At 37.1% G+C, this 144,179-nt stretch overlaps 1 protein-coding gene, 2 long non-coding RNA genes and 1 pseudogene across 4 annotated transcripts; 3 read left to right on the top strand and 1 right to left on the bottom strand.

Annotated features, from left to right (window-relative positions):
• Positions 1–17,474: 17,474 nt before the first annotated feature.
• Positions 17,475–78,482, top strand: ADAM7 (ADAM metallopeptidase domain 7). Its single transcript, XM_021942145.2, has 20 exons — positions 17,475–17,891; positions 19,197–19,300; positions 25,033–25,109; positions 35,230–35,308; positions 36,956–37,032; positions 38,053–38,242; positions 40,037–40,090; positions 48,532–48,603; positions 54,395–54,564; positions 57,529–57,613; positions 59,764–59,894; positions 61,834–62,008; positions 63,463–63,552; positions 64,593–64,788; positions 65,183–65,285; positions 65,726–65,912; positions 71,938–72,018; positions 72,851–72,929; positions 73,445–73,550; positions 77,951–78,482. The coding sequence occupies exons 1-20, from the start codon at positions 17,840–17,842 to the stop codon at positions 78,084–78,086; spliced, it is 2,244 nt and encodes a 747-aa protein (XP_021797837.1). The 5' UTR covers positions 17,475–17,839; the 3' UTR covers positions 78,087–78,482.
• Positions 63,995–92,284, bottom strand: LOC101012153. Its single transcript, XR_002523734.2, has 4 exons — positions 91,256–92,284; positions 87,639–88,359; positions 64,550–64,850; positions 63,995–64,290 (listed from the first exon to the last, which is right to left on the bottom strand). It is a non-coding gene; the product is annotated as an uncharacterized LOC101012153 (long non-coding RNA).
• LOC101011803 lies at positions 73,944–77,708 on the top strand (annotated as a pseudogene). The gene has a single exon (XR_161420.4). The product of XR_161420.4 is annotated as an exportin-T pseudogene (transcript).
• Positions 82,115–86,035, top strand: LOC110743921. The gene is made up of 2 exons (XR_002523735.2): positions 82,115–84,003; positions 85,020–86,035. It is a non-coding gene; the product is annotated as an uncharacterized LOC110743921 (long non-coding RNA).
• Positions 92,285–144,179: the final 51,895 nt, after the last annotated feature.

Raw genomic sequence — 144,179 nt, forward strand, 5'->3', positions numbered from 1 at the left:
CCCCCAGGTAGCCTTTTCCTATTGGTACAGTTGCCGGCATTCACCTGTACAAGCTTCCAGCTTGCTTATTTTTGTCTGCAGCTCAATTTTACAGGCTGCTCTTTGTTAGAAAAGAAATTATTTGGAGGAGAAGATGCGGTTTGGTTTTTGGCCTCAGAAATAACACCACACATCTACAACCATCTGATCTTTGACAAACCTGATAAAAACAAGAAATGGGGAAAGGATTCCCTATTTTATAAATGGTGTTGGGAAAACTGGCTAGCCATATGCAGAAAGCTGAAACAGGATCCCTTTCTTACACGTTACTCAAAAATTAACTCAAGATGGATTAAAGACTTAAACGTAAGACTTAAAACCATAAAAACCCTAGAAGAAAACCTAGGCAATACTATTCAGGGCACAGGCATGGGCAAAGACTTCTTGACTGAAACACCAAAAGCAATGCCAGCAGAAGCCAATATTGACAAATACGATCTAATTAAACAAAAGAGCTTCTGCACAGCAAAAGAAACTACCATCAGAGTGAACAGGAAACCTACAGAATGAGAGAACATTTTTGCAATCTATCCATCTGTCAAAGGGCTAATATCCAAAATCTACAAAGAACTTAAACACATTTACAAGAAAAAAACACCATCATCAAAAAGTGGGCCAAGGACGTGAACAGACACTTCTCAAAAGAAGACATTTATGCAGCCAACAAACATATGAAAAAAAGCTCATCATCACTGGTCATTAAAGAAATGCAAATCAAAACCACAATGAGATACCATCTCACGTCAGTTAGAATGGCTGTCATTAAAAGTCAGGAAACAACAGATGCTGGAGAGGATGTAGAGAAATAGGAATGCTTTTACACTGTTGGTGGGAGTGTAAATTAGTTCAACCGTTGTGGAAGACACTGTGGCGATTCCTCAAGGATCTAGAACTAGAAATACCATTTGACCCAGCAGTCCCATTACTAGGTATATACCCAAAGGATTATAAATCATTCTACTATAAAGACACATGCACACATATGTTTACTGTGACACTATTCACAATAGCAAAGACTTGGAACCAACCCAAATGCCCATGAGTGATAGACTGGATAAACAATATGTGGCACATATACACCATGGAATACTATGCAGCCATAAAAAGAATGAGTTTATATTCTTTACAGAGACATGCATGAAGCTAGAAGCTATCATTCACAGCATCATACACCAGGGCCTGTGGCAGGGTGTGGGCCTGGGGGAGTGATAACATTAGGAGAAATACCTAATATAGATGACAGGTTGATGGATGCAGCAAACCAACATGGCACGTGTATACCTATGAAACAAACCTGCATGTTCTGCATATGTACCCCAGAACTTAAAGTATAATTTAAAAAGATATTATTTGAGGGCTGCTTTTTATTAAAAGGAAAACCTTACCAAGAATTCTGACCTTTCCTATCTGCCTAAATAATTTGTTTCTAGCTCCTGTATCAGTTTCTCTTTCATAGTGATGAAATATAGGGGTTAATTTTTGAATGTTATTCCAAACTTGTATTTCTAGGATAAACTCCACCTGATCATATTATATTATTCATTTATATATTGCTATATTTCATTTATTTATATTTTTAACTATTTTCTTTGAACTATTTTCTTTCTAAGCCAACCATTTTTAAAAAAATGTTTTTGTATGGTTTTGGCAATAGGTTAATTCTGATCCCAAAATGTAATTGTGAACATTTCCTTCATGCTCAAAATTTTAGAAGAGTTCATGTAGAATTCTTAAGATGCTGGAATGAATTTCACCAAGGAAGTTATCTGGGTCTTGAGTTTGCATTGTGGGAAGATTTAAAACTACAAATTTCATTTTTCTACTGGCTATATCTATTCAGATTTTCTATATCTTGTTTAATTTGTATTAACAACTTGAATATCTTAAGGAATTTTCCCACTTCATGTAGATTTTAAATATTTATTAGCATAAAGTCATGCTGATCATAATCTCAAACACTTGCCCAACGGTGTTGCTATTCAATCACCAGTATTGTTTGCACCAAATCTGTGGTCTGCACATGAGGGTTTGCGAAAATTCGTTTCACAAAACAACACAGAAGCATGAAAGTTCAATAGGAAATGCTACATCGATGCACATCAATTCATAGAAAAATTTCAGAAAGAACACAACCACATAGAAAAGGAATGTGAATGTATTTTCCAAAAACTCTGCCCTAACAGAAAAAACAAAGCAGGTATTCATCATTATATAAAACTTCAAAGAATAGTTATTGATCATAAAAGTCAGTCAGTTCTTAGGGACTACTTCTTTTCCTACCATAATCTGTCTCTGTAGTATACTTTCTCACATGTCCAATTTTTCTAGTTTTTACCCCTCTGTTTTAAATGGTCAGTGTTACTTTTTACAATTTGCTACGCTATGTATTTCATTATTACATCATTTCCAATACTGAAGGTGTAAATTGTGTAAAGACTTTTAGAAAGTTTTTATATCTAAAATCTATCTAATCCATAGAAACATAAAAAAACATTTTCTCCATATTCCAGAGAAATAGAAAAGTAAGGTCATAAAACCTATACTAACAAGAAAAATAGGTTAAAGTTGCACCAGCTAAAGTTCTTAAAATTCTCTTTTCTTGTAAATCCCATAGATCAACTAGTTTTCTAGTGAATTAATTCTCCCTGCATGGTAAAACCCATTCACATGTAGGCCTGCCCATGTACACACGTAGAAAACAAATGAAAAAAAAAATCCATTATTTTTCCTTAAAAAAGTGACTATATTGTTTTATGTTTCTGTTTTACTTTCACCTGGGAAATTAAAAAAAGCTTCACAGAGTTAGAGAATCAAAATAGTTTGTTGTAAATTAGGAGGAAACATTCATTTGATTGACCTAAAATGTTCTCTCGGTAATTTTACTCTTCAGATAAAGTGCTTTTTCTCAGGGCATACGGTTGAAGTCAGATTTCATTATTAGAAAAAGAGCATTTTAGAGCTAGAAAAGAACCTCAATATTGAACAACCTTAATGGATTTAGAGCTAATTTTAGAAAAAGGTATATTTAGGACACATATTGATTCCTAGTACTGATTAAGTTCGTGTTTCTTCAGAAGTATATATTGCCAGTTACCACTCTATTTTCCTATTCCCTAAATGAGACTTCTAACTGCTTTGAATCATAAGTCTTGGCAAGAAATAGATACTTGGTATTTTTTTAAAAGTTATTTACTTTTAATAGAGTTACTGTGATATCCTGAAAAACAATTGGATTTTTAGGACATAGACTCAGGAGTCCTTATTCTGCCACTTACTATCTGTGTGAATTTAAAAAGGAAAATTAGTTTTCTTATCTATAAAATTACCACCCCATCCTCCCATTTTAAAGATGAGGACATAGGGTATGCAAGCCCTGGATAAAGCATGGTTATGTTTTACCATCTTTGAAAGGTTTAATAGAGATTGCTTAGCAGTGTGTGTGAGACACAGTAAGCATTCAGCAAATGGAAGATAATATTAGTAACTCTCAATAATAGAAATGATTTTTGTCTTTGTTCAATCTCAGATGTAATGTCACAGCTCTGCTGATTTTCTACTGCACCATTTTCTCCCTGACCTAAACCGGTAGCCCAGGGCACATGAGCAACTTCTTTAAGTCCACTTTTTGGGGCCTACATTCTTCTGTGTCCCATGTACTGACACAATCCTTTACACACTTTTAACAAAGAGGGGTGCCCCAGTGTCTAAGTAAAGAATTCTCAGAAGTTTATTATGAGGTTGGATATTCTAAGAGACAAACTTGGCTTTTTCTAACAAAAAAAAATATAGCATTAAGTTACACAGTAGGTCAAACAAATTATTTTATCTTTGTTTCTTGCTTTGTGTGTTTAAAATGCTCTTCTGTTTACATGTGTGTATGTGTTTGCACATGCACGTATCTGCATGTACATGTGCAGTGCTCTGTTACTTTTACTATTTGAGAGGCCTTCTATACACCTTCTTTCTTCAAATTTCCATTTCAGTTATTAAGAGCTCTTGATAGTAAAATGTAATGCAGTAAACCTCTGGGGACGACAGATACTTTGAGCCAGAGAACTATGTCCTTAAGAAAATGATTCCTCCTTCTGTACACCTGCCTTCTTGTAATATAATAGTGAGTTTTAACTGCAGTTGTATAATTGGTAGAAAATCTATTTTAGAAGGAATATGATTTGTTTATGCTCCATGTTTATTTCCTTGGAGTTTAATCTACTTAGCATTACTCTTTTTTTGGTGGGCCAAAACCTGACCCAGAATCTGGCCGCCCTAAGTAAATACTATTGAAAATTTTTCTCTTGAGTTGTTCAAATATCTCCCCAAATTTAAAATGCTTACAAAAATGGAAAATAACACTAACATAAAAAAAATCGCTGAAGCCAGAGGTTGATATATATTTTCTGTAAAGGCCAGATAGTATGTACATATTTTATATCTCACAGGCCGTATGGTTTCTCTTGCAACAACGTTGCCATTGTATCATGAAAGCAGCCACAGACAAGTAGACATGGCTATGTTTCAATAAAACTTTATTTATAAAACCTGTGTCCCATATATTGCAGTATCCTTTCCCCTGGCTTAAGAAATGCAATGGCTGTCATTTTATTTCTTAATTTTGGAGAAAATCATGCAACAGTCTTCCAAATCACTGAGAAAATCTTCCAAAATGCCTTGAAAATCATTACATTTAATATCCTATATTAAATACAGTTTGGGTACCCTTTCTCCAGCAAAAGAAAACTCCAGGAATAAAATCTCTGAGCCTGAAGGATAAAAATAAAATATATCAGTGGCAGAAAAAACTAAATTAAGATGACATCAGGCATAATAACAACCATTTTCTTCTTTCCCCATTCCAATCCATTATTCCAGATATCCTTATCATTCCAAAAAAAAAAAAAGTTGAACAATTTTATGTCTGTATTTAAAATCTTTAGCAGCTATTGCCACCAGGATAAACTATCTTTTTACTCTAGCAAACTGACTTCTTTTTTTTTTTTTTTTTTTTTTTTGAGACGGAGTCTCGCTCTGTCGCCCAGGCTGGAGTGCAGTGGCGCGATCTCGGCTCACTGCAAGCTCCGCCTCCTGGATTCACATCATTCTCCTGCCTCAGCCTCCTGAGTAACTGGGACTACCGGCACGCACCACCATGCCCGGCTAATTTTTGTATTTTTAGTAGAGACCGGGTTTCACCATGCTGGCCAGGTTGGTCTCACTCTCTTGACCTTGTGATTCACCCGTCTGGGCCTCCCAGAGTGCAGGTATTACAGGCGTGAGCCACGGCGACTGGCTTTTTTTTTTTTTTTTTTTTTAAATCTTCTTAGAAGACTATTCAATTGCTACAAGCATGTATTATTCAGGCAAAGCAACAGAGAAAGTCCAGCAAGGATCTTGGGTGGAAGCCAATGCTGGAGGGCCTTAAACCATAACAACAAACAAAATAAAGCAAAAGAAACAAAAAAGAACAAAGAAAACAAAAACCTACCTCTGACTTCATAGGGAGTGAGAATAGTTTTTTTGTGAATTCTCCTTAATAATTAGGGATACATAAGCATGATTTTTTAAGGAAGAATTTTGATGAAAGAAAATTTAAAAATTCTTAGATTTCTGAGGACAACCATGAGCATGAGCAGACAGCAGCACCACCAACAAGGTACAGAGGAAGGCAGAGGCTCCAAATACGCCCTTGACCTTTGCATCATTTGCGGTTAGAATTTGAAAGTGGAAGAGACTGGTTTCCTTAATTTTAAATCTTGTGCAGGTAGTGGTTGCCTTGAGAAGCAAAAACGTTTTTCTAAAGACTATCATTGATAAAGGGTTTCTCTGTGATGCACAGAAGTGAGAGTTAGAATAGTGGAAACCCAGTAAATTAATTGTCTAAGAGACTTGGGCTAGGACAAAGCTCCCCCATTTGCTGGTTTTCCTAGAGTGGGTGAATTTTTCTCTTGAGTCTCAGTTTTCTCATTAGTAAAATGGCTAAACAATAACTAATATATATTGTGAAAATGACTGAGACTGACAGAGGGTCAGGATATCAGCTATATTTCATGGTTAGCTAGAGGGGTTAATTTCAAACCTGCCTCAAGTGCACGCTTTCCAACCAAAGGAGGGCATTCTGGGTGCCAAATACACTCCTTCACTTTCTCTTCCCAGGGGACAATCTTAGCAGCAGGGAGCTTCTGGCACAAATTTGAGGGCCACACTCAGCCTCTGACCCATGATTAATGGAGACCTGCTGGTACAGGCACACAGAGATCAAGCTGTGCCCAAAGGAACAACTGTGGGTGAAAGCGATCTTACAGAGTTTGAATGAACAGACTGTAGAGATGCTATCACATTCATTTCTCTTTTCAAGACAACAAAACAAAACAGAACAAAACGATTATGGATATTCAGGTAGTTACAACTATCACTATGGCCTTGGCTCTGGTGTTCAATGGCTTATGAATAGCTCTGGATCCCAGATAACTCTGGAGCTTTTCAGCAGCCTTGGGCTAACTGTAGAGACCCAGAGCAGTATATATTCTTAGGAAAATAAAGGTTACAGTGGTAATTGCTTTTCAGTCATATCAAATCCATAATATTTATCATCTATTTTATAAATTGGGTATGGCAGTAAAGTTATGATAAATCAATAAACTTCTTAAACTACTAGTTACTGAGTCCCAACAATGTGCACGGTCTGGTGTTTTCAGATCCTGCAGAAGACACGTGAATGTTAGCCATGGTTTCTGTCTTCAAAGAGCCTACACATATTATAGAAAAAAATATGAGAATGTGACCTATGATTCTTGGCATTGCAAATGTTCAGAAGCAGGAATAGGCAGAGGACTTGCAAATTAAGATTTATTGCTTTATTAAGATCTAAACAAACAAACTAACTGAATATCTCATACCTCACTACAACTAGTCTACAATAATGAGGAAAGAGAAGATTGAAGACTCACTCAAAGACCCTCACACACCAACAGGGAGACTGTAGAGCAGAGGGAGGCAGAGTATTAGGAGACAGGGAGGGGTAACAGAGGTTTCCTGGAGAATGTGATATTACGTGTGTGGGTTTGGGGAAAGTGATGGGCATGGGACAGGGAGCCCCTCATGCCGGAGGATGATTTATCATATTGTCAGATTGGAGGAGAAAGGGGACATGGAATCAAAAATATGATTAGGCTGCAAAAGGCTTTACAGGTGCCCTCGGAGTTCTGTTCAGTCAACCTTGAAAACTATCTTTCAGTACAATCTGTAGGAAGATGAAAGCAAAGACAGTTGCATGGGAGAATTCACACAGACATGCCATAAAAGGAGCAGGAACATCAAGAACTGAGCAGACCAACCAACCAAGTGATCGTTGGCCAAAAGTAACATCTCTACTCTTTCTTAGTTGATGATTTTAAAACATTTTCCAAACAGTGACTGGGCATGATAACCTATGTCTCCTTATACTTGAGCATTTATGAGAGTAGGAAATTTTCTTCAGAAAGCCAGAAGAATCTGGAGTCTTGGTTATTTATTAATAATACTCAGTTCTTTGAAAGAGCATGTAAGCTATTGTAAGAAATGCAAGAAAATGTAATATAAGGACAATATCCTTAAAATGGTCAATTTACACTAAAAGTATTTATTGAGAGGCTACTATATGTGAGGAACTATACTAGACATTAAGGGTGCAGCACAGAACAACAGATGAAATTCTATGTTGTATTGTAGTACAGAGGGATAGATGAAGAAATACACAAATAAAGTCTTCATCGAGCAGGCGCTAAGAAGTGCTATGATGAGACACCAAGTGGGGAGAGGGATGCATGTTTAGATGCATGTGTGTTGGGGGAGTGAAATCTAAAGTAGAGTGGAAAGTGCTGATATTTTCTGAAAAGTGGGAAGGTCTTACTGCAAAGGTGACATTTAAAGAAAGGACTAAAAGAGGTAGGGGATAGAGCCAGGAGGAAGGAGCCCTGGGATGACAACATGCTAGCATTTGACAGCAAGAACACAGCATGTTACATACAGCAAGAAGGGCAGAGAAGGTGAGCAGGGGATGGGTAAGGGATAAGGTCCATGAACAACAAGGCCCCAAAGCAAGTGGGGACTTGGAGATCATTGCAAGGAATTTAGCTTCTACTCACCTACTCACAGTGGGGTGGGAAGCTATTGGAGGATTTTCAACAAAGAATGGCATAGTATTGTGTCCATTTTAAAAGGAATTATGGGAGAGAAGCAAGGACAAAAGTGATGACACTGCCAATAAAGAGGCTATTGCAGAAATCCTAGTGAGAGATGATTATGGATTAGCTGAGTGGGGGCAGTGCAGATGAGAAGTGGTTAGATTCGGAGTATATTCTGAAGGATGAGACCACAGGATTTCCTTACAGATTATGAGGTGTGAGAGGAAGCAAGGTGTCGATGGTGACTTCAGCATCTTTGGCTTGAGTAGGTTTATTGACAGCATTGCCATTTACCTGAGGTGAGAAAGACAAATGGAGAAAGAACTTGGAGGATGAAGATCACGACATTGGTTTTTGTATATATTAAATTTGAAATGCCTACTAGAGACCAAAATGAAGAGATGATAAATAGATAATTGAAGTCAAGGAAATATTTCTGGGTTCTATGAATTTGACAATCAACCACCCAGCTATCGTTTTAAAGACATGCAGTTTATTGAGATTCTCCAAAAGAATAAGTGTAGACAGAAAGGAGAATAAGCAAAACGAGTGAGCTTTGGGGCTCTCCCCATGTTTAAGTGTCTGGAGCATGGGGAGAAAGTGGGCAGCTAATGAGAAAGAAAACCTGAGCTGAAAGTCACATAGAGAAAGTGTATCCAAACAGCAGATGATCAATAACAAATCAAACTTGAGAGGTCAAATGAAGTCAGGACTGCTGAGAACAGACCACTGAATGTAAAATCTGGGGATTCTTGGTGACCTTGATAAGTAGTTTCAGCAGAGTAATGAGGGCAAAAACCTGTGGGGTGGCCTAAAGAGCAAATGGTGAGAAGAACTAGTGACAATGATTATAGATAACTCTTGGAGGGGATTTTGTTATAAAGAGATCAGAAAACTGTAGGTAGCTGGATGGAGATGTGAGATCAAGAGAGTTACTGTAAGTTTTTAAAGATGAAGGAAATTGCGACTTGTTTATATGCTCATGGAAATGCTCCAGGACAGAGTGGGTAAAGGATGCAAGAGGGGGTGAGTTGCGGCTGTCAATTGAGAAAAATGACTAGACAAGTCTCGATCATTTTCAGGAGGTTTATTTGCCAAAGTTAAGGGCACGCACCCACGACACAGCCTCAGGAGGTCCTGCAGACATGTGCCCAAGGTGGTTGGGTCAGAGCTTGGTTTTATACATTTTAGGGAGACGTGCGACATCAATCAATATATGTAAGAAGTACATTGGTTCCATCCAGAAAGGCAGGGACAACTTGAAGCAGGGAGGGAGTGTCCAGGTCACAGGTAGGTAAGAGACAAATGTATGAATTCTTTGAGTTTCTGATAAGCCTTTCCAAAGGAGGCAATCAGAATATGCATCTATCTCAATGAGCAGAGGGATGACTTTGAATAGAATGGAAGGCAGGTTTGTCCAGAGCAGTTCCCAGTTTGACTTTTCCCTTAGCTTGGTATTTTGGGGTCCCACGATTTCCCCTTCATATTGCCATAATGTCCTTCCATAGGGAAGAAGAGTGGGAGTCTAATGCAGAAGTGGATGTATCAGCCTTTGATAGAAGCATGACTCATTCATTCTCAGTAACTGTAAGACAGAGGATCTGGGCACAGACAGGTGGGTAGATGTGGTAGTGGGGGTTTGTAGAAATGCTTTTCTGATTCTCTTTGTTTCAGTAAATTGGAAGCAAGGTAATTAGCTATTAGAGATGAAGGAAGAGCCACTGGAGGATTGAGGAGTGAGGCGAAGCTGTGACTGAGTTTCGGAAGAAGATGAAACTTATGAATAGAAGCATGAATGCCATCACCTTGGGCCCAGTTATTCAACAGGGGAAAAAAATCTAATTATACTGCCTTCTATACCCTGTCACCACTTGGCTTTAAGCCTGTGTTATTAAAACCATTTTGACCTTACTGAACTTAGTGAAATTCTTAAAGCTGTTATGAAAGAGTCAGATGGAAAGTGAGAAAAACATCAACCCTTTCACAAAATTGAGAGTTATACATGTGTTATGCGCTATTCATTAATTAGCTTGTTTAATGTACACAGTGATCCTGTATAGAATGCTAGGATCACTGTGTACATTAAACAAGATCATTAATGAAAATATCAAGTAGTTTGTTCAATGTCGCTAGCTAAATAATATGATTACCATAATTAAGAGGTAAAATTGTTATACACTCTATTTACTCTGGGCCTGCCACTCCCTAGAAATAACCTTGTCCCTTTGGGCAGCAGAGTGAGTCAAATTTTTTGATTCTTGTTGCATTTATTATTTGACGTTTACTATATATAAATTAATAACTTTGTGGTTGGAAATGGAAAATACGATAGTGATAAAATGACCCCAGCTTTTTATTATTATGATAAGTTACAATCTATAGTTACAATGAAGAAGGTCTAAGAGAAGAAAAAAAATCAGTAAAGAGATGCAAACATTTGAACAATAGAGCGATGGAAACAGCATTTTGTTGTTAAAACAATCTAGGGGATCAAACATAACTATCCCAATTTATAAATAAGGTGCAGGGGCCCCCAGAAATAAGTGACTTGCTGAAGTTTGCTGAATTAGTTAGAGAAGAATACAGGGCTTCTGATTTAGCATCTGGTATTCTTTTCAGAATACTTAAACATAATTACTGAGCTGAAAAGAGCTTCTGAATCTATGAAGAAAATTACAAATTCTCCTGGAATAACATGTCTTTGGAGTACTTTATGATATTTATTGTAAAGTCAGATAGAAAATGCTGATTTTTATTCCAGTAATTCTATATGAACCTTTTTTTGCCATTACAATTATAATTTAAATAAGATACTTTTATTCATTCTCTTCAGTCTCTCCATTCACTTGAATGCATTGCAGCTTTTCTTCATGTTTCTTTTTACAAAGGTAGCACAAGGGTAAGCATTTTGGGTCCACAAAGTGGGCACCTTTCCATTTCTGACACAGAATATATTCTTTATCAACTGCCATTCTTCCCAGGCCTGCATTATTGTGAATTCACTCTTTTAAGTCCTGAAGAAGGTTGATGAGATTGCTCTCCAAGTTGCTAGCTGGGAGTGGGAGTGGGAATGAGGTTGCTAGAGAGAGAAGGAGACTTAGGAGGGTAAGCCTGAAGGAGTATCTGGGTTGTGAGAGCAATCGAAAGGAGGAAAAGGCAAGCTGTGTGCAGAGCTGTGAGGCCTCCAAGACAAGTACTCCTGGCTGACTATTTTGTAAAGAGATGATGCCAGTGGCGATAAGGAATGAATGGAAGAATCTACGGCTTCAAAACTCCTCAAGGAAACCTAGATGGGACTCAATCAGAGCACCTGCTGTGAGAGGTTGCTTCACTAATTTACAGCAGAGAATTAAGAAGAGAACAGCGCGTTCTCATACTTGTTTCATCTTCTCTAAAATCTGCTTTCGTTTGGCATTTGGACTCCACAGAGTTCCTTTGATATTGAAATGCTTCAGGGTTCTTTTTGTTTTGTTTTTTTTAAAGCTTTGTGTACTTTAACAATATCATTAATTTAAATATAGAAAGCTGTGACCTGAGATGAGAATCTACTATGGGCTAGTTATAAAATCTTCATTTTTTTTTTTCCTATCCCCTACCAATGACCTGGTAGAATTTAGAATTGAGGGATCATATTCCTCAAGTTGGAAAAATTGATCATAGTGTGATTATGAGAAGGAATAAAGCTTCTCCTCTCCCAGATCAAAAAAGGAAGTCCTCACTGTATAATAAAAATAACACAGCGCTAGGCAGAAATTTTCTTTTCATCTCTGCTTTCCACTTATTATGTTGTTTGAATAAGTTACAAAAACTTCTCTGTGAATTTCCTTAAAGTTCTTGGTTGTTTCACCTGGGGTAATCATAGATAATGTCATATGTAATATTTCAGATACACTAGAAAGTTGGCTTGACCATAAGTTGCCGAAAGACATCAGACAAATGCCTTAAAATCTTATCTTTTAATATGACACTGTAAATAACTAAGATTCCATGACTAGTATTTTAAAAATTGACTTATTTCATTTTCCACAATCTTAACTCTAATAGAGGCAAGTTCAACATATTTCCCATCACCCAACATAAAATGTTCTTTTCAATGGTCACTGAATAAAGCTGACAATTTCCACTTGATGCATGAATGAATGTTTGTTTGGTGAAGGGTCAGATACACTCAGTAGGCCCATTGGCCCTCAACTGTCTCTTCTATTGACCTGAAAGAATCTTAGAAATTCTACCAGTAAAGATGATAATTTGGGTTAAAGCTGTTTCAAGGACAGGTTCAAAATTTCTGGAAAGAAAATATGTAAGGATCTAATCAGAAAATAATTATTTTGCAAATTAATTTAGTAATTCGTTTAACAAATTTATATTGAATGCAATGTCTATATGCAAGATCTTGTTAGGTTTGTGGTACTAGAGTAAGCAAAGCAACTGCACTTTTTACTTTATGGAGCTTTGGTTTTCTGGAGGAGACAAATATTCAAATATTTAGACTAACAAGTGTGGGACACACCAACATAAATTTTCAGATGTAAAGGAATCTTGTTTCACAGAGAAATGTGGCCTAGACTTAGGCATTAGGGGAGACTTTCTTGAGATAGTGAACATTGAACTGAGAACTGAAAATGGAGAAATTAATTTGGCCACAAGGAGGAGAGGACAAGACTACAGATAAAAAGGTAATTGTGTCTAGAGGCCCTTTAATGGGAGAAAGCATTGCATATCGAATAAAGAGGGGAAGCCCGAAAACCTGGAGCTCAGAGAGCAGAAGAGAGAAAAAAAATAGTAGCAGATACAATTGGACCAATAAAAGTAATAATATCAAAAATCGACATTTATATAGCTCTTAGAAAATCAACACCTATCTATCTATTGACATATGGGAGGCATTGTTTTCAGTGATTTACATAAATCACTTCATTGAATCCTCACAACAATTGCTACAAGTTAGATAACATTGCTATTCTCATTTCAGGAGATAAAAGAAAACTGAAGCAGAGAGAGATCAGATATGCCCAAGGTTTACAGGTAGGAAGGTTAAGTGCTGGAAATTGAACCCAGGTGGTGTGGTTCTTAGTGTGTACTTTTATTTACTCTACTCTACAACCTCCTCATCATTAGAATCTAAAATAATCATAGCTTACTGTCTTTATTTTTGAAGTAGAGTTTTTAATAGGCAAGAGAAAGAGAAAGGAATACAGCTCTCTCTCGCCAGTGAGAGGGGACTTCCTAGAGGAGAAGGCCCATAGTTTACTTTTATTGGGTGTTTGCTATGTACCAGGTACCTTTCCAACTTTGCAAATGTATATTATACGTTCATTCAATAAAAATCTATTGCCAATCTACTGTTCTGGGCAATAAAGATACGGTGGTAAACAAAACAGACCCAATTTTTATTCTCACAGAGCTACATTTTAAGGAGAGGAGTCGGGCTATGAAAAATAAGTAAACAAACAAGTGAATGTATAACATTTTAGATGGTGACTAATACAAGGCACAAAAGGGCTTAGAGGTGCCAGGGCGGGAGTGGGCAGGTCTATTTTGCATAGGGTGCTTAGAGAAGATTCACAGAGTGATGCATTTTAATAGAGACCTGAAAGGAGAGGAAAGGATAGACGTGTGACTGAGAAGGTTACATTCCAGGAAGAAGGAACACTGAGCAAAGACCCTTGAAGCAGAATGTGTTTGGCATGTTCAGTAGATGCCAAAAATACTTGGCAATAGGCTCATAGTGAGGGAGGGGGAGAGTAGTAAGATATGAAGCCAGAGAACATCAGGCTAGATCATGTAGATCCTGGAGTCTATCAGAACTTTGCCTAATACTCTGAAAATGGAAGTTATTGAAAAAGTTTGGACAGAAGGAATCATATAAAGTGATGCATGTTAATAAGACCATTCTCGGTGATTGGTGGATAATACATTGTGAGGGACCAAGAGAAAAACAGTAAGACTAATTAAGAGTTTAGCTTCAATAAACTAAGCTAGAGATGATAATGTCTAGATTATCCAAGAATCAGTTTAAGTAGCAGTAAATGTGGTAAGATATGGTCAGAGCCTTGATGCCTTTTCAGGATAGTGGCAACTGGATTTGCTAGAGAATGGGATGCAAAGGGTGAAGAAAAGAGACGAATCAAAGATGACACCTGAGTAACTGAAAGAATGGAGTTGCAATATCCTAAGATAGGAAAGACTATGGAAACACCAGGTTTGGAGGGGGAGAGCAAGAATCTGGCTTTGTACTTATGCTTGAGAAATCCATTAGTCTTTCAAGTGAAGATGTTGAAGAGAGTTCCTTCTATGAGTCTGAAATTCAGAAAAGATCATGTTAAACAAATAAATTTGGCAGCCATCATATTATAGATAACATTGAAGACCAAAAGATTGAATGAGGAACCACCTCATGAGTATATAGAAAAGAGGAAATTCTCAAGAATGAAGCCATGGGAATCTTTAGCGTTTACACATCGGGCAGAGAAAGCGGACCAACAAAGGAGACTAAGAAGATGCAGTGAATAAGTATGGAGGAAATCCATGGTGCACCAGGGACTCAATTCCTTTTAAAAAATTAGAATAATCGACTGTGTCCAATGCTGCTAAAGGATCAAGTGAGTGAGGATTCAAAATTGATCACTGAATTAAGCAAGGTACAGATCATTTGTAACGTTGCCTTGTTGAGCAAAGGGTAAAAAGTCTAACAGGACTAATCTGAAGAACAAATAAGGAGAAAGGAACTGGAAATAAACTGTAGACATTTATTTATTTTATTTATTTATTTATTTTAGAAATTTTACTGTTAGAATCCAAGAATGGGTGGTAACTGAAAGGAGAGTGATGTAAAAGAATAAATATTTTTCAGAGGATAGAAAAAAATGATATTATATATATATATATTAAATGAGATGATAGAGTAGAGATGGGGAACAATTGCTGGAGTGATGACATTGAGGGGACAGGAAGGAATAGAATCCTGCATATTAATGGGAAATAGACCTTAGAAGCGTGGACAGTGCATGCATTAAAACAGGAAGGAATGAGTCTCTATGGGCACACATTGTAAGGTAGATGTCATAATGAGAGAAAGTGAGAGTTCCTATGATGGTTTATTTTTTTCCAGTGAAATAGAAAAGCAAGACGGTCAGATGAGAGTGATGAAGAGAAGATTTAGAGATATAGGGAAAGAAGAAAGGGTATACAATAGTTAAGAGAAGTGGGGAGTGAATTAACTAGGGAATAAAAGATGGCTTGTCAGTATGGATTCATTTAATATTCATGTCATTCCTATCAGATTTATATTATTGTGCCCATTTTATAGATGAGAAAACAGAAGTATAGAAATGTTTCATACCTTAACCAAAGCCACAGAGTTAATAAGTGTCAGGCAATTTAAGTCAAGTGAGTCTTTTTTCTAACACCAGTGAAAAACTATTGAAACATTTTTTTAACAGGCATGTGACATGGTCAGGTTTACCTATTAAAAATATCACACTTGTGGCCATGCGCAGTGACTCATACCTGTAATTCCAGCATTTTGGGAAGCTGAGGCAGGTGGATCACTTGAGGTCAGGAGTTTGAGACCAGCCTGGCCAACATGGTGAAACCTCATCTTTACTAAAAATACAAAAATTAGCTCGGTGTGGTGGCACACACTTGTAGTCTCAGCTACTCAGAAAGCTGAGGCAGGAGAACTGCTTGAACCCAGGAGGCAGAGGTTGCAGTAAGCCGAGATTGCACCACTGCACTCTAACCTGGGTGAGAGAGTGAGACTGCATCTCAAAAATAATAAAATAAATAAATAATTACGCTTGTTGCAATGTAACCAAAGAATGTCTTGGACTAGAATGGAGGCAAAAAAAAAAAACTTAGTGGTGGACTGATTATAAGGGATGTCAATGATGATCCTGACTTTCAGAATTGCAATGCTGAAGGGATGATGGCACTGCTGGCCAAGACAGAGGACAAATTGGGGGGAAATGTATTTTAAGTCTTGCACATATTGATTTTACAGGGACTTTGATCCTTCCCTTGAAGACGTTAAGTAGAAACTTCGTTGTAAAGATCTGTTGCCCAAATGGCTAAAAATATAAAATGTGAAGCATAGCATAGCAATAATTAAACCATAACTGAAGATGAGATGGCTTTGGAACAAGCATAATTGGGGGAAAAGAGGGTATTGAATAAATACCTCAAGGAACTCAAAAATTTAAATGCTACATAGAAGAGGATATGCCTACAAGTTGCCACTGAACCAGGAAGAAGTTAAGAAGGCTATTGTGACAAGGGAGCTAAATAGAATAGTTCAAGGGGAAGGATGTGGTCAACAGTGCCAAAAATTGTCAAGAGGGCAAATGAGATGAGAAACAAAATATCTCTTGGAAATCGTAAAATCACTGGAGATATTGACCATTTCAGTAGAATAATAAAGGCAGATGCTAGAACTGGGATGTGGTAGGACAAGTTGGAGGTAAGAAAATTGTAAAAAGTCCAGATAATACTGTGTAAGAAATTTAGCTGTAAAGGAAATGGGAAGAAAGGTGATAGTAGGGGTATATGAGATATAGAATAGAGAGAATTTTTCAAAAAGGAGAGACTTTTGTCTTGACTTAAAATGGTAGCCCCATTTTAAGCCAATGGACTCTGATTTCTTTGCCTCCTTTCCAAGGTTGCTTATATTTTCCCAATTTGTAAATATCAGTGTCAATTTCCCCATCTGCAAAGTGGGGATTATATTTTATAATGTTGCTATACTTGGCTGCTAACTGGGAGCAAGTGAAAGGTATGAGAACAATTCTGTTTTTCAATCACAATGGATGAATGTTAATGTCAGATGGATTTTTCCCCTTATGTTTCCTTGTAGAAAAGGTTATCCTTGGAGTAGAGGGTCTAAATATCAAAAGGAAGTGTCCAATTGACATAGATTGGTTCAGTTTTTGGAAATATTAGAGAGATATAGATGCAGGCAAGACATAGAATCTCAAATGAAGATAAAAAGATTATATTGGCCTTGAGATAACTCTACTAACATAACAAGAGAACACAGACATACAGCTAGAATTATCCAGGCCTTTTGCACGTTTGTCCATTAGTATTCTCCTTTTTGCATTTATTTGAAAGAGTTCTATATTATAAGGACACTTACTCCCACCTTTTAATTATTTATTGCATACATTCCTGGAGTTTGGATATTTTAATTTTAATATGTGATTTATGCCACATAAATTTTCAATATTTTTCATTTATTTTAACAAGTGTTCCTTATGGTTTTTATATGGCAAACAACCAGAGCATATATAAATATTTTTCAACATTTTTTTCCTAAGACATTCTTGATTTTTTCCCACTTTTGAAATGTTCAGATATCTGGTATCAAATTTATATTAGACATGAAGTAGGAATCTATGTCTAGCCAACCTTCACCACCACCACCTTGGTCGTCGTCTTTAATTAGAACATGATGTTCAACCTCCAGGTTTTAGCCTCAAGCACCTAGCATGTTGTGTAACTCCCTCAAGGAACACTTCCTTGTGCTGGATCAAAACTGCCCACCTATCTGTGAGGTGCTTCATCCCTGCAGTGGAAGCGAGGAGGAAGAAAGGTGAACACCTTTTCTCAAGCACTTGTGCTCTCCTCTGCCAGAATCACTCAGAATGCTTCCCGGGTGTATATTCTTGATGATTTTACTCATTCTTCAGGTTAAAGGTATGTCTTGCTCCTTTTATCAGGACTTTCTTATTACGCTATGAGGTCATGTTACTCACAAACTTTAAATTATAAGTGATAAAGACACTAACTATGCATTGGTGATTTTGCCGAGAGCTTCGACTGGATTATGGCTAATCATGAGAGTCCATGCATCTGTGTAATGCCATATCACTCTTGAACACTCTGACCCACAGTAAGGAGGAGAAGGGAATGGACAAGTACGGCATACCTGCAGCATGGCAGGCACTGTGCTGGCCATTAGCTGTTTTGTATGTTAAAGTGTTTAAAATTCGCAATTAATATCCCCACTTTACAAGATAAAGAAAATGAGATGAGTATTTACAGATCAGAGAGATTAGATATGCTACTCGTGACCACACAACTAATAAATTGGTAAAGCCTTGATTCAAATCAGAGCATATTCCAAAAAGCCCCCGCCCTCTCCTCTTTATTGCTCTTTAAGTACCACACCTTAATTAAGCAGGGCTCACCTCAAAGATGACTATTAAGGTCATGAATGGAAGATTATGGTTAGCACTGATTCAGGACCAAAATTCTTTAACAGGTAGAGGCCTTATACTTAACTATGGAAGGTAAGACTTTAAATGCAAACATCCCTGGAAGACCAAATTCAGTAATTTACATTGAAACAGGCCAACAGTGCAGGCTTTGACAGGAGACAAAATCCAGAGGTTAGCATGAGGATAATAAAATGACAGCCGCAGGTGGGGCATGGTGGCTCATGCCTGTAATCCCAGCACTTTGGGAGGCTGAGGCGGACGGATCACCTGAGGTCAGGAGTTTGAGACTAGACTGGCCAACATGATGAAACCCCGTCTCCACTAAAAATACAAAAATTAGCCAGGCATGGTGGCGTGTGCTTGTAATCCCAGCTACTCGGGGCGCTGAGGTGGAAGAATCGCTCGAACCGGAGAGGCAGAGGTTGCAGTGAGCTGAGATCGTGCCACTGCACTCCAGCCTGGGTGACAGAGTGAGACTATCTCAAAAAAAATAAATAAATAAAATAAAAAATAAAATTACAGCTGCAGAACATGGCAAAAATATGGAGGAAATGGAGGGACATTGATTTATTTGGCTCCTTTCCAAGTTTCCTCATATTCTCCTGATTTGTAAATATCAGTGTCAATTTCCTTGCCAGCAAAGTGGTAATAATATTTCATAGTGTTGCTGTCCATGGCTGCTAATTGGGGGCAAATGAACTGTATTATAACAATTCTGTTTTTCAGCAGCTGTGGATGAATGTTAATGTCAGACCGATTTTTCCCCTATGTTTCCTTGTAGAAAAGGTCATCCTTGGAGTAGAGGGTCAACAACTGGTTCACCCTAAAAAGCTTCCTCTGATGCAGAAGCGAGATATTGGACACACCCATGATGATGACATAGAGGTACAGGTTTTGATTTAGTAAATAAGACTCATTGCTTTCACAGGCATGTAGACAGTTGTCTCTGGCTCCAACCAAAAGCAAATAGGGAGAGAGGAGTTTCAATTTTTCTAAGGACTCCCATTCAGCATACAGTATGTGCTTAGGAATAAGCAACCTCTCAGTGGGTTAGAAAACAAAAAGGAGTAAAGCTCAGGTTTAGGGGATACCATTCTAAATTTTCCAGTTTATGGAGTTCCACCAACGGCTTTTCAGGCTGACTTATAACAACCTCATTTGTTCTGAGCCAGTGCCTGGCGAATGTCATCTTGAGCATTTTGCTTTCCAGAGGTCTGGTATGCAGGTTTTGGTTTGTAGAGTCTGCAGCAAAGATGTACAACTTTCAGAGGAACTCAAAGACCTGCTTGGTCTGTTGCCTAGAAGGGTATTCATTCAGATTTTAAAAATTAAATAAAAATATGTGAAATATTACTTTCAAAAGTAACAAATGCTTGTTATAGAAAATAGAGAATATAGATAAGTGGGAACAAGCTTGAAAATTAGGATGCTTTCAATTTCCACTGTTATAAAAGACATTAGATTAATGTCCTTAGATATTTTTCATTAGGCACTTGATTTTTAAGCCCTAGGTTTTAATTTAGCTCATGGACAATATTGACAGGCACTTTGTCCAAATGTACTATGGAAGTCCCAACCCTTCCCAGTGAGTTTCTTCTGTCCACCATTAGAACAGCCAGTTTTTCAGGTTCTCACTTGTTGGGTTTCTCATTCATACATTAGATACATTTTAATTTTCTAAACAGTCCCATTGAGATCTCTTTCCTATGACTTGAGATGATTAAAATAAAAAAGCAACTCTCCATCTCCTCCCCTTTGGAAGTAATACATAACTATTTTTCTTCAACAATTCTCTTTGAAAGATTTCTCTCTTAATATCCAACTCTTTTCTCACTGTCTCAGACTTTGTCTTGGCTGAAGATTGGTACTCAGCTAAGGGGGCTTTCACCAGTTGTCTAACACCCATTGTGCATACACTGGTGGGCTCTTCTCACAACTACTGTCTTAAGACTTAATCAAGACTGATGTTAAAAATCTCATTATAGCTGGGTGCAGTGGCTCACGCCTGTAACCCCAGCACTTTGGGAGGCCAAGGTGGGCAGATCACTCAAGGCCAGGAGTTCAAGACCAGCCTGGCCAACATGGTGAAACCCCATCTCTACTAAAATTACAAAAATTAGCCAGGCATGGTGGCGTGCACCTCTAATCCCAGCTACTCCAGAGGCTGAGGTGGCAGAATTGCTTGAACCCAGGAGGCAGAGGTTGCAGTGAGCTGAGATTATGCCACTGGGCTTCCAGCCTGGGCAACAGAGCAAGACTCTCTCAAAAAAATAAAATAAAATAAAATAAAGTAAAATAAAAATATCACTATGAATATGCCAGATAAGCTTGGATAAGGGCAAGAAATATAAACAATGAACCTAAAGCTTCTTGTAGTACCAGAACGTGCTCAAACAGACAAAACAAAATTCAAACCACATTGAAGGGGTCTTGTCAAAAGAATTCAGAAGCCAACAGAAAGAGCTCCCAATGCCCAAAGCTGAGATAATTTGAAGAACAAAATAAATAACAGTTTTGTGTTATAACATGAAGTATAAATAAATATCATGAGCCCATATTGATCTAAATAAATCATTGAATAAATTATAATAAATAAATGGAAAAAATGGACAATTCTCCTGGGAGAAGAATCAAATAATTTATGTAGATGCTATCCTCTCCAGGAGGTGGAACCTAAATCTCCACCCGTTAAGTGTGGGCTGTAGGTGGTGACTTCCTTCCAGGGAGTACAGTATTGAAGGGGGGAAAGAGTAATTTTACAGAGAGAAAGATGGTAACACCACCTCAGCCACGTGATCAAGTTTAACACTTGTTAAGTCCTGTGGCTCGTAGGGTGTAATAAAATGGCATTTTCTATTGTGGTTCTCACCTCAAAATCCATAACATCAGTCTAAGCATGAGAAAAACATCAGAACAAAAACAAATTGTAAGACATCCTACAAAATGCTTGACAGATACTCCCCATAAAGGTCCAGATCATAAAAAATAAAAAAATTAAAACCTGAGAAACTGAGAGACTTGAGGAGGCTAAGGAGACATGACAACTAAATGTAGTGTGGGATCTGGGATCAGATCCTGAAAGAGTTAAAGTACATTAGGGAAGAACTATGAAAACCTGAATAACTATGCACTTTAATTAATAATAATATATGAATCTGGGCTCTCATTCGTTGTGACAAATAGACTATAGTAATGTCAGATGTTAATAAACAGGGAAACCTGAGTGCAGAGTATGTGGAACTCTGCACTATCTTTCCAACTTTTCTATAAACCTAAAATGATTCCAAAATAAAAATTAAAAACCAAATTCTTATTAAAAACAATATTAATGACACAATTTAAAATATATTAACAATATTGACAATATTAATAATCTTTTAATATTTGTTAATATAAAATCCACATTTGAATTTCCAAAAATTTCCATTACACCCATACATGCATGTATACATACACGCAGACACACACACATACACACCTCTACACACACAACTCATCATGTTGCAAAATGTGACCAAACGCTTTCTACCTGATTAAGTACCTAGCCTAGTTTCTTGGCTCTCCGCCTGGGAATTCTATGTCTTTATGATAAAACTGTGATTTTATTGTTCAACTTGCAGTCAAAACAGCCTTAACTTATGCACACTTAACATTGAGCAAATACAAAACTCTCCTTCTCGACTTCATAGCTGCCCCTCTTCAGATCCTCCTTGCTATAGTAGCATAGCTCTACAAGTTAAACAAATCAGAAATCTGGGCTTAGTCTTGACTACTCTCTCTTACATCATCTAACTATCACTGAGCCTTGTAGATTCTCAGGACATAGGCATGGGCAGGGACTTCATGTCTAAAGCACCAAAAGCAATGGCAACAAAAGCCAACATTGACAAATGGGATCTAATTAAACTAAAGAGCTTCTGCACAGCAAAAGAAACTATTATCAGAGTGAACAGGCAACCTACAGAATGGGAGAAAATTTTTGCAATCCACTCATCTGACAAAGGGCTAATAATATCCAGAACCTACAAAGAACTCAAACAAATTTACAAGAAAAAAACAAATAACCCCACCAAAAAGTGGGCAAAGGATATGAACAGACACTTCCCAAAAGAAGACACTCATACAGCCAACAGACATATGAAAAAATGCTCATCGTCACTCACCATCAGAGAAATGCAAATCAAAACCGCAATGAGATACCATCTCATACCAGTTAGAATGGCAATCATTAAAAAGTCAGGAAACAACAGGTGCTGGAGAGGATGTGGAGAAATAGGAACACTTTTACACTGTTGGTGGAACTGTAAACTAGTTCAAACATTGTGGAAAACAGTGTGGCGATTCCTCAAGGATCTAGAACTAGAAATACCATTTGACCCAGCCATCCCATTACTGGGTGTATACCCAAAGGATTATAAATCATGCTGCTATAAACACACATGCACATGTATGTTTATTGCAGCACTATTCACAATAGCAAAGACTTGGAATCAACCCAAATGTCCATCAGTGACAGACTGGATTAAGAAAATGTGGCACATATACACCATGGAATACTATGCAGCCATAAAAAAGGATGAGTTCGTGTCCTTTGTAGGGACATGGATGCAGTTGGAAACCATCATTCTCAGCAAACTATCACAAGAACAGAAAACCAAACACCACATGTTCTCACTCATAGGTGGGAAATTGAACAATGAGATCACTTGGACACAGGAAGGGGAACATCACACACCGGGGCCTATTGTGGGGAGGGGGGAGGGAGGAGGGATAGCATTAGGAGATATACCTGATGTAAACGATGAGTTAATGGGTGCAGCACACCAACATGGCACATGTATACATATGTAACAAACCTGCACATTGTGCACATGTACCCTAGGACTTAAAGTATAACAACAACAAAAAAATAGCATGTAAATGTCTTTTAAAGTTATCTACTCGTTACTCCTCTGCTCGAATCACCTGCATTCATCAGTAGCCTTAAATGGTTTTCCTGGCTACAGTACTGAGTTTTGCTTATCCATTATCTATAATAAGCAAAGTACTAAAACACCATGCTTGCTACCATACGTTTCTGCCTAGATATTTAGCTTCTCTTTGTCCTTAGGATAAGGCCCAAATCCTTGACTTACTAGGTTGTGCATGATTTACTCCTTCCCACCTTGTCATTTCATTTCTATTCAACTTACATTTGATTTTCCAGCAATATTGATCCTCTCTTTGTTCTTCAAATGTGTCATGTTCTTTCCTGGCTCAGGGCCTTGGCATGTACTGTTCCCTGCCCCCACCCCCAACTTCTTGCAATATTCCTGGCACAATACTCGCACCTCTCCTGTTATAATGCTCATTACACTCCACTATGTGTGCTTGGTTATCCAGTGTTTTTCTCTGCCAAGCAGGGTCTTCCATGAGGGCAGAGACCTCCACCTTCTACACCATTGTATTTTCCATATTACTGTGCCTGAAATAGCAGGCATTGAATAAATGAATGGACAGTCATCTCAAAGAAATGTGCAACACGTATGACCAACAACTGTGAATCTTAAATTATAGAGAATTTTTATGAAGCATGAAGAAATAAGATACCACAAAAGAAAATGGCGAAAGAACATGAATCAGAATCCATTTGAAAACTACAAATAACTCAATAAATAAAGGAAAAATATTGATGTGAATGATCATCCAGGAAAACAATTTATCACAATAAGTTATCAATTCATTGTCTGAAATATTTGTATTAATCATAATAGCTATTACTGGTAAGAAGGCGAGGAAACAGAAACTGCTATAAATTGATGGTGAAGTTCTAAATATGTCCACTTCCTTTCTTCATGATAGTTTGGCAATATTTATCAAAAGCTTTACATTTTTTTTTTCATGTCATTGAAAATGCAGCTCTGTCCAACTACAAGGAATACCCCAAACGAAATTTCTCATAGTAAATATAGATTAAATAAATGAAGTTTCACTCACATTTTGCTTAGCTGCCTAAAGACACAGACTATGAAAAATTTATTAAAATAGGAAATAGTCATGATTTATCATTGAGTGCAAAGTAGACGAAAAAACAGTATGTATAAAAATTGTTTTAAAAATGCGTGAACAGGATATCTGTGTATAGGGCTGCTGCATAGACATATGGTAAATGGTGTATCGTTGGATGAGGAGAGAATCTGCATTTTCCATTGTATTGTATTTTATAACTAGACACTATATATAATATGCTATATATTATTTATAATTATATTAAACTATAATATGCCGTATTATAATATAAATAGCTATAATATAAATATAACTAATAATATAAACTATAAAATATAACCAATAATATAAAATATAAAAGAATAAATATAACTGAATATATTTATATTTTATTCTAATATAAATACAACTAGAAGAAATCAGTTCTAAAATATAACTAGAAGGAGGTTTGTAAAATCTTCCTTCTAGTATTAGTTCTCTTTCAATTCATCTTTATCAGTATTTCGCCTTTTGGCTGAAAGGACTGCTGGGTGGATTGGAGATAGGGAACGTCCACCCAAAGCACTGCTTGCTCCAGTACACACTAAATGAGCCCATGTTGAAGTCATGTGATGCCTCTTGTTTTTCAGGAAACGTATGAAGAAGAATTGATGTATGAAATAAAACTAAATAGAAAAACCTTAGTCCTTCATCTTCTAAGATCCAGGTAAGTTCTATTGTGATTCCAGTACCTTATAGATTTTAGTAACTATGGTATCCCAATTTTCGTAAAAACTGCCAGTGAAGTGGATTCCTCAAGTCATTGTTATTTGTATGTAATCTGAATTTTTCCTCTTCAAATAAAAGCTCTTCATGTGTAAGCCAATCACATCTCAAAAGCTTAAAGGCAATCATAGATGCCGCTCTTCTTCTCCCACTCCTAAATAACTCCCTACTTTGGATACTTGGAGTTTTTTGAACTCCATATAGTCACTCTAAGAACAGGGTTAATACATCACTGTGTTGGGAATCAGTGGAACAAAAGAAATTTGAAAAACATGGTTTTTAAAGTGACTTCTAAGTTGTGTAAACTAGATATCAAACCAAGTTCCATTGCAGAGTAAACTACGAACTGTAGAGCATTTGCTTTGTCAAGACATCTTGTGTAGCCAAATACTGTAATTGCAATGCCTATAACTTTCTTCAAGGCGTTCTTCAAAATAATCCCTCTTGTTGCTGCTGTTTAATTTTCATTGTTTCTCCATTGGCCCATTTCTACACATAATAGCTCTGTCTCAGAGTCCCAAATATTAAAAGGATGAGGAGCTGTCAAATGCTAAGTAGAAAGAAAGAGTGATACTGCTGGGGAATTGAGACTCTGGTCTATTAGCTAAAAGTAAATAACAACACACACACACACAGACACACACACGTGCAGAATAATAAACTTAATTCCATAACTATACTGATAATATATTTAGACTCTGCATATTTTTCCCTTCTCAGCATGAAAGAAGCTAACATTTATTGAGAGATTTCTCTTTCCCTAAGTTGCTTTTTAATTCCTGAAAAATGTAAATGAGACAGATACTGTTTAATTTGCACTTTACTGAGGAAGAATCATAGGTGCACTGAAAAGATAACTTATCCAGGGTCACAATACTCATAAGCACACGATGATGCAGGTGGTCTGACTGAGGAGTTTCAAGTTGCTTTCACAATTCCCCCAGGCTGCCTAGGCCTCTGAGTCAATTTCATTGTACTAGCCATTGCTTGATCCTGCTAATCAGCCTGGCGTGGCCTGTTATTGGGTTGCACACACACAGAGCAGTTTAATCTAATTTCAATGTGTGTAACAGGCAACACTGCCTCATTCCCTCAGTTCTACCAAGTAAATGAATTTAATGCATACCACAGAGCCTCCAAACCTGTGAATATTACGTAATTAGATGTTTTCATAACACAGTAATAAACAGAAACTGATCTTATTTAGATTTCTATTTGTCTTTTTCTCCATGACCACACTTTTCAACGTTTCCCCTCTAAGTTTCATTCAGCTTGGTTTTGATAAAAATACATACTTATTTTATAAACTCATGTTGAGAAATAGTGATGAATTTTTCTATGACAACAATGTCAAATCAGATTGTATATTCATTCCGTGGAAACATTGACTGGGTCAACTTTCTGTTCGCTGTAATAAATCTATTAATAGATGAAGAGTTTTATTTGTATATGTATATGACTCCCCAGAAATAATAATTTAGAATCTGCTATACAACCAAGCAATTTATTACACAATTTATATTTGCTCTTTCAAAACAACCACAAAATAATTATATTCTATTTACCTGTTGCATCTAGTTAATGTTCCCAAAAAGTTTACTATGATAAAATTTTAACACACAGGGCAGAATTGAAAAAATCCATATACCCACTAACATATACATATACCCACAGATGCATTAAGGTACACATACATACACACATTCATTCATATTTTACTATTTCTGTTTTATATCGTCTTCCTCCTCTATCTATTCATCCATCGATCAATCCATTCATCTTCCATGTTATTTTTATGCATTTCAAATTATATTACAGACATCAGTTTACTTTCCTCTCAATACATGAACAAGCTTAGCATTGGAGTTTAGTATTTGTTTTTGGTTTGTCTGATTGTTTTGAGATACAGCCTCACTCTGTCACCCAGGCTGGAGTGCAGTGGCACAATAACAGCTCACTGTAGCCTTGCTCTCAACCTCCTGGGCTCAGGTGATCCTCCCACCTCATTCTTTCAAGTAGCTGCAACTACAGGCCCATGCCACCACACCCAGCTAATTGTATTTTTGCAGAGATGGCATTTCACCATGTTATCCAGGGTGGTCTGAAACTCTTTGGCTCAAGCAATCCTCCTGCCTTGGCCTCCCAAAGTGCTAGGATTACAGGCGTGTGCCACTCCACCCAGCCTAATATATAGGTTTACAATTAATTTTTTATTTGTGTAACATTTTCATAAAATGAAATGCATAAATCTTAAATGTGCATCTACATATTTGTTGAATTTTATGTATGTATGTATGCATGCATGTATTCATTTATTGTAATTTGACAGACTATGATTGTATATATTTATGTGGCCAAAGTGATGTTATGATTAATGAATACAATGTGAAATAATTAAATCAAGCTAATTAACATATCTATCACCTCAAATACTTATATTTTTGTGGTGAAAACATTTGAAATTTACTCAATAAGATTTTGTATCGTAAAACACACTATTATTAAGTAAACTCAGCGTGCTATGCAATGGATCTCAATAAAACACAAACTAACTTATTCATCCCATGTAACTTGGGCTTTGTACCCTTTGACCATCATCTCCCCCTTTTTCCTACAGCTCCAGTCACTGGTAGCCGCCATTTTACTCTCTGCTTCTATGAGTTCAATTTTTCTAGATTCCACATATCAACGAGATTATGCAGTACTTGTCTTCCTTTGCCTGGCTTTTTTCATTTGGCATAATGTTCTCCAATTCCATACATGTTGTCATAAATGACAGAATTTTCTTCTATTTTAAGGCTGAACATCATTCCAATGTGTATCTTTACCATATTCTCTTTATCTATTCATCTGCTGATGGATGCCTAGGTTGATTCCATAATTTGGCTATTGTGAATAGTGTTGCAATGAACATGGGGAGGAGACATCTTTTCCACATAGTGATTCCAAATCTTTTACATAAACACCCAGAAGTGGAATTGCTGGGTCCATCCATTGAGTTCTGGCAAATGCCCATACCTATAAAACTCCTATAAAAATACAGAACTATCACTCAGAAAAGTTCTTCACGCTTCTTCTTAGCCACCTCCTCTCAAAATCTGTCCTTGGAGGGTTTTTTTTGCCACGGATTACTTTTGTCCATTCTGGAAAGTTTTAAAACGAGAATCATACTACATGTACTCTTTTTTGTAAGACTTTAAAAATTTAGCATACTGATACTGAGATTCATTCATGTTGCTGCATTTATCAGAAGTTTGCTTTTTTTTCTGGTAGTATTCTGTTGAATAAACATAATGCAGTTCATTCATCCATTCTCCTATTGATAGACATGTGGGCTGTTTTCAGTGTTTGGCTATCATGAGTAAAACTTCTATGAGCATTCATGCACAGCCTTTTTACAAACATATGTTTTCATTTCTCTTTGGTGAACACCAAGGAGTGATACTCCTGAGTCACAGGATATGTATATGTTTAGTTTCATAGAAATCTGACAGATTCTTTTCCAAGGTGTTTGTAAAATTTTAGTAACTACCAGCAACATATGAGAATACTAGCTGCTGTATGTATTCTTCATCATTTTATATTGTCACTTTAAAAACTTTTAGCTATAGTAGTTGGTTAGTTGTAATATTTAATTTTTATTAAATGTTCTGTTTCCTGTTGAAACTCATGTATGTGCTTATTTTATCATTTTTATATATTTTTTACCTTTAAATATTTATCCTTTTTTATTGAGTTATTTGTACTGCTATTATTGAGTTCGAGGAGATTTTTTTTTTTCTTGCTCTGTCATCCAGGCTAGAGTAGAGTGGCGTGATCTTGGCTCACTGCAACCTCTGCCTCCTGTACTGAAGTGATTCTCGTACCTCAGCCTCCCCAGTAGCTGGGACAACAGGCATCCGCCACAATGTCTGGCAAATTTTTTGTATTTTAGTAGAGATGATCTTAAAGGGAAGGTATTCAGTATTAAATGATTAATACGACAGTACCTGTAGATTTGCCGTTTATTTATCAGATTAAGAAAGTTCCTTGAAAAGTTTGCTGCAAGTATTCTGTCTGAATCCATTGAAATATCCATATGGCAGTGTACATTCATTTTTGATCATTATACATTATATATTATTTTACAGTAAATTACTGCATTAAATTTGTCAATATCTTAAGGGTTTTTGAAATTATGTTACTGATGGCTATTCCCAAAAAAACTAAAATTTTAGTTTTTATGATAGATTTATCAAATTTTGATAATAGATTATGTTGGGATCCTGAGTTGGGAAATATTTTCTCCTATATTTTCTAAAAGATGTTATTTATATTCAAAGTGTTTGATAGAATTTACAAGTGAAACTACATGTGCCTTGAGCATATTTGTGTGTATGTGTAGGAAAGAGGTTTTATAACAAATTCAAATGTATTGATAAGGGGTTAGTCAAAGTTTCTATTCTATTATGTATCAGTTTTAAATTACAGTTTTCAAGAAAAAATGTCTATTTCAGTTAAGTTGCCCCATATTTGGCATACAGTATTTTATAATATTATAATTATTTTTAAAAGTAATAATTTATTGAGTGATAACTCTTTTTAAAATTTCTAACATTGGTAATTTGGGTTTTTCTTCTTATATTACCAATCTAGAAGGGACTATCAATTGTTGACCTTTTATTTAGTTAGTTATTTTTATTTTTATTTTTTGTTTTTGAGACGGAGTCCTACTGTGTTTCCCAGGCTGGCGTGCAGTGGTGCAATCACAGCTATTGCAGCCTCAACCTCCCAGTCTCTAGGCATCCTCCCACCTCATCCTCCTGAGTAGCTGAGACTATAGGCATGTGCCACCATGCCTGGTTTGTTTCTTAAAACCCTTTACGTAAAGATGGGTTTTCACCACATTGCCCAAGCTGGTCTCGAACTCCAGGGCTCAAGCAATTCTGCCTTGGCCTCCCAAAGTGCCAGGATTATGAGAGTGAGCCATCATGCCTGGCCTGATCTTTTCTTTAGCTTTGTGAATAATTGTAATTGGTTGTCTATTTATTTCACTGATCTCCTTTATCATTTGTATAATTTTCTTTTTTCTTCTTATTGGGTGTTTATTTTTCTCTGGTTATAGAAATGTTTAATATTTTCTAAGTATTTAAAATATTGAAGTCATAGCATTTTTCTCAAGTCTTCATTTAGATACATCTCAAAAGTCTTGATTTTTTTTATTATCATTCGTTTCAAAATATCTTCTTATTTCTTCTGGGATTTCTTCTTTGAGTCATGAATCATTTTAGAGTATGTTATGTAATTGCCAATGTTTGGATTTGTTTGATTTTTTTAAAACGTATCTTTGGGCCAATCATTTGTGTATTTTGCAGTTTGTTATCTGATATTAACACAGCTATTCCAGCCTTCTTATGTTTATTATATAAATAAGATACTATTCTTTTATTCATTTCCTTTCAACATATCTGTGTCTTTACATTTAAAATGTGTCTTTTGTAAGATGGAAATTAGTTTGGTCCTGATTTTTAATGCATTCTAATAATCTCTGATTTTCAATAGGAATGTTAACATTAACATTGAATGTTAATGTTATTCTGTTTGTTTGTTTGCTTGTTTTTGTTTGTTTGTTCGTTTGTTTGTTTTGAGACAGAGTCTTGCTCTGTCACCCTGGCTGGAGTGCAGTGGCGCAATCTCAGCTCACTGCACTCGGTTCCCAGAGGGAACCTCCGCCTCCCAGGTTCAAGAGATTCTCCTGCCTCAGCCTCCCGAGTAGCTGGGACTACAGGCACGTGCCACCATGCCCGGCTAATTTTTTTTTTTTTTTTGTATTTTCAGTAGAGATGGGGTTTCACCGTGTTAGCCAGGATGGTCTCGATCTCCTGACCTCATGATCCGCCCACCTCAGCCTCCCAAAGTGCTGGGATTACAGGTGTGAGCCATCGCGCCTGGCCTATTCTTTTTTAGTAGGTTAACATTTAATGTTAATGTTACCATTCCTATTAACATTACATTAAATGTTATGATTCGTATGGTTGGAATTATTTCATTTCTGTTTATCTCCTCTGTTACTATCCTTTTTCCTTTGATCTTTGGCTTACTTTATTTTTCACTTTCCCTATTGGCTTCTTATTTATCTGTTAAATTTGTAACAATGACTCTCTACATTAGATTTAATTTTCATTTTAGAAATTGCAGCATATATTTACAATTAATTAAGTTATTATTTATAGTTAATACCATGTCATTGTACGTAAAATGTAAAAACATTGCAGTAAGTTCACTTACAGATACTACTTATTTGTGCAAATTTGCCATATACATATATTTATATAGATTATTAATCCCATGATGCATAACTATAATTTTGACTTTAAACATTTATATGTATCTTATGTGAAAATATAATGTTTTAGTTTATTCATTTATTTATCATTTCTTATCTCTCCCTTTTGTTAGAGGTTCAGTTTTTCCTGTGTTACAATTTCATTCAAACTAAAGAACTTTTACCAACTTTTCTAGTATAGATCTGTGGCAAAAATTTACTTCAGTTTTCTTTTATCTGCAAGTCTATTTAGTCTTCCTTCTTGAAGGCTATTTTTTGCTGCATTTTGCTGCATATAAATTCTGGGTTCACCAATTTTCTTTTTTCTTTTTTTTTTTTTTTTTTTTTTTTTTGCGACAGAGTCTTGCTCTGTCACCCAGGCTGGAGTGCAGTGGTGCGATCTTGGCTCATTGCAAGCTCCATATTTTTAGTGGAGACGGGGTTTCACCATGTTAGCCAGGATGGTCTTGATCTCCTGACTCATGATCCACCCGCCTCGGCCTCCCAAAGTGCTGGGATTACAGGGGTGAGCCACTGCACCTGGTCCATTTTCTGTATTTTTTAAGAAAAGATGGTGACTGATGATGTTCTCCTCTCTTCTGGCTCACATGGTCTCTAATGCAATGTTAATAGTTGTATAAATTTCTGTTCCTCAGTCGTATAAATTTCCCCAGAAAGACGTGTTGTCTTTCTCTTGCTGGTTTCAAGATTTTGTCTTTATTTCTGATATGCTGCAATCTGACAGTGATGTGCAAAGGAGTGACTTTCTTCATATAAATGCTGTTTGATGTTTGCTGAACTTCTTGAAATTACAATTCATGTCTTTCTCCAAATTGGGTTCATTTTTTGCTACTACTTTTCCATTTTTTTCTATTACACCCTTTCTCCACTTTCTAGCAATCCACTTATCAGTATATTAGTCCTTTGATATAATCTACTTGACTCTGAAGCTCTACTTCTGTTCAGTCTCTTTTTCAGATTACATAATTTCTATTGAACTCTCATTGAGTCTGTCAGCTCTTTCTTTTATCAGTTTTGTTCTCATTTTAAGGATATCAAGTAAAACTTTTATCTAAGTAGGTTTTAGTTATAACATTTTCAATTTGTTTTTTTAAAAATATAACTTCCATTTATCTGCCACAGTTCTACATTTTTGCATGCTTTGCAAATAACTTTGTTTTACTTTGCTGAGCATAGTTATAGTAGCTGCTTTAAAAGTCTTATCTATAATTTCAAGTTCTAGGTTAACTTGAGATAAGTCTCTGCTGATCATCTTTTCTCTTGACAATAGTTCAATGTTTTATGTTTCTTCATTGTATAAATTTGAATTATGAACTGAACAATTTGAATATTATGTGAAACGGACTCTGAATTCTGTTATGTTCTGCTAAAGAGTTCTCATATTTTCATTGTATTTGGAGATTAACTTTATTGGGCTTAAACTGCAAATTCTGTCTTCTGGGTGGCAGCTCAAATTTTAGCTCAGTTATTTTATTCTTAGCGTGGCTACTTTTAGTCTATCCCTCACAGGTCATAGTTCAGGGAAAATTCTGAATTTCAAACTGAGTTTGTTTACAGAACTGAGGATTCTCCCCACTCTCTTATTTTTTTTCCAGTGATTACCGTGTACATTCCTGTTACTGTCATTACTCTAAACTCCATTATATGGCTTTCAAATCAGAACAACTGTGGTTTTCTAGCAGAGTTTTATCCATCCTCTATGAGGCAGACTTCAGCCTGACCTCAGGCTAAATGCTGTAAAACTGGAAACTTCATCTTATGCTGTGCCTTCTTCCCTGTGCCTCCTTCCCTTTCCTGGAGGATGCTGTTTTTGCTCCATACCTAGATCCTTTAGGTACTTTCTTTTTATATGTTATCCAGAACTAAATAACTATATACAGAATGTCTGTCTGATAGTAGCTTATTCAGCCATAGCAGTAGTGAAATGCTATATTCAGTTCATTTTAAACATTAGTTCAGCATTTTTTGACCACTCCTGGTATTCCAAATACTACCTTAGAAACCAGGAGACACAAATAAATAAAAATGAAAAAGTCCCTTTCCTAAGGTAGTTCACAGGTAACCTTGAAGACTGACCTGAAATACACCAGGGGTGAACAAATGATAATTGGTACAACAAATTGGACATGTTTTGTATGTATGCATATCCCTTAATCTAAGAGTAATGCTTAAATTTGGAATATCTGGAGTATAAACAACAGCAACAATAACAAAAAATAAAATCAGACAAAGAACATGTAATAGCAGCCATGTATGTGGCCCATGTAGCCTTGAATGTGTATTTTTAAAAATCTTTATTATTTTTATTTTATTTTTATTTATTTATTTATTTTTGAGACGGAGTCTCACTCGGTTGCCAGGCTGGAATGCAGTGGTGCGATCTTGGCTCACTGCAACCTCTGACTCCCTGGTTCAAGTGATTGATTCTCCTGCCTCAGCCTCCCCAGTAGTTGGTATTAAAGGCATGCACCACGCCCAGATAATTTTTGTATTTGTAGTAGAGACCAGGTGTCACCATGTCGGCCAGGATGGTCTCAATCTCCTGACCTCATGATCCACCCACCTCAGCCTCCCAAAGTGCTGGGATTACAGGCGTGAGCCACCACGCCCGGCCGCTTCAAATGCTTATTATCTTCACCCCTACAGAAAAGGTTTGGTGACCTCTAAAATACATAATAAAAATGTGGCAGACATGAAAACGAACACCTTTGGAAGTGTGAAATACACCTTAGGAAGGGATCTCAAAATCTGCTTGATGGCGTCAGGAAGTATGTTTTGCACTGAGTTTAGAAAGAACTACAGAACATGTTGAAGTGGGATCAGAGTGGCCTTGGTGTGCAGCAGTGTGGCTCAGCACCCTGTAATCCCAGCACTTTGGAGGCTGAGGCGGGTGGATCACGAGGTCAGGAGATCGAGACCATCCCTGGCTAACATGGTAGAGCAGTCTCTACTAAAAATAAAAAAAACTGCAGCCGGGCATGGTGGCAGGTGCCTGTAGTCAGCTACTGGAGGAGCGGGAGAATGCGTAAACAGGGCTGGGAGCTTGCAGTGAGCGAGATCTGGCCACTGCACTCCAGCCTGGGGCGACACAGCGGACTCCGTCTCAAGAAGTGGCCGTGGATAGTCCAAAAAGATGTTAAAGAAAAAATTATTCAGTGACAGTTGTTAAAGCACCATAAGGCAGGCTTTATTCAGGCCCATCACTATAGATATAGAGACAACTGCAATGGTAAGGTCTTGCCACGGGGGAGAGAGATTGGGCTCAGTTCCAAATACAGCATGGCTAGTGTGAATTTGTTATAATTAGTACATATTGCGTTTACCTAAATATGTAGCTGTTAGGTTACTATGTATTAAGACATATTCACCACATATATCTTATGATGTGATGAATATAAGACATTTTCATCACATATATTAATGCATGTATTTTGCATTAATGTTGGTCTCAGGTTTTTACTTAGATAACATTTTCGCCAAGCTTTTAAAAAAATATTGCTTTGCTAAAACTGCCAGAATCTATTTTCTAGTTTTTTCTACAGTCTTTATGAACCATTGTATTTAGTTAGAAAGGCTTTTCATATGAGTGGGCTTGATTTTGCTTTACTATTTTTAGCAGAAGAGGATCTTGCTGAGATGTGGAAGCAAACTGGACACTTCTCCATCACATTATTGGTTGTATCTGTCAGAGTTTTAGAATGAACAAGTCTCACCACCTGTCTGCCCTCTTTTTCAGGGAGTTCCTAGGCTCCAATTACAGTGAAACATTCTACTCCATGAAAGGAGAAGCGTTCACCAGGCATCTTCAGATCATGGTATCTTATGGAACTTTCCTGTGTCTCTTCTCTAAAAGTAGTATTTCCTGATGTGATTTTGAAACCCTGTTCTATCTGTACAAGCTGCTCCAGAAAGTACTACATCAGAAATAAGTTCTGAATTGATTACTCTCACCGAAAAATTATAGTATAAAAATACGATGGTGTGGACCCTAACCTCTTACTGCGTAACAAGCAAATCATTGACTGCTAATATATCTTTTCTTTTCCTAAACTGATTTCTATACACTCAATATGGTGTTAAGTCTGGGAGAGGGTAAAGCAGGACACCAAACATATAAGGCACCTTATGAGGCTGTGATCAAGCTACATGAATAAAATCTGAAGCTGTGAAACAAGTTTAAAATCTCCATTCATTGATCCTTTTGTGATTCTCACCCCTTTACCCAGTTTTTCTGATGCACCAATATTGAGGTCTTTTCTTCAATCCTCAAATAACTTTTTGTTCATTTGTTATTAATATAATTCCATTAATTTAAATAAAATCTAGATATAGATTTTATTTTTATACCCCCATTGCTTTTTTGCAAAGAGGTCCTCTATAACCTTCCAAGAACATTACTTTTACCAAAACTATACATTTAAAAAAGTATTTCCTCTATTTAAAGCAAGAGTCAACTATTTTTTCTTTTTTTGAGATGGAGTCTCACTCTTTGGCCAGGCTGGAGTGCAGTGGCACAATCTTAACTCACTGCAACCTTCATCTCCCGGGTTCAAGCGATTCTCCTGCCTCAGCCTCCCGAGTAGCTGAGACTGCAGGCACATGCCACCACGCCCGACTAATTTTTGTATTTTCAGTAGAGGCCGGGTTTCACCATGTTGGCCAGGATGGTCTCGATCTCTTGGCCTCGGGATCCGCCCGCCTTGACATCCCAAAGTGCTGGAATTACAGGCATGAGCCACTGTGCCCGGCTGCAACTTCCAACTTCTATGAGAGCTAAGTCTTTATGCAATCTTCAAAATAGGACAAGAGGAAAACTGGGTAACATTCTTTGATGCAGGGGGTGGGTTATTTGTGAGAGTGTGAGGTCACTGGAAGACCATAGAAAGTGTCATCCATAGGTAGGATTTGAACACATGGAAATGGTGGGAAAAATAATTATCTGATTGGACTACCATGGGCAGAGCATCAAGGAAAGAGTAAAAAAGACACCAACTTGATTGAAACAGGCCAGAGAGAAAGGCGTTAGGGGAACTGGTTGGAGAGGGAGACCTAGTTTTCACGATCATCAAGCATTTGTCTTGATTTCATGGGCAACTGGGAAAAATTATAGTATTATCACAGAAGGGTTAGTTTGATAAAAATTATAGGGTGGATTAAGAAGTTATATTTCTAAGGAAAATGGTCACAATTCTAAAACTACTGTCATCATTAATACACTATAAAATTTGTAGAAGAAGAATCTATACTTTGCTTTACACAAAATAATCACATAATTAAGGTAAAAGGCCTCTGAAGCAGGCTCAAATATTTCCAAATGAAAGAATTTAATGAATGAATGCATGAACAAATATCAGTGCAATTTGTCAAAATAAAATATCGATACATTCTGAACAGAAAATATTTAGATATTAATATAATATCAATATTTTTATATATAGTAATAGAGTCTTCTTCTATTTTAGGATCACTGTTTTTACCAAGGATCCATAGTACACGAATATGATTCAGCTGCCAGTATCAGTACGTGTAATGGTCTAAGGTAAGGCAGAATATCTTTCGTTTTCCTTTATGAGTTTTCCTATGGATTTTCAAAGAAATTAACTTCGTTGATTTTCTTTTATCACTCCTGGTATACAGAAAAATGAATAAGAAGAAAGTTGCTGTGCACTTTTAGCAGTTTCAGCTCTAGTCTATGATTTAAGTTTTGACAAACAGATGTCTAATGCAGTCCTGAACGAGACATGCTTTGCAGTATATGAATAAGGGATTCATATTTGGAAGATTACTGAAAATCATTTAGTCTGGCCTCTCATTTTATTGATCAGGATACTGACTGAAATTAGAAACTTTCTCCTGAATATTTCATTTGCTAGTGGTAAGATTGAGTCCAAAACCCAGGACTTTTGAATACTAGTTTTGTGAATTCCCATTATGCCATGAGGCTTGACTCATTTAGTTTTTACTAAATCAAGCTGTGTTTGCAGCCTCTTGAAAGTAAAAATTCAGAAGTAAGGCCTATAGTTCTCTATAGATCATAGGCTCATGGACAAAGAAGCATGATGTGGAGAGGTAAAGAGTAGAAGAACGAGGAAGTTTTGTCTTTAATTATGGGAAATTTACTTGACTAGTTCTTAGTATTTTCAAGAATGAGAACCCCTTTAGTGACACAATTACCACATATTAGTATTTTTACTTTCATATATTTACTTTTATATATATTCCACGTCGTGATAGACATAGAAACTCACATAATTTTTGCAGTAAGTCATAAGACTTGACAGCGGTCCACAACCACCAGTGGGACTTGCTACCCTACCTGTACTCAAAGCAGATATTAGGCTGTGCAACTTCTGAAAATCTAGTAAGTTGACTCTTAGAAAAAAGTATTGATTCAGTCAAAGGCTACGTATCATCACATTTCCTTACCACTGAAAGCACCCTCCTACATGTTCATGAGGCGCTGGCTGTGTAGTTTCTCTTTCTTGAAAAGACAAAGTCAGTGCAATGAAATAGAGTAACTATAGACCTTGAATATACATTGTGTTCCCAATTTCTACAGGGGATTCTTCAGAGTAAATGACCAAAGATACCTCATTGAACCAGTGAAATACTCAGATGAGGGAGAACATTTGGTGTTCAAATATAACCCGAGGGTGCCGTATGTTGCCAATTATTCCTGTACAGAGCTTAATTTTACCAGGAAAACTGTTCCAGGCGATACTGAATCTGAAGGAGACCCCAAAATGAAAGTGAGTATTATTAAGTCATCTTTACCCCAAATGAAACACCTTTTATTTTCTTGATGATGTCTAGGGAGAAAGCATGAGTCTAGCTAGTGAAATGTATGTGTTACTTTGAGTCTGGCACTTTATCTGATATTTGAAATTCGAAAATTTTTGTTTCAGTTATCTATGTAAAAAGTTTATTTTCATAGAGTAAATCTGTTTGTTTCATGAGTTTCAACAAAGGATGATTCTACAATCCTACATATAGATTGATAGCACTGGGGCTATGAGTAGTTGGAAATAATGGAATTTTCAATGTCCTAAAACATAATCTAGAGATATTATCTTTCCTTGTCTTCCCTGACATTTTTTGCAGAATTATTGATGGCAAGCTATGTTCAGCCCTTTTTATCATCCAAATATTTTAATGGTTAAGGACAATTAAGGATAAAACAAGTTCAGTTTTCGGTGGGATGGTTGTATAAACATAGTCCTTGGAGCTTTAGGTTTTTCTACACAACTAATCGATATCTCCTTAAATTCTCAGTGGATGTTAGCCTGTAAACTACATTGTTGTTTTTCTTTTTCATATATCCTTGATTCATATAGTGTCTGAAACATACTATATGCCTAATGGATGTTTCTTAATTGAATAAATCAACAAATAAATGATTACTTAGTCCATAGAAAAATGATTTAGCCAAATCTTTGAACAATTTACCTCTGGTTTGTCCTCAGAGAATGTGTACATACCTCGGTGCATGCATACTGAAAACTGAACACTTAGAAGAATCTCCTAGTATTGGTGTTTTATAGACATAAAAGATCAGCCAGGCATGGTGGCTCATGCTTCATGCCTATAATCACAACACCTTGGGAGGCTGAGGCAGGTGGATCATTTGAGGTCAGAGTTTGAGACCAGCCTGGCCAACATGGTGAAACCCCATGTGTACTAAAAATACAAAAAATTGGCCGGGCAGTAGTGGCATGTGCCTATAATCCCAGTTACTTGGGAGGCTGAGGCAGAAGAATGGCTTGAACTCAGGAGGTGGAGGCTGCGATGAGCTAAGATCTTGCCACTGCACTCTAGTCTGGGTGACAGAGTGAGACCCTTTCTCAAAAGAAAAATAAATAAATATATAAAAATAAAAGATCTATAATTAGCAAAATTTATACATGTTTCCTTGGAATTGAGACTACTGAAAATTAGAAAGTTGGGAGGCAGGGGAAGGAGTACAAGAAATGCAGTCGGTCCTATTACTTCATCCTATGTTTTAACTGTCAGGTACAGATGGATGTTTTTCACACGAGCTTACTAATGAAGCATTGACTCAGTAAATGAAGAAAACAAAACCTAAATTTAAAGTATGAGTTTATGATTCTTTACAACTCTTATTTGACCTGAAAGCCTAAACAAAGCATTAGGAAAAAGAGCTAATCCATGCTGGACTTAATACCAAGTGATGGGTTGATAGGTGCTGCAAACCACGATGGCACACATTTATCTACGTAACAAACCCACACATCCTGCACATGTAGCCTGGAAATTTAAAAATAAAATAATTTTTTTAAAAAAAGAAAAGATAAAAAGAACAAATAGGAAATACTACAATCCGATATATAGGACCCCATGTTTAATCATATAGTAGATCTCATTTAGATAAATTTATATAATTTTTACATATTCATGTGCCTCCCCATTTTGTATCAATAATATTAACATTTCTTATCTTGAAAATATTAGTTTTTTTTCCAACTTAAAGGGTTAAGATAAAAAGTGTTAAATATACTTCAACTGGATTTTCCCTAAATTTACAGGCTATCCATAATGAAAAGTACATTGAATTGTTCATTGTTGCTGATGATACTGTGGTAAGTTTTCAGCTGAACATATCTCTCTTTATTCTTCCTTGTAGAACTTGTAGTTATGATTCTAGCATAGAGAAAAAGGTATTCTAATCAGAGTTCCATTCTAGGCTCAAAGTCCTATTTTTAGTTTTCCAAAGCAGATGTACATAAGAGACTATGGGGTCCTTTGCCACAATAGCAGACTGACCCAAAATAGAACACCTGTCCCCATTAAGAATGTATGGAAATGCTGAACGACATACAAAAAATTGAAAACATTTTAATTGTTAAGCTCAAAATAAAAAGTGGAAAATCTACAAGTACTAAAAACGAAGAAGAAAATCTCTGTCAGAACAGTAAGTAAAATTTAAAGGCTTGGTGATCCCGATATATAGAATGCAAAAAGAGGCAATTAAGAAATTAAACCCCTGAGAAGCAAAATACTGAAATTTGGAAATGAGACCTCTGCATCATTCTCAGAGTCATAAAAGGCTGCCCATCTCAGAAAAGGAAACTAGAAACGCTCCACAGAAACTGAAAGAAATAAAGGAAATTTTCTGTCTGCCTGTAGCCATGAGCAGGTAAAATGTTACACATGGGAAAACAAATCTGTTTGTGTTATGCACAGATGTGGGACATGATATTATATATTTCTTCAGATGCAGCATTGCCAAGCAAACTTTTTAATATAAAAACTTATTAGAGGCCTGCTAAACTGCTGGAGGTCAAGTCAAAAATGCCCTAAAACGACTCCTTAATAATCTAAGATAAAATGAACTACATAAGGAAGCCAACCAACTTAAAGAAAAGGAAAATAAGCTCTCCAGGATCTGTAAATCATCCAATGATATTTCAGACTATGCTATAACATTAAATTATATATTTTAAGTTATTAAAGATGTAAAGATGAATAAGAATGATGTTAAAATAACTAGAAAAGACTGGAAAACAGCGCAGGCATACTTGAAAAACTACCTGTTTTAACATTTATAAAAGGAAAAAGTATATACCCTTGGAAAAATTAAACAGAAGATTAGATGCATGTGAAGAAATAATTAGTGAATTGGAGAATGGAGGAGTTAGAGAAACAACAATTTCTCCAGAGAAATAAAAAGTTGGAAACTGTAAAACAGAACGTAAGAGACATTAATTCAGAATATGAAGTTTATAAAGAGTGAGTGGGAATGACTGGATGACAGATGACAAATGAGAGGCAATTCTTGAGAATTTTCCAGAAGGAAAGGAATAAACAAATCAGATAATATTGTAGAAAAATTTCTGAATATCAAAGACAAAGAAAAAATCTTTTAAAATCAACTATAAGAAACAGATTGACTATAAGTAAATCACAAACAGAGCATACCTTTTAAACAACAGAAGACATAGTTTCTAGAACAATACGTTCAAACAGCTAATGCAAAATGTTGTAAAATTTAAATTGAGTACTAAAATATCAGGCAAGGAAAACAGGTTGGGAGAAAGAAATCATACTTAAAATGTTCTATGGAATTTTAGATTAGGAATGTAAAGGGAGTAACAATTTTACACTTGGTAAGTAAACTATGGGTGTTAAAATTTTAATTGTAATCACTATTAACCTAGCAATTAGAATGTAAATATCCCAAAAGAGTAGAGGGGGATAGATGGATTTGAACATTAAAAAAAAAAAAAAAAAAAGACCAATCCAACAGAAAGCTTCGAAGAAAATACACACATGCACACATATGCCAACAGTCATGCACTGCATAACAATGTTTTGGTCAATAGACCACATATATGAAAGTGGTCCCATTAGATGATAATGAAAAATTCCTACACTAGTGACATCGTAGCCATCATAAAATTATAGCACAATGTTTCACTCATGTGTCTGTGGTGATGCTGGTGTAAACAAACCTACCACATTGCCAGTTATATGAAAGTATAGCACATACAATTATGTACAGTTGGCCGGGCGCGGTGGCTCAAGCCTGTAATCCCAGCACTTTGGGAGGCCGAGACGGGCGGATCACGAGGTCAGGAGATCGAGACCATCCTGGCTAACCCGGTGAAACCCCGTCTCTACTAAAAAATACAAAAAAAAAAAAAAAAAAACTAGCCAGGCGAGGTGGCGGGCGCCTGTAGTCCCAGCTACTCGGGAGGCTGAGGCAGGAGAATGGCGTAAACCCGGGAGGCGGAGCTTGCAGTGAGCTGAGATCGCGCCACTGCACTCCGGCCTGGACGACAGAGCGAGACTCCGTCTCAAAAAAAAAAAAAAAAAAAAAACAGTACACAATACTTGATAATAAAAAACAACTATGTTGCTGGTTTATGTATTCACTATGTTATACTTTTTATTGTTATTTTATAGTGTATTCTTATTGATATATTTAAAAAGTTAACTGTAAAACAGCCTCAGGTGGGTCCTTCAAGAGGTATTCCAGGAGTAGGCATTGTTATCATAGGAGATGGCAGCTATATGTATGTAATTGCCCCTAAAGACCTTCTGGGGGAACAAGTTATGGAGGTGGAAAACAATGATATTGGTGATCCTGATTTTGTGTAGGTTTAGGCTAATATGTGTGGTTTTTGTCTTAGTTTTTAACAAAAATTTAAAAAGTAAAAAATAAAAATTAGAAAAAAGATTACAGGATATAGATATAAAGAAAAAATATTTTTGTACAGCTGTACAATATGTTTGTATTTTAAACCATTGTCTAAAAAGTCAAAAGTTCAAAAATTTTTAGTTTATAAAGTAAAAAAGTTACAGTAAGCCAAGCTTAATTTATTATTAAATTATTAATTTTATTATATTTTTATATTTTTATATTTTATATTTTTATATATTTTATATTTTATATTTATTAAATTATTTATTATTTTATATTTATTAAATTATTATTAAAAATTTAAAATAATTTATTAAAATATTATTAAAAATAAATTATTAAAAATTTATTATTAAAAATTGTATAAATATAGTGGAGCCAAGTGTACAGTGTTTATAAAGTTCACCGTGAGGTACAGTAATGTCCTAGGCCTTTACATTCACTCACTGATTCATTCATTGATTCACTCAGAGAAACCTTCAGTCCTGTAAGCTCCATTCATAGTTAGTTCCCTAGGAGGCATACCACTTTTTTATTTTTTATTTTTTAACATTTATAACATTTTTTTGGTACTTTTTCTAAGTTTACATATACAAAAAGCATTATGTTACAATTGCCTATAATATTCAGTATAGTAACCTACTCTATAGGTTTGCAGCCTAGGAGCAGTGGGCTATACCATATGGTATACATGTGTAGTAGGTTATAACATCTAGGTTTGTGTAAGTATGCTTTATGATGTTTGCACAATGATGAAATCACCTAAGAATGCATTTCTCAGAATATATTCCCGTTGTTAAGCAACGTATGACTATATTACATATATACATACATACATATAGAATTGTAAATACAAAAACAAAATAATATGTGAAAGTAATTCCAAATGTGTCAGAAATTAGAGTGAATGTAACAATTACATCTGCCTGTTAGAGGTTAGAAAGTCTTGACCAGGCGTGGTGGCTCATGCCTGTAATCCCAGCACTTTGGGAGGCCAAGGCGGGTGGATCATCTGAGGTCAGGAGTTCAAGACCAGCCTGACCAACACAGTGAAACCCCATCTCTACTAAAAATATGAAAATTAGCTGGGCGAGGTGGCACGCGCCTGTAATCCCAGGTTCTCAGGAGGTTGAGGCAGAAGAATTGCTTGAATCCGGGAGGTGGAGGTTGCAGTGAGCCGAGATCATGCCACTGCACTCCAGCCTGGGTGACAGAGCGAGACTCCCTCCATCTCCCAAAAAACAAAACAAAACAACAACAACAAAAAAAGTTAGAAACTCTCAAACTGTATATAAAAAAAGGATATTATGACATTTATAAGAAATATAGCTAAACTTCTCAGAAACTTAAAAAATCTCATTAAATAATAAGATAAAGTAGTTCTTTCCCCCCAAAAAGATATCTTATTATTTTAATAGTATGTAAATGACAATTTATGATTTAAAAAGTTATTTGAGATAAATTGGAAAATTAATTAGAAAAAGAGCACCAGAAGGACATAAAATATGAAAACAGCTAACAACAAAGTATAAAAAGATAACAAAAATGTAACAGGTTTGCCAGAGAAAGCAGGGTATTTTTTAACTCTTCTCTATCAGAAAATTTTAAGTCAAGAGGAATAGCTTCAGCAAAAATTGATAAGATTTGAACTACATAAATGTAAGTTGGATCTAACCAATTGATATACTACCTTGCATTTTTTTTAAAAGAATATGTATATTTTTCATGTACAAACAACATATTTGAAAAAATTAACAGGGTATCTGGCCACAAAGAAAATAAATAGAAATAACAAAGAGATATCATAAGATCACTTTTCTCTTTTTTAATACAACCAAATTAGAAGTTATAACAAAAATTGTTTAATTAGACCATTAAAAGACCATTGGTTGGGAAACTTAAAGCAAAATATATTTCCAAATATTAATTGTCTAAAAAATTAAATCTGAAATTATGGACTATTTATAACTGACTAAAAACAAAAAAAAAACCACTAAAGTAAAATTTACTCGATACAGGTAGCATACCAGTATTTAGACACTTGTCAATTTAAACAGTTTTATTAGGAAAAAAGAAAGAAAATAAAGAGACTAAGAGTCCAACTAGAGAGATTTGAAAACAAAACAGTATAAATCCAAAGAAGATAGAAAGAGGAAAGTAATTTAACAATGAGAAAAATCAATAAAACCACAAGGCGAAACAAAAGACAAAAAAATGTCCAGTGGAGTAGTTCAACAGAGCCAAGTACTAGTTCTCTGAAAACATTAATGAAATAGACAAGCTTCTGACAATGCCGATTAAAAAAATATAAAAACATATGTAAAGTTAGAAAATAAAACATAATTATAAATAAGATTAAGGTTACACATCATTAAAAATATATGAAGAACTATGTACCAATAAATGTATAAACAGAAGTATGTAGTTAAATGTTATCAAGCTGACTCAACAATAAATAGGAAATCCCAAAAATATTTACAACAAATTTGAAAAATTACATAAGTAGGCCACAACCTATCAACAAATAAAGACAGCAGGCTCAGACTAGTTTGGTGACAAGTTTTACCAAAGTTTGTTGTAATAAATAACCTTACCTTTTACAAACTATTCCAAAGAATAGGAAAAGAGGAAAAAAATCCCACATTTTGTATGGTTATTCTAATCTTTGTATTATTTATCTACCACTGTGTCATAAACTAATCAAAACCTGGTGGGTAATCAATGACTCATGCAGCTGCAATAATTTATTGACTCCACTGACTGGCTAGTCTAAGATGGCCACGGTCATTTGCCTGGGATGTGGTATTGGGTTTCAGCTGGCCATGTCTCTCCAGCAGCCTAGCTGGTTGTGCTTTCTTGCATCATAGCTGGGCATCAAAGCATCAAAAGAGAGGAGAGGCTCCAAGGTGCAAAAGCCTTTCAAGCTTCTGTTTGTACATGTTTACATGTCTCACCCAAAGTAAGTCATATGTCCAAGCCTAGAATCAACGTTGGAGGAAACTTATAAAAAGATACAGATACCTGTAAGAGTGATTCCTTGAGTCATTACAATAACAATCTATGACAACTGATAATATTGGTAACAAATCTAGACGTGATCTTATGAGAAAGTAAAATTATAAGCTAATTTCACTTATAAATGCAACTTCAAATGTCCAAGAAATATTTGCAAACCCAAGCCAAGATATATCCATAAACAGTTTACATGAGAGTGATGGTTTCCTCCAGTGATGTGAATATTGCTTTGCTTTGACATGAATAGATATTTTTAAGTTGATAATCTCATATATATATATATATAGAGAGAGAGAGAGTAGGTATTTGTGTATGTATACACACATATAATTCAACACTCATTCATAATAAAACTCTTAGGATATAAAAAATGGAAGAAAATAAAGTATATTTACCAAACTCCTATTTAGTATAAACATTAAACTTATTAATAAAATGCTGGCAGTTTTCCTCCAAAATTGGGAATAAGGTACATATGCTCATTGTCACCAGATGTTTTTAGCATTTTTACTGAAATTCCCAGCCAATGTAATAAGAAAAAAAAGGTAAGACCCATTTTAATTGAAAAGATATAACATTTTTACACATTAAAAATAGAGGAAACTGTAGTTAACCTATGAAAAAAATTTTAAATTGAAATTGTAAGTTCTAAGCACTAAACAGATAGGCCTACACTATCATGTTGCTGAGAAATTTTAAAAAGAGTGCTAAGAGACACTATGCTCTTAATAATAATATACGTGTTATCAAAGACTAAGAACAGGTTATTAAAATTTTTACTCAGATACTAGGAGAAGGGTTGCTTGGTGTTATTTTAGTTGCATTAAACTGGGCTTTATGTGTATAGCTCTTGCACGTGCTGCTTTAATACCGTCTTAAAATATTTCAGGGTTTCTTTATTTACGTAAGTTCCTATGGTAAATCATCTATTTTCATTTGACAAATAGTTAATGTGCGTTCAGTATGCTAGGTTCTGAGTATTAATGATATATATGATAGCCAAACAAAAAGAGCAGCAGAGATCAGGTGCGGTGGCTCACACCTGTAATCCCAGCACTTTGGGAAGCCAAAGTGGGAGGACTGTTTGAGACCAGGAGGTTGAGACCAGCCTGGGCAACAGAGCGAGACCCCATCACTACAAAAAAAAAGAAGGAAAAAAAAATAGCTAGGTGTGGTGGTGTGTACCTGTGAATCTAACTACACAGGAGGCTGAGACAGGAGGATCAAATGAGCCCAGGAGGTCAAGGCTGCAATGAGTCATGTTCACGCCAATGCACTGCAGCCTGGATGACAGAGCAAGACCTTGTCTGGAGGAACAACAACAATAAAAAGGGCAAGAAAGCAAGAGAAGGGTAGAAAATGTAAGCATTCCGATCAAATAAAATAAGGAAACCAAAGGCAGTCTTTGGAAACATGTTGAGAAGTTTACATATCTTGAAGATAGTGTGGAATTCTCAGCAGGGAAGTTAAGTGAGGATATGGATGATACACTGACAGCTAGCAAGTTGAAAAAGAAGAGCAGAACACAAATGTCTGAATCCTGGGGAACACCAACTACTAAATAAAGATTTGGCAATAAAAGTACAAAGCTCATACCTAACCATTCCTCCTCCCTCTCCTCTGGTTGAAAATCACTGATTGACAAAGTAGCTAATCTTTGTGATCCCTAAAATAGCCTCAGAATCTCTCTCCACAGTGAATTTTAGGCAATGACTTTTGGGTAATTCTTATCTATCAAGCAATCAATGGAAATCCTGTTGGGAAACATATTTGTCATCCAGTATTTAAAAGGATAATGGGAACACACAATAAAATAGCAGGAGTGTACGGGGTAATAGAAACCAAGAAGTTAAGAAATTTATTGAAATTGAAAATGGTCAACATTAAATGTGGATAAGATGACCAGAAAGGAAAATATATTCACAATTTATTTGATAATTAAGAGAATATTTGTGGGTTTTTAAAAATAATTTCAATGGAATAGTGGCAGTTATAATCAGAGTATAGTAGGTTGAGTAGGTGGGAGATGAAAATTGAAGAATGCTATATCTTAGCAGTATTTTGATATTTAACATAACAGGAGAGCAATGGGATGGTAACAAGTAGATACTTGTAAGATTCAGGAAAGACAAGTTAATTTCTTATTTTTATTATGAAAGAAGGTTGACCATTTGCATTTATCCCTACAGTACACCTTATGTTATTATTAAGTACATTTGATCAAGTCTAAATTGATAATTGATACAAGATCCCAATGGTACAAAAAGGGAATGCAGTTAAAAGGAGAGAACAAAAGTCAGAATAGACGGGACATGAAAGTCTGGTTTGCCCTCATAGCTGTTTCCTGGAGGGAAGGGGTAGCTACACTTTCCTGTCCCTGTTCAGCATATCTGCGGCTCCAGTGGGGTTTTTTTAATTACATATTCTTTATTTTGTGAACACCAAGGACACAGAAGGGTTAATAAAGTTGCTGTTCTTTGCCATATATTGATTGCTTTGTAGCTTTAATAGGTTTGTTTCATCTATGTGATAAAAAATGGACTCTAAAGAACACTAATCAGTTGGCTTAATAAATTAATGTAATGTAGTATAATGTAATGTGGAAAGGAAACAAAGTTAGAAAGAAAAACTTGAAGTAATACTAAACCTAAGCATGTCTTTAGGAGAGCTGTATTTAGTTATTTTATATCAAAAATTTATTTAAGTTGTCTGGTGTTTAGCTGAATGAAACGAGTTCTCTTTCTTCATTAGACCAATGATTTTTTTTTCCTTTGTAATAGCTGACGATGAATGAAGTATTTTGTTGAGCTTTTATGTAACTCCTATTGTTAATGAATATTAATATGATATTTATATTTCCAGTATCGCAGGAATAGTCATCCTCACAATAAACTAAGGAACCGAATTTGGGGAATGGTCAATTTTGTCAACATGGTAAGGTTTGATATAGTTTTTGAATCAAGCCAATAATATGAATGCAAAGAACCTTTCAGCACAGATCTCTGCCGGACTATTGTAGTCACCTGATATTAAGGGAGTACAAAGCACAAAGATTCACCAAGTAGACTCATAACAAAAATCCACAGGAAAAAATAATAACAACAAACCACAGCTCTGAATTTTCAATTTTCGATGTAAATGGCATTTAATATTGAAATAAGTTTCAAAACTTGGTCTCTAACCACAAAATTTATGAAGCAATGTACAAAGAATATGAAAATCGATCACTATAAACCAAATTGCACTACTTTAAATCATTGCTCTGTGAAGTTGTATAATGAAAAGTCTTTTAAGCTATAATTTGTTGTCCATGGTTTGGCATAGAAAGTGGAGTAAGTGTTTCAGTAAAATATATTAAAATGCTTAATTTGTCTAAATTAGAATGAGGTATACAACCCTTTTAAAAAAACAAATTGTGAATTGCAACACTTTTTTTTTTTTCTGACTCATTCTGAGACACCTCAGCCCTATTACTAGGATAAAGAGACCCCATAGGAAAAAGCTGTAAGGAAGGCCCCTCTAGGCCAATGGTTACTAATTCACCAGTTGAGGGACATTTAATCTGCTTGTAGTTTTTGGCTATTGTAAATACAATGGCTTTAAACATTTGTGTATAGCTGTATGTGCAATTATAAAATTTCATTTTTCTTTGGTAAATAACGAAGAAGTAGAAATACTGGGTCATATGGAAAGTGTATGCTTCTTTACAGTAATATATTCTTTGAAAGAAAGTTACTATGCACAGCTCACACTTAAGAAGTGTAAATTATGCTCTTCCTCCTTGACAATGGAGCATCTACATAAATTGCTTGAAATTTTTCTAGGCAAGAAATTTATCTCTTTTCTTCCATTAACATGTATTTAATAATTTATTTATATCAGTGGATATTTATTTTGTACTTTGAGTTACAACCTAACACTACTTTATTTTGTTGCTCAAATTGTTTCACTTTTGTCCATTGGGCAACATTTCAGCTAGTCTATGTGTCCCTTTTGCATACCCTCATCAGTGTATGTGTGTCTGTGTGTGTGTGTGTGTGTGTGTGGTATTTATAGTGTTGGATTCTCTGAACTTCTTGGATCTGTTATTTGCTGTTTTATACTATTTTTGAAAATTATTGACCATGATCTCTTCAAATATTTCTTCTGCCTTCTTATCTCTCTTCTCTTTGTTGTATTTCTATTATACGAATATTAGATCTTATGATTTTCCCACAGCTTTGGACCTTCCCCTATGTGGTTTTCACTCTTAACTCTTTGTGTTTCCATTTGGCTACTTTTTGTTGGGCCAACAGTATTCTTTCCTTACCCATGTCTAGCCTACTGATGTATTCATCAATGGTATTCTTTGTGTCTACTACTATATATGTACTCTGCTATTTTCATCCACTCTCTTTTATAGTTTCCACCTCTCTGCTGAAATTTCCTCATCTTTTCAAGCTTGTTTTTCAATATATTCATTTTTTTTATTACTACACAATAAGTTACCACGAACCTAGCACCTTAGAACAATACTCATTAACGATCTCACAATTTTTGTAGGCAGGAATCTGGGTACAGCATAACTGGGTTCTCTGCTCAGGATCTCAGAATGAGGAAATTGGGCCTGGGGATCTCAGCTTGTTGTTGTTGGCAGAATTTAGTTCATGCAGTTGCAGGATTGAAGTCCTCAAATTCTTGCTGGCTGTCTGCTGGGGCCATCTCAGTTACTGGGGGCCCTGACAATTTCTTACCACACAGTGCTCTCTTGGACCCTTTCACAACATGTCAGGTTTCTTCTTTGGGCCACCAGGAGAAATGCTGCTGCTTCAAATTACTAGACTTGTTTTAAAAGATTAAATTAGGTCTACCCACAGTAAGTTCACTGTTATTCAATTCAGAATCCTCTGATTTGGGTACCTTAATTGCATCTGAAAAGCTGTAAGCTCCCTTTATCTTTGTGCTGTATCATAACCTAAATATACTAGTGAAATTCATCATACTCACAGTGCTGCCCGCATTGAAAGGGAGGTCATTCCACAGTGCTTAGTGTCCAGGAACAGGAATCCTTGGGGGCCATCTTAGAATTCTGCAAACCACATCCATCTTTTCCATTAGAGCCTTCAACATATTATTGATAACTAATTTAAATTTCCTGTCAGACAATTTCAGCATGTGGGTCATCTATGAGTTTAGTTTTATCAGCTCTTTTCTCTCCAACAGTGGGTTGCCTTTTCATGCTCTTTTGTATGTTCTTTAATGTTTTATTGGATGGTAGACAGTATGCATAGTAGAGTCTAAGAAAATAGTATTTATGCCTGAAATGGTGCACTTCTTCTTTTGCTAGGTCATTAACATGTGGAAGTCGATTAATCTGGTCAGAAATTGAGCTGGTTTTGCTGTTGCTACTGCCACCTGCAGTGAACTATCAACTGCATATTCATCTAGTGTTACTTTGTGCATAGGACGGGTCCTGCATTGTTGGAGAGCTTTTCCCCTTATTTCTGTTCCATTCTCAACTTTAGGCTTTGAGAGCCAGCACCTCCCTTCACATTCTCACCCCTTCTTCAATAGTGGCCTGTTGTTTGCTCCTCAGTGCCTTCTAGCCTAGTTATGGGGCCCAGGGCACTTTCTATTATCCTGATTTAACCTCAGTCTTAGGGAAGCCCTGTCCATGGGTCATTGGCTGAGTATTTCTCAGTGTTCATTTTCCTCTCCATTGGTAGGAGATCCCGAATGGTCTGGGTTCAGGACAGTTTCCCACCTCTCCTCCAGGAGTAGAAGGCTATTTTTGTTTTGATTTGCTTTGTTTTGTTTTCCTTTTCTTCAGCTGTAATAAATTTTGATTTGGGTTCTGGGGGGAAAATTTGCTATAGCTCCCTTGGCAGCTTAAGGCTTGTGTTCCTTGGGGAAAGAGTCCGGTAGATGTTATAATTTTTTGCAAAGCAGCAACTCTCCCCTTCTTCAGGCCCGCCACACTGAGGGAGGCCATCTTGAAACTCCCTCTCTGTGCCCCACTGTGGTTGTCGGCATCCACGGAGGCCCATGGAGATCAATCTGTGTGCGGACCTGAGATCCCTGTGTCTGGATCTCCATGGGGCTCTGCATTCTCCTTCTATCCCATACTTGGCCTTAAGCAATTCATTAATGATATTTGGTCAATTATTTCTGCCCATTAATAAAGTGCTCAGCATCTTTCTTTCTCATTATCTGCCACAAGGGAGGTGTTCTGGTACCACCTCTCCTTGAAGGAGACTGTCTTTGCCCAAGGTTCAGACACACTTGTTGGCCCTATTGCCTCAGTTCTCAGGTGGACTCAGAAAAAAATATATGATTTTGTAATTTCTCTGGCTTGTCCTTTTTGTCAGGGTAGAGGCAACATTCTTTCTAACTTCATACATTGTAGGCAGAAGCAGAACTTCTCCCAACTATTTCAATTTATGTCTGTGGAAATTGAAAATTTTCCCCATGCCTTTTTGTAAGAGGGAAGAAGGAACAGTGTGGAGTACAATGATTACATTTCATGATCACTTCTGTTTTCTTCCGTTCCTTTTATCTTACAATTATGTCTTTTATCACTTCCCTGGCATTGACCCCAACTCAAGACTAAAACTCTCTCCTTGGTTTCTAATCTTCAAATAAACATACATATAAAACCGTTGCATATTGCTGAACTTTTACTGAAGATTTGTAGTTTAGATTGGGAGGTTACATAGCACATTGTAAAACAAACAATTTAAGGTAACAAAGTCTAAAAGCCCGTGTGCCTGGCCATTGTATCCCTTCTTACTGACCCTTTATTATCCTTCACAGAGCCCATACTCATATTATTTCCCTGGGTCCTTTCTTATTTTGACTTTCATTATGTCTTCACCCCTTTTAACTTGCAGATTCCATAGTTATTTCCCTACTATAAAGAGCAGTTCAAGGCCCCACAACCTTCCATATGTGTGTATCCAAAACTATCCAAGAATTTAGCAGATAAAGCATGGCTTTTATTTTATAAGATTTGTTCTTATGAGAAGAAAATATAATCAGAATGACAAATAATATTTCCGTTTGCACTTGTGCGTAGTCTTGTAAATGTAAAACCCACTTATGAATAGAGAGGGTCCGAAAATCCCAGGTTAAAATAATTATTGCTATGTAGTACTTAATTTCTAAAGTTTACCACATATTAAGATTAGGGTCAAGAGCCTGGTGTGGTGGCTCATGCTTGTAATCCCAACACTTTGGAAGATCAAGGCAGGAGATTCACTGAGCCCAGGAGTTCAAGACTAGACTGGGCAACAAAGTGAGACATCATCCCAACAAAAAAAAAAAAAAAAAAAAAAGAAAGGAAGGGAAAGGAAAGGAAAGGAAGAAGGAAGGAAGGAAGAAAGGAAGGAAGGAAGAAAGGAAGGAAGGAAGAAAGAAAGGAAGGAAGGAAGGAAGGAAGGAGAGAGAGAGAGAGGACAGAAAGAAAGAAAGGAAAAGAAAGGAAGGAAAGAAGGAAAGAAGGAAAGAAGAGAAAGAAAGAGAAAGAAGGAAAGAAAGAAAGAAAGAAAAAAGAAAGATAGACAGGTGCAGTGGTGTGTGCCTGTAGTTCCAACTACTCAGGAAACTGAGGTGGGATGATCCTTTGAGCCCGGGATTTCAACTTTGCAATGAGCTATGATTGCACCACTACACTCCAGACTGGGTGACAGAGTGAGACCCTATCTCAAAAACAAACAAACAAAAAATTCAGGGCCAAGAGGAATAAGGATGCATATCACAGGCTTTGTAGATTTGAGGTCAGAGTTTGACTAGATGTCTAACTTCAGGAGAATTTAAAAGGCTATGAACTGACCTTTTGGCCTCTATTGACACATGGAATTGAGTATATTCATATCTTGTAGGTTAAGAAAAGTAGAATATTAACACAAGTTTATTGTTACAGGAATGATATAAGTATTACCCTTCTTATTGACTAGTTACACTGCCTAGTAACATTGTATGAATGATCATTCCATTTCCGTTTATTCAGTGTTGATACTTTATCATTCACTGTCTTTCAACCTACTTGTACTGACTGTTGTGGAATATAAAACTGATACAACACACAGTCCTTTCTCTCAAAATTCCCATAACAATTGCATAAACTCCAACTTCTTTTGTCCTGGCATAAAAGTACCTATCACCCAGGTGTTTACAGAACAGGTAGAAATAAGTGTGAGGTTTATAGGCTACAACTATTTCTGCCTGCTTAGAGCAATCCCTAGTAACATTTCTCAGATTAAAAAAAAGGTAGTTACAGAAATTAAACATAGAGATCGAACACAGCAGGTAAGTTTTTGAAAACCAATACCAACTTTCTAACCTGTCACAGAATGAACCCTTGGCTTAAAGTATGAAGGTGAATAAGGAGCAGTCACACCATCTGCCACTGTTAGTGAACTTATGCTTTTAGGCCAGTTCTAAACTCAGAACTTTAATAAATTCTTCCAGCACATCTTGAGACAGTGCCTGTAAGACTTATGATAGTTTGAGGAGGCAGATCTTTCTGATTAAATTTCACTGTTGCCCAGAAAATTCACCAGGTATTTTGGGCAATGAACTCTGTCCCATTTTGATATATCAGTTTGTAACATGAGGCTTGCACTGTTTGCTTATATACCTCACAAGTTCAAATTATTGTTTTTGGGAAAATATAAAGGAATATAGTAATATTGTGGAATCTTTCCAGCAACCTGACTTTGTGAAAAATGGTTTCTTCTTTGAACAGATTTATAAAACCTTAAACATCCATGTGACGTTGGTTGGCATTGAAATATGGACACATGAAGATAAAATAGAACTACACTCAAATATAGAAACTACCTTATTGCGTTTTTCATCTTGGCAAGAAAGGATCCTTAAAACAAGGAAGGATTTTGATCATGTTGTATTACTCAGGTTGGTGATTGCTCTATTTTCTTGCATACCTTTGGTGGATTATTACAAAAGAAAACAAAAAAATTAACAGAAAAAAAAAAACTGTTTAAGCAGTTGACTTTTGGGTAGTACATAGGGACAAAATGTTGTTTGTACCTATACAGAAAATTTCCAAGTGAGGCACAGTGGCTTATACCTTTAATCCCAACATTTTAGGAGACCAAAGTAGAAGGATTGTTTTAGCCTAGAAGTTCAAGGCCAGCCCCAGGCACCATAGCAAGATCCTATCTGTACAAAAAATTTAAAAATTAGCTGATCATGGGGGCATGCCCCTGTGGTCCTAGCTACTTGGGAGGCTGAGGCTGGAGGATATCTTGAATCCAGGAGGTTAAGGATAACATGAGCTGTGGTTGTGTCACTGCACTGCAGCCTGAGTGACAGAGTGAGACCTTGTCTCAGTAAATAAATAAATAGGAAGTTTTCAAGTGGGCTATTTAATGGTCTTTCTAATATTAATACAGGAAAAGAAAAAATCTGATATATTCATATTCCTTGGTAGACTTAAAAATGCCATTAGGTAAGCAAAGTGCTTTTAGAATCCATTTACATTTTTTATCAACATCCAGTGCTAACTCCTCTTACCCTCCCATGTTGTACCATTCCAATATTCTACCAAAATCTGCCTTTTTGGGAAAGCACCTCACTCTCTGAACATTTCCCCTCATCAAAATCTGCCTGCCTGGTGACCAGCCCTTCAATACCATCTTCTCTACTCTACAATTGAACAGACAACTAATCTGATAAGTGAAACCTGTCAGAGCTTTAATATTCCTAAGTAAAAGCGTGACTTTGTCTAGACTACTCAATCTTTAATTTCTTTAAAAAGGGGACCATTTTTATCATTTTTGTTATTCAAGATACCTAGCACAGTACGTAGCCCAGAAGAAAAGGATAAGTAATTATGGAACTGAATGTAATACAACCTAATCTTTAGTACAGTCCTGTTATCCTAAAGAACGCTAAATTGTGGAAGAAGTCCTTTGGAGTGATGCCATCTTTTAGCATCTCTTCTGATGGCCTTAAAGCTACTCTATTAGAATAGTGCCCACTTTTCCTACTTTATATACCCATAATATCAGTATTTCTCCTAAGGTCTGCAAGCCCAGCCTGCTAATCTTCTATTATTATTTAGATGTTGACTTTCCGTCTGAACTCAAAAACCTGAAGCTTCCGATACCTGTAGTTGGAAGTCAGATTCAGTCCTTTGGCAGATTAATGAGAGTGAATCAGACCTCCAAAGTAATGTAATTCCTGTTTTTTATATCTGGGATGGCCCATAGCGTATATCTCCAGAGGCATAGTTGTGCCTGGCTTGTACTTGAATATTCATGCATTAGCATGCCCCAAAATCATGGGGAATGGAGCGTAGTAAAACATCGCCATAAACTTCAGAGTGGGAAAGATTAACTCTTTTGCCCTCTCCTTATACATGTATTTTTAAATACTTAATAAATAAACCCAAAAATATTTGAATGGGTATAAGTAGAAAACTTTTAACTACCTTAGAACATCTCCTATTCTAACCAGTAGCTTCTCATATCAATAGGATGTCTGCAAGTAAGGAGATGGGGTGAAATGCTACTAAATAGCCAATTGAGCATCATATTTGGGACTTCTTATGTGTTAAGTTTCTTGGGTATCTGTCCTTCTGTATTCACTTAGATGTAGAAGTGGCAAGACAGTATATACAGCATTATCATGTGTTACTGGATTTCAAGCGACCATGAGAGAACATTCGAGATTATTCTTGTCCTGGTGCTTCCCCTCTATATATGTGGTTTTCTTCATATCCCCAGAGTTTAAAAAGACCAGAATTCTGTCTTTCCAAGAAGCATAGTCAAATATTGATGCCTAAAATGTAGGAAGAGAAACATTTCAGTAATAAAGAAAAAAATGGAGTGTATCTTAATCAAAACAGGTCTAGACTGAAAGGGGTCATCTAGTCTGACCACCTTTTTTGTCTTTGAGTTCTGTTACATTCTAGGTGTGACCCTTTAGCCCTTAATGGCTCTTTTGAAAGTGGTTGAACTCTAAGTAATATCCCGGAAATCAAATCAAATTTGGATTCCTATAATATAAATATCTACATTTGTCTTTTCAAGTAATCCAAGAACAGTTCTCATTTTACCTGACAACTCATTTAAGTGTTTTATTGTAGCTATCAAACCATACCTGAGTTTCTATGGTTGATTAAAAGTCTTAACATTTTTCAATTGTAGCTAATCAATCATGGTATTAAGTCCATTCACTGTGTTACTTTGTTTTTCCTTCTAAGCACTTTTAAATTTCATTAATTAATTAATTTCTGGTCTTGTAAGTGGTTTTATCCAAGGCTGAGGGCAGAGTAGACAGAGTCAAGTAAAATGGGATTTTGATTTTATTTTTTGATTTGTATTTTTTGTTTTTGTTTTATACTTTTCTACAATTTCAGTTTAAGATTGCACTGGCTTTTTTTTTTTTTTTTTTTTTTTTTTTTAATTGAGATGGAGCCTCGCTCTGTGTCCTGGAGAGCAGTGGCACAATCTCAGTTCACTGCAACCTCCCCATCTCGGGTTCAGGTGATTCTCCTGCCTCAGCCTCCCAAGTACCTGGGGCTACAGGTGTGCACCACCATGCCCAGCTAATTTTTGTATTTTTAGTAGAGATGGGGTTTCACCATTCTGGCCAGGATGGTCTTGATCTCTTGACCTCGTGAATCCACCTGCCTCAGCCTCCCAAATGCATTGGCTTTTTTAATGCCTCGAATATCCCACAGGTTAAAGATGAGCTCAATATTAACTAAGGACAGCCTCAATTCCAAAACTCCAGAAATAAGAAGACATTTTCACATGCAAAAGCATTGGCGTTGTTGGGGTTCAGTGCAATTTGATCTTTGTGTTAAACTACTAACTCAGATTGAAGAGTATATTTGCATCTTTTTCATAGTGGGAAGTGGATTTACACACATGTGCAAGGAATTTCTTATCCAGCGGGTATGTGCCTGCCCTATTATTCGACCAGTATCATTAAGGTGGGCTGTGTTTTATTTATATTACTTAATAATGTTTGAATAAAATTTTTGTAATGTCCTGGGCTCCATGGAAAGAGATTATGTGTTCATTTTGTCATATATACTCACTACGATATGTCATGAACAGACTGTTATGTTTTCTTCATTAAATGAATAAAAAAATGTTTCCTTAAAAAATTATAAATGTTGAAGGCAAACTCATTTTGTTCAGAGTTTAAACGGATGGTATACCACAGATCAGCATGCAATGATTAGTAAAGCTCGTTTGCATATGAAATGTAGCTACTTATAAGGACAAATAACGTACACACAAGTTGATGGCTCATTTGGCAAGTGAGGATAATTGTTCCTGTGCTGATAATAAGGTACATAAACTACTTCCTGTATTGTATCAAGACGACCTGTCAATTCATTTTTAGAAAGCATAAGACCTAAAAATTGTTGACTCCTTTTTTTTTATGTGATCCTTTCCAAAGTCTCTAAGCTTCTAGTAAATGTTGTCCAAGTAACCCCATCTGAGAGATTCTTGAAAACACTAAGGTTTCGATTCATGTCCTTTATGTTGCTGCCTAGTTGTTGCTATGCTTTGTCTGTTATTAAGATCAAAGACCTCAAAGCTAGCACTTATTTAAATGACCACATGACTTATTTATTACATAGTAATTTTGTGCTTATAGCTTTTCCTATGGTATTTCAGTAACATAAGTTTTGGATCATAGAGTCAATTGCATCTGATACAAGCTGTTAGATTATGCTACTTAGACTATGATATATGCTACTTAGATTATGATATTATAATCACTCCAGGACACATTTTAAACTTCATATGAGTAAGATGAGATGACCAAATTAGGTATGGTGGTTTTTTTTGTTTTTTTTTGTTTTTTTTTGAGACGGAGTCTTGCTCTGTCGCCCAGCCTGGAGTGCAGTGGCCGGATCTTGGCTCACTGCAAGCTCCGCCTCCTGGGTTTACGCCATTCTCCTGCCTCAGCCTCCCGAGTAGCTAGGACTACAGACGCTCGCCACCTCGCCCGGCTATTTTTTTGTATTTTTTTACTAGAGACGGGGTTTCACCAGGTTAGCCAGGGTGGTCTCGATCTCCTGACCTCGTGATCCGCCCGTCTCGGCCTCCCAAAGTGCTGGGATTACAGGCTTGAGACACCGCGCCTGGCCAAATCAGGTATGTTTTATTAGCTTTATAGTAATCTGATAGCCCACCTCTTTTTGGAAATTAATTTTGTATTAACATAGAAATTAAAGCATACAATAGAACTATGAGCCAAGTTAACCAAATCTTCCATGGATTTGATATATCTGACATTTAAGTGTTTCTCATAATAGAAACTTCCTCTTTAAGATTGTATAGCATTGTTGTGCAATGGGAGACTATAAGCTGAAAACAAGAACCTCACGTTTCTGTTTGTATAGAATTTGGATATCTAGTACAAAGAGGACAATCAATATTACTTATTATATTGTGTAGGATATTTATCTTAGTTCATTCTAGCTGCTGTAACGAAATATCACAAATGAACAGGTAAGAAACAATAGAAATTTATTTCTCAGAGGCTAAGAATCCAAGATCAAGTCCTTGGCAGATTCAGAGTCTGGTTAAGGCCTCTCTGTCTTATAGTTGACACCTTCTTGCTGTGTCCTGACCTGGTAGAAGGGGCAGGGATCTCATTCAAGCCTCTTTTATAAGGGCATTAATCCCACTTATGAGGGCTCTGCCCCCAAGACTTAATGACCTTCCAAAGACTTCACCTCCTAGTGTCATCACCTTGAAGTTAGTTTTATACCTTCAACATATGAATTTTGAAGAGGTAAAAATCATACTAATGTTAGTTAACAGTTTTTAACTATTTATAAGAATGAGCTTCTATAAATCTAACAATGACTATCACCATGCCACAAAGAAAGAATTTCAAAATATTAGAGTTAGAGATATTTAAAAAGTCACTTTCTTGGGCTTCTTATATAATTAAGGAAACTGAGGTACAGGGGAGAGAGGTAACTGAGTCCATGCCTTTTTAAATAGGTACCAGTTAACTAGGAGCTAGAAGCCAGGTCTTTCAACCACTAGTTTGAAGCACTGTGTACTACAGTGTGCTATCTTTCAAAAATTTCTAATGCAATTCTTTTTTCATCAGGATCTTCTGCCTGACACAAACATAATTGCAAACAGAATGGCACATCAACTGGGGCATAACCTTGGGATGCAGCATGATGAGTTCCCATGCACCTGTCCTTCAGGAAAATGCGTGATGGACAGTGATGGAAGGTGAGGTTCGAACAACACACAGAATACACTTAAATAATTCAGAAGTGGGCTGGGTGTGGTGGCTCATGCCTGTAATCCCAGCACTTTGGGCGGCTGAGGTGGGTGGATCACCTGAGGTTGGGAGTTTGAGATCAGCCTGGCCAAGATGGAGAAACCCCATCTCTACTAAAAATACAAAATTAGCCGGGCTGGTGGTGCATGCCTATAATCCCAGCTACTTGGGAGAAGAATTGCTTGAATTCGGCAGGTGGAGGTTGCAGTGAGCTGAGATCACGCCACTGCACTCCAGCCTGGAATACAAGAGCAAAACTCCATCTCCAAAAAAAAAAGAAAAAAGAAAAAAGAAAAGAAAGAAAGACGGATGAAAGAAAGAAAGAAAGAAAGAAGGAAGGAAGGAAGGAAGGAAGGAAGGAAGGAAGGAAGGAAGGAAGGAAGGAAGGAAGGAAGGAGAAAGAAAGAAAGAAAATTTCAAAAGTGGATTTTGAGTCAAAACCCATTATTGTAGGATATGTTGTAAAGCTATGGAATTTCCTAAAAAGTCTATTACATAACTAGGCATGGGAGTTTCCTTTCTGGGGCTAAATCTTGCCAACTGGTAGTGTCTCTCTCTAGTGATACCATGAGAGAAATCCCAAAACTCTTTCTGGGCACATTGCAAAAGTACACCATGAACAATTAGTACCAATCACTACCAAGGCAATTAGGGGAGAAATAGACTCTGCATGCTTTGTTTTGTCATCTTTTCTATAAGCTGTAATGTCTTCCTTCACATCTTTATTCAAATGTTATTCCCACCAATGTTTTCCCTGGCCACCTGATCTAGATCACACACATATCCTGGCATTTCACTTCCCACTTGTCTTCTCCTTAGTACTTATTACTATCTAGCATATTCTCTGTTTCAGGCATTCAGCTTATTTATAACTTTACTCTTCTGCTGAAATATAAGCTAGTCCCACAAGGTCAGAGGGTTTTGTCTGTTTGGGTCACTGTTATATCACCACTCTACTAGAAAAGTCCCAAACACATATTAAATACTCCATAAATAGTTACAGAATAAAAGCATGTCCAGCATTCCCCATTGTACTGTAAATTGCCAGGCAGTCAGGTGCTAAGTCTCGCACATCTTTGAATCCCTTCAGAGCAGGTATATATAAAGCACTATATATAGTAAGAAAAGTTTCTTGGTGATCAATGCTTGCACACATTGATTATATGAAGTAAAGTGGCTAACACAGCCAAATGAGATGGCTGGCATAGAATAAGAACTCAGTAATTAATATTTAGTTTACATTATTATTTACATAATTAGTAATATTTTACAGAGTCTTACCGTCTCAGTCTAGTGTAATCAAGACTCTAAAGGCCTACTGTATTTAATTATTATGTCAATAATACTGTTAAGGAAGTCAAAAGGAAAGGAAGATGGAAGGGAGATAAATTTCAGGTTAAGAAGTATATCACATTCCTATGGATATGTATATTATTAAATCAACCGCTTGTCTTAACAAATTTATAGAGAACCACTTTGTGCCAGGCACTGTGTTAACTAATGTTTATTTTTTAAAATCACATGTGATATAATTATTGCTTTGAGATGCTTGTAATCTAGCAGAGATGATAAACAAGTATATAGGTTATTTGAAGAGGACCAAACTAAAGAGGATTTGGAAGCAGTAAACATTCACAATCAGTCTATAATGTGGGCTTCAGGAAGGATTTACTAGAGGATCTATAGCCAAGATATTTTCACTAAAATAGCATGTGTTCACTGTGTTTTGAGAAGATATTTTCTATAATAAAGAATCCAATTACTTCCCTGCTCTAACAGTAAACATTTACATTTGTTCTTTCTAAATGCTTCATAAAATGCTCATAGCTGCTGCACCACTATGCATTGATAGGATTAATCTTTATTTTTACTTCATTCTATCTCTAGCATTCCTGCACTGAAATTCAGTAAATGCAGCCAAAACCAATATCACCAGTACCTGAAGGATTATAAGCCAACATGCATGCTCAACATTCCATTTCCTTGCAATTTCGATGATTTCCAATTTTGTGGAAACAAGAAGTTGGATGAGGGTGAAGAGTGTGACTGTGGCTCTCCTCAGGTATTTGCAAACGATGTTATCTTTAAATTGCAAAATTTGTGGTCAGGTAGAACCTAGGTAGGGATGTGGCCATTAATCAAACCAACCATGGTGTTCCTTGTAAAGCTTTTAAAATTTTTGCTTTCCATTTTTATTTTTTATTTTTTAACAAATTATTGGTGCAGCCTCATTCCAAGGCTTCTTATCAAGTCATGAAACATGTGTAATGACCTTGCTGGAGATCAGCAGCATCAGCTTTCCTTGTTTATATACAATTGGTTCTGCTTATGACAAGGGCCCATAAGTGTCCTTAAGTCTGATGTCTCATGCAGAGTCTGCTCTACAAAATCTCTTACTCAGTCAAGTTTTATTTATTAACTTTTGAGGCTAGCCTGTATCACAGTTGGATAGTTCCTGTTATTGGAAAACTCTTAATAGAGCACAAACGTTCTAATGTTTCATGTATTTATCATAGTTGTGGTCTCTGGAGCATTTAGGGAAAGCCCTTGAGGCAAATTTTAAAGTAATTCTTAATATGCTTTCCCCATCATAGAAGCTATTTCTTTCAAGAGCTTATCACATAGGTATGTGTTCTATACAACTGCCTCTCAAATTAATAAATGCAGATGAATCACCAGGGGATGTTGTTAAAATGTGAACTCAGATTCAGTAAGTATGGAGTGGTTCTGAGATTCTGCACACCTACCTAGCAGCAAGGTTACAGTGATGCTGCTGGCCCAAGGACCACAATTTTAGTAGTTACAGTCTAGATAATGCACAATACCAGGAGGTCTAGTAGGACAGCAGTTAGAGACTCCATAATCAGACTGGGGACAGTGACCTGTCCAAAGGTTATAAGAATGTCTTCAAATGTCTCAGGTTAAACGTAAAGAGGCTCTTAATTTTGGAAACTGATCCTCCTGTCCATATGCATTCTTTGGAATGGTTCCATGGATTCATTCTAACACATGAGGTACCTTATCTGGCCACACTCCGTTTTCTTTGAGGTTTTAATTTTGTTTGAGAAAATAGGGCACAGGTTACCATTTTGATGCTATTTAATGATACGTTAAAAAATAAAAGTCAGACTGAAATTATGAGCAGCTTGAGCAAAACGTAAAATGCGATCTTCAGCAGTTGAACTGTCTCACATCATACTTCAGTACAGGGAAGCAGTAAGGCCCTTCAAGGAAATGGAGATCGTTAGGATAATTGAAGATTGTAAATGTTGGACTCTCTAATTCTGTCAGTGAGAATCCATTATCTGTAGTGTATCAAACAGCACAAGAGAAGGAGAAATAGTAAAAGTCCCAAACACCAGTTCTAAACAGTTATCTGTATGTATGTACGACAGCCAACAATCATGCATTAGCATTTAACTGTAACAGATTACACAGAAGCACAACTAATTAATTCTTCAAACAGGAGTCAAAGCACATATCAACTTCTCATATTTCTTTTGTGGTTATTGCCAGGAGTGTACTAATCCTTGCTGTGATGCACACACATGTGTTTTGAAGCCAGGATTTACTTGTGCAGAAGGAGAATGCTGTGAATCTTGTCAGGTAAGGTCGTGTGCCAGGAGAAGGTTTTTGTTTGTTTGTTTGTTTTGTTTTGTTTTGTTTTGTTTCAGTTTAAGAATGGGTAGGATCTAAGAGTTTTCTAACCACTGGACAGCCCTGCACCACTGATTCCAGAATGAAGCTAGGCTTGCAAGTACCCAACAGAGATTCTTGTGAGATGCTCCAACATCTGAGCATTGGGCTGTGCTATGGCCTGGGGAGTGGAGAAGCATCAAGTAGCAATTGGAGTTTTAGGAGGGAAGTCACATGACCAGCTCTATTCTTGCTCCTTTGTAAATAATCACCAATCTGTTTAACCTCAGCTGGGAGGATGGTTGAAATCCCAAGGGTGAGCTAAAAGGGAAAGGGGTTATATCAGGATTGGAAAGTGGTAGTGGCTAGTAAGTGGAGAAACGTTCCTGAGGAAGACAACCAGAAACCCCAGTGGCTCTGTCCGAGGGTTTGACACTTCCTTCACCCAACTTTATTGTGAACTCACAAAGAAAACAAATATGTCTTATGCATCTTCAAATTCATCCAGAACCCAGCATAATTAAATTCATATTGAATGGCTGGATGAGAGAATATCTCTATGCAGTTCCCTCCAGCAATGAAAGCAAGGGTATTCTTCTCCACTTCATATGCAGGAATCTGATTTAGTAGGACTGGAGATTTCCTCGTTATAGGCAGGGGTTCCCAGTTTGAGGTGGGTAGGGGGTAGGCAGGGCATGTACTGGATCCCTTGGAACAAAGAAAAGACAAGATAAATGAGAACACCTGCCCATTTCTTCATTTGATGTACATCCCAACTCTCCCTAAGGCTGTTCTAATACCAAATTTCAGAAACATCATTTTGTCATTCCTAAAATTACATGAGTGCCAACACATTTACAAATGAGAATGATTCTTGGTGGAATGTAGAAGGAAGCTATGATCCATCCTTAAAACCTTTTTTAGATGAATGGGTCAACTTTCTGTCTACTTACTAAACCTTACCTACCTAAATGTATCCAGGATTTAGTCTCTTTGTATTTCCTCAACAGATAAAAAAAGCAGGGTCCATATGCAGACCAGCAGAAGACGAATGTGATTTTCCTGAGATGTGCACTGGCCACTCGCCTGCATGTCCTAAAGACCAGTTCAGAGTCAATGGATTTCCTTGCAAGAACTCAGAAGGCTACTGCTTCATGGGGAAATGTCCCACTCGTAGGGATCAGTGCTCTGAATTATTTGATGATGGTGAGAGATAATCACAGTGAAGGATTCACGTAGATGATGGCCTCTATTTCTCTGTTATTGCCCTGTAGGAATTGGGTCAAGATCAGAGATAATGTCATTTGTGGCGTTATTCCAAGATAATGCTTAGCATTTCTCTGTATATTACCTGTCATATTAGTTGATCTTAAGTCTAATATTAACTATCTCAGTATATGAGTTATGTATATTTGCTATTGTTTTATATCTCCAGCCTAAAATATTCTCCTGAGGCAATAGGATGGTTTTTAAATAATGTATTCCATTCTACTTCACTATGACATGATTCTGAAAGTTTAATTACATTAGAAAAATAAGGTCTTTTATGATTCATGATAGTCATGCTTTTGTTTTACTTTTAAACCATTTTTTACCCCAGAGGCAACAGAGAGTCATGATATCTGCTACAAGATGAATACAAAAGGAAATAAATTTGGGTACTGCAAAAACAAGGAAAACAGATTTCTTCCCTGTGAGGAGAAGTAAGTGCCCTGTGGAAAAAAAGTAATTTGCCTTCTTACAGCACTTTGTCAAAATCAGAATGGCTCCTGTCCCCAAAGCTGTTAACCTCTTTTTACTGAGATCGGGAGAAGAGGGAAATAAGGAAATCTTGGTGTCCTGATTAAAATCATGCTAATTCAAATTACTAATAAAAAAAATTCCCCTGTAAACTTAAGCCAGTATTGATTTGTGAGGTTCACAGGGAAATCCAAAAGAAATGCAATCATTTTACATTTTGTACGGACTCATCTCAGTTCTCAGGGCCAAGACTTGCTCACTGGTTTTCTCGGCCCATTCCAGCCTCCTTAACTTGGTGAGAAACCTAGATCTAGAAAAAGAGTGACTGGGAGGCTTCATTGCCAGCCTAGTCTCAAAAGTTGTATTTCTAGTTCCAAGTTGGAATATTCTCCCTTTCCTTCAGAGATGTCAGATGTGGAAAGATCTACTGCACTGGAGGGGAGCTTTCCTATCTCCTTGGAGAAGACAAGACCTATCACCTTAAGGATCCCCAGCAAAATGCTACTGTCAAATGCAAAACCATTTTTTTGTACCGTGATTCTACAGACATTGGTCTGGTGGCGTCAGGAACAAAATGTGGAGATGGAATGGTAAGACAAAAGACCTTTGTTTTATTAAAACGTCTTAGTTCAATCCTTTAAAAACATTATTGGATACTGTAATTGGTTCCAAAGAGGCCTAGATATGGAAAAGGAAAAAATATTGACAACTATTTTTTAATGAGGAGCAGAGTAGCAATAACACTGTAATAAATATCCATTTTGCCTAATTTTAGTCATGCCAAATGACACATAATTGTTACAAATCTGCTTAATTAGTAACTTACAATGGATATCTAATGAAATTATAGACATGGATTTTTCTAATTAATGTGACTATAAAATAGCCTCACGTCTTCATTTATTTTATTCATTCAATCATATTTACTGGCCATATACTATGGTGCCACTGACTGTACAATAAAGATAAGCATACATGAGAATTTCACACAGTAAAAATTAAATGATTACAGTTCAACAAATTGCTTTCTTAGTGGTGTGACCAATGTACATTGACGTCTAAATGAAAAGTGGCTGACTTTGCTTAGAGAAGATGAAATGGCATCTTCAATGAGTAACAACATTTCAGCTTTGACTTGAACATTTTAACACACAGGAAACAGGAGAAGACATTTTAGCAAAAAATGCCTGCACAATATGCAAAGGTACGAAGTGTATGGCATAATTCAGATAACCAGCAATTTCAAAGTGGCTTGACCTTTGGGATAAATAGCAAAAGATGCAATTGAAGAGAAGACAGAATGGGACCAAATTGGAAAGAGTTTTTTATGGCAAGATGACAATATTAGAATGCATACTCTAAACAATAGCTGGCTCATAAAGAATATATGGAAAACACATGATATTTTGCCCCCAAAATCAGCTATCTGAAATTGAGTAGTTTCTCTATGTGATATGTCTTCCCCTCTCTCTCTACACTAGCACCAAAAGTATTACAGTGATATTTGTATAGTGTGATAGAGAAATAAATTGGAAAACCAAAGTTCAGAATGTAAAAAAAAAGAACTAGAACTAAATATTTAATAGAGATTTATGTTTTGAGTCTATATATTTAACTATACTACTTCCTGTTAAAATGATTAAATGAATATCAACATGCTAAGAAATCTATGTTTGTGAAGATTAAGGTATGTATGCTAACCGCAAGCTAAAAAATTCAAAGCTATTCAGCAAGACAAAGTGTGAAGCCTCAGGTAGAAGAAAATACCAAAAGATTTGCTATTCACCTCAGTTATGAAAAACCAGCCTGAAATACAAAGCGTTTCCTTCTTTAAGAGTGGCAAGGACTGAAGAAAGGGGCTGATAGAAAGGCAGTTGTGAAGAAATCCACCTCCATCTCCTAAGTACACTGTGACCATGTACTCCGCATAGAGAGCTCATTCCTTCAAGAGAAGGCTTAGGGCGGAAGCACATCCATCACAGCGGTGCCAGTTCTTCAGCCAAATTCTAAGGAGGAAATTCATGCATAGTTAATGCTGGTCTATGTAGGTATCACAATGATGTGAACGGAAAAAAAAATCTTCATTTTGGCATTGATATGCTATTTTTAGACTATGAGTTATGGGACATTATTCAAATCTGTTGTTTTAGCAGGGCTTCTCTAAAACCAAAGGACAAGAAAAGGAGTAGGCTAACAAAACAGAAAACATTTTGGTAATAATTGTCCCACTCCAACCAAACAGCCGTGAAAAATTCAGTGGTCTGACTCCTTCTACATCAGCAAGGATCAAGTGGGAAGCCTAGTCTTCCATTTTCTTCCAGCTCTAACAGATGCCCTGGCTCCAGACAGGGTTTCAGCAGAGGCTTATGCGGAGTCAGGACATTCACCATAGCTCAGTGGTGATGAATTCTTCCAACCCCACAGTGTCATGAAAGTATGTGAGGAGGCTGGGTTTCCATCCCAGCTGGCATGAGTGAGGCAGTGATTCTGCTAAAACAACAGGTTTGAGTAAGATCCCATAGGTCATAGTCCCCAAAGTATCCAGAATACAAGTGAGTCACTCTTCATACAAAGAACCAGGGAAATCTCAATTGAAATGACAAAAGACAATCTCTAGATGCAACAACAAGGTGGAACATATGTTGGAATTACCTGACAAGGAATTTAAAGCTGCCTTTATAAAAATGCTTCAGTGAACAAATATGCATACACTTGAAATAAATGGAAAAAATAGAAGGTCTCAGCAAAATAACAAACTTCCAGCAAAGATGTATAAAATATAAGTAAGAGCCAAATGGAAATTTTAGAACTGAAAAATTACAGTATGGGAATAAAAAAATTCAGTGAATGAGTTCAACAGAAGAATGGAGGGAATCGAAGAAAGAATCAATGAATTTAAAGAAAAAAATAAAAATTATTCAATCTCAATTGCCATTTCAAGTAAAGGTGAACATAAGGTAGAACTGGAGCAAAGATGACTCTTGTTATGTTTCAGCAAACAGACTGGTAGCATTTTGCCCCTGTTCTAGAGATTTATGGAACTATGAACTGAAGAGAGATGATTTAGTGTATCTGGTGGAAGAAATTTCTAAGCAGCAAAGCATTCAAGAGGTGACTTGGGTGCTGTTAAAGGCATTCAGTTTTATAAGGGAAGCAGAGCATAAAAGTTCAGAAAATTTGCAGCCTGACAATGTGATAGAAAACAAAACAAAACAAAACATTTTCTGAGAAGAAATTGAAGCTGGCTGCAGAAATCTGCATAAGTAACAAAGAGCCAAATGTTAATCCCAAAGACAACAGGGAAAATGTCTCCAGAGCATGTCAGAGATCTTCATGGCAGCCCCTCCTATCACAGACCCAGAGGCCTAGGAGAAAACGGTTTCATGGGCCAGGCTCAGGGTCCCCATGCTGTGTGCTGTGTGCAGTCTAGGGACTTGGTGACCTGCATCCCAGCCACTCCAGCTGTGACTAAAAGGCACCATGGTACAGCTTGGGCTGTTGCTTCAGAGGGTGGAAGCCCCAGGCCTTGGCAGCCTCCACGTGGTGTTGAGCCTGCAGGTGCACAGAAGTCAAGAATTGAGGTTTGGGCACCTTGGCCTAGATTTCAGAAGATGTGTGGAAATGCCTGGCTGCCCAGGCAAAAGTTTGCTGCAGGAGTGGGGCCCTCATGGAGAATCTCTGCTAGGGCAGTGTGGATGGGAAATGTAGGGACAGATCCCCCACACACAGTCCTTGCTGGGGCACTGCCTAGTAGAGCTGTAAGAAAAGGGCCCCTGTCCTCCAGACCCCAGAATCGTAGATTCACCCACAGTTTGCGCTGTGCGCCTGGAAAAGCTGCAAACACTCAACGCCAGCCCATGGAAGCAGCCAGGAGGGAGGCTGTACCCTGTAAAACCACAGAGGCAGAGCTGTTCAAGACTCTGGGAACCCACCTCTTGCATCAGTGTGACCTGGATGTGAGACATGGAATCAAAGGGGATCATTTTGGAACTTTAAGATTTGACTGCCCTGCTGGATTCAGACTTGCATGGGGCCTATTAGCCCTTTTGTTTTGGCCGATTTCTCCCATTTGGAATGGCTGTATTTATCCAATGCCTGTACCACCATTGTATCCAGGAAATAAGTAACTTGCTTTTGATTTTACAGGCTTATAGGTGGAAGGGACTTGCCTTGTATTGAACAAGACTTTGAACTGTGGGCTTTTGAGTTAATGCTGAAATGAGTTAAGTCTCTGGGGGACAGTTGGGAAGGCATGATTGGTTTTAAAATGTGAGGACATGAGATTTGGGAGCAGCCAGGGATGGAATGATGTGGTTTGACTGTGTCTCCACCCAAATCTCATCTTGATTTCCCACACTTTGTGGGAGGGACCCACTGGCAGGTAAGTGAATCATGAGAGCAGGTCTTTCCCATGCTGTTCTCCTGATAGTAAGTCCCATGAGATCCAATGGTTATTATAAGGTTGAGTTTTCCTGCACAAGTTCTGTCTTTGCCTACTGCCATCCATGTAAGATGTGACTTGCTCCCCCTTGCTTTTCGCCAAGATTATGAGACTTCCCCAGCCACGTGGAACTGTAAGTTCAATTAAACCTCTTTCTTTTGTAAATTGCCCAGTCTCACATATGTCTTTATCAGCAGCATGAAAACGAACTAATATAATGTTCAAAAATGTCCTCCTTTATCAAGAAAAAGTTTTTGAATGAAATTTTAAAACATATTAAATCTATATTAAAACGTGTAATTTGAGATCAAAGAGCATTGCCTTCAAAGTACAAAATATGATTACTGGTTTATATGTAATGTGGGCAGTAAACCACTGAGTGGATATTACAAAAAAAATCAATAAGTTAGATGCTAAACTTCTTAACACAATAAGATAAAGGAATTTTAAAAATCAAAGAAAATAAATAAAAGCAGGAAATAGATTTCTAAAAAATTCATCACAGATTTAATCTGAATTCTAAATTTAAAAAAACAGAAGAGAGGTGAAAATATAATTAATGAAATAATCACAATGTGTCCCTGATCTGAAGAATGTATGAAAAAATTCACTTAGTACCAGGAAAAATTTATAGAAAGAGATGAGTGCTTTTACTTACCCTCATGCCTTGAATGTCAAAAATAAAGAATACATGCCATAAGCACAAAAGAGAAAAGGTCATTAATTTGCTACAGAAAGAAATATCAGGTTACCATAATACTTGTCTGCAACAAGTATCCAGAAGACAATGGAGCAACATCTACAGAGCTTTGGGGAACATAATTGTTGAGACCCTAAAACTATATTTACAGCCAAGTTATTATTCAGACAGAAAAGCAATAGAATAACACTCTCACACATATTATAACTAATAAAATACATAGTAATATAGACTCCACCTGTTTTTTGAAAAGACAAATAGTTCAGAATGTATTCCAGCCAACAGAGAAATAAATTTAAATTTAGAAGGTAAAATAAGGAGATAGGATATTAAAGAAATGATTGCAAGCAACAAAATCTATAAGACTTTTGAGTAAATTCTAGTTATTAATTATAATATATTACAGCGATGTAAAAAATCTCAGGAATAATAAATAATTTTGACAATGTAGAATCTGATTTACTCAATCAAAAACTTGAACTGAGAGAAAGAGGAAAGAAGCAAAAACATGATAAATTTCTTATCTTACAGAAGGAGGAATTAATGGTGATTTTTTCTTGAAAATGATAGAATTATTTAGATTCAAATATATTAATGTTAACCAAATCAACCTTTAGAAATTAGCATATATAGCTTTCAAATTAGAGAAAACAATAGCTGAATAAAAGTGATAAATAAAGTAAAAGGTAAGCTACAATGTCTAATGTTGGAAATCAAGTAATTAAAATGAAAGGAGTAAGAGTGTATATATATCACTTATTCCAATAAATATGGATGCATTAAGTTCTCCCTACAGAAAATGTAAATATAATATGGATATATTAAGTTCTCCCTATAGAAAATGTAAATATAATCTTTGAATTGGTGGCAATAAATGTTTAACTATAAATAAAATTAAAAATAACAGTTAAAAATTAAATAAATGAGTAAGGATGAACCAGGCAAAGACCAAAAATAACAAAACCAATAATATTTTGGTGATCAAATTTACCAAGAGAAAGGAAAATTTAAAGCAAAAATATTAAACACAAATAAGATTAATTGATATTAATAAAATGCCCAACCATCAATTAATAAAATGCCCAACTGTGATATAATAAACATACATTGTTAAACCAAATCAAAAGAAAAACTTCATTGAAACAAAAGAAACTGTTGCAATTACAGTTGTAGAATCTTTGACAGACTAATATTGAAATAATTACTCAGAACATAAACATTTTAATGAGCTTAAAATATTTGTTTGCATGTATAGTACACTCCTCAAACATTTATAGAGGATTTCTCTATCCACAGAAGACACTACATGTGGAATTTTACAATAGGAAAAGTTACCTAACTTACAATTAAATCATGTAAATTGAAAAATTTCATATGTAAATTACATGCAAAATTGTGTGCTTCACATGCATTACATGAAATTACAATTTCACATTAAGTCATTTTAATTCATGCTTGATTACTTCATTTCTAGGTGTGCAACAATGGTGAATGTCTAAACATCGAAAAGGTCTATAACTCAACCAATTGCCCCTCTCAGTGCCATGAAAATCCTGTAAGATATGACTGCTTTTAAAATTAATGTCTTATCAGCCATATATTTACTTTATTCCTCAGCCTGTATGTGCATGTATATGTATGTATATATGTATGTTTGCTGTTTTCTAAGTCAAATATATATTTGGGATTCATTTTTTCATGTGTTATCAACAAAATTGATCCAAGGAGCTAAACCACATATTATTATACACAGATATAGCCAGTGTTACAAGTAAAGCTTTCATTATGGTACTGGTTATCTAGAAATTCAGTGATTAATGTATGTATAAAGTTTAAATCCGATGTTTAAAGTTGAATCTATTACAATATGTCTTATAGTTAAATTACACCAATGTCAAGTTAAGCTTTTGAGAAAATCGGCAAATATTGTATATTTTTTCACTTAATAAACACTAATACCAGCAATTACTAACAGTTTATGCCTAATATCACTCATATGCTGGGTTAATCAGTAACACTTATATAGTAATACACACACACACATATCACATACACACACATATATATATCAGGTTACTACCATATTTATCATACATATCATATATTTATCTAGAAAGATAAATCATGCTGTCTTGTTCATCTGCCTTTGAATTTGTCAGTATCATTCTCTTATTCAAAGGCCATTTTCAAAGATGGCTGCTTCTTGTATTTTGTTTACTTATTTTTATGCATCATTGATTTTCTTAGGCAGTTTAATTAACTAATAAAAAGTTCGTGCTTGTGCTTGTGTGCATGTATGTTTGATGTACAGTAGTACTAAAGTAAGTGAGTTGCAGAACACAACTTATATCAGTCATTTGAGAAAATATCATTGACTGCTCTTCCAGATGGATGACCATGGACTCCAGTGCCACTGTGAGGAAGGACAGGCACCTGTAGTCTGGGAAGAAACCTTAAATGTTACCAGTGAGCATCCTAAAACAAAATCGTTCATGTATCAAAAGCCTACCCAACGAAAAAAGTTGTTTTTCTTATTTTTCAAGTCTGCTACTTATTTGTTGTGTTTTGATATGGATTTGTATGGTCTTCATATTATTTTGCATGAATACCCAAATTGATTTTACTGCAATTCCCTTTTATAGCGAGTGTAGTCTCTTCTAGCTCAGTTAGGTTTTCTTAGGTCTTCCACAAACCCTCAACACACAAGGGCTTTTCTGTAGTTAATAACTGACAACCAAATCTCTTCCTGATGATTGTGGTTCCCTTAAATATAATGGAATACTGGGTGGAGTGTCAGTTGCAAATACAAATGGTAATTTGTATAATGTTTGGGCTTTTTACTTTACATAAAAATAATTGAAAGGAGAATCAAAGTCCTATAGAAAGGAATAAGGAGCATTGTAACAGCTCCATTAAATGTTAATATTCCACTGTTTTACAACTGATACCCTGGCTGAAGTCCGTGTTTTTTCATGTTGCAGATGTTGCCATCTTGATTGTTGTGCTTGTCCTGGTTATTGTCGGTATCGGAGTTCTCATACTATTAATTCGTTACCAAAAATGTATCAAGTTGAAGCAAGTTCAGAGGTACATATGCATTTTCTATGTGTTGAAGGGAATTGTTACTGAGAATATATAAGCTTTGTAGTTATAGAGGATATTCGATGGCGGGAAGTGTAAGCTTCTTACTGAAGATGGGTTAAGAATAGTAGTAACTCAAGCTTTTATGTACTTGCTCCTATCCAGATGCTAATATCAATGATTCCCAAACTTTGTGCACGTTGAAATCACCAATGGATCTTTCAAAAAATACTGATGTGGGTTGAAGACATTGTGATTTAATTGTCATTGGGTATAACTTGAGCATCAGTATTTAAAAAATCTTGTAGATGATTTAATTTTAGCCATAAGTGTATACCATAGTTTGTTTATCCCATAGTTTCTGATTCTCCCCACATCAAGAATCAGAAAGGTGGCCGACCCCGCCCGCTTGCTTGCTTGCTTGCCTGCCTGCCTGCCTGCCTGCCTGCCCGGCGCCACGCAAGAGAAGGTGCCAGGGGACGCGGAGCGACTAGAGGCGCGCGGTCCCGGCCAGCTCGGTCTCTGGCGTTGGCGCTGCGGCCGTGGCGGAGGACTACGGCGACGAGGACGAGGGCCGCTCTTCCAGCTCTCTGCGTGCCGCACCGCTCAGCTCCGCTGGCTGACCATCTGGAGTGCAGGCTGGGAGGCGGGATGGAGTGATAGGGAAGATGTTTATAAATTCTTCTGTGGGATCAGAGGGCACGCCTATTGTAACCAGAAAACTCCAAATATAGCAGCAAGGATGGATGAACAGGCTCTATTAGGGCTAAATCCAAATGCTGATTCAGACTTTAGACAAAGGGCCCTGGCCTATTTTGAGCAGTTAAAGATTTCCCCAGATGCCTGGCAGGTGTGTGCAGAAGCTCTAGCCCAGAGGACATATAGTGATGATCATGTAAAGTTTTTCTGCTTTCAAGTACTGGAACATCAAGTTAAATACAAATACTCAGAACTAACCACTGTTCAACAACAACTAATTAGGGAGACGCTCATATCATGGCTGCAAGCTCAGATGCTGAATCCCCAACCGGAGAAGACCTTTATACGAAATAAAGCCGCCCAAGTCTTCGCCTTGCTTTTTGTTACAGAGTATCTCACTAAGTGGCCCAAGTTTTTTTTTTGACATTCTCTCAGTAGTGGACCTAAATCCAAGGGGAGTAGATCTGTACCTGCGAATCCTCATGGCTATTGATTCAGAGTTGGTGGATTGTGATGTGGTGCATACATCAGAGGAGGCTCGTAGGAATACTCTCATAAAAGATACCATGAGGGAACAGTGCATTCCAAATCTGGTGGAATCATGGTACCAAATATTACAAAATTTTCAGTATACTAATTCTGAAGTGACATGTCAGTGCCTTGAAGTAGTTGGGGCTTATGTCTCTTGGATAGACTTATCCCTTATAGCCAATGATAGGTTTATAAATATGCTGCTAGGTCATATGTCAATAGAAGTTCTACGGGAAGAAGCATGTGACTGTTTATTTGAAGTTGTAAATAAAGGAATGGACCCTGCTGATAAAATGAAACTAGTAGAATCTTTGTGTCAAGTATTACAGTCTGCTGGGTTTTTCAGCATTGACCAGGAAGAAGATGTTGACTTCCTGGCCAGATTTTCTAAGCTGGTAAACGGAATGGGACAGTCATTAATAGTTAGTTGGAGTAAATTAATTAAGAATAGGGATATTAAGAATGCTCAAGAGGCACTACAAGCTATTGAAACAAAAGTGGCACTGATGTTGCAGCTACTAATTCATGAGGATGACGATATTTCTTCTAATATTATTGGATTTTGTTATGATTATCTTCATATTTTGAAACAGCTTACAGTGCTCTCGGATCAGCAAAAAGCTAATGTAGAGGCAATCATGTTGGCCATTATGAAAAAATTGACTTACGATGAAGAATATAACTTTGAAAATGAGGGTGAGGATGAAGCCATGTTTGTAGAATATAGAAAACAACTGAAGTTACTGTTGGACAGGCTTGCTGAAGTTTCACCAGAGTTACTGCTGGCCTCTGTTCGCAGAGTTTTTAGTTCTACACTGCAGAAATGGCAGACTACACAGTTTATGGAAGTTGAAGTAGCAATAAGATTGCTGTATATGTTGGCAGAAGCTCTTCCAGTATCTCATGGTGCTCACTTCTCAGGTGATGTTTCAAAAGCTAGTGCTTTGCAGGATATGATGCGAACTTTGGTAACATCAGGAGTCAGTTCCTATCAGCATACATCTGTGACGTTGGAGTTCTTTGAAACTGTTGTTAGATATGAAAAGTTTTTCACAGTTGAACCTCAGCACATTCCATGTGTACTAATGGCTTTCTTAGATCATAGAGGTCTGCGGCATTCCAGTGCAAAAGTTCGGAGCAGGACGGCTTACCTGTTTTCTAGATTTGTCAGATCTCTCAATCAGCAAATGAATCCTTTCATTGAGGATATTTTGAATAGAATACAAGATTTATTAGAGCTTTCTCCACCTGAGAATGGCCACCAGTCCTTACTGAGCAGCGATGATCAACTTTTTGTTTATGAGACAGCTGGAGTGTTGATTATTAATAGTGAATACCCGGCAGAAAGGAAACAAGCCTTAATGAGGAATCTGTTGACTCCACTAATGGAGAAGTTTAAAATTCTGTTAGAAAAGTTGATGCTGGCACAAGATGAAGAAAGGCAAGCCTCTCTAGCAGACTGTCTCAACCATGCTGTTGGATTTGCAAGTCGAACCAGTAAAGCTTTCAGCAACAAGCAGACTGTGAAACAATGTGGCTGTTCCGAAGTTTATCTGGACTGTTTACAGACATTCTTGCCAGCCCTCAGTTGTCCCTTACAAAAGGATATTCTCAGAAGTGGAGTCCGTACTTTCCTTCATCGAATGAGTATTTGCCTGGAGGAAGAAGTCCTTCCGTTCATCCCATCTGCTTCAGAACATATGCTCAAAGATTGTGAAGCAAAAGATCTCCAGGAGTTCATTCCTCTTATCAATCAGATTATGGCCAAATTCAAGATACAGGTATCCCCATTTTTACAACAGATGTTCATGCCCCTGCTTCATGCAATTTTTGAAGTGCTGCTCCGGCCAGCAGAAGAAAATGACCAGTCTGCTGCTTTAGAGAAGCAGATGTTGCGGAGGAGTTACTTTGCTTTCCTGCAAACAGTCACAGGCAGTGGGATGAGCGAAGTTATAGCAAATCAAGGTGCAGAGAATGTGGAAAGAGTGTTGGTTACTGTTATTCAAGGAGCAGTTGAATATCCAGATCCAATTGCACAGAAAACATGTTTTATCATCCTCTCAAAGTTGGTAGAACTCTGGGGAGGTAAAGATGGACCAGTGGGATTTGCTGATTTTGTTTATAAGCACATTGTCCCTGCATGTTTCCTAGCACCTTTAAAACAAACCTTTGACCTGGCAGATGCACAAATAGTATTGGCTTTATCTGAGTGTGCAGTGACACTGAAAACAATTCATCTCAAACGGGGCCCAGAATGTGTTCAGTATCTTCAACAAGAATACCTGCCCTCCTTGCAAGTAGCTCCAGAAATAATTCAGGAGTTTTGTCAAGCGCTTCAGCAGCCTGATGCTAAAGTTTTTAAAAATTACTTAAAGGTGTTCTTCCAGAGAGCAAAGCCCTAAGGACTGGATTTCCCTGTGCCTACTTCATGATCAGGAATTCCAGTTAGTGTATAAAGAAGCGATTTTTGTGTGCCATTCACACTGGTCTTTTTCACACTGTTTTGAGCTTACTGCAGTATATGTTTTGGGATTTTTCTGTAAAATGGGTGTAATTTTCCTGACACAGGTATGTAACAACAAAAGAAGTTGCCTGCATGCCGGTTCAAATTGTTCTGTATAAAGATGCTCTTAAAAGACATAGTTATCCTAGAACCTTAATTCTTTTTTATTTGAAATTTTAAGTCAAGTCCTTTATAAAGACCATAGCAGTGGAAAACAGTGTACTTTTAAAAAAATTGCTGAATATAAAATGTTTGAAAATTTTCTTTATGTGTGAAGACACATAAAGTATGGGGGGAATACAACAATCAAAACTAACTTTTTGTAGATAGCCATTTCATTTCTTTAAACTGTTTCAATGCCAATATGTATTCTACAAAAGAGAATGGTTTTAGGCTCCAGTGTTATACTTTTATATATATATATAAATAAATTTTACGTAGTGAAATCTAAAAAAAAAAAAAAAAAAAAAAAAGAATCAGAAAGGTGACATCACTGAAGATTGTATAGTATTAAGTTGATAATTAGCCAATATTAAAAGTTCAATATATCTAACATTGTAATGAAACGGAAACTTTTGAAATATAAAAATTGCTAAAGCTTACTCACGAAGAAATAAATAACCTGAATAGCCCTATATCTAATAAATTAGGTGTTCAATTTCCTTCTTGACAGCCCACCTACAGAAACCCTGGGAGTGGAGAATAAAGGATACTTTGGTGATGAGCAGCAGATGAGGACTGAGCCAATCCTGCCAGAAATTCATTTCCTAAATGTAAGAAACTTCCATTTGCAACAGTTAGTTAATTGATTTTTTAAAGTAGCTGTGTATGTTTAAAATGGAACCCATCCTAAGCTAAGTGACGTGGGAGGTGCAGAGGAGCAACTTAACATGGTTCCACACACACGTGAAGCTTTGAATCTACATGTAGGGAAAGAAAAGAGGACAGGATTCAAAACAAATAGGGAACAATAACCAAGATACTATACCAGAGCGGAATATATTGGTTGAATAAAATATTAATTTGTGCACTATTGTAAAAATTTACAAGCATAAACCACAGTACGGGCCATAAAGCAAGTCTTAACAAACTTGAAAGAATTGAGCCGGGCACACTGGCTCACGCCTGTAATCCCAAAACTTTTGAAAGTCGAGATGGGCAGATCACCTGAATTTGAGACGAGCCTGGCCAACATGGTGAAACCCCGTCTCTGCTAAAAATATAAAGAAAAAAGAAACAAGAAAGAAAGAATTGTAGCCACACAAAATATATTCTCAGAATTAAATTCCAATAGAAATAAGTAATGGAAAGATATTACTAATTAGAAAAATTCTCAGTTGAAAATTAGATAACAAATTCTAAGGAACTCAAATTTCAAAAGAATAATCAAAGGGGAAATTAGAAAGTATTTTAACATGGATGAAAATTAAATACCACGTACCAAAACACGCGGGTGTAGTAAAATCAGTAAAGGAAAATTTATACCGCTTATCTGCTTATGTTTGAAAAGAAGAAAAGTAAAAGATCAATGACCTCAGCTTTTACTTTAAGAAACTAGAAAAGTAAAGAAAATGAAGCCCAATATATGCAGAGGAAAAGAAAAAGTAAATATCTGATTGGTCACTAATGAAATAGAAAACAGAAAAATAACAGAGAAAATGTATTTTGAGAAGATTAATAAATTTTATAATCCTCCATCCAGTCTAACTAGTTAGTACGTATTATTAACATCAAGAATCAGAAAGGCAACATCAATGAAGGTACTATAAATATTAAATTGATAATTAGAAAATATTATGAAAAACCTTATTTTAATAGATTTGACAGTGCAATGATATGGAAATTTTTGAAAGATAAAAATTACTAAAGCTTACTCATGAAGAAACAGATAACCTGAATAACTCTGTATCTAATACGTTAAATTTGTAGTAAAAACCTTTCCACAAACAAAAAAATATTTGACCCCTAAGGCTCTACTGGTGAATTCTATTTAAAAATTCATGAAGACATAACACCAATTCTACATAAACTTTTTCAGATAATTGGAAAGAAGGGGGAAATTCCCAATTTATTTTTTGAGGCCAATATTTCTCTGACACCTACTTATAAAAGTCATTACAAGAAGGAAGCACTACTAACTAATACACTAACAAATATAGGTGCACGAATTATTATTAGATTTTAGCCAATTGAATCTCATGATAAATGATAATGCATCATGATCATATATAAAGGATAATAAATCATTATCAAGTGTTACTGCAATAATGCAAAGAAACTTTAACATTCAAAAAAGCAATGAGGCTAATTTACTGTATTATCAGGGAAAGTGTAAAATCATATGGTCATATCAATAGATGCAGATAAATTATTTGAAAAAATTATATCTATTCCTGAGAAAATTCAGTAAACTAGAAATGTAAGCAATATATGAAGATCTAAGAAAAATGTTGAAAATCCCACAGAAGTCCTTGCAAATCATAGCTTGTTCAATAATTGTAGCAACAGCTATAATTTCCAATACATTCAACTCACTTAAAAAACTGTTAGAATGGTGATCATTAAAAAGTCAGGAAACAACAGATGCCGGAGAGGATGGAGAGAAATAGGAACGCTTTTACACTGCTGGTGGCTGTATAAATTAGTTCAACCATTGTGGAAGACAGTATGGCAATTCCTCAAGGATCTAGAACTAGAAATACCATTTGACCCAGCAATCCCATTACTGGGTGTGTACCCAAAGGATTATAAATCATTCTACTATAAAGACACATGCACATGTATGTTTATTGTTGCACTATTCGTAATAGCAAAGACGTGGAACCACCACAAATGGCCATCAATGATAGACTGGATAAAGAAAATGTGGCATATATATACCATGGAATACTATGCAGCCATAAGAAATGGTGAGTTCATGTCCTTTGCAGGGACATGGATGAAGCTGGAAACCATCATTCTCAGCAAACTATCACAAGAACAGAAAATCTAACACTGCACGTTCTCACTCATAAGTGGGGGGTGAACAATGAGAACACATGGACCCAGGGAGGGGACCATCACACACTGGGGCCTGTCGGGAGATGGTGGACAAGGGGAGGGATAGCATTAGGAGAAATACCTAATGTAGGTGATAGGTTGACGGGTACAGCAAACCACCATGCCACGTGTATACCTGTGTAATAAACCTGCATGTTCTGCACATGTACCCCAGAACTTCAAGTATAAAAATAACATAACATTAAAAAAATAAATAAACAAACAAACAAACAGAGTGGCCAGGCACAGTGGTTCATAGCTATAATTCTAGCACTTTGAGAGGCTAAGGCAAGAGGGTAATTTGAGGCAAGGAGTTCTAGACCAGGCTGGGTAATATGGCAAGCCTTTGTCTATATAAAAAAAGAAAAAAGTAGCCAAGCATAATGGTGCACACCTGTAGTCCCTAGCTACATGGGAGACTGAGGCACTGAAAACCTCTGGAGCCCAGGATTTCCAGACTGCAGTGAGCTATGATCATGCCACTGCATTCCAGCCTGGGCTACAGAGTGATACCCTGTCTCAAAAAAAAACCAATAAAACAATGATCAAGACAAAACCTGTAAGCAAAGATTAAGAAACTACAAAGGCATTAGCTTTTTTTAAAAAAAATTAGCTGATGAAGAAAGCATGATTCTTGATAAGATTATCTCTTTAAAATGATGAAACTGCCCATTAGGATTTAAATCATGAAGAAGGGATCAAAAGGCCCCAATGTTAAGGTTAATAATTAACTGACTGTTGCTAGATGCAAGTGCCAATAAAAATATAATATTGCCAGTATTTTAAAATCAGGATATTTTTGGTTGGTGGGGTGGTCTGGTCTGGTTACACAGTTCCAGAGGTTTTGAACGCTTTGCCATGGCTTTAGGCATGCCAAAAGCTTTGTGATTTTTACTGCACAATGTTGCAGAGCAGGTCCCCACTCTATCCCCCAGAACACATAGATGACATTTTAGTGGAAATGCCTCTGCTGAATTTCACTCGAGTATAGAGATATTGAATCTTTCTCTGGTTATATATGTTTGTTAGTTATCATTTTTATCCATTTTTACTCTTTATTATGGCAGCTGTGACTCCAAGAAGGTAAAACTGAGTCTTAATTGTCCATTAGAATGAACAACAAAAAAAAAAGTATGATTTTTTTTTAAGTTTACATTGAGATTTTCAGGAATGAAACCACATGATGCTAATATAATTCTCATTCATTTGTCATGAGGTTTAAATGAGAAATTGTATGTAAATATGCCTAGCACAGGGATTGGTATATACTTGGCACTTAATATGTGTTATTTTAATCTACTATGCCTCATGTGCTGTTAAAGTTACTTTCCTAATTACATGTTCCTTAAATTAATACGTTAAAATAGATGGACTCCCAGAGAGAGGAGTCAGGAAAGGTAGGCTGAGTACTGGTCAGTGATGAATACCCATAGAGCCTAGGACATATTTGTTACGATTCTTGATTCTAAGCTTCCTTTAAGGGCTTTTGGTTTTTTGGTTGAATGAGGGGCACCTAGAAGAGAAGAAAAATAAATATCTGCTGAATATGTGAATAAATTCAATTTACTGCTGATGGCATATACACCATGATATTAACACAGATAGCAGAGCTGGATCCTCAAACATCACATTTAGGGTTTTTATTTTTTTTGGCATGAAATATTATAAACAATAATGATTTAACTGATGCTTATTTGACACAGTTACCCATCAAAGACCAGTCCTCAGCAAAACTGGGGTTTGGGGGAAGTCTGTCTTTGGCGTCTTTTACCTGTTATGTTAATGATGTTTGTTTTTTGTTTGTTTTTACTCTCCCTTCTCTGGCCTCCAGGGCCTCTCCCAGATCCTGCTTCCACTGGACCATGCTTTCTAGTTGTATTAATATCTACTGGGGAGTTAACAGAACACACTTTAAAGAAGGAAACTTCATTTAGGAATTTTTATATTTTAATAGGAAATTGTGGAGTTTCTCAAAGACATTCAAGGCCCAAAAGACTGTGGCTGGCTGGGGAATTTCAGGCATACAGCCAAATAGCGATAGTAACATTTGGTGGCTAACAGACCTGCCTCATCATATTCATATCACAACATATAAATCCCCACTCTTCTTATATGTAGGTTTGTCTTATAGACAGGTCCTGAGATAGACTCATGTGTTGTAGGATAACAACCTAGGCAAGAATATTAGGTCTGGGTCTTTTATTATTTGTATACTTACTAGGAATTGCAGATTAATAGTATCTCTTTTCACTAGCAGAGAACTCCAGAATGCTTGGAAAGCCTGCCCACCAGTTTTTCAAGTCCCCACTACATCACACTGGTATGTCCCCCTCCCCTTCCTCTTGGTGGTGGCCTGTGTCCTTTCCGATAATAACTTTCATGAAACTTATCTGTTGGTTCCTTGAAAAGGACCAATAATATAACATGGATAGCTCTCTGATTGGCGGTAGAAATGGGACATCCTGACACTCTGGCATAGAGACCTACTTCTTAACAGGGTGGCAGTTAGGGTGAGGAGGGGGAAGTGAGTCAGGCAAGTCCCAGGGCAGACTCAGTTTTTTGTTTAAAATGTTGGCATTTTGTTTATCTTGATACATTCATTTTCTTGCAAATTAATTTTGATATTTTAAATTAACACATTAGCACATAATTTATCTTAATTACCGAATTAGTTTTCTCCCCTTAAATTCTGCCCCAGAGACCAATGCCTCACTCACCTCACTCTAGTCCTGGTCCCTGTTCTGAAAGGTAAAACACAGCAATGGTTTTCAGTGAGCCAGAGTCTCTCCCCCGGAACCCTTAGTTAGCTGAGGCAGTATAATCCCTGCATCTTTATTTATAAGGGAGAAACAAAATACTAGCACATATTAGCATACGCATGCATTAGAGACTGAGTCAAAACACACACACACACACACACACACACACACACACACACACACACACAGTACAACCACTACAGGATTTCTATGGATTGCCCAAATGACTATAATCTCTCTCTCTACATCCTCAAGGTTACTCAGTAGAGCACTTCTTACTCAGAACTGGGTGCTGAATGCACACAGATTTTCAACTCTGTATTTTTAAAAGCAGCCATTCTCGTTAAGCTTTCTTTATGGACGACTAAAATGCTGTGATTAGTTGATTCGTTTATAATCTGTGGTTACACACGATCCTCGATCACACAAAAGGATTACAGAAAGTGGCAGACAGCCGGGGGAGTTGTATGAATGAATTCTTCCTTGAACCCATGCAGTCCATGTTTAAAATCAATTTTACTGAGATTCCAATAGAGATGTTATCAGAATGAAAGTGCTAATACTTAAAAAGTGTTTGCAAATCTCTTACCTAATATATTCTAGGGAAGATTCACAAGTTTTACAACCAATAATGGTTTCTGATACAGCTTTGCTTAACCAGCACTATCTTACCCTCCTCTCCCCCAGTCCCATAGGAATTTACAAACGGTCTTAAGCAATTTGCAAACAGTCTTGGATTTTTCAAGGAGCAAGTAGAGGTGGTCTGTGTGTACGTGCTCACATGTATGTGTGTACACGCATGTCCGTGTGTGGATGCACATGCATGTAACATCTGGTGCAGCTCCTAATACAACATAATTTATTTATTACAGAAACCTGCAAGTAAAGATTCAAGAGGAATCGCAGATCCCAATCAAAGTGCCAAGTGGTAGGTTACCCTGACAGATAGTACCTCCCGTTTTTATTTTTCAAATGCTGGCATAGTTTTGTGTTCTGTACCTACTCATTGATTCACTGGGGACATCCTCTGTACTTATCAACAGATTAGGAAGCCTAGAATTTTTTTTTTTTTTTGCTGATATGCTTAAATTTCTAATATATAATTCTGCTAAGGATGTTTTAATCCAAAACTTTCAAACCGGACCAATGGAGCAATCTAGAATTCAACAGTGCCAGAGTCTCGATACAGGTTAGGAATAATGAAAGCAGCACTATTCTTTCAGACTTTTGTTGGTCAGAGTATACATACCCACAGATTTTTTTCAAGTATGTTAAAGGGCTTTAGTAATGCTGGAAATCACAGAAAAGAAACAGTTTCCTTCATGATTGCTTTTCTAAATTTTTTACTTATCAAATCAATAAATGGGAGGGCTGACTTCACATTCGACTTAGTGTGTCTATATTAGAAAATTTATTCAAAAATTGTGATTTATGTCAAAGGGAAAGAAAATGAGCATGGCTTGAGTACATTTTGAGTTTGTTTTCATTTCTTCCTCCTTCATTTTTGCTGAGTTTTCACAGTGCAGTAGGCACTGGATTAGTATGAAGGTTCTTTCACAGAGCATTCTTATGAGGAATCTTGCTTAATACAGACCTACCGCCCCCTCCACTGAAAAGCAGGGTATTTTCTAATGATCCTTCCACTCCACAATGACAAATCTGTCCCCCAGAGAGTAGAGAGTGAAGACACTCCTTAGTGCCAGCAAACTGTTTGGCATCCCATAATGGAAAACAAAATTATTTTCTTTCTTTCATAATAGGCCTATTTGTTTTATAACTGCTTAATTAGCAATGGCTAGGGAGAGCTATAAAAGCATGAATAAATGTAAGACTACGGAATCCAGAAAGGTTATTCTAATTAGTAGATATAAATGAGTAATGGAAATACATGGTTCACAGATTTCATAGTAAACAACTTATCTTTAACCATCTGTTTCTATTTAGAGCTTGACGTTGGATATCCAAAATGGCTGTGCAAGCCTGGGCTTGGGATTCTGGATGCAAGATCTTTACAACCTTACCTAGATATCTGCTACTCAAATTTTTGGTAGATTTTCAAGTGTCCTCTATCCAGACAGAAAATGTTTAAAAGAAGCAACTTCTTCCTGTTAATATTTACCGGTAGAATTCACACCCTCTATCATAAACATACGCTGCAGAAAAACATTTCTTGTGGTCTTTCAGATGCTCTTTACTGCAATATAAAAATTCGTACTCTTGCCATAGTATTTTCCTACAAAATGTTACTCTAGTTTATTTCAAGAGTCCAAACTTTGAGGATGATAACTTACAGTCTAGGAAGAAAACATTGCATATAAAAAGTTACTTCTTTGGAAATGTAAAAGTACTTTTTAAAACTTGAAATCATTAGCACTAACTCTGGTTTAAATGAAATTCCTGCAGAAATGCCAAAGAAGGCAGGGCTGAGTGGCATGGATTCTACTAGGTAATTGAAAGTGTAAGAGGCAGAAGAATAGTGGACAGAACTGCAGGATAGTCCTTAAAATAACGGTGGAAGGAAAGGAAAACACATAATACTCCTGGCAATTCTAAATTCCTAGGTTTACCTCTCTAGAATTCCTTAAGAAGCTGACAGAGAAATCAGAGGGTTACAAGAATTTCAGAAAGGGTACTTCAAGTGAGGACATACTCAAAACTCCTATGAAGCGTTTCTAAGGTCTTTATCATGTGCTACTTGACAATGTGCTATTTCTGTGCTGTCTCCACCCCCTACCTGTCTGTTTGTTATGGGATGGGGGGTTACCCTGGGAATGATTTCAGCTGCTGCTTACACAGATGCCTCTCAAGGTGTTCTTTTGTGTCCTCTATTTTCTTCTTGCGAACTGTTAAAGCTACATGCAATATTTTTTTTTTCCATTTACTGAAATAAAGTTTTCAAGTGCTAAATAAAAATATTCTGACTCGATGAAATAAATAAAGGCTACAACGGAAGGAAGAAAGACTGTTGTCCTTGTTGACATTTTTGTTGCTCTGCTGACTTGTCTTTCTCCTGGAGCGGAGCCTGCCTGCAGCATAGCACGGCAGTGACTCAGCACTGGATACCACAGGAGCTTTCTTTCTGCATCTGTTGTTCTAATCAAAGCTGCCACTTTAAGAAAGAGTGTTGACAAATGTGTATTAAAGCCAAGGAAACTAATTTAAACGTTTTATGTAAATTTGAGGGGAAAGAAACCCCAGAAACTCCACATCTGATATATGCTTTCCTCATTAAAGCAAACAATAAGCCTCTGATGTCCAAAATTACGGAACAGCCACATCTTCCTATTCTCCTGAACACTGCCTATGTGGATGAACAAAGCACAGTTTGATGATATCGTATTTCCTTTATAAAAGGATCACCTTTCTGATTCATTATTTTTGTATTGTCTCCATATCTCTTTCAGACAAAATCCTCCCTCCATTACTTCTGTCTTGGGCTCCATATTTAACTAACTGCTACTTTCTGGTGATTTTTTTTTTCGAAGTTCTCTCTCCAATAATAAACATCTCTTATACCCCCTCCATTCTCCCAACTCATTGCTTCCTGTTCAGATCTCTTTAGATTTCTAATTTGCTTCCCTTTCCTTTCAACAACCTCAGAAGCCTCTGACAGTTAAGCCCCTTTTCAATTTTAGGTCACGTTCTCCAAGTTTTGTCCATATGTAGACCCCGGGCCTTAGGACTTTCTATTCCTTTTAAATGCTGTTAAGAAGCCTCTCCTTCCAATGTCTACAGAGCAGAATCAAACATCACAGCTCCTCGTTACTTGTTGACCCCTTGTCAGCCCGGTTCTGCCATGGCCATGGAGCCAGTTACTGGCCATGATTTCCCGGGAATGGATATCGGGAGTCCCCACCCCATACATGGACATAGCTGGCACTTGCCCAAACTCGACTTGAGTTTGTTGTATTTGAAGATGGTGTGTTTTAGGGTATGGGGTTGTCCTTGCAGTTAGGTCATGTCCCCTTTGCTCTGAACAGACACAGATTTATCTGGAAGCAAATGATCTTGCCTTTTAGAGCCCATAATACATACTGCCCTTTTCAACACCATTTTTCTAATTGTACATTTACATTTCTAATGGTCTTCCATGGACTGGATTTGGGTTGGGAAGGAGAAATCCAAATGATTTATAAGCAAAAATACTAAAACTTATGGAAAACAAATAGGACAAAGATGTGACTTGGCTATCCTGGGACTGGAGGTGCAGCTGAGGTGAGGAGTGGACCAGCCATGGATGGAATTAGGGTCGCAGCTGGGGGGCATTCTGAGAATGAGAGAAGCATGGAAGGGTTGCCAAGCTCTCCACTCACCCCTGTGACATGCATGGGAGTGGGTACCTGAGAAAGCACCACGGAGAGTAAAATCCAAGAGAGGACTGAAAGCTGATGGGCTTCGATTACACTCCCAACCCACACACAGATCAGTGGCCTGAGGGCTGAAGTTTTACAGGTCCCTGGGGTTTAAGCAAAACTTCTGTCCAAATTACTGACCACTATAACATGCCGACACTAGGGCAACCCATAGGAAAACAAGATAAAATATAAACATGAGAATTAAAACCTGAGCAGAGATGTCCGTGGCTATACACTTCAAGCAGAGATGTCCGTGGCTGTACATTTCAGGAAGGGAGTTAAGGGAGAGGATGGGGGAAATCAGTTGTGCAGTTTAAGTCCAGTTCAGCCACTTTTTAAAACACTCAAAACAATAAATCGGAATCCATACTTGCTATATGATATTATCAAACTGCTGCTGTACCAAGGAATCTTCATGCGCATATTTACATCAGTTCTGCCAGGAATACACCAATGACGACACAAAACAAAACCTTCGCCGACGGATGACCTGTCATCAGCATTCCCATTATACCAGCAATCATTCCCAAATATCAAACATCTCCCCATAGCTATTCTGCCTTTTTCTCAAAGCGTCTGTCCTGCCGGATGATTTTAGAATTCAGAAACTCACATCGCATGTGCTAAAATTAGGAAGTCATATTCCAAGAAAGATATTAACTTCTTTATTAGCGGACAATTGTCTGTGTACCTGACAATCCATCAGTGACGTTCATGGAAGAGCCACTAGGTGGCCACATAGCTAACGAAATTCTTGTTAGCTGGAAAACTGCTCGAGGCTGCTGCTGTCCCTTTTCCAGAGAGCACTAGGCCCTCAAAATCATGACTTTCAGTAAATATCTTAAGGAATTTGATGAATTCCATTCTTGATGATTATAGATGGAAATCTGGGTGAATTGTTTCAAACACCGCTTTCGTCTCTGGCAGAGCTGTGGATGGAAACAGACAAACAGGGACCATATCCCTAAACAAAAGGGGAATTGGGCTCTCAGCTAGAAAGCTTTGAACGGAGATTTTAGACTGAATGCATAAATCTTCTTTACTCTCAGTCATGAAGTCCAATTTTCTTGACATTGGCATTTGGATAGACCCAAAGAAAACCCAGGCTCCTGAAAACTACTACGAGTGGGTGTCTAGTTTTTTGTTGTTGTTGTTTAATTATGTATTATCTGTTCATTTTGTTTGAAGGCCATCAAATTAACTTGGCTGACTGCTGCCATGGAAACCTGAAGCTCTCCCACCTCCTGGGGGATGTATAATGGATGGTGAATGTCAGCAGCCTACATCCTGTGTTACTTATCTGACATTGTGGTGCACTGTTGATGTCCTCTACTAATCATCACCATTGAGTGAGAAATATTGATTAGATTCCTAGGCTTTTTGAGAAGCTTCCTGATCACTTTCTAACTGAAGGTCAGGCTTTTAGGAAACTCAAGAGCTGATGTATAGGCAAGTGAGGGTCTTTTGGGTTGAACAGAATCCATTAACATCTGTTTCCAGGAAAAGTTATAATTGTGAGACATATGTAATGGGTATTGATTGCTAAGGAAAGAAGATACACATAACTTTAAACCTTAGAAGTCTCCAAGGACAAAAAAATGGAAAAGGGGGGTCTTTGGGATTGCAGGAATGCTGGCTGGGAGGAAATTACATCAGAGCTGTCTTAGAGGATCTTAGATAAATAAATTCAAAAGCCAAAGTCTCTTGCTCAAGGATACCAGAGATATGCTACTACAGCAGCTAAAACAAACATAGCATTTTGTGAGTGGACACTATTTGTCAGACATTATTCTAAGCACTTCATATGTATAATTTCAGTTAACTTGAAACAATGAGTTAAATACTACTACTATTTTCATTTTACAGCTTAGAAAATTGATATTAAAAAAGTCAAATAATGTGCCAAAAGAGATAGCCGATTAAGTAGTATGTTCACAATTCTAAGCCAGGAAGTCTAACTCCAAAGAGTATGCTTTTAATCATTATTATGCTGTGATACAAATACAACATTGACAGGAAAAACGCACAGCCCTCACCCCCAAAATTCAGAACTGTGTAAATATCTCACTCCCATTCTCTTCTTCCATCTACAGTCCACCATACTTCCCAACCACAGTAACAATGGTGCATGAGTTAACATATCAAGTAGGAAGAGCAAAGCTAGGCAGCTGTCACCTCCCAGTTCAGCCAGAGCATAGCTGAGATGCTGTTGTCCAAGGAAGAACTGTATCTGGGGATGGACCAAAACTTAAACGCCCTTTGCAGCTCTCATTGGTCACTTCCTAGCAGGGACTTTGTGAACCTTGAATCTTTCCCTTGTGTTATAGTGACTCAATTTCTGGATGATCCTTGCTTAATAGAATAGACCTCTACCTGGGTGGTGCTTTAATTCAGCTTAGTGTGTTTGGGCAAGCTGTGTGTTGTTGTCTCTGCCATCACTGTGCACAATAGGGAAGACAGTGGGCCAGGGGATGGCAGGGGCCAATCAAGAGATAGAGCCCTCTGCTAAAGCGTCCTTCCTTGCTTTAATCAAATGAAGAATGCACCAGATGAGGGTCACTTGGAACACACAGGGAAAGGTAGAGCAACTACAAAGCATCTTCCAGACCCCAGGCACCTGCAAGATGCTATTACATTTCCATGAAATGCACAAGGTCCATGGAAAGGATTCTTTTACAAATGAGGAGGCTAGGGATAAGAGGTCCTCAAACACACAGCCAAGAAATGGCAAAACAGGAATCACAAGCCTCAGACCACCAAAAACGATAAGTCCCTCCAGTTTTAAGAATGACAACAGCATCACAATTGGCCACTGGATGACCTCAGAGTTCAATCCTGCTAAAAGTAGCTTAGGATTGAGACCATCCTGGCCAACATAATGAAATCCCATCTCTACTAAAACACAAAAAATTAGCCGAGTGTGGTGGCATGCACCCGTAGTCCCAGCTACTCGGGAGACTGAGGCAGGGGAATCCCTTGAACCCAGGAGGCAGAGGTTGCAGTGAGCCGAGACTGCACCACTGCACTCCAGCCTGGCGACAGAGCCAGATTCTGTCTCAAAAAAAAAAAAAAAGAAAGAAAAAAGAAAAAAGAAAAGAAAAAAGTAGCTTTGATGTTGAAAGTGGCTGGTAGCAGAGATCAGTTAGTGGTCCCTCCCCAATCCTAGCCAAAAGGAGCACAGTATCCATTTCATTTTCACATCTTCAGGTTCTTCAAAGTCATGCCTAAAGCAGGGAAAGAATGAAAAGATCTACTGTCATTCTAACAGGATTCAAAGAGAGGAACCACTGGATGGAAAAATGTGAATTGTTTTAGACAAAGCCTTTAGCATTTAAAATACTCCTCCCATAATTAATCTATTCATTTCTCTCACGTTATCAGTGTCAGTGCCTTGATGTCAAAGTGTATGTCAATAAGCCACAGATGGGAAAATAATAGTTGGAGTGACCTCCTGAGCTTCTAGGTTGTTCTACTCTCTCCCTTAAAGACCTGGTTCAGGGGCGTGCCTCCTCAGGTCCACCAGTGAAAGCAGTTGGAGAGTAATCTGATCTTCTCTGAAATGTCCCTCATGCTGTCTCTGAAGAAGGACATTTCCCAAGTTTAAGCTATCATTGCCTACTGTAGTCTTCTGTCTGGCTGGAGGAAGGAAGAAATAATCTCCTAAGTAGCACATTGTGCAAATCTGATGCCTCAATCTTGAGGCACTGCCAAGCAATTCAGAAGAGAAATAAATCAATTCATTCCATCTCGTTAATGCTGCCATGTCTAACAGGTTTCTATGCCGAAAATATCACCAGCTGGACACTGCGACACTTAATATTGCACCTTCAGAAATGAATTATCAGGCACAAGCACAGTCTGATGTCATTCTCCTGACCTGGTTCGCTTGAATCTTCAAGAGAAAGAACACTCAGGCTCAGACGGAACAATGCTAAAATGGCAGAACCACATGACGTCACCTCCCGCATCACAAAACAGGCAAAGTTATTACCCTCTTCACTAGGATCCCTCTTAGACTCCTCTAAATAGAAACAATAACAACAAAAAAGCAGAGGCAGCGATCAAGCACGCTTACAGATTTCAGAGGAAAAAAAAAACTTATAAAAATAAACAACAACTATGGACTGATACCATATAGGTTCTGTTTACTTATCCATTAACTTCTTTGTTCAACATGTACCATTGCATACTGGCTGTGTTAGAGGTATTATTCTAGGGACGTGAAGATATGCAGGTGTACACAGCCCTGCCCTAAGAAAACCAAGCTCCGTGAGCAAGCAAAACAGGCTTCTAAATGGATGGTCATAAGTTATGTGATGTCTGTAAGAAAACATCTTATGTATCCTCTGAATATATATACCTACTATGTACCCACAAAAATGAAAAGATTAAAAATAAAATGCATTGCCACATATACATGAAAAATGAAATTCTGGAAAAAAGTTAGAAAAATAAATTAATGTGATACATGGCACCAAAGAGGAAGGCAGTAGGTGAAAATGCCCAGGGGAATGAAGAGAAGCCTTGTAATGCTTGCTGGAATGGAGAAGGCTTCAGAGAGGTAACTTTTAATCAAGATCTTAACAAAGGTACAAAGGTTTGCCAAGCAGAGAATTAGCATTCCAGGGAGAAGCAGCGAGTCTAAGCATACCTGAGTTTGGTGGGTCTGATCACAGAAAGTAGGTTAGTGTAGTTATATCATAAGTTATATAGGAAAGCATGGTATGAGAGTACATTAAAGATAGGCTACACTGGATATTCTATGATGTGGTTATCTGTTGTTGTTTGAGACAAGGTCTTGCTACGTTGCCCAGACTGAAGAGCAGGAGCACAATCTCAGCTCACTGCAAACTCTGCCTCCTGGGTTCAAGTAATTCTCTTGCCTTAGCCTCCCGAGTAGCTGGGACTACAGATGTGTGCCACCACACCCAGCTAATTTTTTAATTTTTTGTAGAGACAGAGTTTCGCCATGTTGGCCAGGCTAGTCTCGAACTCCTGGCCTCAAGTGATATGCCTGCTTCAGCCTCCCAAAGTACTGGGATTACAGGCATGAGCCACTGTGCCTGGCCTGCTGTGGATATCTTAAAGGCAGTTGACTTGGTAAAATAACTTAAATGAAAGTAACAAGGTAAAATTTGTGTTTTGGGGGGGAAAAGTCATGATTTTGAAGGTTGGATGAGAGAAGGCTATTGTACTGTCCAAGTTAGAAGATATAAAACCTCAGAGAGACCAGGGTGGTAGAAACATAGATTAAAAGGAGGGCTACAAGAAGTTCTTTTTTGATTGGGTGAGGGAACAGGGATGAGGTCAAGGGCAGAGTTGATGCTGTCTTCTATGTTTCTGATTTGTGTAGATGACGTTTTATTGGTTCCTTAACCAAGACAAGAAAGTAAGAAAGAAGCAGGTTAGATTGGAGATGACAATGGAGCTTAAGTTTGATGCATTTTTAACTTTCTTATGTAAATAAATATAGTGAATTAATATAATGATAAAAAGTATACTGGTAAGTTTATGTAATCAAATGGGGGTAACTGGGATATGTATCACTTTAAACATTTATCTTTTTTATGCGAGGAACTCTCAAATTATTTTTTTCCAGCTACTTTGAAATATACAATTGATGAATGTTAAGTGTAGACACCCTACTCATTATGCTGAAAATATGTACATGTGTATCAACCAAAAAATCTAAAAAAAATTATACTGAGAAATACTCAGATAAGTTTTCATAAAAAAATTACTTAAAAATGTGCATTCAATTTTACCCAGTTATTGTGCTAACAGTTGACTATATAGAACCTTGGACTAGGAGCAGAGGGTATGTAGTACAGGGTAGGTTTATCAAATATTGTTTTAGATTTAAAAGCAACTTGTTCCTTTTAGAAGTTTTGAAAACAAAGCCCAGTGAAGTTAAACAACTAGTGGAAAATAAACAAGATATGGATAATTGTGCAAACAGGACCCAACTCTCCTAGCTTCTTATGTAGTACATGGTCCCTGCCCATCTGCAGACTCATTGGTGAGATAAAGACTATTAGGCTATTCCCAAAATTCTCTACAAACCCTAAAGACTTTATAGTTCTCCTGAGTAAGCGCCTCTGTAACTTTCACTCTAAGCCCCAATAAAGGCCTCTCAAGGGAAAGGTTAAGGTCCCCTCAAGCAAGAAAGTCATTCTATTTGAAAAGACAAAATGACAATTTTGTGCTATTCTACCCAACACAATCTTCCTTGTTTCCCCGTCTTGAAACACTAAGTCCACTACAAATGTTTAATATCTTTTATATCTTCCATGTCTCTACTTAAATTTTTGAACATATTGAATATTATTTTAATGAGTGTTCTGAGCCTAGTCTGCTAAATCAAATATCTGTGTCTGTTCTAGGTTAATTTTAAGTTTTCTTTTCATATAAGACCCCCACTTTGGCTTTACCTTTTGCTATCAGTAAAAGCTCCCTGAGGCCTCGCCAGAAGCAGATGCTGCCATACTTTCTGTACAGTCTGTGGAACCATGAGCCAGTTAAAATTCTTTTTTTTTTTTTTTTTTTTTTTTGAGAGGGAATCTCGCTCCGTTGCCCATGCTGGAGTGCAGTGGCACAATCTCGGCTCACTGCAACCTCTGCCTCCCCGGTTCAAGAAATTCCTCTGCCTCAGCCTCCTAAGTAGCTGGGATTACAGGTGCCACCACACCAGGCTAATTTTTGTATTTTTAGTAGAGATGGGGTTTCACTATGTTGACCAGGCTTGTCTCAAACTCCTGACCTCAAGTGATCTGCCTGCCTACGCCTACCAAAGTGCTGGGATTATAAACCTCTTTTCTTTATAAATTATCCTGTCTCGGGATGCCCTCTCTCACCACTCCTATTCAACATAGTGTTGGAAGTTCTGGCTAGGGCAATCAGGCAAGAGAAAGAAATCAAGGGTATTCAGTTAGGAAAAGAAGAAGTCAAATTGTCCCTCTTTGCAGATGACATGATTGTATATTTAGAAAACCCCAGTGTCTCAGCCCAAAATCTCCTTAAGCTGATAAGAAACTTCAGCAAAGTCTCAGGATACAAAATTAATGTGCAAAAATCACAAGCATTCTTATACACCAGTAGCAGACAGAGAGCCAAATCATGAGTGAACTTCCATTCACAATTGCTTCAAAGAGAATAAAATACCTAGGAATCCAACTTACAAGGGATGTAAAGGACCTCTTCAAGGAGAACTACAAACCACTGCTCAGTGAAATAAAAGAGGACATAAACAAATGGAAGAACATACCATGCTCATGGATAGGAAGAATCAATATCGTGAAAATGGCCATACTGCCCAAGGTTATTTATAGATTCAATGCCATCCCCATCAAGCTACCAATGAGTTTCTTCACAGAATTGGAAAAAACTGCTTTAAAGTTCATATGGAACCAAAAAAGAGCCCGCATTTCCAAGACAATCCTAAGTCAAAAGAACAAAGCTGGAGGCATCACACTACCTGACTTCAAACTATACTACAAGGCTACAGTAACCAAAACAGCATGGTACTGGTACCAAAACAGAGATATAGACCAATGGAACAGAACCAAGTCCTCAGAAATAATACCACACATCTACAGCCATCTGATCTTTGACAAACCTCAGAAAAACAAGAAATGGGGAAAGGATTCCCTATTTAATAAATGGTGCTGGGAAAATTGGCTAGCCATAAGTAGAAAGCTGAAACTGGATCCTTTCCTTACTCCTTATACAAAAAACAATTCAAGATGGATTAGAGACTTAAATGTTAGACCTAATACCATAAAAACCCTAGAAGAAAACCTAGGTAGTACCATTCAGGACATAGGCATGGGCAAGGACTTCATGTCTAAAACACCAAAAGCAACGGCAACAAAAGCCAAAATTGACAAATGGGATCTAATTAAACTAAAGAGCTTCTGCACAGCAAAAGAAACTACCATCAGAGTGAACAGGCAACCTACAGAATGGGAGAAAATTTTTGCAATCTACTCATCTGACAAAGGGCTAATATCCAGAACCTACAAAGAACTCAAAAAAATTTACAACAAAAAAACAAACAACCCCATCAAAAAGTGGGCAAATGATATGAATAGACATTTCTCAAAAGAGGACATTCATACAGCCAACAGACACATGAAAAAATGCTCATCATCACTGGTCATCAGAGAAATGCAAATCAAAACCACAATGAGATACCATCTCACACCAGTTAGAATGGCAATCATTAAAAAGTCAGGAAACAACAGGTGCTGGAGAGGATGTGGAGAAATAGGAACACTTTTACACTGTTGGTGGGATTGTAAACTAGTTCAACCATTATGGAAAACAGTATGGCGATTCCTCAAGGATCTGGAACTAGAAGTACCATATGACCCAGCCATCCCATTACTGGGTATATACCCAAAGGATTATAAATCATGCTGCTATAAAGACACATGCACATGTATGTTTATTGCGGCACTATTCACAATAGCAAAGACTTGGAATCAACCCAAATGTCCATCAGTGACAGACTGGATTAAGAAAATGTGGCACATATACACCATGGAATACTATGCAGCCATAAAAAAGGATGAGTTTGTGTCCTTTGTAGGGACATGGATGCAGCTGGAAACCATCATTCTCAGCAAACTATCAGAAGAACAGAAAACCAAACACCGCATGTTCTCACTCATAGGTGGGAATTGAACAACGAGATCACTTGGACTCGGGAAGGGGAACATCACACACTGGGGCCTATCACGGGGAGGGGGGAGGAGGGAGGGATTGCACTGGGAGTTATACCTGATGTAAATGACGAGTTGATGGGTGCTGACGAGTTGATGGGTGCAGCACACCAACATGGCACAAGTATACATATGTAACAAACCTGCATGTTATGCACATGTACCCTAGAACTTAAAGTATAATTTAAAAAAAAAACTATTGGAAAAGTGAAACACAAGCCACAGGTTGAGATAAAATATTTTCAAAACACACACACACACAAAAATTATCCTGTCTCGGGTATTTCTTTATGGCAGTGTGAGAATGAACTAATACATACTGTGAAATACAGCTGCCTTACTCTACTTGGATCCATAGCTCCTTCTCTTTACCTCAGGGAATCCGCTGGGCTCTGCCTGGGTTCCCCCTTCTGTGTGCCGCAGCCTGAAAACTCTGAAGACAGTGAGTTTGGGGAACCAAATAGTTCAGATCCTTCATTTCCAGTCTCTCAGGATTCATCATCCTTCATTGTTGGATGGCTTGTGCCTTAAACTGTTGTTTTCATACTGTTTGCCCTTTAAGTTTTTACAGTTGTTCCAGATAAGAAGGTAAATCTGGTCCCTTTTTCTCTAGTTAATGCCTGGTTGGATACAAGTAAAGAGTGAAGTTGAATTGTAGCTTCCCTAGCTGGCAAAACAGTGAACAAGAAAGCTAAAGGAATATACCTGGTACAAAACACCAGAAAGTTCTGAAAAGTTCTGGAATTTTTTTTTAACTTTTCAATGGATTGTTGTTTTGATAAGAAAGTAAAGGTTATTCTCAGAGTCCAGAAACAATGAGAAACATAAATCCAGAAATGTAAGTTAAATACAAACCACTTTAATCACAACCTCAATGTTTCATCTCACAATAAGGTTCCTGTGAACATGAGACTGTTTTAGAAAATCACAGAATGGAACTGGAACTAAGTCATCCAGAACAAGGGTCAGTAGAAAAAGTAAACAACAATGTTAAGACTCACAAATATGGCCAGATGTGGTGGCTCACACCTGTAATCCCAGCAGTTTGGGAGGCCCAGGCAGATGGATCATCTGAGATCAGCAGTTCGAGACCAGCCTGGCCAACATGGTGAAACCCCATCTCTACTAAAAATACAAAAATTAGCTGGGCGTGGTGGTGCTTGCCTGTAGTCTCAGTTACTCAGGAGGCAGAAGGATTGCTTGAGCCTGGGAGTGGAGGTTGCAGTGAGCCAAGTTCGCACCATTGCACTCCAGCCTGGGTGACAACAGTGAAACTCCATCAAAAACAAAACAAAACAAAAAAGCCTCTCAGATATAATCAATTTTGGGATAGACTCAAAATATAAAATAAGTACATTCATTATATTTAAAAAGTTATGGGATGATCAGAGAAATAGAAATAGTGAATAAAAGTAGTCTGTATAATGTAAAACACACATAACATAGTTGAAATTTAAAATGCAATCGATGTGTTGAACAGTATTTTGAACATAAACAAAGAGATAATTAGTGAGCTTTATGACAATTCTGAAGAAGTTATTCCAAAACACAGCATATAGTTGAAAATAAATATAGTTGAAAAATAAAAGAGTAGGAAAGATGTAAGAGAAAGTGAAAAGATGTAACATATCTAACTGAAGTGATGATACAATGGATTGACATTATTCAAGTAATGATGGATATATATGTTCCAGTAACGTTAAAAAGAAAGAGATGAAAAAGAAAAGAAAAAATGTTTTCAAAACTAGAGCGTGTCAGTTTCCAGGTAAAAATACTCTTCTTAAAAGTCATAGTAAAATTTCAAATCATAGGGTTTAAAGTGAAGAATCCAATACCTCCAAGAGAAAATGCAGGTTATAAAAAAGGGATTAAGAATAGGATGGCATTATATTTCTTAATGCAGCTTGGGAAGTTAGAAGAAAATGGAGCAAAGGTTTCAAGAGTTGAAGGAAAATCATCAGACTGCACTTTCTTTGTTGCAAGACAGCATATAATTCCTAAAACCAACAAAGGTACAAATGGAAATAGAAGTAACTTACTTAGAAATACAGAGGCAGCTGGTAGTGGGAATAGGAAAGTATGGAATATCTAGTATATAACAAATGAGCAACAGAAGTGGTAACATACGGGGCAGAAGCTCCTGTATTTCATTATAAATCTTTGGATATTATTTGATATTTTAAACTATGTGTACATTTTATGAAAAAAAAATATTTTCAAAGAAGATAAGGTAGCTGTCCATCACAAGACAAAATGAGCTATTAAGACATTCGACTTCTGGTTCATACAAATGAGTAAATAACTTAGACAATTTTGCTAAAAACTTAATAATTTTATTTTCTGGTTGAAACACCAAGAGATGCAATTTTTTTGGTCTTCAATGTATAAAGATCAAAATATCTAATATTATATCTCATATATATATAGGTGCTTATGGATGTGTGTATAGATAGATAGATAGATAGATAGATAGATAGATAGATAGATAGATACAGATATTTTTTAAATTTCAAGTTGACTTCCCCGTTGGAGAATTCATACAGGGTAGGATGAGGGGGTATGTCCACAAGGTTGACATAGAAGTCCAGGGAGGACCAGGACTGTCCCTTTGTCATCTCTACTTAGTGCCAGAAAGACAACATGAAATTGTGACTGAGAGAAAAGTTGAGGCTGAGCCAGAGAGGCATGTGCAAAGTGGGCCCTTAAAATTGCAATAGAGGAAGCGTCAAGAGTCCACATACTGAGATCAACTGGAATTGGAGAGCTAGGCAATTTGGTGAGAACTGGCTGAAATGAGGGAAGTAAATAAGAAGTGGCCTGGAGTAATTCCAGACATGAGCGCCAATGTCTGCCACTAGGCTTGTACAAATTCTCCATATACGTTTGCATAAGTGAGTTCTTCCATTTAAAAAGGATGGGACAAAAAATGACTTTAGTGTGTCGTATGATGGGAGGCCTCAAATTTAAAACCAATACATATATACCCAAACACCCAAACACACAAATACACAAAGGATTGAATTTTGACGTTCAATCCATGGCCTCTATGAGCCCTCCAAATAGATGAAATAGATGAGATTACCAGTCTGCAAGTGATCATGACAAAGCTCTTTGTTGTGTTGATGAGCCAGCATCACTGGATGACAGCATCACTAGTATCTGACTAACTTGACAGAATATCTGTATCCTGCCTTTGACTAAAAAGCCTAGCACTGAGGGTTCATTTCTTCTAGGTAATGGGCACACTTCTTTGCTTTAAGGAGCACTGTTAAGATAGGAGTGTTAAAATCAAGGCTTTAACAAGAACACAAGGATTTTTAAAAGAGATTTACTATTTTAATTAGAACCAATGATTAGAATGGCTTGCATTACATTGCAGTACTTAGAATATGAGAATGCAATTTTCCTTTAGTCACTAAGATAATAATTTTTATGTGTGTATTCAGAGGCTGTGCATATGTATAAGAGAAGTGGAAGATGGTTTTTAGAATAGTTATGCCGCAAGAAAAATTTAAAACTTCACTAAGCTAGTGATATTAATACTTGCATTCATTTGTTAAAATCTTTCTCTTTTTCACAGTCAAATTTCCTACTTATGCATGTGAAATGTATAGTTTTTCCCCCATTACAAGAGGTGCAAAGTTTCTCCTTACGAAAGTTGCATTTTGGCAAGACATTAGAAATAAAAGAAACACAAGTGGTGTTTAGTTTTAGTTTAGTTTTTTTTTTTTTTTTTTTTTTTTTAAAGAAAGTCAATGATAGCCACAGAAATACTAGGATTTCTAATAGGTCCTCAGAGTATGATTGAAAAGGTCATGTCAAGACAGGGTCAGCAGTACACCTTGGCACTGAGTGAGTTTGAACTGGCTTAGAAGATGGGATCGTATTTACCTGAAAGGAAGCAGAAAAGATACTCTAAATCATTTTTGTTCTCAGGAACTTATATTGGCTTAGGAAGAAGGATTAATATGTACAAGAAAACAATCCCATGGTAAAGCGTGCCATTAACCTTAAACAAACTAGGTGCACAGGGCGATCTAGCCCTATATGTGAGTTTGTGTGTTTGAACCTGAAGGACATTGTGAAATACTATTTTCCAGGCTCTAAAAATGGGTCATTTTGGGAAATAGAAAATGAAAGAGGCAGAGATGTTAAATTTCTTTTTACAAAGTTGCATGATTTACTAGTTAAAATCAATGGGGACTACCTGTAGTAATCTACAAATAAATAATTATTTTTAAGATAGAAACATGAGACACCTGACTTGCCATCCTCATTCTTAGAGCAGCAAATGGCTCATCTGAGATCTTAGAACAGATGCAGAACCATAACACAGGCTCTCCTTCCATAACAAGGGCATCACATACTCTTCCTCTAACATAGAATATGGATCATGAAGGGCATTGCCAACTCCACTGCCCACCACTTCTATAAGTAAAAAATCAACTCGGAGTTTTCAAAACAGCTGTGTATTATTGGAGAGGAGGCACTTAGGATGAAGATACCTGATAAAGCCTACTTAAATGTGTCTTCTGTATTGAATATTAAGCACAAGAGTAAAATCCTAGTTTAAAGAAAAATTTGGAAGAACACTATACTAAGTAGGAAGTTTTCTATATCCAATTGTGGGGAAATTTTTGGCTTGTTTTATTTTCTCAGTTTTTCATCACTTGATTGTGAATGAGAATAGCCATTTCTCCTGTTATAATACTGTGTATATAACACTGTAATATATAATTACTGTGCTATGCAGTAAGCACTCATTTATAGAACATAGTACTAGATCTGCTGTATATATATCTCAAAGCATTGGTTCTTGCTTTGGTGATCTTTCCCTTCAATTCACTTTACATAAAAAGTCTCAAGGTAATTGTAATTCCTGTTCATGACATTCTAACATCCTTACCAGTGAGACAATATATGCCATATATAGAAAATGTAACAGTTGTTCTTCCTCATGTTAAATGTATGAACACATGGAAATTGAGATACACAGAAAGTAGCTTCAAGCAAGGATACTCATTGTCATTGTCTGTGTCATTCATTAGAAGTTCTATGGGGGTAAAATAGCCATAGTCAGATAGTTGTTTTTATTTATACATAACTAAATTTTATAAAATTCAGCTTTCAAAGGCTACTAAGCCATCAACAAATATTTAATTGGCACCTACTATGTGTTCAGCCCTCAGAAATACTACTACATATACATGACAACTATTGTTAATGTTAAAATAATGAGATTTATCAATTTGGAAAAGAGAACTTTATTTCTCATAAAGGGTTGCAGCCTACAGGGTGACCAATCTGACAGACTGGGAAGCGTAGTCTCTGGTCAGAAGCCAAAAACAGACACCTCAAAGGGAATAGGAATTTATGCTGAACAAGGTGGCCAAATATATATAGTTGGTAAGCTGTGGTAGCCATGTATATTTATGAAAAGAGAAATGTGTGCATGCACAATTGAGTTTCATGTCCCTTTATGAGTATAAATGGCTGCAAGTGCATGACCCCAGGGCGGAGTTTTCAGCCCTCTAATGGCAAACGGTGAAGCAGAGAACATGAAAACCCTCATTACACATTCTTTGTAGACTGGCCAGAGCCACTCCATGGTTGGTGGACTCTTATCAAAAGGAATGTGGCTGGTTGTTTTGTTGAAATTGCAAAAGGGTGGACCAGTGTCCAGCAGTTGGTTTACACTATTGGTAGAGTCTTTTGAAAGGGTTGGTATCTGTTTTCCCCTTAGGGAAGAAAGCTTAATAGCAGTTTGCAAAGGAAGGGTATAACGAGGCACATCTAACCTTCCATCTCATCATGCCTGAGAATTCAGTTTTCAAGGTTTCTCTGAGGTTTCCTTGGCCAAGAAGGGATCTGTTCAGTCAGTTGGGAGGCTTAGAATTTCATTGTTATTTCTCATGATAAAAAAGATAAGCAGTTTTTATCCTTCTATTTGGATTTTGAAAATAAGATCTATCTATAAATAATACAAAGTATGTCATTCAAAGCTGGATGTTAGTGCACAGTATATAAAGTGTTATATAACGTGAATATCCCAGGTCTCCCTACACTATGACTTCAAAATAGAGGTAGAGGAGTGAAATCATTAAAACTGCAGGCTCTGCAGTGAAACTACCCAAGTTAGACTTCTCAGCTCTGACACATACTAGGTGGCATGTACCTTTCACTGCCTCCCCATAAGCTTCACTGGTAGGTATTATTCTCTCATTTAAATTTCCTCAATTTATAATAGTTCTGGGAGTCCTATAGGGATTCTCACATACATCCAACAAATCACAGAATTGGCTGCAGTCATGCAAGTTTATGCCGTTTGTCCACCCAGGCTCAAGCTTGCTCCTTTCTGCTGTCTCATTCCAGCACTGTGCACACCCCTTCTCCAGATCATTCAAAACTTTCCATCATCAGGATGCCTCCTAGGTGATTCTCAGATTCACTTTACACCCTTTTTTCATCCTCAAGATGCTGTGGACGACAGCAATGAGCATTTCCTTTCTGTGGCTTCCTTTGGAGTTTGTCCAACAGGAGACACAATAGGCTGAAGTTTGGAAAGGAAAGACTGGGATTGGGCTTTGCATTCCCCCAACTCCTTTTGCACAGGGCTATGGCTTGGGAAGTTGCCGTGCTACTCTATTAAATTCCACAACACTTGTCAAGCGGCCTTGTCCCTAACAGCGACTCCCCCATACCTTTCTCTTCCAGCAACAGTTCACTCCCTTTGCCCTTTAGGGTGAGGGTAGTAAGGGCTAGCTGCTGTTGATAGTCTTGGGGTTCTTCATCATCCTTTTTGATTTTCCTGAAACTCTAAGTATACCTTTTTGCAAAATGGGACATCATCCTCTTCCTGCTACTCCTCTCATTCACACTTATCAATTATCCCCCATTCAAGTGCAGCACTTATGACCTGCCTGGACTCTGAATGTCACAATGTCAAAAATCTGCTGCGTTTCATGCCAAGGGAGGGGAAGGAGAATATTCATCCTCTTTTCCCATTTGGTGTCACATGCAATTATATGGAGCCCAAAGCAGATCAGCTTATATTCAAATAAGTCAAATAGTTACACCAAATCTCATAAAACTCAATTCTCTATAATCTTAGAAAAGAGGCAAAAAAATAAAAATGAGGAATCAAGTTATTCTTCCCATCCTCTATCCTCTTCATAAACCCTGCTCATAATCACAACATTCCTCCCAGGCATAAAACAAAAGTTGCATTGCCTGCCTCTGGATACAAAGAGGCTCGGCTGATGGGAGCAAGAGTTGGGAAGGCTTGGCTTACAGAGCATTAGCTTATCCAAGCAGAACGTTCTCAGTTCCAATAATAGAAGCCAGGAGGAGTAAGAAACATAATTACAAAGGTTGGACAAATCAGAAAAGATAGATAAGATGAAACTGACCTTGACAAATGGAAAGGATTAAGAAGTTTAGAGAGTATTTCAGGGAAAGGTAACATTTGTGCAAAGATAATGAGGTAGGACATTAATACATTGAGGGGAGTGGGGTTTAGGGAGCAATGGAAGATGAAGTCAGATGGGTAGAGAAAGCCACTCGAAGGCAGATCTTGAAAGTTACATAGAAGTATTTACATTTGATGTAATCAGCAATAGGAAGACATTGAAGGTATAAAATCAACCTGAAGAGACAAGTGACAGGCCACTGGAAGGAATTCTGTTCTAGTAGTTTTGGTTAATTAATGAGATCTTGGAGCCCTGGTAGTGCTATCTTCAAAATCGCCCTTTTAAACTTTCTGGACAATGTAGAAATCAGTAGAAGCCAAGCCCATTCTTTCATAATGGCAGCTGTGGAAATCTTTAAATCTTTAGTTAAGAGAGCCTTACAAAGAATTATGGCACTTTGCTAAAGCTCCGGTCAGTAGAAGAGAGATGACAGATAAATAAGCCTTCAACACAGCTCTGCACTTGGAAATTGCAAAGCTGACAAAATGTTCAGAAACTCACCCAGAAGTAGTTTCCATACAAGAAAGTTTCCTTAATTCCTATTTCTTGAAAAGTGAGTAGATAATAATTCTTTAGGCCCAGGCTACCTTTGTGATGGCACATGGTTTTAAATGTAGTCTAAAAGAAGCAATAATAGTCTTAGAAAAAGGGCAAAGGGATGAAAAGGATCAGAAATGGCTACAAAGTCCATCTGACAAAGACTCCAATAAGATTACAGGTCATAAAGTGGTCTATACTTTCTGATTATCTAAATGTTCTGCATATGATACTTTCTTTTTCCTTTATGGCCAACTGTAAGAAATACAAAATCTTTGGAGGAAAATGGAAAGCTAGCATATTTAGAATATTTTTTTAAAAGGTTATGCGATATTCTGTGCATTTCCTTATTTAGTAACAACTTTATTAAGTCTATGGGTGTTTAGTAGTTTGCTCAAAATCACACAAAAAGATTTTAAATTAGGACACTCAGTCTTCATAATCAATACCTTTTACATGTTACTCGCCTGGTATAACTAACAGAAATCATTTATTTGAATATATATGTGGTCAGCCCAATTGATCTGTTTTCCTCTAAGAATTTTCAACAGTCATACTGCTGAGCTAAGTCTCTCTGAATTAAATCAAGCCTATAGCTAAAGGAGATGCCCTCTATAGTCCTTTCCTCTTTTCTAACTGGTTTTACTCATTGTTTTATTCATTCACTGTGTGTGTTTGAAGGAAGCTAAGCTTTGATATCATTTATTCATCCATACTTTCATATATTTCAGCACCTCTTATATGGAGGGCATCAGTGAGAACCAAAATAAAAACTACAATCCCTCCCTTGAGAAGTTTAAAATAAAGTGAATGGACAATTGTGATCTTCTAAAGTTCTATATTCGATAGTGAATATTGTATGTTGAAAGTAACCTTGCAGAATGTGTCATGTCAAATGTAATAAATTGTATATTCTGACGAAGGAATGGAATGCCAGATTTAAGGAACTAAAGTTTATCTGGGCACTGGACAGTCATTTTATATTTTTGAGGAGAAAGGTCATTTTAATATTCCTTGAATATGTGTAGTTTCTAAATACAATATGTATGTAGCATGAAAGTACCGAATTTAGAACGGAAAGATGCCTTTACAATTATGTTGTTCTATCCTCTTATTTGACAAGGAGGACATGCAAGCTTAGATAGGTGAAAATTACTTACCTGGATCTGATAGGGCCTGAATTCTACATTTTCTAAATTTAAACTTCCTGGCAGATTGTCATTGAACTGAATGTCTGTTAACTCCCAAATCAGTACTTCCTCAGATCTTTGTGACCCAATATTGATTCTTTATCTTATTTGCCAAATAAATAGTTTAAGCAAAATGCTATGTGCTGGGTGTAAGGAGAAAAGTGACACACAGTCCCTGACCTAGAAAAATCTCCTTAATGTGGGAGAGGGTAAAATGCAAAGCAATACATGTGTTAATCCATTTGGATTCACAGGGGTATTAGGAGAGAATAATAAATATATTGTGGCATCTTAATTATCCATTATGCTTATTAAAATGCACGAGTATTATATAAAACATTCCAAATGAAATGCTATCAAATTCGTATGACATTGTTGTAAAACCCTCAAGATATTGAACAGCTTCATTAATGACACTGTTAGAAAAATACTGCTGCATTGCAGGCAATATTCCCATTTGGAATAAACTCATTTGCACTTTTCTCCTCAGTGATGGAGCCACTGCTTTGCTATCAGCCAGTGCTCCAGAAACTCCTTAAGCTAAACCCACATTTGGGAAATAATAGAGAAAGGTTTTTTGACTCCTCTAAAACCTTCTAAATCTTCCATGGCAGTTGGTCCATTTGCTGAGCTACAGAACTCACGCTTTCATAAAGGAATTTTACTTCACAGATTCAAAGAGTGGTTCAGGGTTGTAATGGTCTTTGGGCCATTTTTCTCATTTTTCAGGTGTGGAAACTGACACTCAGAGAAACTGGATGACTTGCTAGCTAGCTGCCAGATGAAACTAGATTCCTAAATACCTAGCACCTGTCTGGTGTTACTTCTGCTACAACATATTATCTGGATACCTGTCTTACTCTGTTTTGTGTTGCTATGATAGAATATCTGGGACTGGGTAATTTATTAACAAAAGAAGTTTATTTGGATAACAGTTCTGGAGGTTGAGAATTCCAAAATCAGGCAGCCCACCTGCTGAGGGTTTCTTGCCGCTTCAACTCATGGTAGAAAGAGGGGATGGGGAAGAGAAGGGGAATGTGTAAAGAGACCAAACACAAGAAAGAACAATCTGGTTTCTGCTAACTAATCCAATCCTGCAAGAGGGAGAACTCACTTCCCTAGATGGTATTAATCTACTCATGAGGGATCCATCCCTGTGACCCAAGCACCTCCCACTAAGCTCCACCTCCCAACACTGCCATATTGGGAATCAAATTTCAACATGAGCTTTGGCAGGAACAAGCCACATCTGACCCACAGCAGTATCTTCTCCAATGTAATCTTTCCATTATCAATAAACTCACAGTGACCCATTATGGCATGAGGTTCAAAATGTGTTCCATCTATTCATTAAACACTATTATGAGTCCACATGGATATTTATTCCAAGCAGGGAGCTCGAATGAGAAAGAATGACACAAACAGGGTTTTCTCTTTGTGGCACCTCTACTGGGATGGGTCACTTTAGTCTGTTTCTTGTACTGAACATGATCTCCTCTAGTGATTTATATAGAAAACCTTATGGAAACTGCAAGAGAGAAATTCTGCTGGGTACTTTGCCTAAGTTATCTCATTCAGCCCTCACAAATCATGATGAGTGTGTATGTGGTGTGTGAGAAACTTTGGTTTCTCTGAACCCAAATTCGTGCTGCTTACACTGTACCAGGTTACTCATTGAAATCTCCAACTCTGCCCTGAAATTAAGCAAAAGTAATATTTGTTTTTGTATAGTGTAAATATATGTGTATATTTCAGGCTTTCAAATTAACAGAACCATGTTTGAACTGATACGACATTTTGTATTTCCCAACTGTTCCATAATTTTTTGTTTGATCAATGAGAAAATCTTTATAAGTGACTTTGTGAGTCATAGTGTTTGTTTGTTTTGTTTTGTTTTGTTTGTTTTGTTTTTATGGCAAGGAGTAGTGGCCTGAACAGATCTGACTTTGTCCTTCTATGGCCTCAAGGCAGGGATGAATTACAGCTTTTAAAGTTTCCGGGGTTTTGTCCACGTCCTAGGTTGGTAAACCCATCCATCTCAGCTCCAGAATTGTTGTAGACTCCTCAGGGCCACTGGGAGCTATTGTCTAAAATACCAGGTCTCGGCCAGGTGTGGTGGCTCCTGCCTGTAATCCCAGCACTTTGGGAGGCTTGGGCAAGCAGATTGCTTGAGCCCAGGAGTTTGAGACCAACCTGGGCAACATAGCAAACCTCGTATCTATAAATAAATAAATAAATAAATAAATAAATAAATAAATAAACAAACTGAGCATGGTGGCTCTTGCCTGTGATGTCATATACTCAGGAGCCTGAGGGGGGAGGATCATTTGAAACTGGGAGTTTGAAGCTGCAGTGAGCTGAGATTGCATCACTGCCCTCCAGTCTGGGTAATAGAATGAGACCCTGTCTAAAAAAAGTAGAATAAAAATAAGTAAAGTACTAGGTGTCTCTTTTACAGAGCAAAGTGAAAAACATTACCAAGATTGATGTGAAAGTCACAGACACTGATGTTTGTGATTTGTGGAAGACTCATTACCACATTGAAATGTCAATGCCTCCATGCAACCTAATGAATGCTTGGCCTTAAGTCACCCAGTATTATGTAATGTAATAAAAATCTACTGGGGTTCAGCGGGATAGGTGATAGTGTCATGGTGTTAGAACACTTTTGTACAGTGGCCAACACAATGACTGCTTTCATATTCATTTCCTTCGGCTTCATTGATTATGTTGTGTGACCATGCATAAACATGGCATAAATGTTAGTCTGATTTACACTGCAGTGACCTCTAGCAAGCAGCACCAACTTCCTTACAACTCCAGTCTTGCAGCTCCCCAAACTCAATATTTGGGAATGGTACATATAAGCAAAGCCAAGGTGCTAAAAGGTGTATCTAAAATATAGGAGTTTACTCATCTAACCCCAGCTACAGAAATAGTCAGTGGAAACTCAGTTAGACTGTGAGCAGAATAAGAACAAGAAATGAAATCGCAACAAAGGAATTTTACCAGCAGATATGAGAGAGTTGCAGGAAGAAGTTCTGTAAAATATTGTGGTTAAAATCTATGAGGCTACAGTTAAAGTTTAAGCCAGGCGCTGAAAGAACCATAGATTTGCTCCTAGCTCTGCTCTGATTCTTTGAAAATATTGAACATAAAATTTGAACTCAAGTGCCTATTTTCACATCTGTAGTTTGAAGCATATATCTATCAATTCTAGTGACAACATGTTTTGGTCATATTTACCACACTTAGATCACAGCATTCTCTAATTCATAGATGACACTAAGGTTAGGTCTATTGAATAAATTAGGGTTTAGTCTTCTTATTGCCTGTGGTGCTCACACATAATTAAAAGGCAGCATAGAATGGTGGTTAAGTGCATAGGTTGAACCCAGAAAACCTGTGTCTGACTCTTCACTACACTACTTATACATGTAAACCCGGTTAAGTTCCATAATCATTCTGTGCCTCACTTTCATCAAGGGTACGTTGTAATAATGGTACCTACATCATAAGATTGTTATAATAATTAGCTGAGTAAATATAAGTAAAGCAATTAGGGCAGAGCCTGGCATATAGAAAACACAAGTACATGTTATTAAATTTGACCTTGTTAAAAAGATCTTTATTAACTCTATGATTTCCTGTTTATTCCCTTCTTGACAATATTCTATTAAAATAATTTATGAATACTGAAATTGCCCAGTGAAGAGCAGGGGAAAGTGAAGGTAAAGATTCACAATCAAGGAGCAAGAATAAACATTTTACACATCCCCAGATCTCCCAAGTTGCTCTCATGTCCTAGAATACAAACCAATCAATGAATTTCAAGGAGGCTCCTTTATAAAACATAATGCATTACTCATTAACTTAGGAATCTGGAAATAGAATGCACTTTCTCACAACTGCAAAAAGGAACAGAAAGGCAGGTATGCTACTTAATTCCCTTGTTTGAATTCAGTATTACAGTGTGCAGCATTTTTTACTAGAAGACCCCGGGCATAACATGTTTATCATAAGCTTTCTCTTTGAGGCCTTTAATTTGCCCACACTCCCTCCCCTTGAGTTCCCATTGCAGTTCCACTAGGGAAGCAACTTTCTGATCTTACAGCCTACACATAGCTTAGAGGTTTGTCTGTCTTACTTTCACATTCCACTGAGCAAAGGAAATTGTTTCCAAAAGAATAAGGCAATAAATTTCCTATTTTTGCCTTTAAAATGCATAGGTAATCTGTTTAGAATGATCTCTCTTTGAATACATAAGTTTGAAACATCTTAGGGTATCGTGATTATGAGCTAATTCCTGCTCCATTCTTCCAGGCTGGACTATAGCTCTTAGGTCTATCCTGTAAAGACTCAGCTCTGAGCCAATTTAGATTAAACCAAAGGATACCATAAGAAAACTGGTAGCCACCCTTGGATAGGGTCAAGAATTGGTCATGCTTCAACCAGCCCATGGTTTGTTCTGCAGTGATTCATAGACATCTGCTTGTCAATGAGTTGCAATCTTGCATTAACCTCTACTATGAGTTTCCAGACCACATACCTGGGCTTCTGCCTGTTTCCTGAATTGCACTCCATTTGTAATCCAGTTTCCTGATAGCATTGGAAATTGGAACTGAAATAGAGAGGACCCTGACATACAACTTTACCCCCATTGTTATTTGCTTTGGGGACTGGACTACTTTTCTGTATTTCTTATGTTGGTTTTTATTTTGTTCAAAACCACATGGACCACCTGGAACCATGACATTGATTTCTATTTACCAGTCATATCTCCACTATATCGAAGTTCTTTCTTCTGCACCACTCTTTAGATCAGACTCCTCTGTAAACTGACAGCTCAAATCAAGAAATAATTAATGCTACTTGTGGATACTCTCATTCTTATTTAAGCTCTCAGAGATAGCACCGCATTTGGGTTTGTTAGTTCTGGCCTGGCTTATGTCTACTCACTCATGTCCTCACCGAGCAGCTACAGATGGTTAGTTCATCATGACCCATGGAAGGGCCTAATGCAATCCTACTTCATTAAAAATTAGAATCACATACTCACAGACACACACACACACACACACATATGCACACACACAAAAATAATATTCCCAGAGTTACTCACAATAGAAATACATGTACACATGCACAAAAATGTCATTGCAGGATTATTTCAAATCATTTAACAACAATGTATAAATAAATCATAGGCTATTTATACAATAGAGTACTATACAATAATAAATAAACATAATTTATCAATACATGCAACATTATAGACAAATTTTGTAGGCATAACTGGGCAGAAAAAGCCAAACACGAAAGGATATATTCTCAGTGGTTGTGTCTATATAAAGGGCAAAAACAGACAAAACTAAGTGGCTATAGTGACTACCTCTGGGAAACAGAAGAGAAGACACAGAGAACAAGAGTTAGGAAGTAAACATGAGTAAATCACAAACTCCATCTTCTAGGAGCTAGCAGCCCTGCAGAGAAGAGGAAAATGTACACAGAGGTTTATGAAATTGGAAGTAGCACCTTAGGGGGCAGCAAGCAGAGAGCCTTTCCTTTGACTCCTAAGGCTCCCTAGAGATCTGGAAGGTTTTTATTTTATGATAGAGTTTATATTACAGTGAGTCCTGGAAATTGTCATCCATCTGCTATAACTTGATGAAAGAAGAACTTGAGGCATCCTAGGATGTAGATAATGTTTCATTGCAGTCTCTCAGTAAAAAGACAGACATTTTCACATCCAATATCTGTGCACTTTTCTGACTATGTATTCTAATTATAACATTATTAAAGATAAAAATATGACCTCCTATAGTTAAGGTTCCTGCTATTTAATTTTGGGGCTACAGACTTAGAAATAGTACCTAATCTTCCCCTTGGCTATTCATCTACCCTCATTCTACCAATATTATTCTGTGGGCAGATGATGCCAAAGTCTATAGCTGTAGCCCTGAGATCCCTACCCTGCTGTCAAGCACACTTGCTACACGGGACCACTTGAACACTTCCTCACCTTTGACGGCCTGTCTACAATACTATTATTTCTGCCTCTACAATCTGTTGAGTCCATTCTCTCTTCCCCTCCCTGATAATTATCATTCTTTTTGCCACCTCATGCCTTTTCCTGGACAATTGTAGCTACCACCTAATCGGTCTTCACAACAATTTGTATCCATCATAACTGTGACTCCTTCAAGACCATAAACATGTTGACACCATTCTTTTGCTTCTAAGTGTTAATGTCTCCCAATTGCTAATTGAATGAAATCAAAGCCCCTGGGCCTGGCCTTCATAGCTGGTTTCAAGCTATCTCACTTAGGCCTTTTGCTGCTCTACTTCTCATATCTGATTCTTGTAACTAGACTAATTTTCTCAACATTTGCTGCATCTAGTCTTACTAATCATATTTTGTTTCTTTTATTCATAGTTGGCCCTCTGCCATAGATTTACATCCTCCTATCTTCAGAGACCTAATTCTATGTATCCCACAATGTCTAATTCAAATGTTACCTCTTTGATAAAAGTTTTTCCTCATTCCTTCCAGGTGCAATTTCTTCCTCCTTTCAAGGACCATCACCACTTTATTTTTATATCTTTTATATGTGCTTATCAATGTTCCCCTTTTATCAAGGGCCTAATTTCAAAAAAAATACTAAATGTAGAATGAGAAAGCAGTAGTTTGAATCCTACCTTTGTTGCTTATTAAGTGTGTGATTTGAGGCAAGTCATTTAGCTTCAATTTTTTTTTTTTTTTTTTTTGAGACGGAGTCTTGCTCAACTGTTGCCCAGGCTGGAGTGCAGTGGTGTGATCTCGGCTCACTGCAACCTCTGCCTCTTGGGTTCAAGCAATTCTCCTGCCTTGACCTCCCGAGCAGCTGGGACTACAGGCATGCGCCACCATGCCCGGCTAATTTTTGTATTTTTAGTAGAGACGGGGTTTCACCATGCTGGCCAGGCTGGTCTCGAAATCCTGACTTTATGATCCACCCAGCTCCGCCTCCCAAAGTGCTAACGTTACAGGTGTGAGCCACTGTGCCCAGCCTTTTTTATTATGTCAAAATATGGAAGATGGCTGCAAATTTTCAGGACTTACTACAGTATAAACTCCATTCTAAAATGAAAGCCTTCCAGAACACTACAGAGGCTTGGGAGTCAACAAAAAGACTTTCTGCTAGGTGCCGTCTAAGGCTACTCCCTGTTTCATAAATCTCTGTGTACATTTTCCTATCCTCTGCAACGTTACAAGCCCCTAGAGGATGGAGTCTGTGATTTACTCACGTTAAGTCCCTTAACATAAGCACCATGCCTTGTACACAGTTAGTGCACTAGAAATGTGTGTTCTTTAAGTAAATCATGCAAAAGAATCAGATAATGAGAGGGTGGTATTTTACACAAAGAATTAGACAAGTCTAGAACTTATTGGGAATGACCGAGGAAGTTGTATTCACTGATAACATCAGGATCTAAACCCAGGTGTCATGTCTCAGAGGCTAAGACTCAAATAACTTGACGGTTCGTCTAATCATAAATAAAACAGTGAAAGGAACTCCAGTGATCATCTAGTTAAAGCATGTCGTTTTATAGGGGCATCCCTCCAACTGCTGAAATGCTTTTCCCACTTAATATAACCAGAAAAAGCTGCAGCAAGAAGTCAGGTTTCCTCTTTTCTCTAGAGATCTCTTCAGCTTGTCACTCTGCTTACCTCTGGAAGCCCTGTTGCTAGGCAACCATGAGCTCTTTCTACCACTTAAGTTTTAAGTGCATTTTATGAAATTTCTCTGCTTCATATACTTGAATGATGGTGGAGTTTACTAGTGAGAAACAACAAGCCTGAAAACAGCCAGCTTGTGAGCTTAGGGAAGTTAACTCAGTCCGGTTCCTCTAACTGGACAATGAGATTGTCTTACTTGATGTGAATAATGAATAGGGGATTGGCATTACAGCATCAAGCATCCCGACTCCACACCAGCTCTGGGCATGTGGATGAAAGTGCTTACATCTTTTTCAAGTGTAGTGAATATTATTCTCACTATGCCCTTTTAAAATACAGATTTTTCCATGAAAATTACACGTTTTGGTTATTTGTTTTAACAAGATTTTCACTTGGAAACTTCCACATTTAATCTGATTTTTATAGCAACTGCATATAGTAGAGGCCTTTTTCTTGCGCCTCATTTATGATCTTTCCCTGGAAATTGCCCTGGGGACCCCTCTGGCCCACTGCTGAACTCTGGTACTCTTGGTTTCTCTGGTTTCTTCAATAGGGAGAAAATGGGAATTAAAACTGACTTCTTTAACTGGTTTCAGCCTTGCTATTCGTATTTCTCTGCAATGCAGCACAGCATTCTCTCCCAAGCACAGCGAGTTCTAACTCTGGCAGTGTTTTCATCATTTATAATATATTTTAATATTGGGACTCAGTTTACACATTTGGGAGGATTCAGTTAGTAGTTTCTCAAAGGCTTGGATATAATGAGACGTTTGTAGCCAGTCGTTCTCCTGGCCATTATTTTGTCTCACAAGCCAACTCTGAACCCAGTTTACTTGACGAAAATTGACAACAGTGGTTTTATTTTTAGCTCTTGAGCCAACTCTGCAATGATAAATCAACCAGTTATTTCAAAAGTGATACAAGAGCTAGGAATTATTATTCCAAAATATTTGAAAGTTGTCAAGGGCCATACAAACTTTATTAAATCATTTATAATAAAACATGTTAGAATTAAAACTTATAATAATTTACTTTTATATATCACTTTTCAGAATATAAAATATCTTATCTTGATGCTTACAATGACCTTGTGGGATAGGCAAAGCTCTCTGAAGGTAGGTATTAGCTCCAATTTATACACTTGAGAAGCTGAGACTCAGGGAAGTAACATGACTTGTTCAGGAACATTCTGTGGAGGAGTTAGGACTTTAACCCAAGATGTTCAGTTCCAAACTCACCACTCTATTACTAATGATACTCTTTGCAAAATATCAAAAGATTATACGTATTGAGCTACTTATTCCATACCTTGCGTGGTAGAAAGTAATGATAATTCTAATCAATGCTAATACTACACATTGTGAATACATTTGGAATTCAAGTTCTATGACACACATGCTATTATTTTCCACATTTTATTGATAAAGAAATTCAGGCAAAATCAAAGTACATAACTTGCCAAATATCACACGTTTAAGAGAAAGATGAGGATTCAAATCGAGGCCAGTTGGTGAGTCCTGAGCACCGCTATAACAAATACAAGGCAGCTAGCTGCAGAGAAGGGGCAGTGGTGACCAAGCAAGTTCACAGGTTCATTTGAGGACCCATCTTGGGACCTCATGTTCATTAACACAGTATTCACTTGCTATAAGCTTCAAGCAAATAACTGGTTGGTTTATGACTATGCAGCTAAAGAATATTAGACTCAAGAACTGTGGGTCTAAGAACACAGCTGAATCTGGTGGGTTCAGGGTCATAGAGAGGGCTCCTCCCCTAAGTTATTGATCGGGACACTTGCCTTTGACCCTGCTCTAAATCATTCCCATATCTTTATTTTTTTCCCATGGAACATAACTTAAATAAAATCTGATAGGTGGGATGATCTTATGTCTCCATTTTCCCAGGTCCTTACTGTTTTACTTCTGTTGTTTCAGAGTAATTATTGACAATAGCCCCTTTCACTCTCAAAGGCTTCCCAGTTTGGGTAGTAGATTATATGGTAAGAAACCCATAGTTTCCAAACTATTGAAATTTCAATTGAGTGGAAAACCTCACATTTTGTTGTATAATTGACTTGAATATGGATAGTTAATAGCTATTTTGCCTTGATTAGATTGAACTTAGCTCAGTCTCATGTCTTTCATCTGCAAGATGGAGGTACCAATATAAATCTTGCATACTTTTTATGAGGATTACATTATACACAAGCATTGGCTCCCTGTGAATTTGTTCTCATTATTCACTTCCAGTATTCTTTATTTAACACTTAACTGAGGACTGACAGTTGTTCTTTTCTGTATATGCTGCTTGTCTTTTAAAATAGGTAAGCCCCTCAGTGGTCATAATCCAACATTAAATCATTGTAAGTCCCAATCACTTGATATGCTTCCTTGTAGTTGCTTTTTGTGTAATAAATGTTTGCAGATAGTAGATTTCTCTATGAATTGATCTTATTGAAATATTTAAGCATTTCTAGTATACAATAGTTTCATGGAATCAATGTTAATGTCAGAAAGTCATCCAGCCACAGATCTTACTCTCTTGGGTAAGCAAGTTCATCCTGGTGGATACAATGCTTCTTTTATGCTACTAGGGTATTCCTTAGCAAATAACTGCAAGAATGCTTTACATGTCATGGTGCATTGCAGCTAGAAATCTTCCCTTCTTTCTGATCCTTATATCAATATTTGTCTTCTTCGTTTTGTACATGATAAAAGTTCATCCTTTATTAAGGTACTAAATAGTATATCAGTGGCTTTAAAGTGATTTAGGCTCTCTGCAAGAATTTTCAAGTTCCTTAAAGAAGCACTGTATTGTATCTTAAGAGTTACCACATGGTTTGGCTACAGAGAAAGTCAGTTCCAAGTTAAAATTTATATGTAGATATGTTTGCAGGGGTCTTTGCAGCCTTCAGGACTGATCTGCATAGGATCTGTATAACATGCAGTTGAGAGGGAGAGTAAGACACAATGGCTGACCTGAAACACACACACCAGAGCCATTCTAGAAGAATCTGACCTTGCTAGAAAGGCCAGAGGCAGACATGACCAGGGAGGTCCCAGCACAGTGAAACTGGCCTCAGTTAAGGTGTTCCAAGTGGTCAGTGTTGAGGAACAGAATGAGGTAGTGAGAGCATAGTATGGAAACATCCAAGGAAGAGGGAGTAGCATTCCTGGCAATCAGAGAAACTGTTCTATGAGCCCAGGAAATTTCCTCATTGAGAACTCTAGGCCTACCCTCTTTAGGGATTAGGAATTATACTTCCTCCATAAACATTCATCACATTTTATAGCAATTTCTTGTTAATTATCTGTCACCTCACTAGACTGTAAACTAGGTGAAGGTAAGGGGATCTCAGCCTTATCCTGCGCTAATCCATTACCCAGCAGGCACACTGTAGCTGTTCAATAAATAATTGTTATATAAACAAATGAACCAACAAGCTACACAAACAGCAGTATCTTAGCCATGAGTCTAGGTAGAACACTAAAGCAAAGCTTCATAAGGGAACTAATTAATCAGGCAAGTACCAGGTTGAAATTGTGGGTGTGGTATGGACTCACCTCCATGGACAATACCTAAGGTCAACCTGGCAGAGACTCCATGGGACCACTGAAATTCAGGGTATAGCATATGGCTTAATCCCAAGTCTAACCAAAGAGAAGACACTACCATTGATATCCCCTGTTCTCGTTTTGCTTAGAGAACACAAGTATGATGTTAATAGGTCAAGCCCTGGGGAGTCACAAAAGGCTCTGGGGTATTTGTCCTTGCATTAGGTCATTTTAAGCAGATGCTTCTGGCAGATTCTGTAAAATCTACGTATTGGTTTTATTTTTATTGTAATTTGATGGAAAGCTGGGTATTGATTTTTAGAGTAAAAGCAAAAAAAAAAAAAACTTGGAAAGGTTTTGATTCTTTCCATTAAATTCATTAGGACTATAACAAATCAGTCATCTATTAAGGCTACAGCATTTGTATAGAGAAGACAGAGTCCCACATTAAAATTGTTTTGTCCCAATCTCTGTCTCTCCCTAAACAAACACAGTATGTTGCTTAACTATTCCTCTAAAGACTTTTTTTACTTGGGCAGGGCATGGTGGCAGCGCCTGTGGTCTCAGCTACTCAAAAGGCAGAGGTGGGAGGAACCCTTAAGCCTGGAAGTTCGAGGCTGCAGTGAGCTATGCTCACACCACTGCACTCCAGCTTAAGCAACAGAGTGAGAACTTGTCTCAAATAAATAAACCAATAAAAATAAAGAGATTAACAAAATAATAATTTAGAAAGACAAAAAAGCGCTTATTTATTTTTTGAGACAGGGTCTCACTCTGTCACCTAGACTGGAGTGCAGTGGCATGATCACGGCTCACTGCAACCTCGACCTCCTGGGCTCAAGCAATACTCCCAACTCAGCCTCCTGAGTAGCTGGGACTATAGGTGTGCATGACCATGCCAAGCTAATTTTTGCATTTTTAGTAGAGATGGGGTTTCACCATGTTGTCCAGGTTTGTCTCGTGCCCCTGGGCTCAAATGATCCGTCCACCTCAACCTCACAAAGTGCTGAGATTATAGACATGAACCACCATGCCTGGCCAATATCTTCATTTTTCATGTAAATAATTCCACTTTAAAAATATCATTGGCTTATTTGCTTCGAAGTAAATTAAAGACTTCAGGAAATATAAAAAATACTCAATATACATTTGAATCTATTAACACATCTTCATTTTCTATTTGAAAAAATTTTAAAAAGCACTATGAGGTAGTTTTTAAGGATACTTCAGGCTGAGCTATGAGTCACTCTGGGATAAGTACAGTTCAAGGTGAAGCTGAGGTATGGTCAGATCAAAACCATTGGAATGAACATTAATATATTTAGCTCTGTATCCTAGGGCTTAGGCAAGAATTCAAAGTAGAGAATGTGCTCAGAAAGTGGATGAAACAACAGATGAAAAATTTTTAAAGTGAACAAATTAAATAATCTTGAAGGATGTGTCTGTTAATCAGCTAACCAGTGATACCAAACAATGCCCAAATAGGCCGAGGCATTTGAGTTAGTATTGGTACTGATAACATACAATCAGGTCAAACCTGTGGTTCCTGGCATGAGTTCCCATAGTTTGAATGGATGGCACAGCTCAGAAAAGACAAGTGACAGGACCGATGTTTAGATCCTAATAATGCTGAGCCACAGCTGAAGTTAAATCTCTTATCTCACCATGGAAATGAAAAGTTGAGCAGGAAGACAAGATAAAGAGGAACAAAGAGGCCTACACCTCAGAGGCAAAGGTGAAGGCTGTAGCCCTGTGGCTTTCAGATGCTCGTGGCTCATGAGAGCTGAAGCAGATCAATGAAAACAAATCTAATTCATGACCTATGCTGTCACTGAACTTCTTTCTGTTCTGATGGGGATTGGCCACAAACTGGGAGGGAAGTTAGGGCGAAGTGAGGGTTTCAGTATCCCATGGCAGAAATAAATAGGGAGTCACAAAAGGCACTGGGGTATTTGTCCTTGCATTAGGTCATTTTAAACAGATGCTTCTGGCAGATTCTGTAAAATCTACGTATTGGCTTTATTTTTATTGTAATTTGACAGGTAGAGAGTAATACTAAAAAATTCCTGCTAAGTGCAACATTTTCTTTCTCACCACCTAGGATGAATGAACCTTATCTAGAGTAAAGGAGAGATGGTAAAGAAGATGCCAGAGAGGGTGGGTCTATGTACCTGCTTGTCATCCCTACAACTGCTCTGTGATCTAGGTTTCATTTCTCCCAGTTTTACAACAAGGAAACTAAAGCTCATGGAAATTAAATAATTTATAAAGATGTGCAATACAGGAAGAGACAGAGATAGGTATCAAAGGTAGATCTTTTTCAATCTTATGGCACTTTCAGCTAATTTAAGACTCTGAGAATCTAAGTCTATGAACTGCAACAAAAACAAAAGACACTGTTTGCCCTTATTTTTCGGACTGGGCTGTCCTCACCTGTTAGCTATTAAGAAATGTGCTCATTCTCAGGCCCTTACTCTGGAGTCTGACTCCAATCATCATCCCTATTAACCAATCTTCAGATGCATATTATGCTAGGTTCTGAGAGAGACTGAAAACTTATAACTCCTAAATCTTGACCTCACAGGGTTTATAATCTAATTGGCAACACAAGATAAATATTGTAAATAGGTCACCATATTAGTCCAGAAGCAGGACAGAAGAAAAAACGTAAGCAGTCAAAAATGCGAACTCAGACTAATAGGAACTGCTTTAACTAGAAGAGATGAGATATTATTATGACCTAAAGGATTCACAGGACTAGAAAGAGAGGTAATGGCAAAAACATTCCTATACCAGAGAAGATTGAGTAAGTTGCTCATGGTTAACCATAGGAGATTTTTTTTCTTTTTCTTTTCTTTTCTTTTTTTTTGAGATAAAGTCTTGCTCTGTCACCAAGACTGGAGTGCAGTGGCGCGATCTGGGCTCACTGCATACTCTGCCTCCTGGGTTCACGCCATTCTCCTGCCTCAGCCTTCTGAGTAGCTGGGACTACAGGTGCCCGCCACTGCGCCCAGCTAATTTTACGTTTTTTTAGTAGAGACAGGGTTTCACCGTGTTGGCCAGGATGGTCTCAATCTCCTGACATCGTGATCCGCCCACCTCGGCCTCCCAAAGTGAACTATAGGAGATTTTTAATTCACGGATCCTTCCAATGCTGCTCAAATCCTTTAGCTGTATTCATCCTTTTTGTTCCCACATGCATAGATTTCTATTCCCCTCTCCAACACTAACTCCCAGTTTACCAAAGACAGATGGTTAAGGAGGTGTAATCCATGGGAAAGAGATGTTTCTGAAGTCACAAGGTTTAGTACATATAGTAGAGCATCAGTCTATCATTCTCCTTGCTCTTTTATATTTTTCAAGAACTGAGATCTTTTTAGCATGCAAATAGAGGTATTATGAGTCAGCAAAAAGAAAATAAAGTTTTTGTTATAAGTCAAATTGACTATTAGTATTGTTGTATGTTTTGAAAGGAAATAAATGGCATTCACTTCTTTAATCTATCCATATGCTATATGTGTATCACCGAAAAGTCTTTAGAATCAAGAGTTAGCTCCAACACTGTACTACATAGATTTATACACACAAGGGTTAAAGTATTAAAAACTATCTTAAAGCTACATGGAAAGCGAACAGCCAATGAAACGTTCTTTTGATGAGGCAATGCTATTTGCTTAAGCTTCATTGGTTGAGTGTAAAATTTCTGTTTCCAGGAGTTGGAGGACAAGTTTCTCTGCAACCAGAAAGAACTGGATAGTCTCCAATTGCTTATATAAGATATTTTATGATCACTCAGTAAAAGCAAGTCCCTCCTCGACTTGCCAATAGCCTAGAATTATTTCCCAACAAACTCATACATAAACTAGCCTGCAGGGACTTCTGCTTGTTCCAAGAGAAAATCTACATAAGAGATTAAGAAATGCAGAGTAAAATTCTAAGTAATTATATTTGTGTACTATGTTGGAAAGAATATTAAACTATAAGTTAACACACCTCTTTCCTAATCCAAGCTCTGATACAATCACCTTGGCAACTTTGTGCTTCTACTTACCACTTCTAGGATTTAGGTTCATCTTGTTTTTGTTTTTCAAAATTCTTATTTCTTGCTGAAAAACGATGATAATTGTGGCAGTCCTACCTATTCCACAGAATTTTTGCATGCAAGGGCATCTAATGAAATATCGAACATGCAAAGGCTCTGGAAGATATCACATCTACCTCAACTTCCATCGTTTCCTATAATTTTAGGGACAGATGACATTATGACCCCTTTTTGAGGTAACGTTAGTACCCTTTATAAGCAAACACAGAAATCCTCTTAGCTAGATGTGATATGTCCATATGTTAAAAGAAAAAAAAGAAAAAAAATCAGGAACTGAGAAGGCAATCTGCCTTAATGTTAGGGAGGAAGATACAGGTTTTCTTGAGGTAGAGTTCTATCCAAGGCAAACTGTCTTGAGACTTAATTATCTAATTAGAATAGCTCTCTTAACTTTGTGAAATATAGTTAGGCTGATTGTCCCATTGGGAGTTTCAAATCCTATCTTCAAGCCCACGAGACTTTGAAGCAAGTATCCCACTACTCATTGCAATGTCTAGCCACCTAAGTATACAACCCACTGCATAGGCACATCTATAGCTTCAAGTCTGTTGCTATCTTGGCAAGAAAAAAAAATGCAACAGATTTATTTTCTAGGAGAGAGTTCTAGTTATAGATCTTAACATATTTAAAAGCAAAATTCTTGATATTCTTTCTACCCAACTCTAGCCTTCCCAAATCCCCACCTCTCTCATCTCAGTAAATGGCAATTCCATCATTCATGTTGCTTAAGCAAAACATCTTGGAGTCATCTTTATTTCTCCTCTTTTTCTCCACCCAACTTTGACTCTATCAGCAAATACAGGGGACCTACTTTTGAAATCCACTCACAATCCAGCCTCTTCCACTCATAATCACCACTGTGATTATCACTCTGGTGGAAACTGCTGCCATTTTCCCCCCTGGATTATTGCAAAAACCTCCCAATTACTCTCCCTGCTTATGCCCATCTCATACAGTCTATTGTTCAAAAAGCAACTTGAGTAATTCTCCTAAACAGTTAATGAGCAATGTCACCTCTCTGCTCCAGAACCTCAGAGGTCCTATGTCACTCAAAGTGAAAGTCAGAGGCCTTACACTGACCTGGCCCCAACACTATCTCTCTACTCCTCTTCTACTACTGCCCTCTTCTGTTCCTGGAATACAGCAAGCATCGGCATCCACCCTCCGCACCTTTGCACTGCGCGTTTCCTCTGTCTCGGATGACTGTCTTCCAGCAAACTTTCTCTTGCTCTCTCTTCAGCTTTATTCTCAATTATAACCCTTTCGAAGGCGTTCTTAATCTTCTCTCATTGCAATGGTTAATTTTGTGTGGCAACTTGACTGGGTTAAGGGATGCCTAGATAGCTGATGAAACCTTATTTCTGGTTTTGTCTATTTCCAGAAGAGAGTAGCATTTGACTCAGTATACCGAGTAAAGAAGATCCCCCCTCACCAAGGTGGATGGGCATCATGAAATTCATGGAGAGACAAGATGGAACAAAAAGGTGGAGGAAGGGAAAATTCACTCTCTGTCTCCTTCTCCCTCCTTCCCTTCCTCCCTCCCTTCCTCCCTCCTTCTCTCTCTCTCACACACACAAACACACACTTCTTGAGCTGCAGCATCTATCTTCTCCTGCCCTCAGAAATTTTACTTCTTGTTCTCTGCATCTTCAGATTCCAGGACTTACACTAGCACAACCCTAGCACCCCCTCCAAACACACAGCCTGTTCTTAAGACTTTAGACTCAGGCTAGGAGTCACACCAGGGGCTCCCCTCATTATCAGTCCTTCAGACTCAGGATGGGAATCACACCATGGGCTCCCCTCATTCTCAGGCCTTCAGATTCAGGGGACTCAGGATGGGAATCACACCATGGGCTCCCCTGTTTCTCAGGCCTTCAGACTTGGACTGAATTACACCACCAGCTTTCCTTTTTCTCCAGCTTACAGATGGCATGTCATGGGTCATCATCTTCACAAATGCATGAACTGATTTGTATAATTAATCTCCTCATATATATTTTGTTTTTCTATAGAACCTTGACTATTAAACCCATACAAAATTACATCATCTACACACACCCTTTCTCTTCTACATTGCTATGTTTCTCTCTACAGTTCTTGTCACTGTCTAGCAGATTTTAGGTTGTCTTGTTTATTGTCATCCTTTTGCACGACAACGTAAGCTCCATGAGGACAAGGATTTCATCATTTTTCTTCTATATTCACAGTGCCTAGCAGTAGGTGCTGAAAAATATTTAAATATAGTACCCAGGAAAGGTACTGTATCCATATCTTACTTGAAGTAGTCATAAAATATTTAATACTTAAGGAAAAACCAAAGTGTTATTAGGAATTCTTAAAATTGATCCTAAAAATATTGTAATTTATATGTTCCCAGAGGAGGCATTCAGTCAGTGTCAGTATCATTGGACTAAGTGGATAGCTGCTCAAGGACATTCTATTGATTGGAGAAACAGGAAAAAGTAATGTACAAATGAATGCTTAGAATTACTCAGACACTGGGCGATTTTCTTTCTTTAGCATTTTGATCTAATTTCAAGAATCTCAGTGATGAATAATCATTTAGATGTACATATTCTTATGCATTCATTATAAAATCGGTCCTTTCTGTTTATGTATAAACACATGTGTACCAACAAGATACTGAAATATCTATTATCCTGACTACAGACAGTGAAATTCTGATACATGATTAAGTTACTCTCTAAGCCCAAGTTAACCAGTTATTCAGGCAGGTTGAGAATTCATCTTAGATAGAAGGAATTTTTAAAACGATCTAGAAGAATCAGTATGTCTCTGAGAACCTTACTGATGTGCAGAGGGAGTACCTTCATAAGAAACAATATGGTATATATTAAAGAAAATATTATTCTGATACTTGTTAAAAGGATACGAAAGATTTTAATCAGGACTATTACCATAGATATCAACACCATTAGAGTAGAGGAGAGAGATGACCTCTGAATACAAAACAGACCTTTAAGGATTTATAGCCAAAGAGTGGAGTGAGGGAATCAGTGGATAGAAAATTACTGGCTGGGTGCAGGGGCTCATGCCTGTAATCACAGCACTTTGGGAGCCAAAGCAGGCAGATGGCTTGAGGCCAGGAGTTCAAGACCAGCCTGGCCAACATTGCAAAACCCCATCTCTACTAAATATGCAAAAATTAGCCAGGCATGATTGTGCACATCTGTAATCCCAGCTACTCGGGAGGCTGAGGCAGAAGAATCACTGGAACTCAGGAGACTGAGGTTGCAGTGAGCTGAGATAGCACAGCTGTACTATCTCACACTGCTGGGTGAAAATCTGTCAGAAAGAAAGAGGGGGGTGGGGAGAGAGAGAGAGAGAAACAGAAAGAAAGAAAGAAAGAAAGAAAGAAAGAAAGAAAGAAAGAAAGAAAGAAAGAAAGAAAGAAAGAAAGAAAGAAGAAAGAAAGAGAAGGAAAGAAGGAAGGAAGGAAGGAAGGAAGATTCGTAGGAGGTGACAGCTAGGACTATAGCCTGGGTGACACAGTGAAAATCTGTCTCAAAAGAAAAATAAAAGAAGAAAGAAAGAAAAGAAAATTACTAGGAGGTAACAGCTAGGATCCAGGGTAGTGGGATTCTTGCTAAACTGACTTAACAAGATTCTTACTGAAGGTAAGCCAAGTATATATGCACCAAAGGCTGAGAATGAGAAATCCGATGAGTTATCGAGGCTGATTGGATATCAAGGTTGGGGAGATTCTTGCTAAAGTGACTTAGCAGGATTCTGACTAAAATCGCACTGAGCAGGCCTAAGATAAAACCCAAGAATGAGGCTTAGTCTTAAAGGCGACTCAGAGGAGCCCGGCTAAGGTCTGGTCAAGGAGAGAATCTTTATTACACAAAAGGTCATTATCAAGAGCCCTTCCGAAGTTCATTTGTCTCCAGATATCATAAATAAGATTCGGCCATTATTTAATTAAACAGTTTGCATCCACTGACCTTGCTGTAGGCACTGTGCTCAATATAAAAGAAACAAATTCAAATATAATGCAATTTTGACCTGAGAACTCCCACTCTAGTGGAGAGACCAAAGTGTGAATTAATCATCACAATGTAATACAGCATATGCTTTAATAGAGGGTAAAGAACATATTATGAAACACAAGGAGGAAAGGGAATTGATGTTGAACAGAAGAGAAAAATACAGGGGTCATGGAAGTCTTCACAGCAGTTGATTCTTTTGGTTTGGGTCTTAATGGAAGGGTAGGAGTTTACAGCTCAGAAAAATAAAATTTAGGAATATCATTTAAGGAAAAAGTAACAACACTTACATAGGTTCAGAAATACAAAACAAATATGATAGCTCATTGAGAGATGCAAGAAGAGGCTGGACCCAGATGGGGTGCCTGAAGAAGAATGGAAATGAGTAAGGCAGGTAGTCACCTGGATCCAGATTGTGACAGACACTGTACTCTAACTGCGTCCTTGGGTTTGACCCTAGAGGAGGAACAGAGGAGTGAAAGTCAGATTTATAGTTTGAAAAGATTTCTCTGACACAAGTGGAAGAGGGAGACTGAAGTAGAAACAGACCAAATAAAAAAGACTACTTTGTTGGTTTCTAGAGTCTAGGAGAAAAATAACAATGAGGGTTTCAAGGAAGGCTAATGAGTTGCAAAGGAAATGACAAATTTAGAGGGGACAGATTTTCATTAGAAATCCAGTGTTAATTATAAGGTAAGACTTCTGAGTGCTTATGAAGATAGTGGTAGTATTAATACATATAAAGAGTATAGAAAAATGAAATAAAATAAAAACATGTTGCCTGTGGATATAGAGAGATTTGTTTCTAATATGTTGAATTTAAGGTGCTCAAGTGACCTCCAAGTCTAGATGTCTGGGATGCAGATCTGTGTGTGGGCTTGTGACGCAGGTGGAGGTAGAAGGTGAGACAGGAACTTGCAAATCACTATAATAGAAACAGGAGTTTGAGCCACTAGAGGTGGAGAGCGTACACAGGAAGAACACTGTGTGAGAGGATAATGAAAAATGGAACCCAGGTGCACTCATGCATAAGAAAAACCATTGTGTGTTCAATTAAAAAGAAAAGGCTTATGTTATATAACCCCAACTGTTCCTAAGGAGGATGAATTATGTTAATAAGAAAAGCCCTGTTTTGAGAGCACATTGATAGGTTTAGATAAGCAAATAGGAGAGATGCAAATCGGCTAAATTACTCTGCAATTGAGAACAAGAGAATTGAAGTTCTTTAGACAAAAATAGAGACAAAAGAACACAAAAGGAAGGCTAGATGCTTAGGGAAATCAGAAAGCGAGACTCTGGCAGGAACTTTAGAAAAAATATATTTCGGCAGGGTGCAGTGGCTCATGCCTGTAATCCGAACACTTTAGGAGGCCGAGGTGGGTGGATCACGAGGTCAGGAGCTTGAGACCATCCTGGCTCACATGGTGAAACCCCGTCTCTACTAAAAATACAAATAAATAAATAAATAAATAAATAAATAAGCCGGGTGTGGTGGTGGGTACCTGTAATCCCAGCTACTCAGGAGGCTGAGGCAGGAGAATAGCATGAACTCTGGAGGCAGAGCTTGTAGTGAGCTAAATAGCTACTGCACTCCAGCCTGGGCAACAGAGCAAGACTCGGCCGGGCGCGGTGGCTCAAGCCTGTAATCCCAGCACTTTGGGAGGCCGAGATGGGCGGATCACGAGGTCAGGAGATCGAGACCATGCTGGCTAACACGGTGAAACCCCGTCTCTACTAAAAAAAAAAAAAAATACAAAAAACTAGCCGGGCGAGGTGGCGGGCGCCTGTGGTCCCAGCTACTCGGGAGGCTGAGGCGGGAGAATGGCATGAACCCAGGAGGCGGAGCTTGCAGTGAGCTGAGATCCGCCACTGCACTCCAGCCTGGGCGACAGAGCCAGACTCCGTCTCAAAAAACAAACAAACAAACAAAAAAAAAAAAAAAAAAAAAAAAACAGAGCAAGACTCTATCTCAAAAAAAAAAAAAAAAAAAAAAAAATTTGAGGTTCTATGTTGTGATTTACACTCTTCCCAAATGAAAACTTCAGTAATTCCACGGTTTACTGATGTCTTTACACCTGTGGATTCTTTGGCCTGGGATTGTGTGGAGGGGGTCAGTTCTCTAACAGCTATTGATTTCCACTTTTGGCTACTTAGTACAATTAAAAGACTATGTTTATAAGACAAGATAGAGGAGGCCATGAGAGACTAGGCAGCAATAACTGACACACAAAAAATTGTGAGGAGGACTTCCTACTTCCCCCAGGGGCAAGAAGGTTCCTGTTGACCTATGTGCTACACAGTATAGATAGACATAAATGATACATGTCAATAAAACACATCTAATAAATTTAGCTAGCTAGCTAGCTAAATGATCTTAGGCAAGTGTCCAATATTTACTCATATATTGACTCACTTACATATGCCTCTTATTCTTATAGCAAATTCAAATTCAAAATGATAGCCTCATTGACATGCATAGCATGTCATAGCATGTTTGTCTATATATTTAACCTCCTTTCTATCAATACATTCCCTACCACGTGTATATGCAAAATGTTGCTTCACTGTACATCCCCAAAAATACAGGAACAGTATATGTATTGCTTTTTGTTTGTTTTTTTAAGCTACATATTGGTGTAGTGGTGGCCAGGTGTGGTGGCTCACGCCTGTAATTCTAGCACTTTGGGATGCCAAGGTGGGTGGATTACCTGAGGTCAGGAGTTCAAGACCAACCTGGCCAACATGATGAAACCCCTTCTCTACTAAAAATACAAAAATTAGCCAGGCGCGGTGGCACACACCTGTAATCCCAGCTACTCAGGAGGCTGAGGCAGGAGAATTGTTTGAGCCTGGGAGACGGAGGTTGCACTGAGCTGAGATCGTGCCACTGCACTCCAGCCTGGCCAACAGAGCAAGACTCTGTCTCAAAAAAAAAAAAACAACAAAAAAACAAAAAACTACATATTAATCTCTGGTTTTAGAAAAAGATAATTTTTTTTAATTTTATGAGGTTTTGTGTTAGGCAAATCATGCAAAGCAGATACAAAAAGCTTAAAAACATTTCCATAATGCAAAAACATAAATCAGAAGGCTTTTTTAATGAAAATCAATGCAGCCAAGCAAACCTTATGTGCATTCTGCAGGCAGCTGCTGTCAAGTTTCCATGTTGCCCTATGGGTCTCAGAGGACGCCCTTATTCTTGCTGCAGATACTGCAAAGATGTGGGTGTGGTTTCCAATACAGAAGCTAACTGTCTATGAATATTCATAGACACACTCTAGCTAAAATCTTCTAAGGGTTTTCTGGGAACAGTTAAAATAGCAACAGTAAATTTTAATCTTACCAGATAAAATAGATAAGGAAGGATGCTGAGTTATTTGAAAATGAATATATACAGCACCCCACTCCCAAAGCCTGTTCAGCACAGAGCCAGTTTCCTCCAAATCAGTCCCCTCTGAGTTATGAGGGTGTGTTACTTGAAACAAATTGGTAAGGAACGAGAAGCACAATTCACAGAAGCTACAAAACAATAGGATCCAATGATTTCTTAAGACGGTGTCTATAATTGGATATTTCTGAATCCCTAGGAACAATGAGATCACTTGGACTCAGGAAGGGGAACATCACACACCGGGGCCTATCATGGGGATGGGGGAGGGGGGAGGGATTGCATTGGGAGTTATACCTGATGTAAATGACGAGTTGATGGGTGCAGCAGACCAACATGGCACAAGTATACATATGTAACAAACCTGCACGTTATGCACATGTACCCTACAACTTAAAGTATAATAATAATAAATAAATTAAAAAAAAAAAAGAACACACACACAAAAAAAAAGTTCCAAAACTCAGATAGCCTCAAACTTTCCTTACATAGTATTGATCTTTTACAAAATTGTGCACTTAAGCATCGTTTTCCCAATCATGAACTGATCTTTGCACAAAATGTGAAAAATACAAAGTTGTATAAAGAAAGCCAAAATACGTTTAATTCCTCAATCCAAAAATTATAAATGCTATAAACATAGAGACAACTATTTTACCTCACATAAATCTTTTTGTGCAAATTTATCTATGTATCTATCTACCATCCATCTAACCTATCTATACGTATATATACATACATGTCACATAAATCTCTTTATATAAATTTATCCATATATCCGTCTATCTACCATCCATCTAACCTATCTATACACATATACACATACACACAATATTTTTAAATGGATATTTTATATATTTAAAGACAGTGGTAGTTTATCTATATACTGCTTGATATCTCTCTTTTCAGGTTATATCAAGGTCACTTTGCTAAATTTTTACAAATGATCTAAAATCCCACATTATGGATATGCTATCAGGCATGTAAATAAACTTTAATTGTTGGATATTTAGTAATTTTTATTTTTTGCTATCATAAATAAGAATATAATAAATATTACTGTACATAAGTCTTTATGGGCATTTCTGATTATTTTCTATAAATAAATTTCTTGATTAGAATTAGCCTGATAAACTTCCACAAAATTTTAGAAAATGTATAGAAATTTTTGCTCATAAATGAACATTTCTTATTTCCCCTCATAGTCACGACTAAGATAATAAGTATGATCACAATAGCAAAAAATCTTAATCTGCATTATTGGATTTCTAACAAAGGGGAACATTCCCATACGATTATTTATTTCTTTTTCTATCATTCGGTAATGGTCATATTATGTCCTTGATCATGGTCTTTAATAGTGCAAAAATTAATTTTTGTAGTATTTAGTTCTTTCACTCTCTGTTTCTACCTTTATCAAATATAGTTTTAGCAAAATGTAAATTTTTGTTAAATGAATTGGAAAGCTTTTGATCTTATTTTCTTTTAACCTGGCATAATTAGTTACAGACATTAAATCTTGGAAATTCAAAATAAAAATAGACCTGGAATTACTAGTTGGGGCAACAGTATTCTTCAGATGTACTTTATTGGCCAAAAAATAAATCTCATTTTTGCATATCCACGATCAATTCCTATCTTCTATTTCTTCTTAAATCAAATGAAGTCATAACATTTTCTAGTAATTATGTTTATTCTGTCAAGATTTCAGGTGAAATAAAATTTATTGGCAGACTAGTCTACATATGTTATTTATTAAATATATATATTTTTATTAGTCACATATCCTTTTTATTTATAACGTTGTGGGGTTTTTTTCCTCTATCTTTTCTTAAAATAGATGATAAAAGTTTAGTTAATTAGTACTTTATTTTCTGGGGAGTTATCATTTTAATTTATAAGTGATCTTTGTATTCCCACTTAAAGTTTTTGCCCTGGAACCCTCTAGCTGTAACTAATGCTAGGTATACTTTGCTTTAGTATTTTATAAATTTTTGGTCCAAAATATTCTCTCCATCAAGTTACTGATAACAATTCCGTTTCACCTTATTTTGGAAGAATATTATTGAACAACAGAATTGTTCTTTACTTTTTGTCCAGTCTATAATCAGGCTATTTATCTTGGTTAAATGTTTCATAAAAACTCATGTCGGGTCTTTTATTACATTTTATTATACCTTTTTTTTTTTTTTTTTCTATTTTGCTGTTTGAGCTAAGATTTCTTATTGGATTTTGCTTTTCTCCAATAATTTGGAGAACTTACAACCATTTCGCATTTTATGTATGTATGATTAACTCAAACTTTTAAAACTATATTGGAAATTTATGTTTCTAATAATAAGTGTTAGAAATGGGAAAATATTAACTGACTTCTATTTTAAAAGATAAGGTGGGGGTTTTTTATTTTTTATTTTTTTGTTTTGTTTTGGTTTGGTTTTTTGAAATGGAGTCTCGTTCTGTCGCCAGGCTGGAGTGCAGTGGCGTGATCTTGGCTCAGTGCAACCTCTGCCTCCGGGGTTCAAGCGATTCTTCTGCTTCAGCCTCCCAAGTAGCTGGGACTACAGGGACACGCCACCATAAACTTCCTATACTATTATGCTTTGGGTGCTATTTTCCCAGATACACCAATGATATTTTTTGATTAGTTGTTTGTTTGACTTTCTTTTTGTCACTAGGTTTTAATTTCCTAAATTTACCTGATTATCACAATCACATTGGGCTTTGGTTGCAATTCTGAATGTTTTGGTTCCATCCAAACCTACCTAATGATACTCTCTAGGAGCAGGCCTGGGAATTAATATTGTCAGCATGTACTTGAGGTATGACTTTGAGCTTGTTTCTTTTTAAGAGCTGTGAGTTTACATTCAACATTTTTAGAGTTTGCGTTCAACTTTTTTTAATTTATTTTTTATTTTTTTTAACCCATGGGACCTGTTTGATCTGCAAACCAGAGAGTATCATTCAAGAGTCTTTTTCTTTCTCTCTTTTTTTTTTTTTTTTTTTTTGAGACAGGGTCTCTCTCTGTCGCCCAGGCTGGAGTGCAGTGGTGCGAGCTCAGCTCACTGCAAGCTCCGCCTCCCGGGTTCACACCATTCTCCTGTCTCAGCCTCCCCAGTAGCTGGGACTACAGGTGCCCACCACCACGCCCAGCTAGCTTTTTGTATTTTTAGCAGAGATGGGGTTTCACCGTGTTAGCCAGAATGGTCTCGATCTTCTGCCCTCATGATCTGCCTGCCTCGGCCTCCCAAAGTGCTGGGATTACAGGCATGAGAAGAGTCGTTCTATGTTATCTATATATGTATTATTACTGTTCTGTTTTTTTCCCCCTTTTTTTTCCTTTTTTTTATTAAGAATGCCAATTATGTGTAGATTTTTTATTTTTTTCCCTTTTTTATTAAGAATGCCAATTATGTGTAGATTACCTCCAGTTTTTATATGAAAACTTTTACCTTTTACCCATTTGAATGTTTTTGCTTTTAATGGTGAGAGTTTTTGTCTATCATGGTTCCATTTAGTAATCTGGATTTCTGCCATTGTGATATGTTCTCCTGAATATGATGCAGATTTTAATTCTTAGCTCCTACTGTTCTTGCTGGTTTATTTACAACTTTTTAAAATAATTTCATGTCAATTTTACTGAGAAATGTTTTACTTTCATCTTTCTTTATTATATGTCCTGTTTGCTATGGTTATTCAATCTCAAAAATGTGTTCTTTCCTTAAGGGCACAGAATTGTTGTAGAATCATTCAACTCTGAGGTTTTGTTTGTTTTGATTTGACTGGGCTTTGTCTCTTTACTCCCAAGTGAGAGTGAGTAAAGATCTATCCAAATGATTTTCTCTATAACAAGGTCGGTGAGACCTCCTGGGTTGTTCTCTTAGTTTACCTGACCACTGCTTAACTCTTTTTATTTTTAATTCAGGGCCTCCTAATGCAGTGTTTTTCTTACTAACATGCTTATAAATCACTACGAATCTTCTTAAAAAAACAGATTCTGATTGAGTAGCAGTGGGTGGAGCCTGAGGTTCTTCATTTCCAATCAGCTCTCAGATATTACTGATGCCGTAGCCCTAAGACCCACAGTTTCAGTAACAAGGTCCATAACAAGATAGATAGTAACTAACTATCTCTTAGTGCTTTGGACTTATAGATATGAAATGGAATCAACTGATAAGGTTTCAGTCTTCTGTGAAACCTTTGATTAACTGTAACACTTACTTCTCCAAATTTGGGGGCATGTAAGGAATACAGGTTGTATGCAAGTTGTTTTGTTTTTTAATTTTCTTTTTTTCCGTAGGTTTCGAGGGAACAGATAGTGTTTGCTTACATGAGTAAGTTCTTTAGTGGTGATTTGTGAGATTTTGGTGCATCCATCACCCAAGCAGTGCACACTGAACCCAATTTGTAGTCTTTTATCTCTCATCCCCTTCCCACCCTTTCCTCCTGAATCCTCAAAGTCCATTGTATCCTTATGTTTTTGCATCCTCATAGCTTAGCTCCCACTTATACTGAGAATATATGATATTTGGTTTTCCATTCCTGAGTTACTTCACTTAGCATAATAGTCTCCAATTTCATCCAGGTTGCTGTGAATGCCATTCATTCATTTCTTTTTACGGCTGAGTAGTATTCCATTGCAGATATAGATATAGATATAGATATAGATATAGATATAGATATAGACACACGCATATACCACATTGTCTTTATCCACTCATTGCTTGGTGGGCATTTGGGCTGGTTCCACTTGTTGAAATTGCAAATTGTGTTGCAATAAACATGTGTATGTAAGTATCTTTTTCATATAATGACTACTTTTCCTCTCTGCCATCCTCTCTTCCCACTTGTAGGTGCTACATGAACCCAGTGGCCTCATGGTGACTTTGAGCCTACAAGTGTGTACACTGTCACGCCTCTGATCTGCCTCAGCCACAGGCTTTCATTGCTCCAGATAAGATAGTAAGGGTGAAGTCTACTGTGGTCTCCTCTGTATATTTCCTGTAACAGAACACTCTCAAGAGTGAATAGTGCATGTCAGCCCTGCCTTCCTTTAAACTCAAGTACTTTTGTACTCTATCCTGCAGATTTCTTAACTTTTCAGGACTATGGATCACTCCTATTTCTTATCAAAGCGTTGATGGTGATTTTTCCTCATTATATTTTGTTGATCATTTCATTAAGGTACTGTGAAGAGGGTGGAAAAAATGGAGGGAGAGCCATTTAGAGAAATACATGAAGTTTTCTGCTCATGTTGCCATCTCATCCAGAAGTCTTACAAACTCCTGTTTTTGTATTATTTGTATGTTTGTGTGTGTTTTCTGTTTCCCATATAAAAATAACCCTATTAACTTTTATGGTTATATAAGTAACACCTCTTTATTGTATGTTTTATAGACAGTACAAAAATGTATAATGATAAAAAGGAACTAAAATTGTCCTTGCTATGGTCTACGTCTGTGTCCCTCCAAAACTCATATTGAAACAATCTCCAAGGCAACAGTATTAAGAGATAGGACCTTTAGGAGCTGATTAATTAATGAGAAAGAAGCTCTCATGGATGGGGAGTAGGCCTTTAATAAAAGCCTTGAGGGAATGGGTTCCCCTTTTCCACTTTTCTGCCATGTGAAGAGACATGCATCCTGTTTTGTGCTTCCACCTTCAGCCTGCATGTGGAGCACTAAGCTAAATATATTATATGCCTTATCTCATTTGAACCTCCTCATAGCCCTGTGAGGTAGGAACTTCATTATTTCAGTTTTGCAAAGCAGGGAACTGAGCTGCAAAAAGCACAGTGGATTGGCCAAGGTCATTGAGCGTGGTAACTGGGCAAAGGCTAAGGAATGAAAGGCCATATGTTCAAAGTCAGACAGAATTTCCTCCTGAAAGCCATGAGGAGATACAGAAGGATTTTTACCAATACAGTGACATGATCTTATCTGAGTTTTATAAAGCTAGACCTGGGGTTAGGGACTGAGGAAGAAAGGTGGAGCCATGGGCAGAGGAAAGGAAAACAGAGTCATTTAGAAAGCTTTAGGTGAGATCTAAGGGTGAATACTGAATCAAAACACATGCATCTGGTGAGAAGGGAATTGATTTGAGAGAGAAAAGCAAACTGTAGTGGACCATCAAAGGGTAATTCAAGAGTTAAAGTACTGAACCAAAACAGATATTAAAGATGCTTTATTATTGTATATCCCCCCAAAGGATGATGGGAACCTGCGCAATTATACAGAATTTATACTATGATAAATACTGACTTGGCAATCTGGAAAATCTGATTAGTGATTAATAGCCCAAGTTATTTTAAACTCATGGGTCACGGTCATTAAGATAGGAGAAAATTGCCTCTCTTGTTGCATTATACTTTAATTCCAACCGAGGAGAATCGTTTAGCAACCTTTGTTATGCCGCTTATAAATATCTTTTGAAAAATCGGATAGCATCAACACAGTATTCTTCTGACACTTCATGACACTGCATTCAGCTGTTACCAAACAGGACAGAGTCCTACAGTCCCAAACTAGGACCCAGAGTTTCCAGGGATGAAGGCCCAGTTCCTGTCTTCACTTCTTGGCTCATGCCTTTAAGAGGGTGGGTGGGGGGAAGACTACAAAAAGAAATCACTTGGTTATCAGCTCCAGAACAAGTTTCCCTCAATTTCTCTCTTTTATGTCCACAAAAATTGGTCAAGGACAATTCACTAACATCATGGTTTTCCTCCTAAAAGGACAATAAAAGCAGTAGCTACTTACAATCTTCCAGGGAAAATAGGACCAGAGAAGTGTGAGAACAATAGCTCAGTTTGCCTGTCTCTAGGGTACCTTTCCCTACAGACACAAAATGAGCAACACTGTAGGGGTTCAGGCCATGAAATAGAATGATTCAGTATTTTGCACAAAGTCCACCTGGAAATTAAGTTCCTGCTAAGTCTGGTTCTTTTTAATTATAACCTGTAAAAAAATTATTGCATGTGTTAAATTTTCATAAATCATATCCAAAATAAGGCTTCATGTTTGGGAGCCTGGATGCCATTTTAAGAAATACAAAATAAGCCTATTCCAAGGTAGGAAAAGTGATCAGAATTGATGCAGGTTGCCTTGGCACATTTCCTAAATCTAAAAAAAAGCAAGAAGTTATAAATTTATAATATACATAAAAAGGACATCCTGTAGAGTTTTTAATTTTACATATTTTATTAATTTTTAGAGATGGGGTCTCACTATGTTGCCCAGGCTGGCCTCAAAATCCTGGGCTCCAGTGATCCTCCCACCACAACCTCTCAAGTACCTGGGACTGCAGATGTGCACCACCTCACTCAGCGAGGGTGCTTTTGTTTGTTTTTTTGTGGTTTTGTTTTTTTCCTCTTGAAAATGGTATCAGGGATGGAATGCTTTTCTCCTGTCCTCAAATTTGTATGTTGAAACCCTAACCTGCAATGTGATGGTATTTGGATACAATACTAATATTTAGTAGATGAGGCCCTTATGATGGAATTAGCACTCTGATAAGAGGAAATAAAAGAGTACTTGCTGTCTTTCCCTCCACATACAGAGCAAGAAGACGTTATGAGAGTACAGAACAAGAAGAGGTTATGAGAATACACAGTAAGATGGCAGCCACCTGAGAGCCAAGAGGCCTCAGAATGAAATCTGCCTTGCTGACACCTCAAACTTGGACTTCTCAGCTTCCAGAACTGTGAAAAATAAAGTTCTGCTGTTGAAACCACTCACTCTGGACAGCCCAAGCCAATAAAGACCAATAGTAACTACTTCTCTGAATTCTAACACTACAGATTACTTTTCCTTGGTTTAGAATTTTATATAAGTCGACTTACACTGTATGCATTAATTAGGTTTGGTTTATATAAACATAACAAGAAATTCATTCACATAAGGAAATGCTTTTTCTTTTTCCTTGTTTCTTGAGAATTTACTTTCCTTGTTTGTTGCTGTTGTTGTTATTGTTGTTGTCTCGTTGGCTTGTTGTTGTTGTTTTACTGTGAATAGTATTGGCATTACTCAAATGTTTATCTCCAGATGGAGAAAATATCATTTGATCCCCACTCCCCACCAACATTTTTCTACTAATATGAAAGAAAACATTGGTTGATTTTCAAACATTAGCTTACTCTAATATTCCTGGAATAAGACCAGTTTATTCAAGATGTATTCTTTTTTAAAAATATATTTTGTTGGATTCACTAAGCTTAAATGTTATTAGAATTATTACATCTATATCCCTGAGAAATATTGGTTTATAATATCCTTATCAAGTTTGGGGATGAAGGTTATATTGGCCTCATAAAAAGAGTTGGGAAGTATTCCCTGTGTTTCTATATTTTGAAAGAATTTTTTAATATTGGTATTATTCTTTTCCTTAAGTTTTGAAAGAATACTGGCAAAGTTATATGAGTATGTTTTGGTTTGTTGTTATTTTGTGTATATGGAAGGTATTTAGCAACAGATTCTATTTCTTTTTTTTTTTTTTTTTTTTTTTGAGACGGAGTCTCGCTCTGTCGCCCGGCCTGGAGTGCAGTGGCGCGATCTCGGCTCACTGCAAGCTCCGCCTCCCGGGTTCCCGCCATTCTCCTGCCTCAGCCTCCCGAGTAGCTGGGACTACAGGCGCCGGCCACCTCACCCGGCTAGTTTTTTCGTATTTTTTAGTAGAGACGGGGTTTCACCGTGTTAGCCAGGATGGTCTCGATCTCCTGACCTCGTGATCCGCCCGTCTCGGCCTCCCAAAGTGCTGGGATTACAGGCTTGAGCCACCGCGCCCGGCCAGATTCAATTTCTTTACTAAATATTAGGCTAGAGATTTTTTTCCTATTGCTTTCAGTTTATGTTAGTTTTTTCTTAAGCAATTTATCTATTTCATCCAAATTGTCAAATTTACTGGCAGAAAGTTATTTCTAACATCCTGTTACCACTTTAAATGTGTATAGGAGATGTGGTAATACTCATTCTTACTACTGGTAACTTATGTTTCCTCTCTCTTCTTTCCTTTTTCCTTTTCTTTCTTCCATACTTTCTTCCTTTTTACCCTTTCTTCCTTTCTGTTAATTGCCCTTTCTAGGTATTTATCAATGTTATTAATTTTTAAAATAATCAATTTATAACTTCGTTGCTTTTTACTATTGTACTCTAATTTTATTTATTTATGCTTTTAACTTTACTATTTTTCTTCTATTTTATTTAGTTTATCTTTGTGAGTACTTTGCTTTCTTTCCTTCCTAATATAGATACGTAACACTAAAAATTTGCCTCTGAGCCTTAGTTGAGTTCCACAATTTGCTTTTTTAAAAGGTTATATCTTTGCTGAAACTGAATTCAAAATATTCTATAATTTTGGTTGTAACTTCTTTGGTCTACAAATAATTAGAAATGCATTGTTAAATTTCTAAGTTTGGAGATTTTATTTATTTTTCTTTTTTTTCTTTCTTCCTTTTTGACAGAGTTCCCTCTGTCACCCAGGCTGGAGTAAAATGGCACACTCTTGGCTCACTGCAGCCTCTGCCTCCTGGGTTCAAGCAATTCTCATGCCTCAGCCTTCTGAGTAGCTGGGATTATGGACATTCACCGTCATGCCCAGCTAATTTTTGTATTTTTGGGAGAGACGGGGTTTCGCCATGTTGGCCAGGTTCATCTCGAACCCCTGGCCTCAAGTGATCCACCCACCTCAGCTTTCCGAAGTGCTGGGATTACAGGCATGAGCCACTGTGCCTGGCCCAATTTTTATTTTATTTTTTATTTTTTTAGACACATCCTGTCACCCAGGCTGGAGTGCAGTGGTATAATTATGGGTCACTGCAGCCTCAGTTTCCTGCGCTCAAGCGATCTTCCCACCTCAGCCTCACAAACTCAAAGAATTTTAAGTTATTTTTAATTATTTATTTCTAGCTTCATTTCCCTGAAGATCAAACCTCATCCTCTGAATATTAATCCTTTGACATTTGTTAAAGCTTTCTTTGTGGTTCAGCACATAAAACAGTTCAGCACACTAAAACAGTAAATGTTTTAGTAAATGTTTTATGTGTACTTGAAAATAATGTGAATTTTGAATCAGTAGCATTTCTATACACCCATAATGCCCAAGTTGAGAGCAAAACCAAGAACACAACCCCATTCATAATAGCCACAAAATGAATGAAATATCTAGGAACTCAGCTAACCAGAAAGGTGAAATATCTCCACAATGAGAATACAAAATATTGCTGGAAGAAATCAGAGATGACATGAACAAATTGGAAAAACATTTCACATTCCTGGATAGGAAGAATCAATGTTGTCATAATAACTATACTATCCAAAGCAACTTACAGACTCAATGCTATTCCTATCAAAATATTCTTTTTGAGAATAAAATATTGTAAAATTTATGTGGAATCAAAAAGAACCCGAATAGCCAAAGTAATCCTAAGCATAAACAACAAAACTGGAGGCATCACACTACCAGACTTCAATGTATCCTGCAAGGCTTCAGTTACCAAAACAGCATGATACTGGTACAAAAACAGACACATTGACGAATTGATACACTCAAAGAATACAGAAATAAAGTGGCACACCTACAACCATCTGATCTTCAACAAAGCTGACAATCAGGAAAAGACACCCCGTTCAATACACAGTGCTGTGATAGCTGCTAGCTGTATGCAGAAGATTGAAAACGGGCCCCTTCTTTCATTATATAAAAAAATTAACTCAAGATGTATTAAGGATTTAAATGTAAGATCTGAAACTATAAAAACACTAGAAGAAAACCTGGCTCATACTTTCTGAACATAGGCCTTGGCGGATAGTTCATGAGGTCTCCAAAAGCAACAAAACAAAAATAGACAACCGTGTAGCAACGAAACAAAAGTTGCCACAAAAACAAAAATAGAAAGGTGGGATCTAATTAAACTAGGAGCTTCTGCACATCAAAAGGAACTGTCAAAAGAGTAAACAAACAGCGTACAGAGTGGGAGAAAATATTTGCAAAGTATGCATCCAACAAAGGTCTAATATCCAGAATTTATAAGGAACTTAAACAAATAAATACGCAAAAAGCAAACAACCCCTTTAAAAAACGAGCAAAAAACATAAATGACGCTTATCAAAAGAAGACATACACATGGCCCACAAGCATATGAAAAAATACTCAACATCACTAATCATTAGAGAAATGCAAGTCAAAACTACAATGAGATACCACCTCATATCAGTCAGAATGGCTATCATTAAAATGTTAGAAAATAAAATGTTGACAAGGTTATAGATAAAAGGAAACACTTACATGCTCCTAGTGGGAATGTAAATTATTTCAGCCACTGTGGAAAGCAGTCTGGAGATTTCTCAAAGAATTTAAAATAGAACTACCATTTGATCCAGTAATCCCATTGCTGGCTACATACTCAAAGGAAATAATGTCATTCTTCTAAAAAGATACATGAATGCATATGTTCACAGTAGCAAATACATGGAATTAATCTAGATGTTTATCTATGGTTGACTGGATAAAGAAAATGTAGTACATATACAAAACAGGATACTATGCAGCCATAAAAAAGAATGAAATCAAGTCCTTTGCAGCAACATGGATGCAGCTGGAGGCCATTATCCTAAGTGAATTAATGCAGAAACAAAAAAGAAACAACAAAAAATAAATACCACATTTTCACTCTCGTAAGTGAGAGCTAAACACTGAGTATACATGTACACAAAGAGGGGAACAATAGATACCAGGGTCTACTTGAGGGTAGAGGGTGGAAGGAGGGTGAGAGGTGAAAAACTGACTATTGGGTACTATGCTCATTATCTGGATAACAAAATCATTTGTAAACTAAACCCCTGTGACATGTAATTTACTCATGTAACAAACCTGCATGTGTACCTCTGAACCTAAAATAAAAGTTGAAAAACAAAAACGAAAGAAAAGAATGTGAATTCTATTGTGATTTTTATGGGGTGTTCTTCACGTTAAATGCCTAGTGTTTCATTATTGGAATGCTAAGCTTGTGGAAGTTATTTATATCCTACTGCTCAAGGTCATCGCCCAGGTCTGATTGCAAAAATTCACAAAATTGCAACCTCAGGCATAAATGGGTAAATCAGAGCAAGTTTATTGAATGTGTTGTTAATTTCTTCTATATTCTCACTGAGTTTTATCTACTTGTTCTATAAGCTATGGATGTTTGTTAAAATCTGTCTATCAGTTTGGTTTGCCTATTTCTCCTTTAAATTATGTTAATATTTTTTGCTTTACATATCATAAAGATGCACCATTGAAGGTATACAAATTTAAAATATTGATACTGTTTTGACAGATTTACCCAGTTATTATTATGAAATATACCCCTTTACTTTTAGTAAGATTTCTTACCTTAAAGTCTATTTTGTTTGATATTAGCAAAGCTACTAGAGCTTTCTTTTATTACATATTTACATGGAATATAGTTATTTTGATCCATTTATTATCTTTATGTTCAATGTGTTTAAATATAAGTGTTTAATCCATTAATACTCAATTTAATTACTTATTTTGTTCTGCTTCTATTTACCACTTTACTGCTTGTTCTCTATTTGACTCAATTATTTTAATTTTATTTTTTCTCATTTTATATTTTATATTATTTAAATGTTATTTTCACTATTCCATTTTGCTCTTACTGACTTCTTAGTTATTTTCTGTTTCATTCTTTTTTAGTGGATACTACATATACCATAGCAGGCATTGTGGTTATTATGTATATTATAGTAGGCATTTTTGAGTGAGTATAATACAGTATAAATATTACTTTCATCACCTCCTAATAATTCTGGAACTTACAATTCTTTAACTCAAATTACCCCTTATGCATTTCGTGTTATATTTATCACACATTTTAATTCTATATTTTATATATATACACATATTAAATTATACTTTAAGTTCTAGTGTACATGTACACAATGTGCAGGTTTGTTACATAGGTATACATGTGCCATGTTGGTTTGCTGTACCCATTAACTCATCATTTACATTAGGTTTTTCTCCTAATGCTATCCCTCCCCCTGCCCCCTACCCCATGACAGGCCCTGGGGTGTGATGTTCCCCACCCTGTGTCCAACTGTTTTCATTGTTCAGTTCCCACCTATGAGTGAGAACATGCAGTGTTTGGTTTTCTGTTCCTGTGTTAGTTTGCTGAGAATGGTGGTTTCCAGCTTCACCCATGTCCCTGCAAAGGACATGAGCTCTTCCTTTTGTATGGTTGCATAGTATTCCACGTTGTATATATGCCACATTTTCTTACTCCAGTCTATCACTGATGGATATTTGGGTTGGTTCCAAATCTTTGCTATTGTGAACCATGCCACAATAAACATACATGTGCGTGTGTCTTTATAGTAGCATGATTTATAATCCTTTGGGTATATACCCAGTAATGGGATCGCTAGGTTAAATGGTATTTCTAGTTCTAGATCCTCACAGACATTAGGAGTTTTCTTTTCTGCAGTCAATTTCCTCACATTTATTCACTTATATACTCTAACAGGCTTCTCATTCTTTCCTGCTTTTCCATATTTTCACTGAAATCATTAATTATTCCTGTAGACCTCCCTTGTATTTTGTTTAATGTAGGTATGCTGGTGACAAATTTACTTGGTTTTATTCTGAATATGTCTTTACTTTCACCTTCATCTTTGAAGGATATATTTGCTGGGTGTAAAATTCTAGGTTGGCGGCTGGGTGTGGTGGCTCATGCCTGTAATCCCAGCACTTTGGGAGGCTGAAGTGGACAGATCACAATGTCAGGAGATCGAGACCATCCTGGCTAACACGGTGGAACCCCGTCTATACTAAAAATACAAAAAAATCAGCTGGGCGTCGTGGCAGGTGCCTATAGTCCCAGCTACTCGGGAGGCTGAGGCAGGAGAATGGCGTGAACCCTGGAGGTGGAGCTTGCAGTGAGCCCAGATCGCGCCACTGCACTCCAGCCCGGGCGACAGAGCGAGACTCCATCACAAACAAACAAACAAACAAACAAAAGATTCTAGTTTGGCAGTTATTCGTGTTTCAGCACTTTAAAGATGTCATTGTATTTTTTTCTTACTTCTTTTATAGAAAAATCAACTGTCAGTTGATCCTTTAAAGTTAATGTGTTGCTTTTTCCTATGACTACTTTTAAGACTTTCTCTTTCTCTTTGGTTTTTAAAAATTTCACTAGCGTGTGCCTATTTTTTAACGCATATTTGCCAACCTGGCTTTCACTAAGTTATCTGAAGTCATAGAGTGATGTTTTTTCATAAATTTTGAAATATTTTTAACAATCGTTTCCTTAAAAACTATCTGCTTTCCATTTTCTTTTCTTTCCCACCCAAATACCAAGTACGTGTTACACTTTTTGAGCACGACTCATATGTCTCTTTTACTGTGCTCTATTTTTTCAACTCATATTTCTCTCTGAATTTTGGGTATTTTCTATTGGCTGTTCCTCTTGGTCATCATTCTGTCTTCTGGTATATTTAATTTGCTGTTAAACTCATCCATTCAGAAATTCTATGGAAATTCCATATGAAAAAATTCTATTTTTCATAGATCTGTAGTTTTCTGACATTATTCAATCTATAAAAATTGTATCTTAACTGTTTTGTCTAGTTTGTCTCAGTGGGAACATTGGTCTGCTATGAAATTCTCCATCCCATCCCTAAGATTTTCTACACAGATTCCAATTCCATGGTGAAATTCTGCACTCTTTCCATTTTTCTCTTTTCCTTTTTTGAACATCCTGATCAGTTAAAGAACTAGTGTGCTAAATTTAATACATGGATTCCTTGTTGGATTGTTTCTACTATCAATTTCGTCTTAGAGTTCGGTCCTATGATCCTATCTCCTCATATATCTAGGAATTTTTTATTGAATGACACATAGTGGGTTAAAAAATTGTAGATACTTTAAAGGGTTTTCTCTTCCAGAGAGGCTTCCCCTTTATTCCGTTAAATGGTTAAAAGGAGACTAATTATTTCAAACCAATCACAGAATACTCCAGCTAACACCGTGTTGCAGTTTGTAAAAATGCAGCCAACTTCTTTTTTGTAGCTGTTCCTAGGATATAACCCTTCAGGGATTTCAATTGAAATCATTGTGAGTTTTTGTCTCCTCAGCAATGAGAAGCTGCAGGAATCTCTGCTCTGATTTTCACAAGGTTTTCAGCTTAGTGCTTTAGTCTCCCATCCCACATATTAGAATTTGACAATGGTCTTGAGGAGGAGACCAGCTGTGTTTAAAGGCCCTCGACTTTCCAATTTTATCACTCAAGTTCTGAGCAAATGTCAAACATCCTTCTGGCTTCTTTGTCTACTGCAATGTCTGCTTCTAGAGGTCAAGCTTGAATTTTAAGACTGTAGCGATATCCAGATATTCAAGTACCTCTATGAACAAAGAAACTGGAGTTCTGTATCCATGTCAGTTTACCATCATGGGGGGCAGAGATTTTAGTTCTCCTCTCTTACTTTCATTATGTGTGTACTGTCCCTAGTACATATTTGTTTGGTAAGTAACGAGACTGAAAAATTCCACCCAGCGTTTCTGAGATCTGGGTTTAATTCTTTAGCCTCCTCTCCCATGCAGATTTGGAGTGCAGCAAATGTATGAAAAGGGAAACTAGCCATCTGTTTGAGGACTTTCACACCTCTAAATCTGTCCCTGAAACCCTTCATGACTGCTAAGATTGCCTCTGGTTCACAGCCTGGACTGCACCTCGAGTCTCAGTTTCAGCACCATGGACAGAATCAGATAATGTCCACAAAGAACTGAAAGTCCTAATTTCACCTTCTAAAAGTGTTTCTCTCCCTAGAACATTACTCTGTAGTCCTCATAGTTCTATAGTTTTCTGACATTATTAAATCTATAAAAATTGTACCTTAACTGTTTTGTCTAGTTTGTCTCAGTGGGAACATTGGTCTGCTATGAAATTCTCCATCCCATCCCTAAGAATCCTGACTTGGCTTTTTAGATAAATAAAATAAATGTCATTCTTCATTTTTTTTACTTCTACATGGAGTCTGCTTTCAGACCTTCTGAACTCATATCCAATGG

The sequence above is a fragment of the Papio anubis genome, chromosome 8 (assembly GCF_008728515.1).
Source record: "Papio anubis isolate 15944 chromosome 8, Panubis1.0, whole genome shotgun sequence".
Taxonomy (NCBI): domain Eukaryota; kingdom Metazoa; phylum Chordata; class Mammalia; order Primates; family Cercopithecidae; genus Papio; species Papio anubis.

Bases quoted from the DNA above. Each gene is read 5' to 3' on its own strand.
- ADAM7 (XM_021942145.2), top strand. From the start codon at position 17,840: ATGCTTCCCGGGTGTATATTCTTGATGATTTTACTCATTCTTCAGGTT. The intron at 38,243-40,036 runs GTGAGTATTATT...CTAAATTTACAG, and splicing joins AAGGAGACCCCAAAATGAAA to GCTATCCATAATGAAAAGTA. The intron at 54,565-57,528 runs GTTGGTGATTGC...TCTTTTTCATAG, and splicing joins GATCATGTTGTATTACTCAG to TGGGAAGTGGATTTACACAC.